Source organism: Styela clava, chromosome 2 (genome assembly GCF_964204865.1).
Source record: "Styela clava chromosome 2, kaStyClav1.hap1.2, whole genome shotgun sequence".
Taxonomy (NCBI): Eukaryota; Metazoa; Chordata; class Ascidiacea; order Stolidobranchia; family Styelidae; genus Styela; species Styela clava.
The window spans coordinates 531,473-647,341 of record NC_135251.1 but is presented as its reverse complement, the minus strand read 5'-3'; the positions used below and the strand labels follow the sequence as shown (position 1 = coordinate 647,341).

General features: G+C 36.7%; 3 protein-coding genes across 10 annotated transcripts; 1 reads left to right on the top strand and 2 right to left on the bottom strand.

The window, feature by feature from the left end:
* Positions 1-21,642: 21,642 nt before the first annotated feature.
* On the top strand, positions 21,643-37,384 carry LOC120335761 (uncharacterized). Of its 2 annotated transcripts, none has more exons than XM_078110122.1 (7): positions 21,643-22,026; positions 31,662-31,713; positions 33,423-33,574; positions 34,047-34,134; positions 34,720-34,927; positions 35,529-35,734; positions 36,319-37,384. In XM_078110122.1, the coding sequence occupies exons 1-7, from the start codon at positions 21,688-21,690 to the stop codon at positions 36,504-36,506; spliced, it is 1,233 nt and encodes a 410-aa protein (XP_077966248.1). In that variant the 5' UTR covers positions 21,643-21,687; the 3' UTR covers positions 36,507-37,384. The 2 variants fall into 2 exon arrangements, with proteins under 2 accessions (XP_077966248.1, XP_039259313.2); XM_039403379.2 differs by having other exon boundaries at positions 35,526-35,734.
* Positions 37,385-46,196: 8,812 nt separating this feature from the next.
* Positions 46,197-103,132, bottom strand: LOC120335741 (glucocorticoid modulatory element-binding protein 1-like). 7 transcript variants are annotated; one of them, XM_039403356.2, is made up of 17 exons: positions 102,984-103,132; positions 102,437-102,548; positions 59,371-59,464; positions 58,887-58,948; positions 58,219-58,329; positions 57,665-57,811; positions 57,277-57,336; positions 55,871-55,976; positions 55,189-55,292; positions 54,255-54,402; positions 53,201-53,336; positions 52,250-52,363; positions 51,983-52,056; positions 51,464-51,638; positions 50,614-50,772; positions 49,402-49,549; positions 46,197-49,075 (listed from the first exon to the last, which is right to left on the bottom strand). In XM_039403356.2, the coding sequence occupies exons 1-17, from the start codon at positions 103,078-103,080 to the stop codon at positions 49,045-49,047; spliced, it is 1,878 nt and encodes a 625-aa protein (XP_039259290.1). In that variant the 5' UTR covers positions 103,081-103,132; the 3' UTR covers positions 46,197-49,044. The 7 variants fall into 7 exon arrangements, with proteins under 7 accessions (XP_039259290.1, XP_039259291.1, XP_039259287.1 ...); XM_039403357.2 differs by having other exon boundaries at positions 46,197-49,072; XM_039403353.2 differs by having other exon boundaries at positions 49,413-49,549.
* Positions 103,133-108,605: 5,473 nt separating this feature from the next.
* On the bottom strand, positions 108,606-114,833 carry LOC120335755 (cGMP-dependent protein kinase 1-like). Its single transcript, XM_039403374.2, has 7 exons — positions 114,177-114,833; positions 113,477-113,590; positions 112,670-112,902; positions 112,191-112,275; positions 111,394-111,551; positions 110,546-110,649; positions 108,606-109,986 (listed from the first exon to the last, which is right to left on the bottom strand). The coding sequence occupies exons 1-7, from the start codon at positions 114,773-114,775 to the stop codon at positions 109,801-109,803; spliced, it is 1,479 nt and encodes a 492-aa protein (XP_039259308.2). The 5' UTR covers positions 114,776-114,833; the 3' UTR covers positions 108,606-109,800.
* Between the last annotated feature and the right edge of the window lie 1,036 nt (positions 114,834-115,869).

The following is a 115,869-nucleotide window of genomic DNA, read 5'->3' as shown; positions in this document are numbered from 1 at the left end:
ATTAAACTGTAACTTTATTGTATTTCTGGCAACTAGCATTTTCCCAGTTGGCTGAGCATGACCTGTGATGTCATCAGTTAGAGACGACTCATCATGACCAACCAGCTGTGAAGGTGAAGTAGCCATATGCTCTCTGTACTTGAGGGTTTATTCCAGTTGGCGTGTCTTGAGAGTTACTTTGGTTATGTTTATGGGCATTTACTAATTATACGTTTATACTGAGTTAATAGGTGACATATACATGAGCAGTGGAAACACGAACAATAAAGTGATTAACACATATTAGCCCTGGAATTCTATATCTTAAAAAAACAAAACCAAACTGCACAAGTGAGGTATATGTTTTACACCAACGTAAACAGAGAAAACATGATAAAAATGAAATATTCTACTGACATGCACGAGATTCGTGACCATTCTACGCAACAATTCATTGTTTGAAATATTTGAGAAATAGATTAAATCGATTTTTATTCGATAAACCACTAGATACCTTGATCTTGTGACAACTACTTCAACAAGGTACTGATATTCTTTGTCATTAGCGACTTTCTCCAAATCGTCAAGTTTGCAAAACAAAATCATTAGTTTGAACTCAGGAGAATAAATTTAGATCTGTTGTCAATCAGGAATCTTCGAAATTACTACTTGTTCTTTTTCTATGCTTTTGCTCTGGTGGCTCCATATGCGTATAATGCAAAGATGCTGTAGAAACAGTAAAGATGACTATCCTAAGTGATTCAAGAGTTATGCTGCACACCAACACAAATATATGCTCCAACTACTCTTTTATTCTTTTGCACTGGGGGCACTATATGTTTATAATGCAAAGGGTATCCAGGCCGGGTAGCGACTGTCATAATGGCGACCGCATCAAAACAGCGACTGTTATGATAGCGACTTCACTCGTGTTAGGGTTAGGGACCTCTCTACACACGTATGCACGCACAAACAGGCAAACACTGCGTAGTGAAAGATTGAAACCAAAAGGGACTTTAAAACAACATTTTATTTGGACTAACCATAACGCTATCATAACAGTCGCTGTTTTAATGCGGTCGCCATTATAGCAGTTGCTGTTTTGATAGTCGCTCGATATGAAGTCGCCATTATGACAGTCGCTATTTGAAACCCGAGCCAATGCAAAGATGCTGTGCGAGAATAAAGTGAATTATTCCAGGTGATTAAAAAGTCCTGGTGCGAATTAACACAAATACATGCCCCAACTAGTTATCCTTATGTTTTTGCACTGGTGTATCCATATGCATATAATGCAGAGTCCTACTGCACATCGACACAAAGGTCTTTCTGCTGAACTACCTATTAATTTCCTAATAATATTCGGTTATTCTTTTTCGCTGGTGGATGCATGTGCATATAAAGTGAGCATTCTCGAGCAAGAGTAATGATGAATATTCTATGTGTTACAATGATCTTGCTGCATACTTACATGAATGTACCGCTTGGCCGTGAATTAAACTATATTTTCGAGCAATTTCTGAGTAAAAACTAATGATGTAAAAAAGCAAGCTTTGAATACGAGAAGTGAACTGCGAATGCTTACAAAACTACAAATCAGTCTTAATTTCACAGTATTTTTTGCAGGATTTCATACATATTTCAATATATTTTCCAATATTACTACCCCACGCCTCTCTATGATATAGTTTATTGTAATCTCAGTCGTTTTTGGCCTTTTAGTGATCGCCAGTAACTTGTCTCAGATATCAGCCACCTATTTATTCTGACAGAGTGGGCGTGACTTTGTTCTGAGCAAATTTTCTCAAAAAAATACAAAAACATAATAAAAATATGCAAAGATCTTCAAGCAACTGGTTCTTTAAGTGTGAACTTCTGCTAATTTAAATATATACACGAAAAGAATTTTTTCGACTTTTATTTTGAAATTTCCAAAAGTAAAAATTGACCCCTTAAATTTCACTTCTACGGCCCACAGGACAAAAAGGACTTAGAAAGACGGAGTTTCAATTTAGACTAATTTGGTTTCTGCGAGACTAACTACTTATCCATCTTCTATGCTTTTGTGCCGGTGGATCCGTATGCGTATATTGCAAGGATGCTGTAGCAAGAGTAGATATAACTATCCTAAGTGATATATAGCTCGTTATGTATGTCTGAATAAGTCTGACCTCGGTCAGACGAAATATATTTGTGTTAGTGTTCAGCAAAACTCTTGAATCATTTTCAATTAAGATTTGTTGATGTGGATGCTTGGGATTGAAGTACACAATCAAGTTGAAGCATGTAAAATGCGATAAGTAAATTTGCCAATGGTTGTGAACCGTAAGGGTCGGTATTTATAGATTTGCAAAAAAATTTGCTACTATAACGTGAGGTCTGCCGTCATATTAAATCAGCATTCATTTGAATACAATATGGATAATAACATTACGTTAACTGGTGATATCGTGAAATGTTCACCTGACGTAATGCGTACATGCATAAGTTGCAACAATACGCCAATAAATGGTCAGTGGCAGCTAATATAAGGCCGTCCATAATTCTCACATAAATACCTCAGTTTACTAACCATTCATGTTTGGCCGAGGCTGATCAGATTGTGATTAGTGTTCATTACTAATGCTTGGTAAATTTAGTTTTACAAATTGCAAAAATTAACTGTGATTTATATTTTGTTTTTCAAATTTTGTTTTCCAAACTTTGCCGGTCTATTGGACAAAACATGGTTGACAGGCCCCGTAAATATGTTTTATTTGTAAGATGTATTTCGCAGCCTCCAGTTCACAACTAAATATAATAAATTTGCAAGCAACCATTGACGTAATTTGCTTGCAACAATGTATATAATCAAACAGATGGTATTGATAGTATAAGTAATGAGGTAATTCCTAGCGCGCCAATATCGTGCCCAGGTTGTGGTGACGTAAATTTGCTTAATTGTGTCTCGCTATAAAATCATCGCCATCCTGGGATTCGGATGATTCAATGTTCAACATTTGGGAAAGTTGGGAAGAAAATTTTCATTCAAAAAATTCTCACCTCAGTGGTTTTAAAACTGATCAGCACACTAACACAAACGATAGTGCTTCGGTAGGTTGGTATGATCTATAACTAAAGTCCAAAATATAAATATACAGCCAATCACATATGCATATACAACCAATGTCATACCCATGTACAGCCAACCCAATATACATACAGCAACAATACCCATTTCCTCGAGTGCAACGCGAATATCAATTAATTCATGGGAAAATGTGTTCTTGTCTGTCTGCGTTACAATTTTGACATCGAATGCTGAAACTAACATCGAGAGAGAAATACTTCTGACGATGACCGGCATTTATTATGGTACGATCGTTCATGCGCCCAAAACCAGTTCGCATTGTATCTGCATATAACATGATACTTTTACTTGTAGTAAGTGCATGTTTTACCAATGTGAAATTCAAGGCGCCGTGCGTTTTAAAAGTTTGGAAACCTCCCGTATCGCACCAATTAAATATAAAAATATAAGTATTATTAATTCTTTGAGTGTCGTGAGCTATTTCTCGTTTTTTCAAAATACAGGCTAGTATATGGAGATATCTTAATAAATATGAAGTCACAATGATGACAGATTACGTCAAAAACATCTTCGTAATAAATATGACGTCACCTTGACATATTACGTCAGAAAATGGTTGCTATACTGGACCTGTTGTCTAATGGTTATTACAAAAATATTTTTACATCACGGAGTTGACATTCAACGTGTGATCAGTTTTTAGTTTCGTCAGGTGAAAACTTTTTCTTGCAGCTCTGGTGATTCTTTGGTATAAAACAATGTTTTGATGTATTGGTGCATTCGATTTGTCATATGCACAGGAGCGATTGAGTTAGTTCTCTCTTGTTATTCACGCGTTCTTGCAGCATTCGCTCAAAATTAGGCTCAATGATGTCACGGCATAGTCCTGGATTCACTAGGTACAATTCGCGATCATTTTAAACAATACGCATGAAATACCCAATGGGAACGCAATAAAGAAAACTTGTATTCAAAATTTATATTAAAAGAGCAAAAGGCACACGGAAAGTGAAAGCTTAAAATACACTGGCATAACCCATGCATTTCCATTAAGCTATGTGTGGCAGAACAGTAGTTCTAAACGAGCATCCGTGCAAATCAGGACTCAGAAGTGTGCAACCTGCGGGTCAAATGCTGCCCACACGAAAAATTGTGTGACCTACGGAAAAATGCTAATTTTGAATGGTGTGCGTCGTGCAGCCCAGGAAAAGAGTTTTTGATTTACCAGTAGTTAAATCTGGTACGTTGGGGTAATTCCAATCTCTTTACGTTCAAAAGTTATGACGGAGTCCAATCAATTTTATATCTATGCCTATAACGTCTACTATGTAAAAAGCGAACAGCGCGGTGTGGTCCGCTATTTTACCCAGTTATTTGTATTTGGCCCTTCCGTATTAAAGATTGCACACCCCTGGCGTAGATAAATACTACCGTGACCAGTGTTCCCCCTAAGGTGTGCGCGCGCACACAGCTTTCAGAGGCTGCGCACACGCATAGATTTACTGCGCACAGACGTATTTCGATGTAATGTAACAATGTGCTCGGTTGGCAGGTGGAGAAAGTTTGTTGTTGGCCCACTTATCACCCGGTTAGAACGCCAAAATTTCTTCATTGGTTTTTGCACAAATATTAGCCATTTCCAAAAAAGTGCGCACACACCAAAATTTCTGCGCACACATACTACAAAAAATTAGAGAGAACATTGACCGTGACCCTGTTTACATGAAGTGGTGTGAATGGGTTTGAAGTTAATATTGCAACTCAAAATTGCAGTCATACGCGATGACCCGTCCAACGCTTCTCAATCTGTTGTGCAAATCCGTTAAAAGATATTTTGTTGGCAGATGCGGGAGGTAAAGTATCTCAGTAGATAACCTTTGATGCGGGCCAATCAGAAGTTGAGACTCGTTAATGTATTGTGTTTGTTGTTTTTCTTTATTTATTGTAACTCAAGTATTTTGTTGGATATTCTAAGTTTACCCATGAAGCACTGAGTGGAGGCAAGAAGTTTTGATAGTGATTAGTGAGCAGTAAAAATGGTTTAATCATGATGCAGTAACCGAGTATTTTATATTAAGAATACTGAATATAAATGTCTATTATTATTTTATCAAACACAAGTATTTCCTAGGCTATTTAAAGTCAATCACAGTGTACTAAGTAAAGGGGTGAAGACCCATGTTTTGAAGCCACAGAAATAGTGCTGATGAAATATTGTTAATGTGCATATCTGTGATAATTTTTATTGCATTTTGAATTTTTAATACGACGTTTGAACAAGGCTTTGTACAATCAGACAATAGTATGTAAGAGCTACTTGCTATTCTATAAGGGCTGGAATCTTTCTTGTTTAGCATTGTCTGCCCTAATTATTACACTTTGGTGGGCAATATTCACAGATAATCTTATTTATATGTAAATGGTTAAGTGTTTTCATATTTTGTATATTTGAAAATCTCGTAATTCTCTACTTTGTAATTCTGTTTTTGATAAATAAAAATGAAAGACATCCCCCAAAACTAAGCCCTAGTGTTATTTTTTGAAATAAAATTGAAATAATACCTTGTCTTATTTTCGGGGAAACACGGTATTTTTTGAAGCGCGCTTATCACTTTCCGTTGGGGGCTAACGACTTTGCTTCAAGCAAACTTCACACAACAGAATATTCAATAAATATGACAAAAGAGCCCAATTATTTGTGAAATTCAGTCTCAGGTAATTTCAATTATTTGTGACATTCAGTCCTAGATAATTTCAATCGTAATATCGTTGTGGTGAGATAAGGCGACATTGATTTATATTTTGCGTTTGGATGAGGAAACGATCGATCAGTCATTGTCAAGTAATTCGTGTCGATATATTTCAGTAAAACTGTACAGCATTTCGCAGTAAATCATCTCTGTTTTGAAGAACGCGGTAAATATTGATCGAATTGGCCTTGGCTGGGAATTTTGAATGGAATAGTATATTATTCGAAACGATTCAGAGCTAAATTTTGAAACGCCGCCATTTTTCTTTTTCTTTTCGCCAATGGTCGAAATAAATACCCAAGTTTTTTAATTAAACAATCATTTTCAACACAATTCTGACATATGACTATTTTTTGTAGTGAGGTATTGATAAAAACGTATTTTTTATGGCGTGTGAACGAACGCTCAGCAATCTGTCTGAGTAATATATTCTATGCTTTCCGTAGTTTATGTGTTGATTGGACAAATTACAATAAAAAGGACGTATTCAATCACGTATTTCTCATTGACTACCAAGCACTCGAGATTCGATTCAATTCTAAATCATCAGGAATTCGAAAATTCCCAGTCCTACTAGCGATTGAAACGTTGAACTTAACCATGTTGGCATCGCAACCTAAACTCCCGGATTGCAACGCACCCAGATGTAATAAATTGGGAAGGGAGACTCTGGGTTTCCAAAATCTAGTAGCTCATACCGTATCAGTGAATAAATACAGGATGTCCAGAAAATTCACCCGATTTTATAGTAATGACAATCAGAATTTTCTTTTTTGTTTTGTTTATAAATAGTTCTTATTGTGCTTGTTATTCGCATTTATATTACAGTAAAATTAATTTAAACTTACATTTGTTATTACTATGAAATCGAGCGAAATTTTTTGAACGCACCCTACATAGAACCTAGTTCGGATTAAAAAGTGTCCTACAGATTCGGCCCAACTTTGAAATCATGAATTAACTCGAACAGCATTCGAATTGTGTCTTCCGGCAAATTATCTTATTAAGTTACTACCTAGCTTATTAATAAAAAACACATGCACAAGGATATGTATGTCAACGGTTTAAATATCTGTACCAGTGGTTTTTAATCCTGGTCCCCTTTGCGGGGCTTCTAGCACTTACGAACCTTTCACAAATTGTGTGTGTTTAGCTACAAAATGTCAAGTCATTCTAGTCAAAAAACAAGCGTAAGGAAAGTAGAGAAAAAATTGTCGATCATTACGAGAAATATTAAAACAGTATAATTATGCTTTGAAAAAATCGTGTGAAATTAGACTGGAATTTCGATGTTAATCATGCGCGCATTGCTTAGCCAGTGAGCAGTTTGATTGATAGTCAAAGATATCTCATAGGATAAATTTATCCCAATAGAAAGTGAAGTTCAAAGTAAACTATGACATAAATCGAAAACTCTGTCAAACATAGAGCATTGTAACATACGCTATCAATCTTTGTCACCGCAGAAGTCTGATAAAAAGATTAGAAAAGATGAATTCAATACATCTGTTGACAAACGTCAATCCAAATTTTTTTTTTTGCAATGAGAATTTTCTTAGAACAAGGTTAAGCAAACTCTCTCGGAAGTAAAAGAGACACCTTTCTGAGTGACAAACAGAGATAACAAAAGTTACTAAAACTATGTAGATTTATTGGGTTGCATTTCACATAGGAGAAAAGGAAGCTCATATCTGAGTAAACTACTGAAGTGAGAAAAGCTACTAAAACAAATATAATCACAGTGGTGAATTACTCGTTAGTGAATACCAATTGACGAGAGACGCAGTTTAATTCGATGCGATCAGATATTGTATCAAACTGAATGTTTCATTTTATTGAGTTATCTGATTTAGACCAATGTTAATACAATCTCATCTCAAATCAATAAACGTCATTTCTGAAGATATATATCGCTGATCTTTCCCAGCTAGTGGGCTAGGGAATAAATCATATCCGGCACAAAAATTCTCCTGGCTGTGTTGCAAGTACAATCACTCGTAGTACGAGCCACATTGACAACCTCGGACCGCAGAGAATGATTTTGTGGAATGATGGTTGAAACTATACAGTTGGATTTGCATAATTAGCTCGTGGAGTGGGAAACGAAAGCCGATAATACGGCTCAATCATATGGCAAACCACGGCCGCTCGCCCGATTACCAGTTAATGCCGGGTATGGGATTAGTTAACCAGTTATTTGCATACTAAAGTTTTTTATAGAAATTGTCGAGAGCGTTAGACGGCTTGAGTAAATCTTGTTAACCTAGTTTAGAGAAACAGTCGGAGTCAAATTTTTTTTTTTTATGTCCAAACTCAAATCTAAATTCGTAACTCAAATAAAAAAAATGAAATAAATTCAGTGTGAAAAATATGTAATATTGGATTAATTAGTTATTCGTTCCATATTCATGTTTTTGATAGTGGAGGAAGCCGTAACTGGCCAGCTCTTACGTTAACCACCCTATACAAAGGTGAGAAGTCTAGCAATCCTCCTAGAGAACATAATTATGCAACACGGATTCAAAATGTGTGAACATCATTCATGGAATAAATGAATAAACCCGTTGGGTTGCTCAATTGTCGAATATTCGGCTCTCATCAGGTACCATCCTCCATGATCACATTAATTTCAAAACTTGTCTGTGACTTGTTTATAACTACTATATAGAGTACTAGGCCATCGCAAAAACTATTCTCTGCATTCAGTAAAACCGTGTTGATAAATCAGAGCACGTTATTTGGACTCATCCATGACCTTCTCGTGCAACGTGACCAATAATTTTATCTGAGGCCGTTGCCAAGTGACAATCGCTGCAACCATCAATCACGGTCTTCTCAAAACCTTTAATTCATCGTAATTATAGCAATGGTACTTGGTTACGCATCGTTTTTATTTGCGAAACTGGTAAAAACACTTGGATAACTAGCGTGTGGTTGCTAACAGACTTATTTATAGCAATATCAAATGGCTAAACTGATCGTTTGCATTACACCAGTTGTACATTCGTATTACTTCATAAACGAAAAGTCGCATTAAGAAATCTTGGTTAGGTCAGACGTTATTCTAACCGAGCTATTCTGAAATGCAGGGATGACAATTACAGAAATTCGTGATAAATTGATTCCGACTCAAGAATGACAAAAAAGTTTGACATTAAAAGCTGACAAGTCTCAGTTGAAAGTTGCCAAATATGTGGCAAGAATTGAAAAAAATCTATAATATTGAAGTGTCGTCGATATCCCGAAACCCTACATCAGTGGTTCTCAAACATTCTAAGCCACGCCCCCTTTTTGGTATTTGTCAAGTCTCGCGTCCCATCTCAAAAATAATTAGCCAACAATAAGCTACAAATACCATATAGTAAGGCGAAAGTATGTTCTATTAAAAAAAAAGGTTGAAAATACGTGGATGGAACGTAAGTATCTAAAATAAAGAAATGTAAATATCCAAAATACGGCTGGCAAGATCAAATCTAACAAATATTTGTATTTTTAATAAGTTTAACGCCACCTCAAAACAAACCGTCTAAGCCCTCCCTTGTGGGGCGTGTCCCACCGTTAGAAAACCACTTGATTACATGACAACTAGTATTGATCTTCTACCACCGGGTTGCTTGAAAGGGCCCGCTATCCCCATTGAGGTCAACTGGTCGGTTCTTTGGTATCGCAGTCAAAGCCTTCAATAGATACCATTTGCTAAAACTACATGAAATAAAGTAAATTGACTGTAACTTGTTTAATCTTTTAAATGTATTTTATTTATTTTCTTATGCTCGTCTTTTAGTATTGAACGTGGCGCCTAAAATACCTGATGGAAAGTCGTTAAAATTGTAACCAGGTGTTATTTTCTAGAAAAGCAAAGGTAGATAGATTTTGAGAGTATTTAGAAGGTAGCCAGTGTTCATGAAAGTTTGAAAACCATCGGATGATTTGGAAAATGTGAGGTGAGCGGGGTTCAGATTAGGGAGAGAAAATCGAGCGAGGCGGTGTCGTGGTATAAAATATTTCAAGTGCAGTATGTCAGGGATGTGCAACCTGCGGCCAGCGGGCCATACGCGGCTCACAAGGAAAAATTGTGCGACCCGAGGAGAAGTGTCGATTTTCAATGAGATGCGGCCCGCAAAACGAGTTTTTAATTTAGTTTCATCTGGTTGTTTCCGAGTAATTCCAATCCCTTTGCGTTGCAAAGCCTGTATCTGATTCCAATCTATCATCTATGCCTGTGACAATGTTTTTCAACTATTGTAAAGCCTATGTTTAATAAAGGTACGACCCACGGTTTCACTCAGAATTTTTTTTCTGGTACTCCTACATTAAGGGTTGCAGACTCTTGCAGTAGATCCACAAACAATATTTCCCTGGGATAGGTTTTCTTTTTATAAAACCAACTCATCACTCATCTTTCAACAACACTTATTTATAAATCACAACCGATGTCTAGACCGCGGGTCTGGCTACAACGGGATTATAAATCATCCAATTCCGGGAATGTTGTATTGCTTGCAAATCACATTAGAATACGCTTGACTTTTACGTTGATGCAGATCAGTGTTCAAAACTTTTCTATCGGTAACAATGAATAAAAGAAATTCACCAAAAATAAACTCAAATTGAGAAAGCTGCGCCTATATGCCATAAGGGAGTTTTTGAAATTAAGGCGTGGCTTTACGTAATTATGTTTACATTAATTAGGTTTTTACGCTTCGATACTTTTCACATATACATTTACTGACACTTCAATACAAATATGAAATAAATAATAAAATTTACTATAAAATGAAATGAGTAACTTTTAGGTTTTTGTTGAATAAACAAAGCGACCCAAATAAAATTTTTTGCAGGCGACTCAATTTTGGGTCGTAACCCATAAGTTGGGAAACACTTACTTAGACAGCTGTATTGTTTTGATAAAAATAGGAGCTATTTTCTGACTAAACAGCGAGTAGGCAACTAATGCAATTATTCACCATAACGATAATCTGAGCATCGGGAAGCGTAAATTGGAAAAGATAAATAAAAACGAGAAGTTCCGCTTCGACAGTGGGCGTTAAGATATTGTTCAATGGATTGCAATTCTTACATTCATGTATGTTTACTGATTCGGAATAGTATCTGACGACGTCAGTAAGATTTATCTCTGTCATTGCCTCGATTCGCGTCACCATTTATCACTGTCTCGGTCTGTGAGACCTTACTCAGTGAATGACCTTGGATGACTCTTGCAACGTGGGGTTTAGTGACTTATACACATCCCTGATGTAGTATTATAGTGATTAACAGACATTGGAATTATTTGTGAAAATGAATTGAGCTAGTCTAGATTAAATATATCCTGTACAATGTGTGTGAAAGATTTCGAAAGGAAAGTAAAATGTTGGTTTGATTGATTGCTTTTTTTTTGACGTGATTTCTCCGTGAAGAGAAATGTTATGGTATTTGAAGAGAGAATTTCATTTTTTTGTAGTTATACAAATAACCTTCACTTTATTAATATTGTTGTGATACTGATTTACGCTCATATTATTAACTATTCACTGTAAAAAAGCCAGAGTTGTAAGTAATGATACATTGAATATTGAGTAACAAAAAAACAGAAACAGAGTTTTTATGAACAGCGAGGGGAAATAAATTTAGAAATGAGTAATGAAGTTGGATTTCATGATGATTTAATCTTCAGTTTCCATAGCAGGATTTCAATAATAATGCTTGCTATTATTTTACTCATTGAAATTTTTTCCTTGGTCATATTCAACGAAATATCACAGGGATAAAGCATGATTAAGTGGTTTAAATAGCTTTCACAAATTTGTTCAGTAACGTTTTGTCCAAGCAAAGTGAGATCAGACATGCAGTTTATTAGCACCATCAAACTGGAAATACGAAACTGAATTGTTTCTAAATTTGTCGTCGACGGCTGATGAGGAAGTATTTGATTCAACAATCGAAACTGCCAAACACTTTTCATTCGCTCGGGCATTTTTTCAGACTGTTCTTTTTGACATTGACCCGTTTTCGTAACGTCCTGCACGTTTTAGTTCTATTTCAATAAATTTGGATAAATTTTGCTGTAGTTTTGGCTTAGCAGCAGTAATAGTAAAACGAATATGAATAAGCCTAATTATATCAAATATTTATATAAGCTGGATATAGTCAGTATGGCATGGAGAATGTTTGCAAAAGTTTGTACCGTAAGTTTTAAAAAGATCAAACCATTTTCAAAGAGGTGAAATTTTGAAAAAACTTTCCGAAACTATAGTGCTTTCCATAACGGAATGATATGTCCCGATTGGCTGGCACATCAAATCTCGATTGAGTGGGAAAGAATCGCTGTTGCGCAATTTTTCAACCAGTTCATGAAAATTTTGCGTTCGAAATGACCCCAATGACGCCGAGAGAAAATATAAAAATAAAAAATACTTTAGGACAGGGTTTCTCAAACTGGTTTTTTGGCCTCTCTGGGAACGAACGACCAAAGGCTTCCGCTAGATACCATTTACGACGATTAAATTACATTAAAGTAAATTGACTATGATTCGTTTAATTCTTTGACTGTATGTATTTAATATTTGGCTTCCGTTTGTTGGTTCAGCTTCATTTTTTAAACTCGACCTATAAAGGGACGGGTAGGAACGTGTTAGAAGCAAAACTTCATTCTTATAGAAGAGTAGGGGGGCAAAAATGTTGACACTTTCTGGAAGGTGGTTTGATAATCACTGCCCCAAATCTAGGAGATACCCCCATCTTTGAGTGTTGAAAATTTGATAGAGATTATTCCAAAACAACCATAGATTCACATTGTATCCCGCGAATCAATAATCTTGTAATGCTGTTACATATAGAAAAAAAATTCTGGGGTCGCCGAGATTATCATTGACTGGGATCAATGGTGTGAAGCAGTTTGTATCATCATGCTCGATAATATTTTTGGATCTTTTGTACAAAATCCCCGCCACCAATCAAAATAAAAGATTAGTAAATATCCAGTTAGGTTAGTATTGGAAATTCGAAATTTCAAATCATTCCTGACCCGAATTGGATAATTAGTAACTTGTCATTTTAAAACGTGGCCGGGGTGTTCCAAGACTCTATTTTTTGCATTAGTAGCGGTAGCTTTGTACAAAAGATCCTTATTTTCATGCGACGTTTTCATACTCTCCGAGCAAGGCTCTGTATAAGAAGCCATCGCTAGGTAAAGATCTATGGTTTAGGAAAAAGGGTGAGCAAGGTTTTTGAACCAGGGGCCAAAAATTTTGCCCACCTAGACTGGCGGGCCATATGAGTGTGGCGTAAAAGTTACATTTTATGAACAATAATTACAGTATTACAAAAGTGGACAAAAGTATTACACAGTGGAAAACAATAAGCCCCGTGCCAAAACTAAATTAACCGCAATCTCAACAAATTCTTTGAGCTATTTTTTATCTAAGACATCAAAATTTAGTTTCAGTTTGGTTATTATCTATTACCCGCGATGGCAAAACTAGGCCATCACGCCACAAAATGTTTCAACGGGAACAAAGTTTCATTTTAAAACACCTTAATCATAGGATTAATGAGAGTGACGTAGATCGGTGGTAAATTAGGTTCAATCAACGTCATTTTGCTTCCAACATAATTATACTTTGAAAAAATTCCACATATTTCATAGCATTGTGATATGATGTATCATTCGATTGTGAATTGATTCGTAAGGCTTGGAGAATGATCAGTCCGTTCATGCATATCCGTATAGATCCCATATGATATTATACTTTACAATCCCATTCTTCTGCCGGTGAGGAATTCTCCTCTAGAAAATAATTTTGTTGTTGTTGTTATTGTTTTTTTTTGGAGAGGGAGTTTGTATTCGGCGCAGTTTACTACTAATACTCTTTGTTTATTTATTTTTATCTTGATGCGTATTCATGTGCATTCTATAAACTATACAAACCGCACAAAATCCATAGCTGAAGATTCTTTAAGATTGAAAAGGAAAGCATAGTGAGGAAGCAATGAAGGGATCTAAAGTAGTTAAAGAGATGAATATATCGAAAATGGTTGAGAAACAAGATGTTCTGATTCTCTTTGTTAAATCCATAACAGTTTATAAAGCTTTCCGTTGTTTTAGTTGAAAAATTCGCGAATTTCTAATACATTGAATGTGTGTACGTCAAATTGTTTAATGTGGTTAATGCCATACCAAAAAAGCTTGTCGATCGATCATTAAATCAAGTTACTTTGTACTTGACGTTAATTAAGATTATTTTAGAACATATACATAAAACATGGCTTGAATAATTGCATAGTCAATATATATTCAGAGAAATTAATTCTGTCCGAAATGTCAATCAAATCCCACACTAACCAGGAAAAGTACATCGCACCACAACTAACACTAAAATTCCGGTCTCATTTTACACGATTTCTCAAAGCCTAATTATACTGGTAATAATTTTGTAATAATCGACAATTTTATCTTCATTTGCTCTGACCTGTTTGCCACATTAGGAATAGATTCAAGGCGTTGTTCCAAGATAGTTTTGCTGAGGCAGCAAGAGAAAGATTGGACACGCAGTTTGGATCGTTAAAGTGTTGCTGGTAGGATTGTTGTTGTGAAAGAATTGCATTTTTTCCGGAAATAATTGGGCTAACGATTTCAAATTGTTTCTTAGTGATGGTTTAAATATTTTCATGTTTTTCTTCAATTTTTCTCGAGCCCAATAATTTCCCCTTTTTCGCCCCAAAATTTCATTATTTATTTAATCCGGGAAAGTTTTTCTGAAATAAGGGAAAATCTCTATTTCGTCAACTTTGTCTGCCAAGATAGATAGCTAAGCGCGTTACCGTACTAAATATGTGTCCTTGTTAGTGATACATGTACAGCTGGTAATAATATATAGTATAGCCAACTTTTCAAAAGTGTGTATAGAAAGTCTTCTCCGGGGCAATGGAAGAACAGAATAAAAGTCGACTTTTAAAACGCTGAGAAAATGATTTGTTTTGTTTCAGTTGAGCACAATTGCTCGCTCGACTCCTTAAATTTGAGCTTTGCTGTCATGTTCACCGATGTTGCGATTATTTCGATTCCGCCATCAAGCATTGTTTTTAAATGCGCCTGCATCAAAGTGGAATTTATATTGAATTGAAAAGTTCTTACGCGCACTAATGGATTTGATGTTTATTGTAAACAAGCTTTAACAAGTTTGATAAGATCTCTTCCGAGAATGTTTAGTACAGAATTTGAGCAACAAACACAGAAATTTGTTTTGTGCAACGTGTTACTAACCACTGCTTTTTTTCTGTATACACTGAATGCAAGGATAGGAAGAATCTAAATGACCATATTGAGTAGTTATTGAAGAGAGAGAGAGAATTTATTGTTTCGTCAACCAGGAAATACATACAACCAGGAAAAAATAATGATAACATAATAAGAGAATCAAAAGTTTTCGATATGACATGGAGGTAACGATTACGGTCATCTGAGTCAGCTACCACCCAAAAGTAGCATGTGCCTAACTTCTGCTCCTTTCTCTCTGTCTTAGTGTTCGTAGATCCGTATGTGCTAATTTCAAGAATACTGTAGCAAGAATCAGAACGGATATTTTAAGTGGTTCAAACATCTTTCACAATTTTTATCATGTAACGTTCGTCTGTTAAACTGCTTGTCTGAAAATGTCTGACTCGATTAACTGAAATGTTGCAGAGGTTGTCCAAGTCTAATGCAAGAGAAACCACTCTATATAAATACATAAACGATTTGAAGCAAGTGAGTTTGAAAATGTTTCGAGTGTGTATAGGTGATTCACAGGCTGGAGGGCGCGTCGCATGCTTGTTCAATAACAATCGAAGTCCCGATAAATAGAAATGAGAGTGGGGGTGGTCAGTTGGTGAGATTTATTAAATTTTCAACTATGAGAACTAGAACAGGAAAAAACGTTACTCAATGCTGAGAAATCGGTGTGAATGAGTTATGGATTATTGGTAAAGGCAGGCGTTGCGGACTTTGCGCGCTTGTCAATGTTTCATGGAGAATATCATTCGTTTGACTTTTGAGCCTCAAGCTTACTTTATTGTATGTTTTATAAACTTTTCATTCATATTTTGTGATTCGTGTTTTTATTTTGCCATTAGTTAAGCGTCTGAAATACATGAATAAATAAAAAAGTAAGTTCACTAAACACAAGGTCGCCTGGTCAACTATAAGTAAAAGAGGTTGAAAACGTCCTCTGACACGCTCTTAAAATTAGTCTTGCGGCAGATATACCACGTTTAATGTAATATTTTGGTTTATTAGGGCGACATAGATGCCAGTAACTAACGAGTACGTATAAAAAATATTTTGTTTAAACTACCTTATCTAACAAAACAACCCAAGCTTGGTATATGTGACTGACAATTTCCTTATCCGGAATCACGGAAAGATATTTAAATACTTTGTAAAGTGGTTACAACACGTCAGGAAATGTCGTGTATTATTTTAGTACGACAACGTGATCTGGCATACCTGATCTATAATCAATCATGCATAGGTGTTGTCGTAAAAGGAAATCATTAAATTTGTAACGGTGGAAGCTATTAAAGGATTGTGACATTTTCTGTGAAAACCTGTCATTCAAGGCAGGGCCAGACTTAACTATTCTGGGGACCTATGCGAAATGAATTACATCTCGGGGTAGAGACGAGAACAATGGATGAATAGGAAATAAATATAGCATTGCGTGTATAAAATAAATGAGCTGAATTATATAAGTTACATTGGTCAAACAATGCCGGCCTTAACGATATAGATAGGAATAATAAATAAATAGAAAGCTAATAATTCATCTTTACATTTTATCAATTTTAACTGAGTATATAATGACGATTAAAGTATCTTTACTTCGTGACAGAATAGGCGGAGAAAAAAGACGCTGACATATACCCGATTATAACTTATAATAGTTAAATGTAATAAGTTACACCCAGTTAAAGCGGAAGCCCCAGGAATTACGGCGCCCACTGCAACCGCATTGGTTGCAGTTTGCATAGGCAAGCACTGAATGCAGACATACATATAGAATAGAAATTAATGTAAGAGATGCCCCTATAGTTATTAATCAAAGACGTGTCTACATTTTCCAGAACAAAAACAGAATTCGCGCGTAATTCAAGATTGGCTCTTTGCCTTTGCTCTATAAATGGCGTTCAATTAGCTGGCGTATCAATCACTGCAGATAGATTAAAAGTTCATGAACGTGACTCGAGAGTTTGGCAATATTATTGCAATGGTTACGTTATCTAATAGTTTCAGGAAATGAGTAAACTTAGGATAAGACTTGGGAACTGAGAGTAAACAATTTCTTTCCACAAAATAACGTACGTGGAAAGAGATTATTTTAGTCTCATTCATCACTTTAGTACTAACTCGTTTAAGCATCCTTGTGGCAGCCACCACACACGGATCCGAAGTAGAAAGTAAACAAGAAGAAAGGCCGTTCAATACACGGTACCTTGGAACTTGGAACTAATAGACACTTGCCAAATCACATTGTTGGTTGAAGATATCCTTACAAAAGATTCTGAATATATATTTAGACGTTTAGAAGAAATAGCGGTTCGATCCGAGTTAAGTTTGGTCAGAAGAAAACAAAAAGTTAGGCCGAAGTTTCGAATATATTTTCGCAAAATAACGGGGAGTACGCGGTATTTGTTATTCGAGACTATCTCCGTCAAGTATCCCAGTGGTAACCCTTACATATGGATCTGATGTAGGAAGCACACAAGGTAAAAGGAAAGTAGAATGTGTGTGTTGTCCACGGGTATTAGCAGATGCAATTAAGTGACAGTGTCATGAGCGCCAATAATATTTTCTGTTTTATAGTTTTTTTCATCATGTTACATCCGAATGGGTAAGTCACCTCAGTCCTTATCTTTTTATTCATTAAAAACTGCAAACTAAACCAATGGTCCCAACCCGCCCCGTTCCTCAAACCGTATTTTTTTGCCAGGTTGCGAGAAACTATGTTGGTTTGCTATTTTGTACCAGTGTAGTCGCTTGATTATTGAATATACATAACAAAATTGCTTTATTTGGCGATTGGCCCTTAATTAGATGTTTGGCAAGTATGGTATCAACAAGTATGCCAGTCAGTGTTTTGGCCTAGTAATCACAGTTTAGGTTTCTATCTGTTGCGAAAGCACTTTGGTATTTCGCGCACGTGTCTGAAATCTTTGAGTAGTCTACGTGTTTTTGTCCACATCGCCTTAAAAAAATAGAAGTGAACACTTTCGTATTGAAATATTTACCTTGGTCAACGTTTCATACATAATTTCGTAGCGTTCTAGTCAGCCAAACACAGAACCGCAATAAATTCTAGCATAATAAAAGGCACTTGATAAGATGTGACATCTTTCCCTTTTTTCGTATATTTTACTTACATGCTCTGTTTTACTTCCAAAATAATAATGGAGAAATTAAAATATGTTAACATTGAACTAAGTATGCAAAAGACGCTGCTGAAATATATCAAATGAGATTTTAAATTCATATTTATTTAGAAGCAATCTTACTATTTCCGAAGTATCGTACGTTTCCTTACAATCTATCACGTTTTATTCGTTAAAAAATCCGTCTATGTTTCGCCAGGGAACCGTTATAATTCTGATATCAGAGATTTTTACACCATGGTTTACATACGATGCTTTCTGAGGATTCCCCGTTTTTTCCGGCGCATTGCCTGGCTCGCCCAGATATTTTGGGCCAATGTTGACAGTCCACGTTCACTTGCAGTCGATACACGGGTTCCCGTTGAGATTATTGAACTGAGTACACAGATTTTTTAAGTTGCTGAACGTTTCTGGCTGTGGGGTCACGAGTATCTGTAGTCTTTGAATTTATGAAAATTTGAGTCGCGAAAAAAAAAATTTCAGAACCACTGCTCTTGGGGTCACAGGTGAAGTTACCAAGTTAGTTACCATTCGCGATGACAACATTAACAATTTAAAGTTAATTTACTGTAATTTGTTTAATTTTTCGACTGTAATGGTGTTCACTTTTTATCATCAAATATGGCGAATAAAATAACGGATGAAATCGCGTTAAAGCATTGGGCCACAAATGATGAGTCTTGGGGAGACGGTTAATAAAGAGGGGGTTATGTTAGAAGCTAAAATATTTTTGAACGGCAGGAATCTTAGAGGTTCGGCATTGCCCACTAAATTCGATTCTATTTTGTCATTGAGTCGCTCGTCCTGAAGGGAAACGAAATTCTGTTTTTGCTGGTAAATAGATTGTTTACTGAATTTGTAGAGCAAAGCTGAACGACGGCGTTAAATTATATCAAAGATTGTTTAGACATGAATTTATAAAGTAACAATGACTTCTGTTGAAATTTATCAAGTTTTCATCAGCACAGGTGCATACGCTTTGTTTAGTTTTGTATATTTTCAGCCAAGGTTTTCAATCCGCAGACTGATTTGTTTGAGATTAATCGAACAACAAAAGAAAATGCAAATTATTTGAATCCATGTTCGCACTAAGATTTAATCGAATGCTTAAATAAAATTACAAAAGTTTCTCTATTCAGATGCAGCATATTTAATGTTAGGTGATTTAAAAGTTTCTAAATGTTTTATTTGATAGACGGAATGATTATTATGTTCGCTTAAGAACACAGTTAATCATAAATACTATTTGAAACCGATTCCCAATCCGAGTATTAAATCATCCCTACAAGAAACGCAATTAGATGACGATTAACAAGAGACAAGATATCATTCAAGAAGTCAAGATGGTCAGAGAAAGGAAGCCAGGAAAACGAGACAAGTTTGAGATATTACTAATTTGACCAGCACGTCCCAAAAATGAACGGTATTTTAATTTAACGTAACATCAAATCAAAATGCAGGTATTCATTGCCATCAGTCGCGTTGAATACAGTATTAATTAGGACAATGTAACCTCTTGAAGAGGAATCCAGCGCCGGTATAAATAAACCTCGTTTCAGTACACAGATTGTTTTTGAAGGCGAAGGCGTGTTATCGCTTGCGCAACTATGTGTAAATCCATGCTATGTCCGGTGACTGAACCCGATCGCATTTATACTAAAATAGTTGAACACGCATTTGTCTATAAATAGCTCGCGTTTGGTTTTTATTGTGGTCATATGTGCGGTTGTTCTTTTGCGTTCCATATCACAAGGTGAGATTGCCCATGTGGTACTTTTATGTCTTATTCGAAATTTTAACAATTTCTCCTAATTTCTGTTTTGTATATTCTTGCTATGTAGTGTAATTATTTTATTTCATGGCGTTCTAAATAATTGATCTCATCTATTAAGCGCCGTATGCGTTAAAAATATTTTCAACAGAAATTCTTTAATTGAGCGTCTAATCTAAGCTGTGCGAAATATGAATAATATTTAGGACTTTAGCGTGGTAAAAAAACGTGTATATATGCAACGTGGCCCAAAAGCAGGTAAAAAAATTACTAAATTGAACGACATTTGCGGTTGAGTCTGTTCATCTACTGTTCTGTATTTCACTAGAGTGGATTCATATGCGTGAGGATGGTGTAGCATGATTTACCTATTTTATGTGATTCAAAAGTTATGCTGAGCACTAACACAAATGTGACGAGACCCTACGCGACGCACAGGTGAGAACCACTGGGCTAGAGCCTTGCTCATAGACGCCTCTAAGAATATACGTGTTTGTTTTGAATCAAAACATAATGGACTGCAATATGGCAAATTTTTAGGAAGTACTGATAATGAATTACGTTAAAACGTTTGTAACTTCTTTGTAGTCTCCTTTTTGTTCTGCAACGGGGCTGACGGAAATTTAAAGAAAGCAATCAGCAAAGAAATCTTTACTTTTTAGTGCTACAACGGTCTCCCACATGATCATGAAACGCCTGATGTAATATCAAAGGCATAAGTCGGAGTCGCAGCTCTTCGTATACCAAAAGAAATGGCTGATTTAGAATCGCTGGTCTAGATAAAAGTTTTTTAATATTTACTTTTTATGTTACAAGAGTAGACGACCTAAATATAAACCGGAATTTTCAATTACGCTGAAACTCCATTGAATTTATAAATTTTTTTATGATTCAGTCACAACAATTACGTAGTTCCATATTATGAGAGATTTTGCCGAACAAAACAACCTTTCAATCGTTCTCGATATCATTTCGTTCCCGAACATCTCACAGAGCGGACGTATTAGATTTCAATCGTGAAAGTTTACTGAGATATCGAGTTACTTGCGGCAGTGCTGCATATGTATGTCACAGCGTTGGATGCTTTAAATAATAAATCAATTGAAATTGAATATTCGTCACTTAGTGTTTACGAATTTGCTTTTTTATGTAGTTGAATTACTTCGGGTATAACCAATCGTGTTTGTTCTACAAGCCAAGTAGTATACACAGGTTTACCCAAAGCAATGGGTGCCTCCATATCGAATGTGGAATATTAATATTAATAGAAAACTTACAAACGACTACTGAAGAACAAAAACTATATCAGAGTCGGGAAAGTCTGATTTTCTGGTTTCTATTCGCCGGGAGTGATGAAAACGACTAAATAATAGGCTAGAATCGCAATTTGAATAGCGTCGTCTGTTGAAGGCTATTGAGCAGCCATTTTGGCAGTAGGTTAGAAATACCAATTCTACACTTCTCCGCATATTTAATACGGTGATAATAAATTATTAATATGATAATTAATTAACGAAATGGCCCCGATCGCCATTTGAATTGCCTTCTCCCCGTAGGCCTATTAGGCTGCCATATAGGCAGTAGGTTATGAATAGCAATGTGTGGTCCCAAACACCAACTAATTATGGTAGCATTCTTGCACCTTATGTTTTTTAGCATTTAATTCAAATATAAAATATATATACTTACTATTTATAATAATAAATACAATGGAAATCACACAGACCATGGGAAGCAGTACTAAAGCAATCAACCTATTATTTATATTATCAATGGTAATGGAAGGATCCGCGGGACCTGCCGTCGATTTCAAGCGCCATTACTCGGGGCAACCAAATAGTGGAAGCGCCACGAGAGTCTGTCGAAGCGTTTGCTTGCAAGTTAATCAAGTTTGCAGTAATACGTGTTATAAGCCACAAGGAACGGCCCACACTACTTTCTCGACGCCGTGGAGGAGGGATGGAACGCTATACAACGTTCAAAAAGACGATTCAGCGAAATTCCAATGCATGGACCGATGCCTGAAGAACAGCGATGACCCTTATCTGGTAGGTTCAACTTTCTGATCTAAAACTAACTGTTATGTAGCACAAAATGCGATTCGCGGGAGGTATTTGTTTTGAGTTTATTTCCCCGACGTTATAAGCGCGTCGTTTCCCAATATCCGAGCTTTCAAACTGTGTGCCATGGCGCGCTAGTGTACCGCGAAAGTGTTTGATGTGTGCCGCAAAATTCTTTCGTTTGGCTAAAGATTTATTAAAATGTTTGGTATTGTGTTTGAGGTTGAGACGCAATGTATTGATTTTTACTGCTATTTCAGTAATAAATAAATTAGTATTTGCAAATTTTAAAAAGAGTAGGTTTACGTCTTTGTATAACACATGATTCGTTGACTCCAGTTAATAACACATGCTAATGTCGAACCCCATCCCTGGCTCCCGTTAAGAATCTGTGCGTATGTGCTTGCAAGTGGACACCGCTTATGTGTCCGCAGTGTTTCGGGGAATTTTTTTTATTTCGCGTCGTATACCGATTATAATTTCGTCATAACTGAAATATTCATTCGTTTGAAGTATGAAGTTCCTGCAGGTTCAAAGAAAAGTCAATTAAATAGCTGTGATCATGATTGATGTCAATTCAACACTTCTTCCGCATAGTTAATACGATGTAATAAATGATATGGAACTTTAGTGCCAAGTTTGTTTGGTCATTTAAAGCCAAATGATGGCATGGTCAAAGGGTTATCAAACTTTCGTTGTTATGGAGCCCGTGAAGAGCTTGGCTATTATTTACGGAGCCCTACAATAAATTTATAAAAACACATTGTTACTTACCGATTGATGTTCCTGAGTAAAGTAAAGTTAGTTGGAACTTATAGGTAATGACATATGTAGCCCTCACAATACCGTCAGACAAATGTGTATTGTTATGTCATTAACCTTCGGACAGCTCAAATCCCTGACCATTTTAGGGGTCTTTTTAAACCTATTTTTTTTGTCAACCATTAAGCCCTAAATCTTAACTCATGGCTTTTTGAAAGCGTCTGCTAGAGTTCTATTCAGCAATATATCTTTAAAACACACTCATCGAAAAAAATTTTTTGCAAAAAAATTTCAAAAATTTTTAAAAAAAAATTGAACTTTGAAATATTTTGTGTACAGTAGAGGGTTAATAATTAATTCCTAATTAATTAATTTTTTCTTCAACGTTTTCGTCAAGTTTTTCCTAACATAACAATACCAAAACGACTATTATAGCATAAATGGTTATTACTCTGAAATTCACAATTGTATTTACAGTATTGTCAAGTTCAAGGTCAAATTACCGATATTGATGACGTCACAGCTCTTATTATTACTGCACAGACCACCCCCAATGCAAAAAAATTAAATTTTTTCGACGGAAATGCGCGTAGAACGACGTAAACAATCCCATACGCACATTTACGCGGTAAAATTACCATTAATTTTACGTTTTTTTTACATACAAAAAATCTCCATACCTCTGCCAACTAAGGAGCAGTCGAAATCATATTTATCAAAACAACACAGCGCCAGGGATGGTCAGGGATGGTTAGTATGACTGAAAATACATGCTAAAACAATAATAAGTCGTTATAAAGGAGTATTTCCTGTCTGAGCTGAGTCGACATTTTCAGACGTCTGACAGGCAATTTTGAAATCCACGCTATATATACGATTCGCACTTTGCGTCACGGCTGGAAGGTTTTATCGCTTCTCTCATACCAGGGCATTACGTCAATAAACAGCTAAGAGCGATAGTAACAGTAGGTTACCATGAGCTAGCCTTAATAGCGCTGAAAAGCCCATATGGGCTTACCGGCTGTGGGAGGGTTAAACAGAGAAATACAAAAAACGGTAGAGCAGAAATACAGAAAGCTATGAAGCTAGACCCAAACGTAGAAGTGTGAATATGTGAACTGCTCATTTATGCACTAAACACGATTAATTATAATTTAATAAGGCGATGACAAATAAATACTCCTGTTGCCAAACTATCGCGTGACAAAGTGAAATGTTTGGAATGAAATTTACCAGATGTGGAAAGTTCAAAACCTGTTTAATCACAATAATTTAAAATCGAATGTCGTCAATTTTGTGACAAATAAGAAAAATGGCGGAATATTTCTTGTATTTCTCACTGAAATTAAGTCATTTGGGCAGACGTCGCTTTAATTATCCGTTAAACTGATGGTTAAATTTAAAACGTAAAATGTTTTGCGGTCATTGCACGTTCAACTCAGAAGAGAACAAGTTTTCGAATGATATGAGAATAGCTCTTCCGAAATGTCTGCTTTTAATGTTTCTCGACCAAATTTGTTGTTTATCGCGAAAGACGGTTGGCGATGTTTCAAGGTGGTCGCGATGGCCTGGTGGTGTAAGCTTTAGACTCGGCTATGTATGTTACCATCACTGGTTAAAATCTTGGGGCCTCCCAAATTCCATTCTCACCAGCATCAAGGATGTGTTAAATAAGGAAGCGGAAACTGAATCGAAAATATTTCAGTTTTTCTCAAATAAAGCGAGTCCTTACGTAGCAGTGGCGAATAGCCTTGATCGGAGCGAGAGGACTGTGAAAAGTATCGTGTTATTAATGATCTTATCCTATGTTTAATAAAAATGTTAAACAACAAAACTGAAAAGTAAAACTTAGATAAAACTGAATTTAACACTAAATTTCTCCAATTAAAACGAAAATACATAAATCAGAGCAAGCAATATGAACCAGTTTCCTTTCTAACTTAGTAAATATTTATCTCGTTATTGGTGTTCATGAAAGTTTGTTCTAATAAACCTTTGGAAAGTGATTTATAAATCATAACAAATTGTGTTTCTTTTACCTGATAAAAATCTTTTCGTTTTTCATGAAGTAGTCAATATGTTTTGCTTATCGTAGCTGATCCTGTGAAGTATTTGTTGACAAGGACCAAAGTCGGAACCTTTCGGCTGTCGGTTGTGTTTACAAAACAAAGATTAAGATTAAAATAAATCGGATATAATGTCATATTAGAGTATATTGATTGACTGAATTAATTTCGGCTTCAGAAAAACGCGATTTACGCGAGAATTGAAAATTTCCCAGGTAGCCAGATGAAGTTTGTCTGCATTCGAATGTGTATATCTATAGTCAAAACGACGGGTAAACTATTTTCACCAGTTATGCATATATTAATATGAATAAACCTGGTAAAAATCTCCAGCTATGTGTGTCTTTCGTGTCCATATGTTTAAGCATTGCTATATTGAGTATTAAGAGCATTGTAATAATGAAATTTTATCAAATATAAGCGTGAAGTCCCGATCTTTGCATGTTGTTTGTTTACTTATATTTTTATTCGGGAACCTCCTGTTTGTCTCTCAAAGATTTTACAAGGTACAGGCGTGTCACCGTGACTAACACACCAAATGATTTTCCATAAATATGACGAAATTCGCTAAAAACGCGTTTTTCTGAAGGAGTGGGAGACAATTACGACGGGTTCTGCAAGTTCAAGAAAATTACAGATATTTTTAAACACTGTAAATAATTTTGTTAAAATTACTTGCAATTTCACGTTATTTTCGTCTACACCAGGAAGATCAGAAAATAGATAAATTTTCTGCATCATTCTTCATTTTTTAGAGAGTTTAAATCAATATTATCTCGCGACGTATCTAAATAAAGTGAATTTATAGAAATACTGCAAGATGTTAGTAAACATATCATAATTTTCCACAGTGTCTATCACCTGATATAAATTATTTCACGAGACAACGCGATACGTTTGCGTAAAAAAAAACAGAATTTTAAAAATACCTAAGAATTTCTCCATATTATTTGTACAGTTTCTTAGCGAGAGTAATTACTTGTTAATTACCGAAACGCTAACGCATAGCAAGTTTTCATTCATCTCCGAGCGCTTTTGTTAGGAATCAGAACAAGTTTTGTCAAACTTACTTCACTTGCGACGCTGTTTATAATACAGCCCAATAGCACACAGATCAGACGATAGATATTATAGATAGTACCTTACCATATATCCATCCCTTTTCCTAACCCGATGTCGATATGGCAGCCATATAACCCTCTATAGAAGAAGCCGTTCAAATGCTGAATTTAACCATACATCCATCTATCCCTAAATTTCAATATGTCAGATATCCACTTTCAGACCATATGGCGCCAGGGATCACGTATTAATTTATTTGCACTTTATGGTTCCTATTCCTCTCCATCAAATTATTTAACTCATTATCAAAATCTTTATTTAGATTCAAAGATGTGACACGAAAATATTGTTTTATATTTCATTCATTTAAAAAAGTCAGTGATTAATCGTATAAGTAGGACAAACGCTCGAGTAAGATTTTGCAATAAAATCAAACCTACTTTGGTTAGATGGCCTGGTGGTAAAAGCGTCAGACTTAATTGTGTCGCATCACAGGTTAAAGTTAAAAATTTAGAGTTCTAATCCTTTCTAGGAACCAATTTGCATGATTTCATTGAAATTTTGGTTTCGCTATCCGGATGGAGACACTCCCTACGATTTAATGTCAAACTGATATCATGCCGCAGCCTAAAACAAATATTTTACATTTGATCGAGACATTAAGGCATTTACGGTTTCCACACATGTAGGTATTCGTTGTATTCACGTAGGTTATCGGTTGGTATTGAAATAAATTCCCTTTTTCGCATATTTTTACAGAGGAAGTTGTTCAGTGTGGGCGGCGTAAGTTTGGCGGAAAGTCTTTTATAATCTCTGACTAATTGATGTGGTCAATATGGCATTATGACCGCACATAACGCGATAGCAACATATGTGTCAAATGTGTCACTTTATTAATCTGGTATCAATCGTCTCGCGGGCCTCCCATATCGCGGAGCGTTCCTTTTCTAATAATCTCGGCAAGGGAGCTTAACCCATCGGTACTTGAAACAAACTGGATGACTCTTTAAACTAGAGATCTTTGAACTACAAATTGTCGGTACTCTAGCTAGACCAAAGTTTTCTAAACTGGGTCCTCAGCCCATCAAGGGAGCAACAGAGCGATCCTCGGTGGGGCACGATCAGTCTTTCACTATAGGTACCGTTCCCGGTGACCGCAGTAATTTGTAAATCAACGTTGAGTAAATCAACTGTTATTGTTTCATTTACTCTTTTGTTTTCGTTTGTTGGCTTTTCAATATTAAACGTGGGGCATGAAATAACTGATAGGTACGATCTGAAACTGATCTTTTTATAGAAGAGCACGAATGCTTAAAGTTTTTGAAACGAGCCGTGGATCCTGAAAGTTTGATGTAGCATCGCGTTAGATCTTCACGCCCATAAGAATATGCGTAACGTTCCGTTGTCAAATACCTTGTCGATAAATCCGGCAGAGATCGGATGTTGTCGATTGAAGGTAGTTTGATGAGGTTTAAGCATTGCTAATCTCTCATGTAGGAAATGTCGCATCAAAATGTTAGAATAATCTAGATTCCATGTTAAGACAAATGTCAGAACTACTTTAAATAACGTCAGTCGCCGCAGGCTTTCACTATTTTTATCCTCACTTGAGTCAATCATAGACTCTCATTAAGTTTGACCTCTAATTGAATAGATCTGCACAACGATGTTTTTAAACCGATTCCCAAAAATGAACTTGGGCTTCCAAATACGCACGTTGTATGTAAAATCTCATAAATTTTAATAAGTATATACTCATATAACAACATAGAATATGACAAGAGAGCAATGCTCAAATATAGAAGATCCCGCCAGGCCTTAGCTGAGAGTGGAATTTTCTGAAAAGATCGACCAATAAGTGCGACGGAATATGGTCTTTTCATACTCCATAAAAAGTTCTTATAAATCAAAAATAAACGGCAAAATTTTGAATAAAATATCGGATATTGGAGAACTCAAACTAAAAAATTTGAATTCGATCGGTTTTTTCGTAGCGGAGAGCAGGATTTTTTACAACAGCATTCGCCCAAAAATGATCAACAAGTCCTCTATGAAATTTATGGCCGAAATTACAAACATAATTTACATATCAATTTGGCAAAACAATATTTCAAAGTAAGTCTAAGTAAAGTTATTGAATGTCGTTATATTTTTCAAAATTCAAATTTTGGAATAAAATTGCTCAAATTAAAATTCCTTTTGCGGGCAAATTAAACGTCTAAGCTTATATTCTGACAGCGAGGTTTGAGTGAAAATATCGAATTATGTTTCTATCTCGTGGGAGAGAGATTTGTTCACAATGATGTCATTCATAGGTTGACTATCATCTCGTGTCTCATGTCAACGCAACACCGCAAATCACTTATAATCTTGCATTTCCATATTTGTGGTTTTGGTCGCAAATCTTACGATTTATCTTGTGGGTTACATTCTTTATGAACGGATTTGAAAAAGAGGACCTAAATTATTTTAGGGTGAAATTTTCATTTTATATTTTCGTTTAGTATTTTTCATATTCTCAAATTGATCAGTATTATTTTAATATATATTTAAGAATACTAAGTATCCAAACTGTGCAAAAGTCGTAGAGTCGTATCAATAGCTAATAATTCATCAAAGATTGAACTACAAACGAAAACAGGAATGCTGAGTCGAAAATATCCCGAACCTTTTTAGCTATGGTGGCTCCTTACCGACACGCGATGTTTGTACAGGGCTTTGTCGGAGTGAATAACATATGAAATCTCTCGCATGTTAATATTAAATTGCGTAATTTTTTGTGTTATCTGGAGGTTAATCTGGAATTCAGATAATCCCTGAGCACTGATGGAAATCAAACATCATAACTGTCAAGTTGATGATGCATTAGCGATTACCGATGTTCTGCAATATTTCTTGTCTCTAGTCGGATTTTTGAGAATTGAAAAACCAAAATCCGGATCAAATATCTTTCTCTAGATTAAGTTGTTCTTCTTGGAATTCTAAATGAGATGCATCTTTCTATGACTAAGATATAAAACATTTTGACAATTCGTTATTTTCAGAGTTCCAAGTATTTCACATCAAAAATCAGTTTTCAACCACGATAGGAACTTCGTTAGGAAATCACCTCTTCAATTATTGAATATGAAACTGATTAGGATTGAAAAAAAGGGCAAAATAATTTTACTTGCTAGCGCAATAAAATGTCAAAAACCTGGAACAAGTCATCAACAATGTTTACTATGAATCGAAAGATGTTTGAAAACAAATAATATTAAAAAATTATATCCGTCTTGGAACCTGTATCGCCAAACTAACTAATAAATACTCCTTATCTGGTCCGTCGTTTTACTTAAACTAGCAATTTACTTGTGATATGTGCAACATTACTGAGATGTGTATGTATACCTTTGTACAGATGGGTTAGCAAAACCACTATAACAACCAGGGTTGCATGGTTCGAGATGTTTACATTAGAATATGGAATTGTATATTCCACTCCCCAGAGTTGGAGTTAAAGCCGAGTTATTCCTTTTCCCCTTGGAATCGAGAGTCTGTGTAGAACTTACGAATATTCCATATCCCTGATAAAAATATATTCAATTAATGTTAATATTTAGTTGCGAAAACGGTGCTGCAGAATCTTCAATAAATGGGTATGAGTGATTGGGTTCTAACGAGGAATAAAATTTGTTCAAACTTTCTAAAAAATGTTCAAACACATTTGGTTTTCTGTTTTCAAATTTGTTCCACTTTATTATCCAATCCATGCACGATTCGAAGTTTCAGTTCAACTATTTTCTGTTATTTTCCTAATTTTATTTGAAATGGGTCATTTTTTCATTTTTTTATTCATTCTCGGATATAGCTAGAGGCATTCAATCAATCATATGTTCCTTATTCATGCTCTATTCATATCAATCGAAACCATCTTGTTGGAAAACTTTTATTTTTGCATTTTAATTTGTCACGTTGGTATTAATTTCGTGAACGATCATGTTTTTCAAACGACACTTTATCCGTTACTTTAATCATCACTTCTAAATGTTTCATATTAAACGTCCAACATATTTTGTCTTATTCCGGGTAATAGATTCTACCTAGTTCTTGAAGCGTTGGACTTGATCAAGTTGGCGTCGCAGGCTAACAATCTATGCCCCGCCCAGGGTGTTATAAATGAGATAGGCAGTGCAGAATCGAAAAGAGATCGATCCTCCATTCTCACATATAGCCACCCCAATAACTGCAAACCCTTGTTTAGAGTGAAGAGATTTACGTCGCATGAAAATGAAGAACAATACTAACTCCAAGCCCACAGTCATCTCAAAGCAATTAAATATATAAATAGTATTTATTTTGAATATTTTACTTTCGGTTACAGTGAACTGACATTTATAAATTGGTAGCAATGCGAATAAAATTAAATCTGACATTTCTGAAAAGTTCGCGCAAAACGTCACTTTGTGCGCACGCCATTAATTTAAATACGTTCGTGCAACGCTGCGTACGTGAACAAGTTAGAAATAGCAATGGGTATACGAACCCAATTGTCAGAAGAATCCATTTTATTGATAGCACATGCGTGACAACATAAAACATAACGTAAATCTACGTAATAGCGTAAGGCATGCTTGAAGATAATTGAATAAGTGTAAAATAGGAAATGGCAAATTGATATTAATAATCAAAATAAGTGACTTTGCGCAATTACTCAGAATGTTCCATTCTATTCGTTTATGACACGATATTTTCACAAATATTAAAATGAATAGAAATTGACATTTTTTATGGGTTTCGGGTCAGTTTCTACGCACGTTGCGTCTGCTTTCACGCGGAGTTTGATGAATGAACGTATAAAATAGTAACCAAGGAATATTAATAAGTTTCCATGCGTCGATACGTAGAATGCGTAAATAAAACGCAGTACCAGAATAGTTCTAGCGCAAAATAAATAATCAAATCTTTTTTGTTTGACCGATTTAGACTTGTTCGGATAATTTCTAAATCTACTGTTATTCGTTATTACAGTGTAGCCCGAACTGTACACAAATAATACTTTGAGTAACACGATTTTATGAAAAATGTTCTTAAGTTGATATTATATAATAAACTGAATCTTCGAAACCCTATTAATTATAGATTTATATCTTGCTGTATCATTTTTACAAATAAAATCTTCAATGAAACAAACCATTGATCTGAGCTATTATGTAAACAGAAATTGAAATCAAAGGAAAAACTCAGATCCGGATTTGTAACGTAATTTAACCGCGCCTAACGACATGAGCAATACCTCAAATTTGCAAAGTTATATTTGCAACCTAACATTGACAAAATTTTGTTATTGCAACTCTCATGTAGTTGGTGTCATCTGCTAAACACCGGATGACAACAAAATTAATTCGGCTTCTATGATGTAATAATATATCAAAATACGGTCTCTATGATGTAATACGATAGGTGTCGGCGGTTCGCGACCGAGTTGTGTAGATGTGAAAATATATGATTCCGGATATTTATATAAAGTTGCAATTCGCTTACAATATTTTTGTCAAAAGCGGTAATCTCTTTTTCCTCAGCGGGTGCAATGACAAAGCGGTTAAGGCGTTAGACTTGACTATGTCCGGATCACAGTTTACACAATATTAAATATCGAGAATTTATGTTCCGTACTTGACCACACTTTTACTACTAAGTTCTCGATCATTTATTTTCACTACCTGTCTAATTCATTATCATCTTCGTTTTTAGATCCCAGACAGCTGCGAGCGTCCTGACGACGAAGACGAGGAACCAACCACAGGTTCGTTTGAATTCAGTATTTGACAAAATGTATTTGGGAGGCTCGATTTATGGAATCGACAAGTGTTACACTCACTGCTTGGTTTGATGTGAATGTAATATCTCGCACTCAACTAACTCCAGAGCGACTTTACTCAGTAATTCGATTTGACCTCGGACTCAAAACTCGGGTGACCCGTGACTGAATGTTGAGAAATCCCTGAGCAACACCACATATTTATATCTCATTCCCAAACTATTGATTATGGATGCACCCCTTCTGTTAATTCAGAAGTCGCTATAGTTCAACAAAATATATTTCTTTTATACCCTTTCTCTCCAAACAAATCTCAAGACAAACAGCCAGTGATAAGCAAAGTAATTATTTGAAATAACCTACGACATTAGTGTGTTCCTGCGATTTGTCATTACATATTTAATATTGTTACACCGTGCATGGCACATAGTGCTGGTCGCTGGGTCAATGGAAAATGCATCGCAATCCGCTGTTGTTCCCAATTCAATCAACTCAAATTTCGGCTAGAACTTGGTGAATTTTTTTTTTTTTGAAAATTGATACTTTTCATTCGCAAATCTTATTTTGCTTAAAAAAGTTCTTAAATTCCGCATTTGAAACAAAAGTATTTAAAACACTTATCATTGAGTGGGCGCAAGACGGAATTAGACATTGTAAGCGGTAAATACCTCAGATTAACGCGGCTTTTCTGAACGTTTTAATTGCTAAACCTCGTAAACAAATTGTCGAAAACATGGTAAAACGCCATTAGCGCGCGGCATTAATGATAGGAAATTACTTAATTTCTGGTCTGAATTCCAGAAACTTGAACTAAATGACTGACGGCCGATTGCGTCTAACAATAATCAGTAGTTAATGTTTTTCACCACACTGAGAATACATTTGTATATTATGAATATAAAATAATCTAAAATTGGGCTTAAGCATAAAGGGAGACAAAAAAATATATAGAAATTAGTTATTGAGCAACGATACCCGTGAAGATGATAATATTAGTAAATATAATGGTGAACCGCGAGTTCATTTCATCAAAACAAATCTCACCAAATTAGGTAGAGGCAATGCCGACTCGAGTAGATTCCGGCTTCGTGGATGCTTGTATATAACCTTGTTCAGAGTGAATATGAGGGCCGTATAAAATATTTAACGTAAACTAATCATGATAATTATAAAAACATTAATTCAGCATCGTTTAATTGCTTGGAGTAATTGCGCGCACGTGTCAGCGGTTTCCCATCAATAATTACTCAAACCACAACACAACTAGATAGTTCGAATGTGAAAGTGAATAATACAGCAGTAAAACGTTACACCGTACAATGAGATCAAAGAGTATGGCTGCCTGGTTGTACTGAACCTACTAACCATGGGTTGTAATAGTAATTCACATATCTGCAATTCGCACATTTTCTCCAATCATTCACCAAAAGTAAACAGCAGTAGCTTCTATTTCTATGTGATTTCAGAATGAAGGATGTTTTCATCAGATATTTTATGCGCCACGATTTATAATAAGAAACCAAAAAAATGAAAGCATATCGGTCACATAATTAAAATGGAAGCAAAAACAACATACAGACTAAATCAATTTAGTCATCGCGAGTGATATATAGCGAAGAGCTGTGCTCGCGTGTCCCAAGATGGAGGGTGAGGTCCCAATTTTAAAATCTCTAACATAGATAATCATTCTACAGGAGCAAGGCCAACAAGAGGAAAACCTCAGACTGACGAAGCAGGCAGGATCGATCTTTCAAGTTTAACAACAAAACGAAGATGCGAGTTGCAAGCTTATAGAAATTCAACTGTTTGCAGATTTGAAGACGCTGCACCTGACATTGCAAAGAAGGTAAGCGCAGTAATGGATTTGCTTGTAATAGTTTCAATGAGGAATAACAGCATTTGGAAAGTTTTGAACGAGTATCTATGTTATCTTTATACTTCATACTTTCAATCCGAAAAAAAAGTTTCCGTAATTAAACTAAGAGAACAATTTAGTTGGTAATTTCATATCTAAAAAACTGACAACTAAACAACTAAAAACTGACAATGTCGAGGAAAACACTAAAGCGAGCTAATGTTCGCAATTGCTGGTATTTCAAATGTTTAGCCGCTGTTGATTTGCGCAAATAAACAATAAAGTCGCAATAAAGTCGATGCTCGGATATTTGATTGGTTTATTGAAAAAGATAAAATATTACAATGGCACAGAAGCCCGGCCAAGTTTGTTATTAAAAATTAGTTCAAGAATCGTTTGAAATGACTCTTTATGACCCGATTTGAATCACCAAACTAAAATTTCACCAAATGTACCGTCACAGGTCTTCGATGCCAACAAACCAAAGCTTACTCTATGCATGGGAGGATCAGTGATGAGTGGGAGACGCGGATTATACACAACAAGCACATGTGAGTATGTTAATATGAGTACCTGGTAGACGAGATCATATGAGATTTCCCATGTTATTATGCTTTTATTTATTTTTCTGATTTCTGTGATATCCGATATATCACCCGAAATTTTACTGTTCATTTTTAATTTCTTATTATAGTTGACGCTGCTCGATAACCAATACTGGTTTATCCCGTCCCCTTCCACACTGAATGCATTTTTTCTGGTACTCCTGAAGTATGCGCATCAAGATGTCGCACAACCTATACCTCAACTTGGTACACAACCTGAGTTCAGGTTGTGCGCCATCTTGGTGCGCATATTTCAGGAGGTAATTTTTTCTTTTACCTCGTTCTGTATGTACAATGTGTGTTTTCAATACGGTAAAAAACAAACTACTGACTACGGGAACAATGTTCTTAATTTGTTAAGTGTGGCCGCCACGGCTCTCCTTCGTTGTTTTGAATTCGCTAACTCGGTACTGAGCCAAATTTCAGTTTGAGTTACATAGGCTACCAGAACTTCGGTCAGATAATGATAGTTTAATCGCCTATATTCAAGTATTGCCCTCTTGTTTTAATTTATACTGATTTGGTTTTCAGTGAAATCTTTTGTGAACCAACAAAATCAATTACGACTTTCATCTGAGTTCGAATCTTCATTCTCGTCCTCAAGACTGAGTAGAAGTGTAGAAAGTCAAGATGATATCCAGACTCCTAGCACATCCGGGAGAAAGAAACGATCGAAAAGAGACGGCGACGATAATGCATTCAGCTTTGAAAATTTGGAGCGACCAAAAAATATTGTAAAGTAAGTCAGGGTTAGAAACTTTATTAACATGCGTTCGGCTGTGAAATTAGATAAATAGAGGCAAATCACAATTAACTGAAATCACTTTCATACAATTTTTCGGACACATTTCACTCTAACCACGGTTATTCACAAGAAGTCATTATGAAAAATGAGAGGATATATTTGAAAATAACAGAAATCTATTCGTTACGACATTGCCTACTCAATTTACGGTATTCCCGTAGTATGTGCACCAAGATGGCGGACACCGGAACGTAGTATGTGTATCAGGTTAGGCCATAATTTCAGGTACAAATACTACGGGAGTCATTTGGCTAGTCCCCGAACTCGTAATAGAACTAAAATAATAAAAATTGGAATAAAATTATGGCCTAACCTTAACCTGGTACACATACTATGTTCAGGTGTCCGATATCTTGTTGCACATACTACGGGAGCGCCCAATTTACTACACTTAGTTTCTAATCTACTAGTAGTTCCATAGGTTCCGATTGGCATGTCAACGCCTAACAGAAGTTGCTACCAATACTGCTTATTTAACTGCTTTAATAACATGTATAATGCGCTAGTTTCAAACGAATTTGTTAAATTTCAGAAGAAGAGTAAAGCGACAATCGTCCAGACGAGACAGAAGAGTTAGTAAGGAACTTTGCATAACTGATATGAACGTTGAGTCACCTAGTCGTGCAATACACAGAGCTACAGGACAGCTTGTCGATATTTACTTTTATGACGGATATTCACAATGGTTTCAGATGGGAAGCTGCAAACACAGCGATCCAGTGATGTCGGTCAACGTTAGAGGTGAGATCGCTTATGTTAGTTCACAGCCAAGATGGTTGTATTCATATCCCAGATTTATTCGGGTAGATCCGCCACTAAATGATGGTCTTTAATGTCCTTTTTGAAAAATCCTCTAAATATGTATCACATAACGTAAACAAGTAAAGAAAATCGGCAAATTTACCTGCAAAAACGAACATCAAATTCTCCCCCTAAAACCGTTGAATTTTTTCCTGGTCAGGAAACAGTGATTCAACAAGTGACGATTTAACTTATGAGAGACGCCTAATAGCAAACGCATCCACAGCGCATCGTTTGTGACATCGCCAGAGCCTATGTTATTGTTTCGCCTATATTCCGACAGAACTTTTATGCAATATCGGGCCTTATCATCACTCGAGTCACCAACTGACGTGACTCGAGATATCTAAATGACTTGGACACGTACGCCACCAAACGCCAGTGAGACTTAACTCACTGATTGATTCGACTACGGACTTAACCTGTGACCCGTCTTTGACTCACGAATCGTGTTTTGAGAACTAATCTAACACTTTCTACAAGTCCAAAAGACCAAAACCCAATATTTGAAAATACTTTTTCAGATGCTCAAAGTTTACGATGCGGAATGGCAATGACTGCGCATAAAGCCTACATTGTGATTGATCCAGCAAAAATGAAAGACGCTCATAAAGTAAAAGATTGCGGAACTATTCCTGCAAGAGACTCAAAATATCAAATTTGTAACGACTGGGTGTATCTGCCATCGCATTGCAAATTATTTTACTCGTGAGGTGGAGCAGAGATAATTATGTTCGACACAAAAATTCATGGGAAACCTCGACGGTTCGAAAGTTGATTACCAAGGGAGATAAGACATCAAACCACTGTGATGATGTGAACTATAAGACACGCTGTGATGAACACAGTTGAGAGCGACAGTGATTTTATACAAAGACGATGACTGAACTGCGATGAGGCGATCACATATTATTCTCCTATTTTTATACGACAAAACATGAAAATTATCGCCGCCATTCATTGAAGAAAGCCCTGGGAATCAAATTTAACGGTTCCATAATGCTGTAAAATATTTCGAAGTTAGCCGCCATATTTCTTGGGGAATAACCTTCGTAGAATATTGTAAAGCTAATATCACTGAAGCACAAATTGTGCTTGAAACTTGGATCTTTGGCGGCCTCGTTCAAAGAAAAAAATCGTATTGCATTATATATAAAACTTTTGTAAAAAAGAATACCGCATGAACAGATGTTTAGAACAACAAATACGCTTTTCTGATAATATTTTTGCATGCTCTTGTCAATGGATTGTTAACGGGTTTCTAGTAAGCTTTCAGCAGTAATATTTCTAACTTTGAAAATACACATAATTTTCATATATATTTTTAACAGTGTACTGTGACGGTATAATTGATTACGATCTTCGTTCTGCGTTATTATCATTTGACGTAAAAACCAATTCATGTAAAACAATACGTTTGAAGCGATGGTAATTTCTGCTAATAATTTCAATAATTTGTCTTTAATTTGTCTCGACATCCGCGACAACCTCACCAAAAGTTTTTCTTCCTGAGAAAACGTTTTAATATATTACTACACGGCTTATGTCAGTCAATGCCAAATATGTCGGTTTTTATTAAAAACACATAAGCGAAGAAATTCACTAATTTTTTGAGTTGGCCTGTGTTTCACCAACAAAAATGTTTGCCAACGCTGTCAAAAATCAATGTAAATCATACATATTAAGTTTTTTATTTACCTCTGTGTTTACGAAAAACGTAACGGCGATGAAATTCACTAATTTTTTAAAATTGGCCTGTATTTCACCGACAAAAATGTTGGCCAACGCCATCAAAAATCTATGTGAAACATACATATTAAGTTTTTTTCATTCACCTCCTTTTTTAATGAAAAACGTAACGTCGTATCTTAAACACGCAAACTTTCCATCGTAATTAAATAAATCGCAGTTTCCAATCCACTGTAGTATGACAGGCTTGCCAAATCGGAAATGCGCCGTGGAAAACCGCGAAGATATTAATAAAGAGTAATGATCCCATGGTTTTAAACTTAAGAAGATCTTGATGGTTTTTGGCAGCTTGGTGGTAAAACTGGCATTAATATTTGTCAAATATTAATTCATCGAAGCCGTTTAAATGAATCGCATTATAGTATCGCATTACCCCGCCCAATCATGGCAAGGATGTGATGTGAATCATTCGCTTTTACATGAAAAATGGCGTCGGGTCACAAAAATCAAAGGCGACTTTAACTGATGAAATTACGCACTTAACGATATAAACGAATGATAAGTTCTACAAATCCTATGAATGGATTTCATTGTAACATTCCTACTTCTACGATTGACGCGCCTTGTCAAGGCTCTTCGGACGTGGAATGTTTATGAATGAACTTTTTATATTAAATTTGTTTTGGTGTCGCATTTCCAACAATTTATGACACAAATTTCTATTTAGAATCATTCGATAATTTGCTTACAATAAAATATGACCTCGCGTTTGCGTTGAAAACGTATTATCCCAAGATTGAGTTTCAATCTCTTAATCCAACCGCTATAATTAAAAATAAAATTCTAATTTTGGTGGGAATATCGGATCCCACTTTATTCGAAAAACACGGGATCTTTTGTACTCTCGCTGCCGCTCGAAATGAAAAAATTTAGTAATTATTCAGTTAGGGCGAGGGCTAGGAATGCAGATTGCGCTTGAATTCCAATTTTCAAATATTCCCAAACCTAACTCTAACTGGATAATTAATAATTTATTTTTTTAAACGTGGCAAGGGTGTTTTCTTTAATTCCTCATTTTAATGGCGGGGTCTTTGTAGAAAAAATCCAAAAATTAAAAGTAATAGCATTCAATCGGCTGCAAACATCTTCAAGGACATAGCTTTTGAAATGGATTGGCCCATCATTAGTTGGGGAGAACAAACAACCCTGACAACAATTTAGCAAAACGATTCGTATGTAATTTCGTGCCCAAAAACATACCCAGTCTCAAATAAAAAAATAAATTCGGTATTCGTTCAATATAATCATACAACAACGGAGAACATAATCGTATTCATTTTATTTATATCCGACGATTGATGTAATTTTTTGTTGTGAGCTCTGACGTCATGGTCGAAAAACAATCCATTTGTGAGTGAGTTTGTGAAGCAGCTTCTTCAGCAAACTTTGCGACAGCGGGTGTGTTCCGATGTTTTATCTTATCCGGTTCCCACAATCAATGCTTGTTTATTTTATCTTTTAAATTTATCAAAGGTTTATGACGTCATTCAAAATTATCAATGAACTCGATTGTCGCGTGTCAGGTAACTATTGCGTAACACTGTTCCCACTTTCTGTGGCACTTATGATCTCACAAACATCTATCACCCGCCGCTTGTCTATCTTGTCTATACAAAAATCTCATTCCCCATGGAAGCGAAGTAATGCGAGGTCTATTTCCCCAATACAACCAATATGGTATGAAACATGCACAACTAGTAAAAATCTAAAAATTTAGATTAGTAAAATCTTTTCAATGAATTCAATTCCCAGATAAAATTTTTCTGCAATTTAAATTATACTATAACGTTCACGTCTTACCGTTTGTGCATGTATTACTATAAACAAGCGTAGTTGTAACCATTGTTTTGTAATGTCAACCTTTATATATAGATATGAGATTCGATCACAATGTTCAACTCTCTTATGCGTTGGAATTCTTTAATCCGAAATAAAGGAAAGTTTTTTCACAAAAATTTTAATTTATAAAAAAACAGTGTTTTATTTCTTTTATATTAATGAAATTATATCTTTATTATTTTTTATTTTCACCGAATAATTTAACTTTATTTCTTCAGCTTGAAATAAAGAATTTATCTTTGACAACGGCACGAAATCCAGCAAATCTATTTATACCTTTTGCAATCCATTATTATAATAATGTATATATTATTTGTTTGGTAATAAAATAGCAAAATCGACATTACGACTGATTTTGTTCAGATTACTAAAAAGAAAACTGGATGCTAAGGTCTACCGCTATACGTCGGCTGCAGTATTTTTGTTAGTAAATGACAACCTTACCATTAAAACGTGGCAGTGAACACAGAAAGATTATATTTTTTTTTGAGACAGGCTTGGATATCGCACCCCAAACATAGCGTGAGATCTACCCCAAGATAGTACTATAGGAGCGTGGGATCTACCCCAAGTCAGTAGTTTATTTTTTCACATGCCGAAAGTACACATTGTATAAACAAAATTGAGAAATGTAAAAAAATGGCATTCCAGTTTGAAAGAAGACGCGATAAATCTAGTAATGGTTATCGAGCGGTGTCACCCATAAGTGTGTGCTCTACCTCAAGCTGGTACTCACTACACGTGAGATCTTTCGGTACATCTACGCGACATATAGCATTGGAGTCATCTTTTTCAAGAATCGACGTGAATGAACAAACTCGAACTCGACTAACCGCCAGAGAGAATTAACTTGATTCTGCGAGTCTCAAGAAAAATTCCGTTGAACTATGATTTGCCAGGTTGCGATCGAAAATAAGAAATGTCCTCTTTTACGGCATTAACCCAAGATAGGCCGTAGTTATACCGAGGTGAATGTTGTCAAAACATAATATTATGTCCTGATTCGATTATCGAAAACGTTGATTTAACGCAAGAACTTATATTTATCTATCCCAATGTTGTCTAATAAATATACCATGACTCGGATCTTAGAACAGTAGCGACCCCACTTGTGCAATTAATCCCCACGACCCGAATTTAAAGTTTGCCGAGACTCGGTCTCGACTGTACTTGCGTCTCAGGGTTTAGAATCTTTCACCAACACTGAGAATGCTTGCGTAAGTATACCAGGCTTTACTATTAGAAAACTGAAGATAAGACCTTTTTGACACAATAGTTTGACATTGTTTTAAACTGATTATCAATCAGCCAGCAAAACCCAGGAATTATTATTTGTAAAATTATGTAAATATTTGTTCTTCAGCGACACCTGGAGATCAAAAATTTTAAACTAGTGGTTTTCAACATTCCAAATTTTTTTTTACCTCTTCGCTAATTTTGAAGAAAGATTTACGGCTTCGACTGTGAAAACTATAGTGCCAGCTGGACTCTGTAACGAAAGCCTAATAAATAACAGCTATTGCGCAATTGTGGAAGCTGTGTGGCGAGATGCTAGCACTGAATTGAGTCTTCCGGTACACGACATCAATAGCGGCACCGTGGACGTTCTCTGCGTCCACTTTCTTAAAATCTACGTCTTAAAAACTAAGTTGATTTCATTTGAAAGACAAAATTGATAGTCTTAGAAAATCTTATAGAATCTTCGAGTAGACGAGCTTGCGGCGTATTTTAACCATTCAATGCTGGGACTCCAGAAATTATCTGGAATAAAACAGTCCATATTTTATCCTTGATCTATCCAGTTATAGCCGCGGTTCAATAAATTACGTCTTTCCGTCGCCGTTACAAAAGAGGAAGTCAGGTACTGGCAAACCCTGCGGTCCTATCCTGCCCTCTACGCTCTACCGCTGGCCGTTCAGCGAGCAAATTCAAAGGTTGGCAAATAGCCCACATACCAATATCAGTATTTCATAGAAGAGCACCATAACTTACAGACTAAGGCATTCAATATCACAAAGCGCAGTACCGGCAAACGGCCCATGCAAACAATCGCAGTCTGACGGAACGCAGGACATCGCTGAAAAATATACCAAACAGACCCAAAAGCACGATATGTCGTGTATACCCATTGGTTTACAATTCTGCATTCCCACCGGTAAAAACAGAGCTACAAACAAACATAATAATAAAATGCTTTGTACTGATTAGTGCTTTTCAACTAAGGGTCGCAAAACTATTCAGTGGGGGTCGCGAAGTATTTCCAAACGCAAAGTATAGTTTTCAGTTGGATCCGAAAATTGTGGCATTATCATTACGTAACAATGTATAAATTAGAATTACGCGTCGCATCCCGTTAATAATTTCAGTACGCCCCTGCATCTTGGAAACTGTAGTCTGTAGATAGGCTACAAGTAGGCTTACCATACGTCCCGCTTTAGGCGGGACATTCCCGCTTTTCAGCGTTTTGTCCCGCCGTCCCGATAAGTCAGCCAAAAGTCCCGCTTTTCCAGCATAATACACAAACGTGTTCTCGTTACTGTTGTTTCTGTGCAGCGCAGCGCTAGCCTACTTACTGAAGGTGAATGCGTTCGTTTCCCGCTGATTCCCATTGATGGCAGACGTATCGCATGTAAAACCAATACTAATTAGTAGTCTAAATTCGAATTATTTGTACCGGTATCGTTAACGTCAATTCCTTCCTATTTTTCGAACTGAACCCGATATTTGGACAGAGATATGCGCATGAAATTTCGATAACAATATGGTCAATAAAGACAGCCGAGACAGCTTTAAATGTAGGAATGTAGGCCTATGTAGTAAAATCGGAAAATGTGAAGTTATAAAATCATAGCTAAGGGGTCGTTGTCTTTCGAGGCGTCCCGATTTGAAGTCACAAAATTATGGTAACCATAGCTACAAGGCATATATATTAGTAATATGTTGAATTTGTGCAGACAGCAGCATAGACGCCGTTTACGTGATTGGTAATCTTATGTCCAATGAGTTGCATTTTAAATACTGGATGAACAGGGTTAATATATTTTATTTTAACGCCCTAACTTTGTTTGATTCCTGTGATCCGCAAAATGGTTATTTAAAAAACAAGAGAGCTACGCACAAATATATGGACACGTCAGACCAGAGCGAATCAGTCCTTACCGGTACCTTTGACGCTACCGGTACCCTCAAAAAAGTTCTGAATTTCCAGTAGCAAGAATTTTGCAGAATCAAAACGTACAGCCAGTCATGACACTGACTAAAATCCGTGTTCCCATGGATAAAAAATAATACAGCAAAATTTTAGACGAAATATCAAATTTCATAGAATTCACGCAAAATTTTGAAATAAATAAAAGTAATAGCCTTCTAGGGAAAAAATTATTCTTCAACCACTGAAAATTTCAAAGCAATTGGTCCAGTATTCGAAGAGAAAAGCGACTTTTTAAAAACGTTTCAAAGAACAACAACATAATATTGAAACGATCGTTATGTCCACTACGTGTCCAAAAAACATGTAACGGAGTAAAAGATAAAAAAGAAACTTGAATGATGTCTTGTGATATTATTGCTGTATTTTTGGCACTGGGGACACTGTGACACTGTCGGTCTGTCCTTTGGGGTGTCCTGTTGGGTGTGCTGTGGTTGGCAGCAGTACAGTGTGGTTGTTTTCGGTTGGATTTTTGGTATTTAGTGTCTGTGGAAGTGCCTCTAGTCTCCGATGGGATATCGGGGATGGTTGTGTGATTGTTGGATTGGGATTTGTTGGATGTTTTTGTGCTGGACAGTGGGCTGATGTGGCTGCTTGAGTGCAGTGCCATTGCAGTTCATTTAGTGTTGTATTTTTGGTTGTTGTCATGGAATTAGCTATCATCAGTACTGTTCAAATGTTGTGCATATATAGAATTGTTAATGGTCTTTTAAAATACCTGTCATAACTTATTTCAGCCTGTTTTGCAAATTGTAGAAGCTAGTTCAATGTACCGGATTCTAGGGGTCATTTTGCTTCTATTGAAAGTTGTCTTCAATTTCAGGGTGCGTCAGTGTTTTTATTGTGTATATGGTTTTCCTTGCATTGTGCTGCGTGGTGTTTGTTGTTTTTATTGTATGCGTTTCGTTGGAGTATTTGATTGTATTAAGATTGATAATTAATAAATAGAATAAAATAGCATAACTTGAAGTGAATATTGAGAAGAAACTTGACGTCAGACCATATTGGAAAATATTCTGAACTTGGATAATTATTTCATAGACTGCCGGTACGCTACACGTCTAATGTGGTTTCATTGAGGCAGGAAATGACTTTGAACCAAACGCGCAATGTGTTGAGTGTGAATGCTACGTTGCGTGTGAGCTTCTATCAAGCTTCGACTTGATCTGATAATATGCAAGCTCAAGTTTCGCATTAATAGCCCCCCATCCGCGTGGGGATACATTGTGCCTTTCCCCATATATATACCAACATCTCATTGTGCCTCGGTGCGAATTCGCTTCACGTGATTTTTCTTCACGTGATTAGGCATCCTCGTCTCCTTCAGGGCACGGCTTTCTAAATTCATACTAAAGCTCTGGCGCTCGTATGGTTAATATAATTCTGCCCAGTTGCGCTCCAATGTACATGTTTTCACATTTTATTCTGGAGAGGAGCGGGCGAGGTGATTTATTCACGCGGCAAACTACGGCTACTGGTTCGACTAATTTTTAATGCCGGCACGTAAATACTCAACTAGTCTAAAGCTTCAGGTATATTGGCTTTGAATGCTATCACGCAAATGCAAAACCGACTCAGCGGTTGCGCTCCGCTAAAATCACGCTTGCCATCGCACACCTCTGATTACATTGCGCGTGTTTGCAGATTCGAATCCCGATAGAGAATGGTTATGTGCGATAGGATTGCTGGACTCTTTGCCGTCGAAGGGTGGTAGCCGCTGATCGGATACGGCTTCCTTCGCCATGAAGTTCATAGATATGAAGCAAACAATTAGCGAACTAATCCTACACCCTACGTGAACTAGTAACTGGGAGAGAGTGGTTAACATAAAGCCGTCTTATCGACATTCCTCTCCTCTGTAATAAATATAATTTTTTCAATTGCAAAATTGATGGAAGCCACAGACTATGGCGTCCGAATAACGTATTTTTTAACCATAGTACTCTATTCTACTGTAACCAAACGAGACAATTTGATGTATCATTGCAGGGCTTATTTGCTTCGGTTAAATCACATTTTGAAACCTGATTCAGGTCAAAACAAAATTCCACTTACTCACCATTTATTTGAGTCTTCCTGAATTGATTGGCGAGTGCTGGAAATCACAAAGCATACGTCTTCAGTAATATATCCTGGGCATTGTCATGGTTTTCCGTATTGTCTATACAGCTTACTTCAGTAATCCTACCTCTATTCGTCACTACACCGATGAAACAGCGTTACAGACTTCTGACAAATTAAAAAATTTACGAAGCTGTGTGTCAGGTGCACCGGCCATGTAAGCCTGCTGCACGCTTCATTAGTTCTCAATTATTGCGTACATGTAGAATTACGTGTTACATAATAATGCAAATAATCTGATTGACGTTAAGATGAAGACGACATTTTCATCAGTTATAATTAATAACACCAGACCACTCTTAGTTTCATAGCTAACAGAGCAACCGACTAGAAATGTCTGTTCACTACAAATTTATATGTTCGCAATTAAGCAGTTGCCTAACTTCAAATGACAATCACCTTCTATAACTATTACATGATGATATATTCTCCAATATGGCTTTAAGCCAGGAGTGTGCAACCTTCATTATAGGGAGCCAGATACAAGTAAATGAATGAAACTGCGGGCTGCACCTTTATTTAAGATAGCCTTTCTAGCAGTTACAGGTTGTTTCTTTTTGGAATTGATCTTAAGGCATTATTAGGGGTCCTTGCAAAAATATGGACGTAAAACGCATAAATTTAAAAGGAGAAAATTCAAATTCATTGTCACACCGACACGTTTTTATAATATTGTGTATTTTGCAACAGGATTTTACTAGCTAGTTTGCCAATATGACAGTGACACTCCGAAACTGGTATAGGCTTTGAGACGCAAAGGGATTGGAATTGCTCGCACGTACCCAATTAAATAAACTAAAAACTCGTTTCGCGGCCACACCATTCAAAGTGAGCACTTCTCCGCGGGCTTCCAGTTTTTTCTTGTGGGCCGCATTCGACCCGCGGTTTGCACACCCTTGCTTTGAGCTCTTGAGAATTGTGATAAAAATACAAACAATATTGTGATAAACACTTATAAGTCCGGACAACCCGAAATAAGCAGTGAAGCCTGTGAATCTTATTTAGTGTGATTGGAAATTTTTATATTACAACTAAAACTTCAAATTCATTGTTAGTACCAGAGTTGTTTCCCTGTGAAACCTACAAAAATAGAAAGTGGTTGGAAATACCTATGCCATCCTAGATAACAGTAGCGACAGACTTTTTATCTTCTTCCAAAAATTTCAGTGAATCCTAGGAGATCTGATATTTCATACAAAATTTCGCTATACACCGATTCTCATGGGAACACGATTGTCAATCCGCGAAGCGTGACGGCCGACGCAATGGTACGCTCGGATCTCGTGTCCGTATAGTTGAGCATAGCTCTCTCTTTTTTTTACAGATTTCTATGAACACTTCGTTTCTGTACAAAATTTTGAATTCGATCATCGCTATTGAAAGTATCAATTTTGACTCCAGGCAGCCTAAAAAAATCCGACTCCAGTAGAAGCACACCCCCTGTGATCCTCTCTGTTCTACTGAACACCTCTGGATAAAACAAAGTATTAAAAATTTCATGTATTGACAATTACTTGCAACAACATCAAGTGGAACATTATTCACAAGAAATATGACGTCACCGATGATGACGTCACAACAAGCAAAGAGTAAAAATTGCGCAGGGGTTTAATTGTGAGGTCCAAGGATGTTTTGGGGTCAAAAGTTCAAACGTATCCCAAGTTTGAAACAATCTAGCATTGGCCGAACATGGAAGGTTGGACTATGTTAGTGTAACAGGTCAGGGCGTTTTTTTCTGATAACTTTACATGCGCTCACTAAGAAATGAATAAAACTCACGGTAAAAATCGACCATCACTGAAATGATAATAGCAACTAAAACTATATATAGAATTGTGTTGCCTTGCTAAGAAATAAAGAAGACTCATCTCTGTGAAAAAAGTAACTGGCAACAGCCTAAATGCCGAGAGTTACTGAAACTATATTTAGTCTTTGTTGGCAAATTATGAGCCAGTGAATAAAAAATGGGTTGCAAACCTGTGTTCAATTCACTCAGGGTGTAATACATTTTGTATCAAAACGGAAAAACCACTTCCTGTGTGTATGCTTGACTGGGGGTCCCCACCTCAACAAGCCCAAATAAAAATTATATCCCCACCTTGTGGGGAAAACAATGTCTTTCAAAATACATTGGTTTGAATAAAGTTACAGAAAACTGTGTCGAAAACATAAAAAATAAAAATTTCAAGAAATTCAATAAAAATATAAAAACAAGAGTTAAATCAACTGTACATTTACTGCAGAAAGATGAATTGTTTTTGTATCCAGATAGCGACTGCTTGCGGTACATTCTCAACTGGTAAAATAGGGGACCATGATCCATTGCCGAAATCTAGTTGCAAAAGCATTGCAGCTAATTGAAATCCCAGTGACCAAATGCACAAGTGATGGCAAACGATGTGTGTGCCATGCTCAAGTCTGTTCATGAATGCAATAAATGCTCAAATACTTTAGAAAATTTGCTGTAAACATTATCCATAGTGACTTCATCCTCAAATACTTAAAAACCAACAATAAATTTTTCGAGCATTTCAAACAGGGCGTTTGCGTTTCAAGACAAAGGACAAATGTTGAAATTTCGAAATAATTCAAATTAAAAAATTATATAAAAATACTTTTTGATCTGGTTTTTCAAAGTATTTCAGTTGAAGTTAGAGATGTTTAAAAGTCAAAAAGATATGTTTTCCCAAAGAAGTTTATTTTCCATTTGTGCCCTTATGGATTAAAAAAAAAAGTCTTTTAAAACAACTCCAAGGCAATGAGTACAAACAAAAGAAATACATATTCTAGGACAGCCTTGCGATAGACTGTTCGGGTAAATTTCCAATATTTTAGAGTTTTTGAAATGCAATTTCCGTCAAAGCAAGATCAAGATTCCTTAAATGAAAGTAAGAAGATTGCTAATAGAAGTAAGCAAACAGGGATTCGAAAGCGACAGAGCAGGATATCTAACCACCCATGATAGATTGACCATGCAGTGCTTCCATGGAAATAACTCTATTCACTAAATAGCAAAGAAATTACATTTTTCGGACATCCTGAAGTATGCGCACCAAGATGGCGCACAACCTGAACTCAGGTTGTGTACCAGGTTATGCGACATCTTGGAGCACATACTTCAGGAGCACCCATTTTCTTATTTATCACTCCTATACTATCTCGTCCAAGCATCCTTGTGGCAATGGCTACATACGGATCTGAAGTAGGAAATATACAAGGACTTGCAGTTTCATACACAAAACCGTAGTACATTTATATATCTCATCTAAAGTTTCGGAAACTTCCTGCCCTGTGAGCTCCCATTTTAGAATAGAAAGAAAATTAGGGTGAGCCCGCACGAATGTCGATTTTTATAAAGGTTTTTTGGAAACAAGGTATGGAGTCGATATTCAAAATTAGAGCAATAATAGTTGAGAGAAACCTATAGATTGTTATATCATAAAGAAGGATGTCGACAGGACAATTATTACATCATAAAACTTAATATTCATTGAATATTCAAACTTTTAAATTCGAGACTAATACAAGAAATCAAAATATATTTAAAAAAAAAGCAAGACGGAACTTTTTCAAATAATAAATTGCTACTAAATTTACTGATTATTTTTAGGTCACTCGCATTTACGCAGAAATAAAAAAAAAATCAGAGTAAGGTTTTGGGAAACACTGAAATTCTCAGAACCATATAAACTCACTCATAAATAAAGAAAACTTGAGCAAAGTTACGGGCACTTGCTCAGAAGCAAAGGAGACTCGTCTCAAAAAAAAAGGTTGCGAAAACTCGCTCAGAATTGAATGAAACTCATCTCTTGAGCAAAGTTACCAAAAGCCTATTTTCTGCAAAGTAATTAACATGAATTTCTGGCTTTAGTAAGAAATCAATATTTAGGCAGATTGGAAATAACTCTGTTGCTTCATGGCATCCCCCTAATAATCTCAAACAGTTATATATATATTATATGTATAAATCATTATGAAATCACAATAAAAAGAAATGTGACATCATAAATAAATTCAGCTTAATTATAACGTCACAAAAGATGAAACAAGTAAAGCGCAAACGTGACAAAAGACTTTACCAAACATGAAGCGTCAGGTTTTTATTGTGACATCACATCAGCTTTGTGATGTTTTTATAGTCTAGACATCATAATCAGAGTTCACGGACTCTTGGACGGCAGCTTGACATAGATATGACTTCATAGTAGTGATGTCATGGTACCATTATGACATCATTTCTTACTGGAGTCCTGGTTTACTTGGAAACTGGATGGGTCGTGTGTTGACAGGAGATGTGGGGGGATGGGCATGCTGATCATACGACCCGATACGTTCATCTGTGCGATCTGATTGGATGCCACCTGCTGGAAAAGAAAGGACTGTTGAAGACACCTCACCAAGACAATGAGTTTTTTTATTACTCTATATATAGTTGCAATAGCTGTGGCAGTGTGCAACTCAGAGATGAATCTCTGTTACTAATGAAAGAGTTCACATAACAAAAGTCTTATTCACTTCTGAGAGGTTGCCAACAACTTTGCTCTAAATTTTCACATTTATCCTGGGGAAAGAGATGACATCAGAAGCGTTAGTCATATGGCTGAATAATTACAGTTTAGTTACGAGTTCATATTGAAAATGAGAAAAGTTAATTAGTTTCAGAAATAATCGGAAAAAGAACTTTGTTAACCTTCTAATCACCTGTAGTGCATGTGCGACAGCAGAACTTGAGTGAGGGACCCACATCTCGGATGGGTAGCGCAGCAGAGGGTTAGTGGGTACGACTCCAACAATATCGGGGGCCGACAACCTTGAAGTGCCAGCTTGACCGCTTGGACCTGAAATAAAATATCATTGGTAAAAAATGATTGACTGGGAAAGTTTGACGTTGCTCGAATGAAACGTTACAAAGCTAAATTTATGGAAGACTTTGAAATTCACCTAACATAGTGTTCATGTTGGTACACACACTTCTGGAGCGCACTTAAATCATTAATTCAAGTCATACTTGAATCACCTATTTTAATCTCAAAAATCCGAAGTGATAGAGTTGTGGCTTTTAGTTGACTTCTCTTAGGTAATCTAACCTTGGTCAGATGAAAAGGTAAACAATAAAATTAGAAAAAGTTTGACACAATATGTTCGAGTCACGTAGCTGAAATTGAAATGTCTACGTAGCCATGGTGTCGGTAAGCTTAGATTAGGAACATTACCACAACTGGTTGTGTAACAGACACTGAAAGTTTGAGTACTCCTGAAGTATGCGCACCAAGATGTCGCATAACCTGAACCCTAACCTGGTAAACAACCTGAGTTTGAAACCCGAGGACCTGTGAATGGGATAGAAATAGGAACTTATGACAGCCTGAATTGAAAAGAATTCAGATTTACATGAATTTCCTTTATTTAGCTATTTGTTGACTTGAATTGCATCAGCCCATATCTATTGGACATTTCTGGCATTAAATGAACTTGCACATAGGCCAAGCGCATTCTTTTAATTCTGTCATTACTTTCAACTTCAAGTCGAGGGCTTGTGACTTTGTTTCATTTCCCCCGTACTTATCATGAATTCACAAGTGATTTAAAGCGAGCACGGGGAGATGTATGTGACCCTGATTAAATTACCAACTTGCAATCCGATTTATCTAGATGTTTCAGCGAGTTTTTTCGTAGGTTTTGACGATTTTTGCATGTTTGAGATTGTTTTTCAGTGGTTTTAGGCTGTCTCCTTTTAGCGAGTTTCTGATAGCTTGATGGGTTTGAGCACGTTTTAACAATTTATTCATCTTCTAAATGTTTCATATTTGATGTCCAAATTTTTTTTTTTATAATCACGGTTAATAGATTCTACCTAGTCATAGAAGCAATGGACCTGATCATGTTGGGGTCGCGGACTAACCTGGTTGATGTTCCACAGCTTTCTGGCGGTAGAGTCGAACCATATTTTTCTTTTTCCGTTTCTCATTCGGCGTTAGATTAATCACGCTCTCAAGATGCTGTGATTTTCGCTTCAAATCTATTTCATAGCGTTTGTGTTCCGCCAGTTTTCGCTCCAGTTCTGGAAAAGATTTTTGAGTTTTTTAACAGAGGGGAATGCATTACACCATGCCAATCCTGCGTGGGCTGGCTGTTCAAATAATCCAGCAGGGAGAAAATCGAGTACGGAATTTTTCATGAGGCTGCTGGTCCCAGTTGGTTTACCATACAATTTAGACCTCCAGCCTACTTTTCCATTCCACAAAATAAAAGAATATCGGTGCTTCTGAAGTACTCGTACCAAGATGGCGCACAACCTGAACATAGTATGTGTAACAGGTTAGGGTTGTTTAGGTTGTGCGTCATCTTGTTACAAATACTTCAGGAGTGCCAGAATATCTTTAAAGTTATGGGCACTCACTCAGAAGTACAGAAGACTCATCTCTGATCAAAGTTATGGGCACTCACTCAGAAGTACAGCAGACGCATCTCTGATCAAAGTTACGGACACTCACTCAGAAGTACAGAAGACGCATCTCTGATCAAAGTTATGGGCACTCACTCAGAAGTACAGCAGACGCATCTCTGATCAAAGTTATGGGCACTCACTCAGAAGTACAGCAGATGCATCTCTGATCAAAGTTATGGGCACTCACTCAGAAGTACAGCAGACGCATCTATGATCAAAGTTGCGGACACTCACTCAGAAGTACAGAAGACACATCTCCGATCAAAGTTATGGGCACTCACTCAAAAAGGAGACTAGGACCCACCTTGGATAGCGAGATTTGACTGTTCAGCCTGTCTTTCCACCGTCATTTTATGTGTTGCCATCTTCTGAGCGATTGTCGGAATCAACTCCAGAGCGTTTGCAAGATTTGTCATCATCACGGCGTCTTCCGCTGACACTATCGGGGAGGTTTTTGCTCGATGTTGTATCGATGAAACCTGGGAGAGAGAGAATTAAAAGAATGAAAATCAGCAATGGGGGGGAATTGTGTCATCATTATCGAAAACGAAAACGATTGCTTATTTATGCAAAATTTTGTCTATTGAGGTCATCTCCATTGAAAGACTCAATAGGTCTTTATAGATGACGTTGCTCAATAACCATTACTGGTTTATTGTGTCTTTCTTCATGCTGAAATACATTATTTTTATTTTACTTCAGTGCTTGTGCAACTAAAAATAAACTACTGACTCTCCAGCAAACTCTTAACTAACAGCGGCGGGAGCACAGATAAATAAAAGAGTCGACACAGATACACTGCAAGTCATATGTTCTCACTCACCTGTGAAACAACATCCTGAACAACTTCATCAAATAAGTCAGTTCTGATAATTCCAGACCAGAACGCTTGGAGATCTGAACAAATAGATAGACTAAGTTAAGTGCGCGTAAGGATGGACGGCATGATATATTGCATGCTGGAAATTGCATTTTATGAAAGGAACAATTGAGCTTTTGGTAATTCGATTTAGGGGTTTCGATACCAAAAAGTTTGAGAATCACTGCTACAGAGTTAACATGAAAACACGATACAAACATGTAAATCTACCTTGTATCTTGTCAGCTGTGGCAATGGATTCTCTCATGACCATCCCATCTAGCTGAGGTGAAGGAGCCAATCCTGAGTCTTCTGAACTTGACCGCTCTAACGAACTCATTCCACCTGAATGAAGATTTCAGAATTAAAATCTATGGCTCAGTGGTTAAGGTGTTGATGCAGAGAGTTGGTGATAACTGGTTCAAACCCCTGTGCTCACCATCCAACCCATGTGTAATAAACTGAGTAGGCAATGCTGCAACGGAAATGTCGAGTCTATGCTCATCTAACATATGAGTAATGTAGTGGCTAGTGCACCGCAGCGATTTGCTAAGGAAGCCCCAAAAATTATCAGAATTGTGTTAATCGTAACTAGGTGTTCAGAGCAGCAGCCGCACAACTCTCATTAGATAAATAAATGCAAATGTTATGACGTTATGTTGTTTTGTTGACATTGCATTTATTCCTTAGGCTTAAACTTCAAAAAGCATAAAACATACATTGACGATCACAAAATTGAGTTTCATTCGAAGATATCAATTTTTTTTTGTGTAGGTGCGACATGATTTTTTTCCCTGTGATAATTTGGTGCCGAACGAACAAAAAGTTTAGGAACCACTGGTGTAATGGAAAAAATTCGCCAATATTGAAAATAGCAGCTCATTAAGTATCAGTGAATGCTCATAGATAGATGCTCATCTATAGACTTGTTTAAAATGTAGCGTGAAGATGTGGAGAAAACGCTGCCTAAATGCGGATAGATGTGTAGAAAAAAAATGGCGCATAACTACCAAATTTCTGAACACAAGCTAGGCAGAAAATCAATGATGTCACTTTAAATGACTTTTTGTTATTGCGAAACACTTTTCAACATCCAATTGACCAAAAAATGTCTATTTTCAAACCACAGCAGCATTGTGCATCACCCTGGATAGACTGAACTTCGAAAAAATGTTGACTCACCAAAACTTTTCTGGCTTTCCTGTGACAATCTCTGCACGGATAACATAGCTCGTTTCGCGTTCAATAACATCGTATTATCTTCAGAGTTTGATCGTTCCAAGGATGGCCCTTCGTTCATCGAATGCTGTGAATAAAACTTAACCAGTTGTTTAATACGGCCCTTTCATGACAGACAGATGAAAATGTTCAAAAGTAAAAATAAAATTTGGGATTATTGAACATCAGTGGGCTTCAACCCCCAAGGGTGAAAATTGAAAAAGTTGTTTTGAAAACAACGACGAAAAGACTAATTTTTGGTTTTTAATCCCTGTTTTTCATACCGAATTGATGGATTATTTTAAAACTATACTCAACCCCTGCTTCAGGTTGACTATATTTGCAGACTCTGGCCTAGGAAAAACGAAAGGCAGTGTGTTTATAGATAGATAATGATTTTACAGATATTGGGGTCGGAGCCGAATTTTCAGTTCCTGGAGACAAGTTGTATAAATAGCTTTGCAATATAAATCTTGGCTTTGGTTCGGATTAAGGTTATGTTAAGCCTTATCTGTTTTAATCCACCTAATGCAATTCCAGTTTACAATAGCAATTTTGTTGAGCAGACTTGTTTGAGGCCTGTGGTCTCTTGGCTTAACGAACCTTTCGACATCTACTCTGTCCATGATGAGTTTGAAAACACGCCGTCGACCCCAAACCACTGGCTGTGGCCTCACTCAAAATATTATGCTCTATATAATTTACATCAGTGGTTCTCAAACGCCGGCGAATTTTTTAAGGGTGGGGGTTAAGCTAATTAAAAATAAAATATTCGTTAGATTTGATCTTGCCTGCTTTATTTTGGGTATTTACATTCCATCCACGAATTTTCAACGTGTTTTTAGAATAAAACATACTTTCGCCCTACTATCTGTTAGTTGTAGCTTATTGTTAGCTAGTTATTTTTAAGGTGGGGCGCGAGACTTGACAAATTCTGAAAAAGAGTGCGCGGCCTAAAAAGTTTGGGAACCACGGATTTACATAGATGGAAATCGTTCTTTAATAAAACTCCACTCACATCTTTTGTGTCGGCCAGATCAAAAGAATGATTGAAACTCTCTCTACTCGAAGTGGCCTCCAAACTCGCTCCTTTATTGCTTCGACATTGGTTCGAACAATTTGTCTCGTGTTGATAGTAGTCAACGTCACCGCTCTCAATCATTTTTCTAAACAATGGATGAAAAATTTTCATGTGCTGATATGTTAGCAGCCAAAATCTTCTAAGTAGCCTAGAAAGCTAGAACGGTTGCCGAGGAGCTATAAGTTGGTGGTGTGGCTCATCGTGCTGAGCGTTAGGAATACGTTCACCACCGCACCTTTGATTATCTTGCGTGAGTTTGCAGGTTTGAATCCCATCTGGAGATGGTCATGTGCGAGAGGAGAGGTGGTTCACGTAACCGCTGGTCGGATACGGCTTCCTCTATCATCAATCCGCGCTTCCGGAAACAAATAACTAAGAAATCCCATACTCGACATGGACTGGTAACCGGACGAGAGACCTTGGTTCGCCATAAGATTAAGCCGCCTTATCGACTTTCCTCGCCCGGGGATAAATATGTAAATTCTTTCCCAACTTTTTGTTGGAGTTAGGACAATAGCTGAGCTCCAGCTCCTAAACACCCAGTTATCATTGCAAATTTACAGTTTCATACTATTTTATAAAAATAATAGCAAGGGTTGGGTGTAATTCAATTTGGTTGATGTCTCAAGTTAACATGTGTTAATAACTTAACAAAATGTAAAATCAATGCTTAGTATCAGGGTAGTTTGATTGATTGATATATTGATTTGATATATAGATAGTTTGAATCAAAATGATGATATGAACATAGAAATTAGTTTGTAAGTGACAACCCTCGAAATAGGCATCAAAAACTTTACAGTGGTAAAGCTCAAGAAAAATTATTCTGGGCCAAGGTTCGTATTTCCTCACATAGCCTACACAAACTCACCTTAACATGGTTCCATTAATTCTTATTGCTCGTTTCCAATCCTTCAATGTAGACTTTCCGGCTTCCTGAACAAACTCTTTCGGCGTCATCCATACATTGTGACACTAAACAAACAATTAGAGACAGGGTCATCAAACTAGGAACTGACTCATCAACTCGTAAGCGGCCACAGGCAAATAACACCTTAACTAGATACTATTCGTGACGACTATAGGTTAATTGACTGTGAAATGTTTAATTCTTTGACCACACCTGTTTTTCTACTTTCATTGGGTTTTAGTAGTCAGCACGGCGCATAAAATAACTGATAACTTTTAATGTTAAAAGCAAAACTAGATTCACAAATGTTGAGTCTTGCGGGTCAATATTCAAAAAAGTTTGAGCGTCACTGATTTATTAGTTAATGCAAGGTTCCCCAGCCAGAAGGAAATTCCACTCAAGAAAAGAATTTATTCAATTAATTTAGGCAAGAAATTTAACTTTGTACCACTTTGTACTATTTCTAATATTCTTTACTTAAGTATCGTTGTAATACATATTTATGAAGACATTATAAACTATTTGTACAAAAGCTGTGGAGTGCAAGTTGGTTGTTAGTCTAGTTATAATCCATTGATGTTGAAAAACAAATGCCACAAACAAAACAAATAACCATAATGCAATTAATTTAGTCCCAACCTACCAGGACACACTTAGCATTGATGCCAGGACAAATAAATTTCTTCCAATGTAATTCTCCTTTGCTGTTGCCACAAGTTATGGGATAACTGTCTTCCTTCATCAGCAAACTGAAACAAAGATAAAAAAAAAAAGAGTTTTATATTTATCTTGTGGAAAGAGAAAGGTGGATAAGACAGCTTTATGCTGTCACATCACAAAGGCATAAACTGAATTGTCTGGTATGGGATTAGTTAGTTATTTGACTTCGGAAAAATGGATTTGATGGTAGAGGAATCAGTAACCAACTGACGGTTGTGAACCACCGTATGATGGGAAAGAACTCCAGGAATCTCTCAAACATACTCAGTAAGTGTGGTAGGCTGAATAGAATTTCCATACCTTTTTCCCTGGGGAAATGGATTCAATAAAATGACTTAATCACATTGTGAACCACAGCCTATCGTCTTGTTAACAGTCCATGCTTGGTGTGCGGACAATCAATGCATGGACTCGACGGTGGAGAAAGCCGCAATGACAAATCATAAAGTACCCTTAGAATTGCTCAAATTTCTCTACAAATCGTTTCTTTCACTCGACCTCGAATGGTGACATTTTCCAAAGCGCCGATGACAAATCTCAATAAGACAGATAGGAAGTACTTTGTCTGAATGTAACGCTGTGATCTCTGATACAAACTGAATCACACACTTTCAAACAGAGAAATCTCACCAAATAAGGATTGGGATCTGGACAACTAGTCGCCATTTTCTTTTGACGATAACTTCCCAAGTCTCGTGCGAATTGGTAGTTACTGATGTGTAAGAAGCTCCAGAAGAATGTGCACCAAGATGGCGCACAACCTGAACATAGTATGTGTACCTGGTTATGGTTCAGGTTGTGCGCCATCTTGGTGCACATACTTTGAGAGCGCCATGTGTAATGCACCTCAATAATTCCATTTAGTAACTCTGGACATTCATGATCGCCCATTACTTTGCTCAGATAAGTCTCCTCTACTTCTGAGTATGCATTATGCAACACCATGATATAATTCAGTTTCATTAACTCTTGACATATCATTGGTTATCCAATACCCTGCTCTTTTATTTCTGAGTGGTTGTGTGAGTGAGCAAACTTCATTGCAACTGGATAATGAAATATTGAATTTCAAGATGAACCTTAAACAACTCTCTTGATCCGGGGCTTTATTAGGCAAATGTAATGGAAAATATATATGTAGCTATGAACAGGTTAGGTAGGGGAATTTGCAACTCTTCCTATCTGTAATGTCCTTACTTCCGATTGCAAGCTAAGTAGCCTAGCTTTGAGACAACTTAAAGAGAAACAAGATAGGACAAACTCGCATATTAGCACAAAACAAATAATTTCTTAAAATTTAACCCTTTCAACTCTTGCTAAAGTATTTACCTGTCCTCTCTATTCTGGTTAGGAACATATTGTATTATCGGGTCTGCTACTGGTTCGCCTCTGAAAAAGATGAAACTCATGTTTAGGAAGAATATAGAAAATCAGAATTTATAGTTTTGATCTGTTTCACGAAGCAATTTATGCCCTATTTTTACAGGAGAAAATTCAGCGCTCCAGAAGTATGTGTACCAATATGGAGGTAACTAATTTTGTTCGCCTACTTCAAACAAGTTGTGTGAACGGACTGAAATATATGGGCAGGGCATATATTCACTTAGATAACACAGACAGTCCCAGAACTTGTAATAGAACTAAAATAAGGAAAATCGAAATAGAATTATGGCCTAACCCTAAACTGGTACACAAAACATCCACTTCAAACACTCACCTTTCATTGTAAACCATGAGAGCTCTGACTCCGTGGTCATTGTCTGTTGACATTTGTTGAGATATGGGTGGTTGGGGGGTGTGTGCGGGTGATGGCGGCATCAGGTGTCCATCCTTGCTTACTGGAACTGTACTGACACTGCCCGAGCTAGAAAAAAATGTCCATATTGATATGATCATGCATGGTTCTAAGAAAATTAGAATAAAAAAAATTTAGGGCAACGATTTTGTATTGTTTTTGCATTGTATTCCCTGTAGTGATAATTATATTTATTTTCACCCACTTAGAAGTGAAGGAAACACATTTCTGAGCAAAATTATAGGAACTCACTCAGAAGTAATGAAGACTCATCTCTGAGCAAATTTGCACACACTCACTTTAAAATTGACCATACAGGATTAAAGGCGATGAATAACACACGTTGCTATTTACAGAACTTAAATCCTAAGTACCATACATAAATGCTTCGAAAAAATTAGAAAAATGTACGTTATTCCTCTTCCTCTTTTATAACATATTATTTCAGAATGTATTCCAAATAGTAGGCCCCATACCTCTCGTTGATTAGGACAATAGACCTCATCTCATTGCTGCCATCTTGTGATTTCTGTGATATTGGCGATCCAGCCATCATCGGACTCTGAGCGTCTTTATTGATTTGCCCACTGTAATATAAGGTCAATAGATCAGTTGTTATGGTTACTTATCGATTTCGATGAGTATGTTGATTGGTATTTGTTCGTTTGTTTCACTTTCGTATGTTACGCAATATCTCACGAAAGCGAGGTTGAATGTGCATTCATCCTATCTCGGACCAGAAGCCTATTGATTTTGGATGAATTATGTCGTATAATTAGCGAGTTATTAATTAATTGGTGACGGGACACGTGGTGTCACTATTGAGTCAGAGCTAAGAAATCGAAACCGCAGATTGATAAGTTGGCTGTCTCCGATCGCTATCTAGGTTTCAACCTTATTGGTGAAGCAAAACCCCAATCACACATTCCAGAGGCTCGTAAAAACCCTTTGCATTACCGTAGTTTATTAATTGTATTTTATTGTCTGAATTGGTTAAAATATGATTAAAAGCAAACCTAATACTGGCAAAACAAAATGAACTTTGATACCTTTGGTCCAGCACCAAAATAAGATTGCCGAACCCAAGACTTTAATTGTCAATGTGATAAAAAAAATTGCTGACCTAAGCAGTTCTGACACTTACCCTGGATCTCCAATAATCACAATTTTCTCATTTTCTCCATCGATCATCATAGGATGAGATTCCTGAGAAATAGGAACAAATTGAATTATGGTGGGATTGAAGTCCTTTGAGTTAAAGAGATTTCTCAACTATGTTAGCGTAGGGGTTTGAGATGTTTGAGATGATAAACTCCAAATATGAGAAATTTTTCTGAAAGGCATGAACTGCTTCAAATCTTGCGTCTGCAATTTCTGATTGACAAGCTGGACTCTAACAGCTAGCGGGTCCCGTCAGATACCGGAAGACCTGGGTTTTCAAGAGTCATGGGGTCTGAAAAGCATTTCAACCTACGAAAAATTGCTATGTATGATACAGAAAAATGTTTTTTTTTTAATCTCAAAAGGGGGGATTCTCACCCCTGCTCGTAGATCTTTAGTTATAAGTAACTGCTTGCACAAAGCCTTCTTCGGAGTGAAAAAAAACTACTAAAATTATAAAATCTCACCTGTGGTTTGGGAGAATGAGTCCTGTTGTCATCTGCATTGTGAGGGGTCGGTGGTTTGCGTTCTATGTCCATTGATTCGGTGGATTGTAGGGAACTGAAAAGAAATGACAAATGATTGAAACAAATGAGGGATGATTTCTTATATTTATTAGGGAAGGAAAGTGCCAAGAATTATTATAGGGAGATCTTGCAAATATATCAAAATATAGTAAGGTTCACAAATTTATTATTGAATATATATCTAGCGCCCGTCGAGGTGTTCTTTGAATGAGATCTATTGTTTTCAAGTTCATGATTATAGGGCAGATGACCGCCAGTTACTATTCCCTACATATAGGAAGATTGTTATTGGCATATGGTGCTAAGAATTAGGTATACACATTTCAATGTGCCATGTTACGAATTTACCAATAGAGTATAGTTGAAATTAAAAATGTATTAGGATAAAGTCTAGTTGTTCAACTTGAAAATCAGTCAACTATTCCCATACTCGAACATGGACAGGTACCTAGATAAAGGGCCACAGTTTGCCATATGATCAAGCCGTCCTATCGACTTTCCTCCCCTCCCAAAGCCACCCTCAGGATAAATAAAAATATAAACCAGTCAAATCTCAATGCAAGTCCATGTATCTGAAATAAATACTGGGCCAACTATTCCCATGTGCAGCACCAGGCTGTGATTCACTATATTATTGAGCTGCCTTATCGGCTTTCCTCTTCCCGGAATGAATAAAAAAATACCAATAGGAGCGTCTCTAGACCTTAAACAAATAGAACGTAGTGATGTGTTAACGACCGAGCGCAACTTGTGCCTTGGGGCAATTAACCCTCTACCACACTGTACATGAAGGAGAATAAGCAATATTGATCGTACTTCGACACACTGGAAGTGTTAACTGAAAAGCCATGAACAATCAACATGAACAAACAACATTTGCAATGAAACCATTAATTTGAAGTAAGTTCACCTTAATATATTTAATTCATTGAAGGCAACGCATTTATTCCTTTGATATTAGTTTGTTGTGGAATAAGAATAAATGTAAGGAAACCTAGGCATTTCAGTTTACCAAACAAAATAAATAAGGTATTCTCGATACCAGCATTCTTAATATGAATCGCAACTGAACTCACTATAAAGACAACTCGACAAGACGTCGCTAATTAGATGCTCATTGCGTGTTTCGCGAATCCTCAACAAATTCTTTTGAATCAATGTCAGTTTATTTTTTCATGTCTTTTTAAATTTTTATTGTCAAAAGCATATATCAGTGCTTTCGCGTAAAAATAACTATCCGGTCCATGTATCTGAAACAAATAACTAATAAAGTAACCCCATATCAGACTTGGTAACCGGATAAAAGGTCATCATTCGCCACGTGATTGAACTGTTTTATCCACTTTCCGTTCCCGAGATAAATAAGAAAACCTTCTCATATCCAAATCAGCGAGGCTCGGGTTAACGCGCCGTGAAATTCTTTCGAGATGAAACAACGCGCGCTGCACACCCACCACCAAGCAAACCGTGACGCAAAAAACGTCATATGCTGTTGCACAAACTATATTCCGACGTTTAATATTAACCTTCTAATCACCGTGGCAAGATTTATCCCATAATTTGAGCGAATAAATCACGTTTCGACGCAAGTGGGTCAATCTTCAAATGTCACGACGGTTCTAAACTTGGGAATTGTGACGCACAATGCTGTTTTTTCGGAAGACGATATCACCATTGTATTGTAATAATTAAAATAGGAAATTCCTTCCCGCTAAATAAATTATGAATCTCTCACGATACGTTTTCATATTATCACCAAACAAATAAGCAACCGAAATGGAGCGGATTTAAAATAAATTTAGCTTTCTGGTTAGAGTGGTTAGAGCCCGAAGCTAACATTACGCAAAATAAGTAAATTTCGACAAAGTTATGGCGGAAACGTGCTAGTTTAATTATGATCTCATGAAATAGGCAACCATGCTCGGCCAACAACAACCAACTTTACCGAATGCAATCATCTCGAAATTGCTGACTATATGCTCGGTATTGACCCGCCATTAATTTTCTGCCCTTTGCTTACGTTACAATAGGAATACACAGTAGTATCGCTGGATATTAAGTCAGAGAAACTCGCCAAGGAAATATCAGGTCATTAAACACAGTTATAACGACAACGTGTTATATTATGATGTTTAATGGAATACGTCGCCATGCTTGGTCAAGGATAAATTTACTAACCAATGCGCACGGTTATTTCCCCAACACTAATTTTCCGATTTTCTATCTTTGCTTGAGTTAAAATAAAAGGTTTATGCACGCTTACTTTAAAATATTTCTGTATTCACGTTAGCGCGCAGCGACACTCTTGAATATCTTGTAATAGGCGTCCCTCTTGCTACAGCATACTTGCATTGCACGCATACAGAACCACACGTTTAACACGGCACAGGCCAGAAATTCAGGGTAGCTTCAAACGAGGTTTAAACATGAGACACAAATATCACATTTGACGAACAATATAAGTGAAAAATACGAAGATATTACGCTGTGATATTACATGAATAAAAGTGGAAAAAATGAGATGTAGCCTATAAGCTAGTGAGCAAAACTTTACACGAAAAAATCTTTTTTTTTTTGGATAAAATCATCTCTAAAATGATTAAATCCATAAATGGTGTGGAACATTATTCCCATAATTTGACAAAAATAAACCCTTCTGAAATAACTAACCAAAAATAAAAGAAAAAATACACAAATATGATAAAGAGGGTTAACATTACTTCGCCGTTGCGTGCGTGGTCTGTCTGACTGAATATGATCTCATAATCAATGAAAAACAAACGTATTGTCACGCAATAGTCGAGCTAATTAGGCGTAACGAGAATCAGTTCAAAGAATTACTAAGAATTATAAATTTGAGTTTCAGAAGCGAACTTGAAGTCGAAATGACATATTTCAACATGTCCGTCGACCCGTTGCCAGCAGCACTGAATATACAATGTACTACGCTGTTTTTAGCCAACCAAAAATAATCGCAAATATGAATCCATACATTGCACTGTATTCGGTATTTTCTAGGCTCGAATAAATTTTATTATTACTAACAATAAAATACCTTTTAGGGAAATTAATATACCGGAAACGGGTAACCCGCGAACCGGATATCTAGGCGGATATGACGTGTTTGTAGCCGACCGTAACGTACGTGACGCAATTACAACCATTCAACGGTAAATACCGTAAACTGTTGTATCGACAAGGCTCGAATAAACGTACATATACATACAGGCATACAGCTAAAGGTCGGCTGCATGGCGAAAATCATCCTGGGTGTATAAGTAATACGCGCGCCATTTGTAAGGAGCAGGTAACATAGTTTTGCCGGCGTTCCAGAAGTATGTGTACCAATATTGAGGTAACTAATTCAGTTCCCCTATTTTACATCAAGTTGTGTAAAGGGACTGAAACCTATGCGAAGGGGGTATATTTACTTGGCTAACACAGACAGTCACCGAACGCATACTAGAACTAAAATAAGGAAAATTGAAATAAAATTATGGCCCAACCCTGACTTGGTACACATACTATGGCAGTTTTGGCAACGTTTCCGATGGCTGTACAAGCAAACTTCATCTCGACAATGGATAGAAACCTGCATCGCGCTGATGAAGTGCGTGTGTATAAAGATACGAAACGTTAACGAAATCTTTGCTTCTTACCACATATTCATGTGGTACCATTTAAATCAGAGGTGTGCAACCATTAATACAAGAAGTACAGATACAAATGGGAGGAGCCGCGGGCCGCACCTTTATTTAACATAGGCTTTCTAGTAGTTGCAGGCACGAAATATTAGGTTGACCTAATTTTTTTAAAGTCCGACATTCGAAACTTTGACAAACCTGTAGCGCTCACTTCTTACTACATGCCACTACTATTAAGGCATATACATGTTGTTCATCCTTCACCGGCTACATACAATCCATAACAAATGAAATAAAACCACCACGAAACCTAATTCTCGAAGAGTTCTATTCTAGTTACGGTATCAAAAATTACTCCGGGAAAAGCTAGGCTAAAATTAGCTGCCAGTACTTTTAAATGACAGGCGGGTTTAATGCTATGAATTTTGAAAATTTAACCACGTTGCAACTCGCGAAGCACTTTCAAAATAAACATGAAAAATTTTCAATGGTAAAGGTTGAAAATTTTTTCCGGGGTCAAAGGTCAGGGAAGTCCTGGTGGAGATGGGGTGTGACATGCGATGGGAACATTGCGGGCTCTTAGTCCGCTAAGCCACTATATGAAATGAACACTGATAAAGATCTTACATTTCATTTGCAGTAACGAGCGCCCGCGGTATCAGGTGAGGGGACACGTATACTGCGGTTTAAACGCCTACGTGGAACTGGAGCATACGGTTCATGAACTCGTATTTAGGAACTAATAGGATAGAATTTCCCACAGTTTACTTTCTGTAATACGAATAGGGAGAGAATATTTGGATGATTTGTACAAAGTCCCCGCCAATACTTGAAAATAAGAAAATTGGTGATTATCCAGTTAGTGTTTGGAATGCAGATTGCGCTAGGAATTCGAATTTTCAAATCATTCTAAACCACAAATGGATAAACACTAATTTGTAATTTTCAAATGTGGCGGAGATGTTTTTCTAAAATCTCACCATTTTTCCTTCAGTGGCGAGAGCTTTGTAGAAAATATCCAAATATTCGACTTTAATGAAAATCTGTTACGCTGAAAAGTTATACATAAATGCGCATTTAATGAGACACAAGCGCTTGTTTTGTGCACAAAAACCACCAATACTGAGTAAAATGTAATATGGACATTCGTACTCCCCATCCCAACGTTAATTCACCAATTTGATCAATTCATGCACCGATCGTAGCGCATTCAAGGCTATTATGGGACGTTCAGACTGGAAACCACTGAATTACGAGATTTTAAAAAATGCAAAGACTCGCAAGAACGTATTCCTCCAGGAACAAGGCTAGGGCAAGAAGTAACTAACAACTAGAGCTGCCTTTCTTATGAGGGGGGGGGGGGGGGATTATTCCGCCATTATGGCTTGGACGAGGAGTTTGAACTGCACACGAACACTGTCTAGTCCCGATGGTACATTTCAACTTTTCAAGGGGCACATTAGATTATTATAATGATACCTTTTCATAATTTACAATCTGCCATAAAATATTTTCTATCGCCTGATGTTAATAATTTGAAGACCTAAGTTTAAATTCATTACGGAGTCACAATTTCACCTTGTTGGAAGCTTCAACTACAGCAAGCATTCTTTCCCAGTTCACATACTTATTTTCTCCAATTACAGCAAGCAGTACAATTTTGGGCGTACATGAGCGAATCTATAAATTGTCCAAATGGTACCGATGGACAGAAAGTTTGTGAAACCCTAGTCTATTCCAGTGGTTTTCAACCTTCATGGCCCATTTTCATTGTATTAAAACACTATGGCTACAAGAAAAACAAAAAAAATCTTGTCTGCAAAAATAGGCACTTTCACTTTATAATAATTAGGAGAAAATTTCCACCCTGTAACAAAAAAACAGCGTCATCGGTCATCACTCAGTGGCAATACAATCAAATTCAACTAAATTTATCAACAACTCTAGCAATTTTTAATAGATCTGTGGCCCAGAAGTGAGCCATGGCCCTAGTCAAACGCTATAGGTCTCATTGAAATGTTGTAAATCACAATAAGGCATTCTTAAAATCACAAATTATCCCGAAACGAGAGGTAACTAATTGTAAAATCCAAAATGAAAGTGATGCGCAGTTGCCAATAAATTCAAGTTCTCTAGTTCCATTGATAAGGTGCTACCGCGAATACACCGTGTAATTTATTCACCTGTTATCTTTTTCCTCTTCTGACGTCATAATTCACCATTCACAAGACAAATTAAAATTAGCTAGAATAGATTGAAACATACAATTACCTAAAATTAAGTAAAATGTAGCATATACTAAAATTTCAAGGTATTTGCAATAATCGACTCATGTTTTAAATAAATTAATTAATCCAATATTCCCATGGACTATAATAACCGGACGAGACACGGTGGTCCATCATAAAATGAACCGGTATTGGCTATTATGCGATTTCATTAGTTTATTTCTGCATCCGTTCGTACAAAGTATTATATGAGTTGATTAATTGTGATACGAGGTGGAAAAAATAAACTGCCTTTTACTGACAAAATTACCATCACCTATTATAAACGCCTAATTAGAAGTCTGTGTGTTTCTTTGTAATGAATAACTCCGGTAAGCGATGTGATTTCCACCCGATAAATTCACCAGGGCACTGGCGTACATAAATAAATAGCAAGGAAATTATCACGGCGTAATATAAATGGCGTACGGTACGGTAGTAAACTAATATCGCCATAGTATGATAGTCGTCAAATCTTTTTATTGTGTTTCCAGATAAGGTATCACGCTAAATATTTTGCCTTCACCTCATCTTGCCCTGACGAAGTTTTCTGTATAGAAATTCGAAATGCTGGCATATTACATCGTATTGCTTACACATGTTATGATTTATATATTCCCAATATGAATATACCTGGTGCCCATCATGCGTTCTAAACATTGATAAACACATAAAAAATAACGACTAAATTCGAGTTAAACTTCTGATTTTTACTAAGACGGAAGTTTCGAAAAAACAACAAATTCAACGTCTGACTAACAGCACGCAAACGCTAATATATCTATTAGAATAAAGAACGTCAGCTCGCGTCATTTAAACGGTGAAATACTTAACGAAAACAGGCAAAAGCTATAAAATATTAAAGCAATACTGGCCGCGACTGATCCTAAACGTGCGCGAGGCTCACAATAGCTTACGCTATCGAACGACAAGTAGCCAGCGGGCAACGTCTTTTTTCTTCATTATAACGTCACAAAACAACTCACTCGGCCGTAGCCGTCGAAAGTACGCACGCACGCACACGCACTACGTTTCACTCTACGCACGCACAACGTGACGTAACCTTGCACTAATCTACCGCAATGTGCACGCGCACATACACCAGAAGATTTGCGTCAGAGGATACAGATAAAGCGTGACCGCGAGGAACATAACAAGCCTTTCGTTATTAGTTGCGACTGACTCAAAATAGGAACCATAACCACATACCAAAAGTATACAGACGGAAATAGAAAAAATGAGAGAAACACTGACACACTAAAAGCTTTTTGGAAGTCGGTTAACGCGAGACTTGAAAAGAAGCGAGTCAACACTGACGGGAAAAGTTAGTCAACGGCTTTCGATATTAGTAGCAAGTTTGCTAAAAATCGGAACCATAACCTGAACTAAACGCGATGACAGCCACATGCAGGTCGATTAACGCCGATTGGCATCGACTTGAAAGTCCATTGAAAAAATAGTAAAAACGCTAGGGATTTCGTTTTTGGTCGCAAGTCCGTTCAAAATACGAAGAACAATCCCCTAAAATTAAATCTATATATAGAAGACGCTTCACACACACCAGTATATGGCGATTAGCGGGACTTTAACAGCACTGCCCGAAAAAATTCTCAAAATATGGGAATATTTGCTATTCTCGGATATGATTTTTCATGTGTTATATAAAAGATAGCAATATTTGTTGGTGATATTACATTTTGTGGTGCTCCCGAAGGATGCGAACCAAGATGGCGGACATCGGAACGTTAGGCGATAATTTTTTTCCAATTTTCCTTATTTTAGTCCTATTATCAGTTCGAAGACTAGCCAAGAGCCTCCCGTAGTATTTATAGCTAAAATTATGGCCTAACCCTAACCTAGTACACATATTACATTCCGATGTCCGCCATCTTGGTTCGCATACTTCGAGAGCCCCCATTTTGTAATATTATCTTCCGAACAATATAGGAATGGCACAGTTGAAAATTTCAAATTTCCCTCCACAGTAATTAAGTAATCGAAATCTCGTTTCATAAGGAAACCTACTGATATCACTAGGGAGACCCACATGCAGGGGCGTAGCCAGGGGGTGGTTTTGGGGTCGGAACCCTGCCCCCCTTTTGGGGGTGGCAGAAAATTTTAGTATAAGAATCGCATCAAGTCAAAAATATGTGAGAGCCGCATCATTTTTGAAATTTATATTATTAGAATAACGTGAACTGAAAAGAACTTTACACAAAAGTATAATAAAAATATTGCGAAGTATATAATCTTCAACTGCTTAATGAATTAAAAAAATGTTACGCTACAGTTTCTCTCAGTTAAATTAGGATAAAATTAAATTATTACAAGCGAGAAGAGCCACACAAAAACTTCGGCGAGCCGCGGTTGCACTTGGCGATTAGAATTTCCACCCCCCCCCCATTTTTTAAATTCCTGGCTACGACCCTGTCCACACGTAACGAGGTAGTGGTTGCGCGTAACTTCTTCACCAATTATCAGTACACCATTTTATTCACAATTATGAATTTATGACAAAAAGAACAAAGTGGTGATAAATTAATCGCAGTTATTGTGTCACAATCAAGAACACAATTGAATGATAATGACATAATAATACATCACTCTAGGAAACAATTAAGCTTTCGATTGTTCTTTGAAGCTATTATGACGTAAAAGTCGATCTAAAAGTGTAATGAAGGTGTATATAAATAGAAGAGTATTAGAGAGAATTATCTAATTTAAGAGCTTTTATTTTATTGAATAACCGAGCATATAGAAAATTGGATCAGGCCTAGCAAAGTTGACAATTTAGGAAAATTCGTATCTCAGAATTTAAATACCGTACGAACCATCTTAGCGCTTCACTCACTCTCAGAATAGATATTAAAAATTGCTATTTTATCGTTGAGCTTGATGATTATATTTTAAGAAATTTGACTTCAGGACTTTTTCTCGCTTGAAATGTGCGGTCAGTGCCATAATGATATTGGCAACAGAAGTATACGCGAACATAATAATTGTTGAACTTACAGTTATACTCGCGATAATCTCCCAAAACCTAAATCATGTCGTTTATAGAATCCCAGGTTAGGTAAGCAACTAACACGTATATCCCAGTATTTCTCCATAAGAATCTTCCGTTCGCGGTATGGAGGGAAATTTCAAGTCGTAAAACAGGAAAAGTCCCGCACGTAGAAATAACAAAATATCACGGGAGTCTGTACCAGCCTTAGGCCTGCGAGGAATGCGCGAGACCTTTGCGGTAAAAGCGGGGAATTTCGATTAATTAGGCTTGGATAATGGCACACTTGGGAATGGTGTATCGAATTGTGATAGAATGGTGAATAGCAAAAACTCCAGCTGCTTCCCTGAAAACATTCTGAGTTAATATTTTGGAATATGGAGTATCGAATACGTTCTAAAATCGATGCGTGAAGTCTACCACACTTACCCTATTTTCCTTCCACAATGATTTGTTTTTTGCTTCACTTATTCTATATATTAAATCTAGCAATAACACTCAATTTCCCCAGCCCTAAGACTACACACGGGTAGGTGACAGACCTTACGCTATAGCGCCATCGGAGATTCAACGAAGAACACACAGAACTCTAAAGCATTTTATAAACACCCAGATTACTATTTTCCCACTTGCTGCAAATTAATACCAATACAGTATATTACAAATTTGACATATTAAACAAAAAAAGAAAACACAGACAGAAGTAAATGTGTATTCAATGTGTTTGAATTTTGGAATGCTGAAAAGTTAAGATAACAATCATTTGATTATTGTTATAATTTACAGCAAATTTGAAATATCTAATCTTCTTCAGCGACACGAAATTATTTGCATTCATACCTTTTGGACTACTTCGGAAGATTGCACGCAAAATCTGTTACGGGTCCAAATTATCTTGAAGAAAATCCGTTGGCTGAGAATCAATAATCTAAAAATGCCTTCTGCCAACTTCAGCCGAAATGCGGGGGCGAATAATGAGAAATACTATCATCACAGCTACTGCGCAAACAGCTGATTGAGTGGGTGGGGTATTACCTCTTGGTGACAGAAACAATGGTTGCTTATTTGTGGACTAAAATCAGTTCGAACGAGAGGCCAACTATCATATAAATGTGTCCCATAGGCTACAAAAAGAGTTCTACGATTGAAATTGACACCACATTGTCGGAGTAATGAACTTCAGTATCACTAGTAAACTATTAAATGATGAAAGCAATAGCGTTACAGTACATATTTTGCAGAGAGAGGCAGATTTTTCACAACATCAACTATTAGTTAGACTCGTCTTGTTTCCACAAATACTTCAACATAATCCTGTGGTTTCTAACTATGTTTGCGTTTGAAGCTCAGAAATTGCTATGTACCATACAGAAGAACCGTTTTCTCTCAAAAAAAAAAGGGGGGGGGAGGCTTCTGACCCTCAAAACGCGTTAAGCTTAACTATCGCTGATTATTTGGTTTCTGCGAGACTAACTACTTATCCTTCTTCTATGCTTTTGTGCCGGTGGTTCTGTATGCATATAATGCAAGGATGCTGTAGCAAGAGTAAAGATAACAATCCTAAGTGATTCAAGAGTCTCACTGCACACTAACACAAATATATTTCTGTAACGTTTCGTCTGACCAAGGTCAGACTTCTTCAGACATACATAGTTCAACTAGTTGAACTATGATAGTTGAAGTATGTATGTCTGAAGAAGTACTACTGAAGAAGTACAACTAGTTTGAACTATGTATGTTTGAAGAAGTCCGACCATGGTCAGATGTGCTTGTGTCACTTAGAAGCTTAACTATGTTGGCATGTATGATACAGAATTTTTTTTTTACATTTCATAGGCGAGGCAGGCTTCCGACCTTCAAAACGCGCTAATATGAACACAGCAAAGTATTTGATTAGGTTCCCGCACATTTGAACCCACGTACATTTGAACCCACGACAATTGCACCTGCATACTATTGCACCTATGGAAATTTTGTTTTGTTTCGAGGATATTTGAACCCATACTAAGTCTAACCCATGGGTTTTAGCATCCGCATATAGATTGAACCCGTGGTTATACACGGTTATGTACGGTCACCGAAACACAGAGTTTTTACAATAAGCGAAGGAAGGAATTTAGCAAAAAAGGTTGGAAACTACTGGCCTACGTGGATATTTTTACCCGCAAACGTTCTCAGGCATCGCAGATGTCACGTCGCTTCAGTTTCGTGACCTGCGCGGGGTTTTTCCAGGCATACCTGGCAGACTACGCATAATAGTTCTGCGCCGGCATCGACCTCAAGTTTCCGCTCATAAAGGTTTCGTTTTGATTCAAAAGGTGTTATAAAGAGGCGCGAACGCGAAATTTCGCTCGTAAAGGTGCGTGCAGTTTCACTTTGATCAAGGGTACTAGTAAGAAGCGCGAACACGAAATTTCATCTTACAAGAGAACGCTGGTAAATGTGCATTCATTCTCGCTATCATTCAAGGTGCTGAAAAGAAGCGTGAATGTGAATTTCTATATAACATGGCATTCCTAAAATAATCTACACATTCACGCCGCGCCCTACACGAGCAGTGACTGTTATGTGAGAAGCACAAAACTGGTTATATTTAAAATTGTACCAGAGGGTTAACCCACATATATTCTAGAAAATCAGTCATTCCGTGTCAATTTCACGCCGACCACCGGAAAAAACTGTTCTCCACATCTATCTCCAAATAATGTAATATAAAGTTTGTCTTGTACTTTTGGGACTGTGCTGAGTCGAGTCCATCCATATATACAACGCCGGATACGGTTTAAAACCCGGCAAACTTCCAATACCACAGAACTCCTGACAAGAAAAAAATAAGACGTAAACAGCACGTACCTGGATCTCGACTCCAAACAAAGTTTTTTCAAACTTTGCGTCAGGGGATTCCCCTCCTCGCTTTTATCACGTAACAATGGGTGCCTTTTTGACGTCATACTTATAATTTTTAACACATAAACTACATATCACCTTATCTAATGATAGCTAATCCTAAAAGGTCAACAAAAAAGTTTATATTTAGAAAAATTTAACAGAAAATAGATATTGTGAAGTCAACCGTGAAATGTCGGAATCTCACGGTTCATTGGATATACTATTAAAAAATAAATTCAATCTTATTGTATTAAAGTATTCAGTACAATCATTTCGCGGAAACGACGATGAACCAGCGGTTGACAGCAATGGTCCTAACTATTGAATTACTGTCATTGATGTTGAGGTTCGAAGTTTGGGGAATGGTCAGGACAGAATAATTTAATATTTTCTATGAATACAAAAAACAATTCTAAATATGGAATATTTGAAGGTGTTCGGGTATCTTCAACAAAGTACAAATTGTATGTGTATTTAATTGAATTGGTTCAAAAATATCCCGCATCGCACTCTTACAAATTCGGTTCTGTGACTTTCAGCCTATGGCCAAATTCACACTTCCTGAGACAGACAGTTTACAACAATAAGAGGAATAACCATCAGTCGAGGTTACGCGAGACTAACTTCCATTCCTTTCTAACTGTCAAATTCCATTCATAGGAACAACATTTTTATTATCGTTTCTAATTTAAGACACAAGATTTATTTATAGCTAAAGTGCACTGAAGCGTGGAGTGAATTTAAGTCATGTGACGCGCCAAACGCCGGAGACTAGGTGGCCGAGCTCAACAATCCTGAAATTTTCAAGAGTTGTGCCCTGGCCTGTGACGTCACATTGTCTTGTGGTGTCACATTGTCTTGTGAATTGTGTTGTAACATTGGTCGGCTGATGAAAGCAATCTCAACCCTTCTACTAAAGAGTTCCAGCACCTTCCACACTCTGCTGTTTTATAAACAAATCTAGTTATGGTATTAACGTGTTTCCATCGGCTATTTTATATGCCATATTGAGTAAAATGCAAGCATGTTGTAGCCAGAATAAAGATATTATTCCACGTGATGCTGCGCGCCAGCACAACCACATTATTTCTATAATGCTTCGCTTGAACAATGTCGGTCCTACTTGGACAAATACTTAATTCAACAACTAGAATTTATCAACACCACTGAAAAATCCACTCAAAATCCCAATTAACCCCAAAATAAATTCTAAAACACCAAACTACCTAGTTAGGTACATAACCACGTACAAAAACACTGCACGCTACTTTGTGCATCAACTTAAAATCAAAATCAAATAGGGCGATGTCACATATTAACTACGAGTCCGACGCATAAAATAAAAATGATGTGAAATGAGATCGTTTTTGAGCGTTACCGCAATCGACATTTTTATTAACATTACGATAAATATGGAGTGAACTTTATCAATTTTTTTAAAAGTTAAATAATACCGTCACACCTGCGTGCATATTGTTCATTAATAATAGAACCTCTACTTCATAATCGGCCTTGCGGAATGAAATTGTTACGTTGAATGGCAACGTCACAAAGTTACCTTTATGAAATAACAATCAAACAAAAGAAATCTCTTCGGCTACGTTGAGCGTGTATAGAACCATACTTTTTTGTCGCGCTGATAAAAAAATCGCTTTTTGCTAATGTTTTGGTTCTAACAGCCCAAAAATGGGGATAAGGCAAAATCTAATATCAAAACTAAAACAGGTACATCTTTGAAATCCAGGACAACCGATGGCCTGGTCTACATTGAAGAAAAAGCTGGTGAAATTCATCCCAAATTAGTAAATCCGACCCAGGTTATATAGGAACCCCCGTTCTAGGCAAAGACTGGTGCAGAAAGCTACATTTCAACGTTCACGAAAGCCGGATTGCTAATAATTGAGCAACTATCTCCGAGAAGAATCATTTTTCCTTGGCCCTTCGCAATAATATTTAGTGGAACTGAGGTCACACGCACTCACTCAAAAAAAACGGAGATTCCTAAGTAAAAGTACGACAGGCCGCTTAAATACTAACAGCTACCGACACGATACCAAATTATGTTGGCGTATTACGAATTATATGCTTATAGGTGATTTAAAACTCTTGCAACACTAGATTTGTCATCTTTACTTTTGTTACGGCATCCTTGAATTATACAAATATGGATCCAAAGCGGGAAAGCTTAGAAGAAGAATAAATAGTTAAACTACCCAACTGAGAGTTGTAGACACTTTTTTCAGATGATCATGGCGTTTGGATCACTTAGAATAGCTATTACAGCCATATTTTCATCCAGCATAGCCAAAAAAAAGAAGAAGAAGAAGTATGTACATTCGCGTGTTTTTTTTGTTGTTGTTGAAACGCGCGACTACTGGAGTATACCAGGTTTGCATGCCTTGACGTATTTTTTTTTCAAATAACATAAATAGTTTGATTATTATTTGCTTGTATATTTGCTTGTACCACTGCTCGATTGGTTTCTCGCGGCTCCCCTCACCCTGAAACGCTTTTTGATTATTTATTGCAATTTGTATATAAACACTTCTGAACACTGATTTAGGTGATTCAAAACTCTTGAAACAATAGAAAATTCATTTTTACTCTTGCTACAGCTTCCCTGAATTAACACATATAGATCGACAGCGCAAAAGCTTAGAAAAAAAAAGAATTAGAAAAACTCGCGTTACCCCAACTGGTTTTGGACGATGAGCATCCTTGCATTATATGCATCCGGATCGGCCAGCGCAGAAATATAGGATAAGTTGATATCTCAAACAAAAATCTCATAAACACTGTTTTTAGATCACGATTCTTGAACCACATAGAAAATTCCTTTTTACTCTTGCTACCGCATTCTTAAAACTGTTCACTTACGAATCCACTGCGCGAAAATATCACATAGGATACCCATCTCTTCATTTGGAATAACCGAAGAAGAAGGATGAGTAGTTAAACTAGTGAAACCACAACTGATTTGCTGACTTATCCACCCTTGACTGCCAAAAAGTATTAGCACACGGCTACTGGGCTATCTCGCAATATGGTTCGGTATCGACATGAATTATGTATGAGACATAACTGCACAAAATATAAGCAAATGTTAACAACTTCAGACGCTCACTCAAACACCCCATAAGGCTTTTAATTAACAAATCAAAATTATTCGAAATTTATCAGAGTAGGGTAAGAAGCGCGAACGCGAAAATGTAATATTCTAAAAGGGCGGATGTACTGTAATCTGCTTCAAATTGACCGAAAAATTCGATTAAATTTACTTAAAAACTTTACAGTTATCGCCCTGAACTTTTCTATTAATTTATTCCGGTGTAAAATTTCGTCGGATGCGAAGGGATATTGTGATCGAACAAATTATACGTTGTCCATACAGGCATTATCTATTGTTTAGTAGTAATATTTAATCCTTCATTTGTTCTTATTTAAAATTCTGATGTCATAGCAACAGTGACGTATGTTATCAAGCATCTGATATTTATATTTGCGTATTTCAAGCGGAACATTACAAGAATAAGAAAGTATTGCAACTAGGAAATAGTTAGTATCCCTAACTTGGTTAAGTTTGGGAGTAGTGATACACAGGAGAAGACCCCTATTCGGTGGGGCCATGGAGTTTGTACTAAAAAAGCCTTTTTTTTTTCCCTCCTTCAGAGAGCGAATATTTAAAGGGTAAAGCCGTTTCAATTTCAACGGGCATTATGGAATTTGTACTTGATAACCTTGCGGCCACATACAAAATGTCCCCATCACTGTATCAGGAATTGTAATCCGAATATTCTAATCTGAGTCTCATTTACAGCAGCGCCACGTTACAAACTAGACTAGAGTTCATTCGCACTTTTGTGTAATTGTGATTTTACAAAAAGGAAAACGATGTTTTCGACCAGCTGAATTCTTCGAGAACTCTATTTCCGATACCGTTATCGCCTCCCCACTAATTTCGCGATCTGATTTATCTAGCTCTGTTAATCTCAATATAGGATATGTTAGAGCAGGTGGTCCAAACCCTGGCATGCGGGTCGCACGCGGCCCGCGGACACATTACGTGCGCCCGCAGAAGATTTTCAAGCGTGGGCCATGTGACAACAGTAACGGAACGCCTATCTGAAGCAGTAACTAGAAGCAAGAAACAATACATCGTTCTATTGTTTCGCTTGTTCTTTATTTATCTTCCTTTAACATAAATAATCAAAAACTCCAAGATGCAACACTACAATAACCTGATTAAACGATAAAATCTCATTTTTTAATAAATTTAAAGTAACTAAACTTGCAGTATTTTGATCACTTCTGAATTTTTCGACTGCGGCCGGCAAGGCCTTCTCAAAATCTTATGCTGCCCTCCAATATCGCAACTTTGGACCACCTTGTGTTAGAGTACTATCCAATTATTTTAAACCTGTTTTTTATTAATTTCAATATAATATTGATATAATCAGCTAAACTAATTTTGAACGCATTCAACTTGGGACATCCCTGTTCCCAACAACCTGGCCCACAAAAGGTACCAACGAACTAGCGACGCAATATGACAGACTAATATGATGTATATCACGAAATACGGCAGGGTCTCATAACATTGAAAAAATCGTGAAATTTTTAAAAAAATGGAGGAAAATACATTTGTCACATGACTTCTAATTTATCTTTGATTGTTTGTTAACTAAGCACGGTCGGATAAGATATAAAAGACGATATCAATCATAGGACTATGCGAAATTCGCGACAGCACATTACTAAAGTGATTTATCGTGAAATATAAGTAACATTTTCATATTTTTCCACAGTGTGATTCCGTGTTGGCAACGTCGGGTGTGGACTTATTGACAGGAATCCACATAGTACACAAACTTCGCCCTTTTGACAAATAAAGGAATCACCAGCCATAAGGTAAAGTGGAGTTTGATGCCAGGACAAATAACCCGTTGCCAGCATCGCAAAAAAAGAGCGTACAACTATTGTTAGGTGCTTATTGGAAGTCTTATGACATTCCCAGTATGACGTCACCTTAAAACTTCGGTTACCAGCGGATTTTCGGGGATAATAAATATTTTATTCAGTGCATTTATTATGTCTTTCATTCCGAACAAGGCACTTCACAATCAAACAAAGCAAAAATTGCAACTATAAAAAATAACGCGTCGCCAGCTTAAGCACATAAAAGAATAAAATGTGAAGGTTATCCTGCCCAAGTATTCATTGCTGACTTTTTGAAGTGTGTTTTATTTAAAAAACACTTTAAAAATACGCGAATGGAATTGAAATCTGAATGAAGAAATGTAGGTATTCAAAATAAGGCGGGAAATATCAAATTTGACAAATACTTTTATTTCCTATTAGCTTCACGTCGCCTCATAAAATTGTTTAAGCCACCCTTGTGGGACGGCCCCATCGCTTGAGAATCACTGTCTCGTCATCAACTAACAAATGGTGAAACTTAAATAGGTGACTGACTCGACGTCAGACCCGTGGCTCGAGTGGAAATGGTGACTCCGCGGCCCATCAAGTTGTGTGAAGGGACTATTCACTTGGCTAACACAGACAGTCCCCAAACTCATAATAGAACTATAATGTGAATAATCTGAACAAAATTTAGTTCTAACCCTAACCTGGTACACATACTGCAGGAATATCTTTTTCTGTAGCTTGGTTTTTGCTTTATTTTTATATAAAGGCTTATCGTAAGAAAAAATTGGTGGCATCTGACGATTTTTTTTGGTTCGAACATTGACAATTTTGTAAAAATTGAAAACTTTCAGTAAGATGGTTGAATTTTTCATGGTGTAGCTTGATGTGCCACGGACCATGTGGCCCAATTAGATGGGCCGTAGAGGAGTCACCACCCCTGTAGCGTGACTCGGTCCTGACTCGATGTTCAGAGCATTCTACATAACAATGTTTAAGAATGCATTAGCAATAGTGAAATATTAGGTTTGTACATCTCTAGGGACAGACATACATACCACAACTATATATAACACTGGTACTGTTTCCCTACTGAGCGTTCAACGACGCAAACAGACGCAAAATCGCGTGACCCAAGGAGGTTTGCTCGCAAAACAAATAAAACAAAACCGTGATCAAACATTGGCGGGTTTCTGTATCAAGCTGTTAAACACATTCAGTATATTTAACAGCATTTGATGGTGACATGTATTACCAACGTGATGAGTACAAAAGAAATCGGTTTTTGCATTATGAAGGTCGTATTTATGGAGCAGAACAGCTTCTTAAACGTTTGGTGATATGGAGCCCGTGACGGGGTCGACTATTATTCACGAAGCCTCTAACAAATTTCAAAAAGTGCGTAGTTGACCCATTTACATAGAACTTCCAGTTAAAAAGCTGAGCTTGTTAGAAGTTGTGATATCACATACCGACGTCCCGTGATTTGGCGTCATCGTTACGCTTCGTGTGAAACGTGTTGTGGCGCAATAATGCCTAAACATACGCGAATACGTTTTAAGATGGAATGCAAGTATTTTGAATGAACTTCAAAATGAGGAGATTTTGCATGAAACATCTCTGTTAAATGCCTCAGCTCAAATTCGTACGTACTTATTTTATGACGCGTTTGACGTCACTCTGATCAAAGCTCTGCGCAAGAGACAACTGATACTGTAAAGAGTTACTATTTCCATAAGAAGCGGTATCTTTACAATTCAGCATTGCCTATCCGATCCAGGCTGTCCCAAATATGTCGCATCCCCATCTGCCCCACGCACTAATATAAAGTCAACACAAGCAGCCACCGATTAATTATAGCCTGCTATGACCGATATCTTTTCGGTACCTCACCACTACCTCATAACTACGAAATGACATTACATTTTTCGAACGTTTTTGCATCATAGCTTTTATAAAATCGATAAGAAGGGGGCGGTATTGGCAAAACATCGTGTCAGATGCATTTTAGAGATAATTAAAGATCTAGAATACTGATAATACGCGGTAGTCGATGTAGTTGCAGAGTCTGATATATTGCTATCCGGATCCGGGATATATTACCCTTCATGGCCGGAATCCGGGTCACAATAATTGACTCCTACTACAGCGTAAAGTGTTTCCCAACCTATGGGTCGCGACCCTAAACTGGGTCGCTTGGGAATTCTTTTGTGTCGCTAGTCTCTTGAACGAAAACCTAGAAGTTGGTTTTGTTTTCTATTAAATGTTATTGTTGATTTTGTATTTGGTGTTAAAGTGTTGCTCAATAGTAATTGTATACGTAGGAAGTACCATAACTTAAAAACTTGCAAGCATCTCTGCAACGATTTCTGAAAGTCGCGGACGACAAATAAAATAAATAATGAGGAAATAAATGTTATGTAAAAAACATTGTTTTTTGTTACTGTTTTATTTAATTATGCGGTCATAGAAGCACTACATGCCGAATCCGACTCTGAATTCCTATGAAAATATTTGACTCCTATTACAGCATACAATCAATATTGGTTATAAAACACGAACAATTCGGAATCCGGGTCGAAATATTTGGCTTCTATCACAGCAACTGGCTAAAAATATGCACGATTCGAGGCAGAGTTGAAGTGATCGAGACATTTTTTATTCTATCTGGATGCAGGCAACATTACAAATCCGGATAAAAATATTTGACTCCGACTACAGCATTGTGCAATTTCTACAATTCGTGTGTAAAGTCCAGCCGGAGAAGAACTATACTCAGGCTCTGGCTCTTAAATCAGCGTCAACATAACATTAACATTCAGGTTGTCCATAAATTCCATTTAGAATTTCAATTCTCAATATATCTTAACCAGGTTTGTTGTTTTTTAATCAGTAATTGATCAAGTATTTTCAATTCATTTATTACATCTGTGACGGTCAAAAGTGTATATGATATCGATAAATTTCCTTAGGAATTTAAAAAAAATTAAGACTTCATGGACAACCTATATTTGTTTTCGATGGCCAAGAACGGTGCAACGAATGGTAGGGAATCGTACTCTCTATTTTGCAATGTTTATATAAAAAAGGTGAAAAATAATACAGACGATTCGGATCGCGACTTCCTAAACATTTCCCCATGTTAGTTTACATAACCGAGGTGACTTGGACTGAAAAATCAATTTTTATTTGAGAAATTTGTTCTCGTACCCACGACTTGTATCTAGCTTTCAATGTAAGTCGCGATTTGGTCGCGGATTTTCCTATGTCGAGACATTTGTATTTGACGTTTCTAAACACCGAACTGGGTGAAAAAAAGTTCAAGCTGTATCGGTCGTTTGCGAATCGCGACCCCATGAACTAACCCAGGTTAGTTTACATAACCGAGGTGACTTGAATCGATAATCATTTTGGTAGAATTCGCAATTTTTACGAAATATAATTCGTTTTACCGTGATTTGATTGCATAACCGGAAACGAATGGGGGCGAACAGGACATTTCTTAAACTGGGGTAAGAGCTTTAGGGTTTTTAAATTCAAAGTAAAACAATACAAAAACAAATCCAAAGCGAGAATCCGACTTGACATTGAATCTGACATTCGTTGAGCATTATCTAGCACTCCGCGACATTGAACAACTAGTTGCCAATAAATAACAAAATCATTAAATACAGGGGGGTAAATATATAGTATTTACTAAGAGGGTTGAAAATGCAAAAATGTTGAATATCATTGGCCTAACAGGGGCGGGCAAGGTTTCTGGACTAGCGGACAGCCATGAAGGTGTGTGACGTAAAAAGTCACACGTGACCGTGACAAAAGAAAGAGATGTGAAAGCACGCCTTCTAGTCGAGGGAGCAAGAAAACGCAAAGTTTTGGGAATGGGATTTGCGCGCGAGATTTTGACTAGGGCCTTGCTCGAAATATAGGCCATGGGAACTTATAGATAGTAATGCACAAGGCAACTTGCACGGAATATATGAAAATATCAAAAGGAAATTCTGCCCTTACATGGCGACGAAAGATCGATTGCTAACGCGAGTCGGTTGCGGCGTCACGCGTGATCCCAGGAGAGAAAATATATTTACGGCAATTCATGCGGGTGTTCGGCATTGGTGGCAGCGCCGTAATGACTCGGAAGGTTTAAAACAAAGGATCTGAACCAGTGGTTCCCAACCTTTTATGGGTCGTGGCCCCCATTCCGTAGGATTTAAGCACTCATGGCCCCCTGTTTAATATCCCAGTGGTATTCAGAGAGTTATTTTGATTGGTAGATTCCAAATCCCATCATGTTCAAACAATTCATGCTCAACAAAGTGACAACAGCCTGTGAAATAACCCTATCAGGACATAATAATTGTGCACACAAGAGCCGCCTCCTTAGTTCGGGGTAATTTCTGGGTGAATAAATGTTCTGTAAAAATGATCGTTTTATTAGTCATTAAGGCATTAAGTTTGCCGTCATAAAAGCACTACATTCCGTTTAGTATTTGTCCATGGGCAGCAAGATTTTGCAAAACTTAGTTTTTGACAACATTACAAGCTATCCTCGCTCAGACGTGGCACAAACAAATCAAACAACGACAGCAGAAATCTACTCAAACTGAGTTACTGTCGATTGAAAACCCTCGTCGCGTGCGTCACAGACGATTCTCCCGTGCGTGACTTGCGTAAGTAAAACGTCTGCAAAACAGAACAAAACGCGTTCGTGCGTCAAACCTGCCCTACTAACGGAAATCCGGTCATTTTCATAACGAAAGACTTCAAAAGAATCAAAAGATGTACTGATATCCAAACTAAATCAATTCAAAATTAATTATATCAGTTAACTGTTGAATACATGATATCCTATTACTTCTAGTAATTTGAAATCTCACAGTACGTTTGAGAATTAATCAAATCATTTATTATTTGTCCCACATTTCCGAATTCAAGCTTGTTAAAAAACATAGTCGACCTTTATTGATCATGGTGGCCAATTTAGAAAATTTTAAAATTCAAAAATGTATCTTAAAATGTGTTTGGAACAGCACATTTTTCGGTTCAGCCATCGTTGCTTCTATCTGTTCATTGTCGAACGTGACCGAATTAGAATGTATTTGATATTCCGTATCCGAAAATATTTTTTTAAAATATTTTCCGAATAGTAATTCATACGGGTTTGGCTTTTTCTGAATTCGTGGGTTACAAACGACCTGATAAAACACCATTTGTGGGTTATGTATATAATATCATTCACAACTAAGTGTTATTTAACGTTTATGCTATAAAGCAAAAGTAAAGATTACAATTCTAAGTGATTCAAGAGTCTTGTCACATAGTATCACTAACATAAGTTTAGTTTGAAACGATGGATTTTTGTTGTTAATATTAATCACCGTTAAATGCAACTATATTTTCTGTTTTTTCACAGTGTGATTATCCAAGCCGTCTGATTGATTTTGCAAATTAACTTATTCTATAACAATCATTATTTTAGTTTTTGTTTAAGAAATAACTGCGTGACGATGCAAAAAGCTATTTTTGTTGTTTTTGAATGGAAATTAATTGACAATGTTGACTTTTATTTAAATTTATCCTAAGTTGGATCATGTTCAAAAGATAAATTTGAACAAATTAGTTGATATTTTTATAGATTTTATTTTTGTTTTATAATATGGAAATTACAATGACAATATTGTGGACACACCGCCGCAGTAAAACTAAATTAGTCTATGACACATTTTTTAGAAATACTTTTATAATCTTCAACCATTACGGACCAGGCGTTGGTCTGGGTCTCAAAGCTATAACTGTTTTAGTTTTGATTTTAGGTTGTGCCGTATATCTATTTTGAAATCATAAGATAACAGTTAAGTCCCTCTGGCCTAGACCAAATTGCCACAGTAAAACCTCATGTCACATTTTTCAGAAATGAACATTTTTGGTCTCCTGTCATTACGAATCAGCGCCTATCGACTGCACAGGTATATTAATTACAAAAATATGATTTCCTCAGTAATGTGACATCGACTAATTTGGTTCTGTTGCGGCGATACAGAGCACAACTACGTAACATGCGGCGTTTCGAATTTCCATGCAGAAAATTTCATCAGAGCATGATATACTAAAGGAACTATAGCGTGTATCTTTTACCTGAATATATATACAGGATGGCCACTCAGAAAAACAGAACCTCTAAATTTTATAATTACTTGAAAATAAACAAACATTTGAATTACTGTTTCTGTATGATTCGTTCGTTTACCTGCTATAGTTTTGCGTCAAGTCCCGCGTATGAACCACCATAATTCTACACAGTTTCAGTAACTCTTAGAATTTCACGTATAGCCCGTAACTTTGATCAGAGATGAATCTCCTTTACTTCTGAGTGCAAGTAACTTTGCTCAGAGTTGAGTTTTTAAATTCTGAGTGAGCGGGCGGAACTTGCTCAAAGATTAGCTTTCACGTCAGAGTAAGAGCGCGTGTTCTTATGGAAGAAAAACCGCCACGCAATAACCTTTTAATTTTGTCCCGTTGCTATCAATGATGACCTTTTCAAAATTGACCTGAAAAATCGTTCGTAACTAATGCAAACGACCCGAGTAACTCAATCGTTAGTTGGGTAGTCACGTGATGTTTTGCGTCACAATACTACTTCCCGCGATCCAATAATATGAATAATTAAATAGTATTCGATGTCGATGTCGGAGGAAACGCATTGCGCTGTGGGACGGATTAAAAGTCGTGTTCGAATAAATTAGGATTCTGGAATTCCGTTAGCTAATTTTTCGGCCCTCGGCCTACCCCCAATTTCCGACGTGTTTCCATTATCTTTTTTAATTCGTATTCTAAGTCAATTTTTAGTCAACTAAGATTCGTTATTCCCTTCTATGGGCAATCCGATTAAGGTGACCGTACATTTGAACCCATGTGTATATCCGTGGGTTCAATCTATATGCGGATGCTAAAACCCATGGGTTAGGGTTAGTATGGGTTCAAATCTCCGTGAAAAAAAAACAAAAATTCCATAGATGCAATAGTATGCAGGTGCAAATGACATGGGTTCAAATGTACGTGGGTTCAAATGTACGGTAACCTCCGATTACATATTAGTTAGGGGCCATTGGTAGAGTTGAAGATCTCGAATTTTTTTAATTACAAAAATAGTTGGTCGGAGTGAAAGACGTGGGAAATCGTTAAAAAACACTGTCGATAACGCATATTCTGCACAATAGCATGGTCCCAACCCAAGTAATTAGCCTTGTAGTGCAGATGCATACTAGAGATTGAGCGAGATGAGATTATTCAGAGCGGGATTTATTTTATTTTCGTATGGAGTCAAAAATCCTGTTGATTCGTAGTCGATAACCGGTGGGAGCAAGGATTCTTCTTGTGATGTGATGTAAAAATATTATCACTCGGGGTAATTTTTTTGTCAATCGAGCCAAGCGACCAACCTAACCCGGCAAGCCACAGTGCTTCGTAATTACAATAACATGGTTCCAAATTTCAATTAATAATCTCATTATGGGTTTCGCTATCAGCTTGGCAATTTCGAAACGCTGTTGAAATGAAAGCGGAAATTTTGGATCTTTTGTATAAAGCCCGTCACTAACGCAAAATTTGAAATATAAAAAAACGCCACGTTTCAAAGTAAAAAATTAGTAATTATCCAGGTTAGGGGGAAGAAGAGGGAGGAATGATTTAAACATTTGAATTTCCGAAAATACGAAGTGATACCCGGAGCGACAGAGATACAACTATATGGCATTATGATGACATCGCAGCAGAATACAGATCTAAGAAAGATTACGGTCATTTTTAAAAATAGCAGCCACCCATACCAGTGGCAGCTCTCAAAGATCCTCGTTCGAAATGTGAAAGATGAAAAAAACCGTCGTAAATTAATGAAACAGCACATTGCATTTTCTAAAAAAAACGGTCTTGTTTAGATTAATTATCCTTAATGTGCGTGAAAATTACCAAGCATGTCAATTAGAATACACCATGAACCGAAATCTTTCTGGAGCCGAGACAGAAACGTCATGTCGCATGGTCTATGCGTCAATCACAGCGATTAATCGCTAACATTAGGAGCTTCCCGTGGTTTTCATACTAACGGCGCATTTGTTTTTCATTAATTTGAGAAAATCAATGCCATGCGTGAGAATGTTTTTCTGCGTACGATGTTTGGCACTAATTATCCCTGACATTCGGTTGTAAATCTCTCAATGTTAATGTTGACTTATTTCTTGACACACAAAAAACAGGACACATTGAAAATAATATTTGACACACGTGAGCTTCCGTTTGCGCGCAGAGACGGTCATAACGTGGCAGAATGCCCAATATCCTAGTCCGATTACTTTTTGTAACACGAATCCCCGTGCATTGGAAAGAATATTCGACTTAATTAACATGAACTTACAGAACATTTGTTTTGCTTTTTGTAACACGATTCGCATTGAAACATAGAGTTTGACTTTCTCAACATGAAAGTACAAGGAAACGCTTTGGCGCTATAGCTCGTTATTGATGTAATATAGACAGTATGAATATGTGCCAAGCGCTCTCACTCAGAAGTAAAATAGAGTAAACTCTGAGCAAAGTTACGGGCCCAACAAGTATTTCTAAAAGCACAAAGACTGATAGTGGTGAATTACGCACATACGGGACGAAAGACATTGGCCTAAAATTTGCAGCTAAACGGCCCTACACGAATACTGTTCAACTAAATATCACAGCGGTCTCGGCTCGATGGATCAGACCAGTGGTTCCCATCCTTTTTGATGCGTTCTTCCTGCATTTGCCTATTTTAAAACTGTACAGTGTACATTAAACTCCCTAAGCCAGTGTTTCCCAAACTTTTTGGGCCGCGGACCCCTGTTTGTGAATTTTATTTTAAATGAACCCCCATCTTGTCCCGTCTAAATTTCTGTGCCTAACCAATTTGATTGCCTTTTCTGACAGCAATGGGTATTCGTCCGACACAATCAATCAAAATAATGCAATGGCTTTTTGACTGAAATCAATCGTTAAAGATTGATCAGAGTCTTTTCACATCGTTGCGGACCCCCTGTGCAGTCATCACGGACCCCCAGGGTTCTGCGGACTCCAGTTTGGTAAACCCTGCCCTACGGTATCGCCTACATAAGACAACATTCAGGTATCTTAATAAGGTAAACATTCTAGAATACAGGTATATTAAAATTAAATTCAAAGTTGAAAATTTTTAGAAAACCAATGATGAAAACCTCCCTCAAGCTATATAAGCAGCGCTTAAGGGGAATAGTTTAATGTTCAGGAATTCCAGCAATTTGCAGAAAAAAACTAAGCATGCCAGATTTTTTCGGTACTTTATTTAGAATATTCTAAATCAATTTCACGATGGAATACTATTTCCTATGCCTAATAAATACATCTATAGCCTGTTCTAACATAAACCAAGTTTTAAATTCTGGCGACTAGAAAATAACGTAAGCATCCCAATCACGGATAAGCCATTAATCTCAAATCCGTCTAAATCGGGCCTAAAACCTGACACAAACCAAACTTCAGCTCTCTGGCATAGTTAACGCCGCGCCTAAGCCAACTTTCCTCCCCATATGGGGGAATTTTTGTATTGCAAATATTTTTGCCTTTTTAGTATATTGTGATTCATATAAATGCTTCTATTATGAACTATTCAAAGTGTAGAAAATTAGTATAAGTTACGTGTAACGGAGCGCTACAAATATATTTCCAAACTTTACCTACAATTTTTTAAATTGCCTATTCCTACCTAATAAATTACCTTAAACATCTTGATCTAGAATAAACTGCCTACTAATACCATTTAGAAAAATAAAATAGGCCATTGATCTTAGGACTATGCGACAACAAACCTATCTAAATCAGTAAAAAAAATTCAAAACTGGTTCAGCGAGTTCAAACTGGAAGTTATTTGTATGAACTTGGGTGAAAAATTGCAAAACGTTTTAGAAGTCTATTTCAATATATCTCATATTATTAATGTATTATATATATATATACTGTAGAATCTATACTTACAAAATTAATTCGTTCCGGAAACCGTTTCGTGAGCAGATAATTTGTGAGTAGGAACGCATTTTACCCTATAAATGCCCTAATTCGTCCTAAACACCCACACTTGAACATAATATTTGTTTAAATTATAATAATGGTTAAAACCCGTAACAAATACATGTCAGAATTAAATTACTGCATAATGAATAGGAAAGGTAAATATGGAAAGACGAAAGATTAGAGAAATAACGAATGAAAACTACTAACCGTATGTTTGTTTATCATTGGCGTTGGCCGACTTGGCTATGCTTCAAAACACACACAATAAATTCAAAATTACATGAAACATTACATTAAACGGCCGGGAGCGCGTTTTTTAAATTTTCGATTTTCGGCCTTTCGTATTCGGGTTATTTCGTTAGCGGAGATTCTACTATATATCAATTTCGAATATTCACAAAAAAGCAAACTGAAGCTCGCCGGCCCCTAAGCTATATAAATGCATTCAATGCACAAAAACATAATACCTATTTCAAATAAGTTCATTTTAAGCCAAAATACAAAGTATACTAGGTTTTCACCAAAAGGCAATCTTGCTGTAAGACAACTTGATCTAGGAATATCGGAATCAAAATGAACTGCAAAGCGGATTATACAACAATAGACTATTCTTATACTTAATAAATAATATAAGCTGTTGTGACATACAAGATTTAAACTTAGAAAAAATAGTAAAAGCATCAATATCACGCAAAGTCCATTAATATCAGGGCTTTGCGTCAACAAATCCTTCTAAATCGAGCATAAATAAGTTTTATGCAACAAATGTCTAAAAATGGAATCACGTAGATATAAAAAGATGCGACACAGACGTACATAATGTAGCCCAAGGGAGAATTGCGCGCTGTAACGCACGCTAGCTTACGTAAAACGAATGTTTTTATGTTAAGCATTGACAACGCCTAATTGCAAAATATCAAAATAGTGAGCAAATCGTTTCCTCGTTTCGAAAGTCTGGTTTTATTAATAAAATAAAATGATGAACGATATATGCACAATTATATAGTCCAGGGATTGCAAAACTGAATTTTTCACTATTCCGATTACATTCTGAAAAAATATTATCGAATGTGGAATATTGAGTGGAGCTGGCTCTGATGACATTGAAAATACAAAAAAGACATTTATTTTTTTGCTTTTGTTTACGATTGTTTTTGTTTGACGAATAAATACGTCTCTCTCTCTCTCCAGAATACATAGTAAATTGGGGCAAGTTCCTGTGGAAATTTACATGAATGACTGTATCTTCATGTTGATCACATTTAAAACGGCACAAACATATAATCAATTTTTTCTGTGTTGCTAGTTAATTAAGATATCGAACGTTTTGATCGGCTGTCTGGAGGCTCAAATTCTCTAATTTTCAAATAAAAATATTCCAAATTATTCCTAAATTCAAAACTTTTTTATATCGAATATGATGAATTTGAATGTATTCGGATATTCGATTCTTTTTGAACATCCCTGCATGCAACTAATGTATATTTACACATATATAGTAATGCATGCACAACCAGGGTCGTAGCGAGGAGTTTTCCAAGAAGGATAGGGGGTTCTGAAATTTCTAATTGCCAAGTTAAACCGTAACAGCTAGCGCGTCCACTGGAGTCCTTGAGGGTCTAAAAAGTGTTCCCAGCTATAAAAAATTGCTATGTATGATACAGGAAAATTCTATTTTTTTACATTTCAAGGGGGGGGGGGGGGGGGGGGGGGGGCAACCCGCAAATCCCCTGGGTACGCCCTTGTGCACAACTGGTAAGTCTGCACAGACAACCTCCATCTGGGCAATGAATAGACATAAAATGGTCTATTGCCAAAATGCCAATATATATAAGAGTTTTACATATAGTAAGAGTTTAAACGACATGATATAATCACGGCTCACGGGGCACAAAAAACCGAACCATTTTTTTTGTTTAATTATTCCTACGAAAATAAAGATCGCAGTATTATCGCAAATTTATTGACGCAGTTACTAAGATGGAATCAAATATAGTTAGTCTCAGCATGCAGAAATAAACATTAAGCTAATCTCCACAACTAGTAGGAAGCACTAACATGGAGATATTCTGTTAGACTACACGCTATGCCAGACATTGGCAAAGTACGGCCCACTAGGTAATTCAATCTGGCCCGCCTGATGGTGCCACAACCAAAATGAAACCAAATTTTGATATTTCAGGTAAAAAACGCTCAAGGAATTTGTTGAGATTGCCGTTAAATTTAGTTTTGGCACGAGGTTTATTGTTTTCACTGTTGCCTTTGTAACACGGTAAACATTGTTCATAAAAAGTAACTCTTTACGTCATACTTACATGGCCCGTCAGTCTAGGTGGGCAAAATTTTTGGCCCCTGATCCAAAAACCCTGCCCACCCTGCGTACTCTCATCATTCATCAATATAGTTAATTAAAATAACCTAATTCAGCAAAGGCGTCATCATGATGCAAACCAATAACTGATATCCCCAGCAAAACGGTAAAATTAGAATTCTAGAAAAACAAACTATTCGAACAGATCCCTAACTATACCGTAACTTCCGCGTGGAAATGACGTCACAATGCGAAAAACATTCCAACCAATATTCGAACAGCTTCAGAATGAATCCATTCAGAATATCCCAGAGTGGAATTACATATCTAACCATTAACTCTTCGGAAAACCTCCAAAGCATAACTTTGCTACGTGGAAACGTTCGATCTATATTTACTAGATAACAGTACGGAGCATGCTATATATTAACCCTTTCAATGCTGTTAAATTATGTCGGCAATTTTTATTTTTTAAATTTGAAAAGACATATCTTGCAGGTATTAATATCAATGTTGAAATACATCACAATTATTTTCATCCAAGGCAACGGATATAAAAGTTTCTCAAAGCATGACGAGACGCACCCACTCAATAGCAATGGAAGACATTTTCGGTCATTTAACATAATCCATAGACAACATAAATTTGTGTAAAGTGTTCTAGATTACTAACACTTGTGGGTACAATCATACAAAAACAAAAGTTCACGTTAGGTTCCATTGAAGATTTAATGTATATGTAGAGTATTTGGCGCTCCGGAAAAATTCGCACCAAGATGACGCACAACCTGAACTACCCTAACCCACAACACATACTATGTTCAGGTTGTGCGCCATCTTGGCACGAATACTGCGGGAACACCGAGTATTTTTTGTGGCAGGAGAGGGAGGATAAAAAAGAAAATAGGCAAAATGAAAAATTTAGCAAAAAATGTTGGAGAACCACTTCTGCAACTTACTATTTCTTAGCGTAATACTGAGTATGAGCCTTCAATAATGCAGTTTCATCATGCCTCATGCAGTTTTAAATCAAATTTCTATCGTGTCACAACACGCAGCCTGGTTTGAGGCCTCCGATGGGGAGCAATACACTGGTGTGGCATGCTATACCCATGGTTGGCAAGTCTAATATTCTAATTTTCCGAATAGATTTTCTGATATAAATTATCAAATAGTAATCGAATATTTTGTAAATTGTTGAGCAAACAGCGCACTGTCTGTGCATATAAGTCGGAACATCAAAATTGGAAATTTGATAAATTTAATGATTTTTCAAATGATTTTTGTTTTGGTTGATTACTTCAGAATAACATAATAGTCACTACGTAATTACTCATTAATCATTACTAGTTTGCATTTATTTTTGAATTAGGGCGATATTAATTTTTATTATTTTTTAACAAATATTCGATTTGTTTTTGACATCGCTGGTAACACCGATCCAATAACAGGGAAATTCTGGTATGTTTGACGATTTTTACTAAAGCAAAGTAATAAACAAATAACGCTATAATTATCCTTCAACGTGGCCAATTACGCCTACGTGCATTAGCGAGTTAAATTTAGTCATTAGCGATGAAAGATAAATGTAATTGATTTTTTGGGAGAATTTGCTTAAAATAGGGTCACACGTACTCAGTAAAAGAGACTCATTTCTGAAGGATGTTGCGGGCAGACCACTGAAATATTATTATACGCACTCAAGGAGACTCATCACTGAGCAAAGTTACGAGTAACAACTGAAACTCCAAAGACGCTTAAATTAAAACACACAACAGGCGCTACATGAAACTGGTTCAGGGCAATTTTTGGGGTAAGTTATTGATTTCACCCAACATCAGACGCAATCGACTAAGACGTGGCGATCGACGTGTTGGCAACCCCTGCCGTATAGAATTATGGCTTTGCATCACGTGCACTGGACTGGCAATGCTGAAACGGATTGTTCCGGATCCCTCCAGAATATATTGCAACTGCTTATATACCAGTGGATTATTAAACAGGGCCTTGTTCTGGGTGGAAGTAACGTACAAAGAAAAAGTGTGAACATCCCTAGCGCCGTGACACAAATATCAGATTATAATTTGCGAATCAACGGGTTAAACACGATAGATAAACCCTCGCGGCGATGCGCGTTCATGAAACCATAAAATTCGACCTCAGGAAGCTCTGAAAAAAGTTGACAAATTCACTATGATTTTCAAGTAATTCTTTATATGATTCGTCTCACAGTGTTACTATGATCAATTGCCTGTTGAGAAAAACTAACTCAATAGAATGCAGTGGAATTTTGGCAACGTTTCATCATATCATAAATAAGTGGAAAAAATGCGGAATGCGGCTACAATTGATTCCCAACATTCCGGCCGCCATGTAATCAATAAGTAACTCAAAGCTAGCTAAATATGATTTGCAAACAAATAACTTCTTACACACGACTAGCGGGTGGGGGTAGACTGGAGAGAGGCGAAAAAATCAATGCATATACAGTCGCGATGGAGTTGACCTTTTTATTATAGATTGGAGGGATAGCGATAAGATGGTAATATCGGTTTCATTACATTTGAACCACCGACAATTGCACCTGCATACTATTGCTCCTATGGTATTTGTTTTTGTTTTGGGGATATTTGAACCGATACTAACCCTAACCCATGGATTTCAGCATATATATTGAACCCGCGGATATAAGGGGACAAGAGTATGGATTCAAATGTACGGTCACCGGTAATATCATAAGCCGTGCGTTAAATCGTAACAATATTCAGGTATGACACAAAGAAAGAAGCTACATTTGGCAAACTGAGATGTTATTTGGTAACACACCACAAATCTGCGATGGAGTGGGCGTTATCAAAAAGTGCGATATTTTTATACTTTTTATACTTTATACTCCGAACAAGACCTTGAACGCACTAATTAAATTATTGAAGGGGATTATTTCACCTCGTCCAACATATCAGTGCACTAACTGCTAGACAAGTAATTGTTATGTCAAAAGTTATCGGCGCTCCCGTGGTATGTGAACCAAGATGGCGGACACCGAACACAGTACGTGTACCAGGTTTAGAGCTAGGCCATAATTTTATTCTAATTTTCCTTATTTTAGTTCTATTATGAGTTTGGGAACTAGCCAAGTAACTCCCGTAGTATCTGTACCTGAAATTTTGGGCTAGTCCTAACCTGGTACACATACTACATGAGTACCGTATTTTTTATGCCATGAGTTATTTGAAAGTTGTGAATTATCTCTTCCATAGCTGTTTTCCTGACCGCGTTGTCTCGAAGTGTACTTGACCCCAGGTCACGTACCGATCGTCATTCGCTAACGCGTAATTTTACTCAGAGATGAATAACTTTGCTTTGAGATCAGTATTCTTCAATTTTGAATGTGTGCACATCGTCATCGATTCCATTGCTTGAATATGAGTGTCTTTTACTTCTGATAGAATCAAATTTTGTTTTCAATTTCCCGAGGGTTTGACCCATCGTCGTCGTCGTTTGTGGTCTCGTTCAGTGAATCAGATCGGTGACCTGAACCATCGATCAGAAATATTCAGACATACACTGTCAAGGATGGCCCTGAGATAAAATACGGCTATAATACCCAGATAATCAATTAATTATGCATGGCCGGCGATAATGTGTAACAGGTCAAAAAAATCAATACAAAAATTAGCAAGGTGACGTTGAGCTGGCGTATTGCTAGGGGCTTCAGGTTGCTAGAATGGTTTAGTGAAATTTGGGTTTCTTCTTACATTTCTTTATGTCGGCTTTTGTGCACGACACCAAACAAGGCTCCATACAATTTTCTGTATACTGATTGGCAAGATTTCTCTAGTTCGGCACCGCCCACCTGATTTATATTGATAATTTGCAACAGTGGAAATGCTTCGTTTTCAAAATCGCGTTTCTCTACATCGACTGAACAACGGCGACGTTACAACGACACGAAAATAACGAAATAACTCCTATGTATACTAGAGGTCTTAAACCTTTCGTGGTACCCAATGACACATTCTAGAGACTGAAGAAACCATATGCAATAGTTGAATTTTCTTAGACAATTTAAGTCCGCTAACAAAGGTCTTGAAACATAAAACTTGAGTATTACATGGACAGGTAATTCCTCAAACAAAGCCTTGTTCACAGCAAAACAACTGTTAAATCACAACTATGCACCATTATACATTTTCCATTAGTTGACTAACTGCAATGCCATTACCTATTTAAACTGATAACTGTGCTTCTGTATTCTTCTTATGGCTAACCCTACTTTCTAAATATTAAAATATTTTCTAACATATCAAAGACTGCTCGTCTTGTGCTGTGGTTTTCGAACATTTTGGTGCAGCATCAATGAAACATTCCAGATGCTCGAGGGTCCCCTGTGCAAAAGTTTGTCTTTTATTGTCTAAAATGTATAAACTATAAATATATATAAAAGCAAACCTTATACTGAAAAAACAAAATCATCTTCAAAGTGTAGCAAGTTTAATAATAGTGTCCAACATAAAAAGTGCTAACTTGCTCAGGCAAAACCCTGTGGTGCTAGATTGAGAATCACTTATCTATTTCAATGCACAATGCCATTCATAATTTAAGAGTGATTAGTGCAACGCCATTAACTACTAACGGAGAATTAGGAGGTCTAGACGCAATTATTGTCTGACTCCATGTTTTCTCAGCAATGGAAATGAACATTCCTGTGATTTCCATGAAATTACTAATCACTTCACAGATGAGAAAAAAATTTGGTATTCAAGTTAAGTTATTTAAGTTATATTTGAATAATTCAAATTATTAAATTTGCTATTATTATCAGTATAACATCACCGCATTTATCAGTAATTATCATATTTTATCAGTGATAAGATTATCTGGAGTACAAATGCTTAAAAAATAAAATTTGTGTTGTTCAGCTCTATTTCCAGAATTTAAACAGCCAAAATTGCTGTTTTATCAGTATTTGTCGATTTTCATCAGTTTTGCAGTTCTGATTTGAGGCAGATTATCTGAAACACAATAACTTAAAACAGGGAACCGTTATTGTAACTGGCCAGCTATTACAAGAATTCAAATCAGTATTTATCAGTATTTGAAAGACTGAAACATTCATAGTTCAGCCAGGGGATTCCTGATATAGTGAATTCATGATATTAGGCAGAATTCAGTATATTTCTAATTGAGAACTCGTTATTTACAATATGCTGGTTAGACATTATATAAGCTTTAGTTCTAGACTATTAGAACTGTGTAAAAACCAATCTGAAAACAATGTTCATCTCAACTATTCCACTATATTCCATTTCCATGATTTTTACAACGATTTCTGCAAATTTTCTATGTTTAGCATAACCTAATTTAGCTTACTTTCAAATTCATCAACATTATCTTAAAAGGTATTCGAAAAAGCATTGCCAGCCCTGGATGCGTATGGCCTACTATCATAACTTAAGCCTATTCCTAAATTGTTAAATTCTGGCAATTTCCTGTCAAATACCACCCAAACTAGATTGTTACAAATTTAATATTACATCATAATGTATTCTGAATAGTGAAGGATTCAGTTTTCATCATTACTGCTACAATTCCTATGTCTATGCCATGGTCCATTATACTTGGCCAGATATGGCACATACAGATGAAACTATTAGTAACAAACAGTGTTCACTATTAGCGCACTTTTTTGCGAAAATTGCGAAGCACTTTCGCAACTTTTTTTAGGGATTGCGAAATAGCACTTTTTTCCGATTTTGAAGAGAAATAGCACTTTTTTCCGATTTTGAATGGAATAAAAATTCATAGTTAACAAATATTTTCGAGTATTAAGTTGACAAATAAGTAACATACTAGTACTTTTGTAACTTTTCTGCATATCATAACGATATTTACCGGAATTCTAACTTATGAGATGGAGACATAGGAGATAAAGCTTTTGCATTAACGGCAAAATTCTTGTTTATAATATGATTATTATACAAGCACACCGATTCCGCTTCTCCCGCAAAAAACGCTCCCGGGTGTTTGAAACCAGATGTTGGAATACTACACAGTGCCTTTCTTTGAACCAGAGTGGTCATGTGACTATCAATGATATATATCGATGAATTCAAAATGACTATAAAAGTGTTAGTAACGTGTTATAGTCACTTTGGATGAATTGTGACCAAACTGCACGATTTTTAAATCAGACAAAACTTTTAGCAGCATGTCACAGATTTGCAAAATCACCAAATTCACAAAATACCATTAAGTGCCATTTTATTGTAATCACAATGTTGAAAAAAGGACGTGGCATTTTCCGGAATTTTGCGATATTTACACAACTATTTCTCATTGATATGCGGACGGGTGGGCAAAATTCAATATTTTTTTGAATCGAATATTTTTAAGGAGTACCGAATGAACGTGGTGGAAACATTAAAAAATCGGCAACAAAGCCTTTTTACTGGTTAATTCCGTTGTAATCGCTAATTGTTCTTGTCACCAGTCGTTTTGGCAGCGATATCCAGGTTTTGGGTAATCTATATTCCCGCCCTCTCTTTTTTACAAATATGAATTCTTGTGGGTCGGCGGACATCGAAGTTTTATATTTCGGGTTTACCCGTTCGTTCACATCGGCAACAGCTGTTGAAGACATTGAGGACTCAAATTAACATTTGCGTTGGCTTTAATATTACCTATCAAGATTTGTAAATTTACTCTCCCAATTTTACGCGAATGGTAATATTATTGTCCATACCGTGATGCAGATATTTATTAAGACGATAATTAACTTTCTCATGTATTTCTATGGTGATAAACTTAGCAAATCTGAAATTGTGCCAATCCTGAATGTTGATTTAAAATAGTGATTGAATAATTCGGCAATAAAGGCATTTCTGCGTGGTCATAAGACGAGATGACGTTAATGAACAGCACTTCTTTTACAGGATATTTTACGTATGCGACTTAATGCTAAAAAGATTGGGCTCGAGTGCTTTTTTTTTCGAGTGCTCGAGTGCCTAATAGAGGTCAGGCGCTAATTGTAACTAATTCCCTCAAGTTTCAACGTGTTTTCAACAAAACAATACCCCGGCGATAATTATAGCTAAAATGTTACCGAGCAATTCACAATTTTATTTATGGAATTTGCAAATTCACCAGTTTCTTGACGATTTTGATATTGTCACGCCCTAATTATTAGTGCAAAAAATACTCCCCTTCTTCCGTGGCGGTTTGACGGGTTCTTTGTTCCATTCTTCAGAAAGTTCTGACACGGGGGATATAGAATACTAAATCCGGAGGATTGAATCCCTGTCCACTTACTGGTGATTTTCCGTTTTGAAAATCCGTGAAACATTCTTTATTTTAAATTAAATGACGTTTCGCAGGCTAGAGTTCTCCCCGAAAATGATGTGTTCCAGACGTTAGTTAGACGATAGATAAAACATTGGATTAATAATTTTCGTGACGCCCCGTTTTCGAAAATACAAAGTTATATCGCAAAAAATGCGTTATGATACATTTGAAATGAAACATTATTTACGGTTAATTCAGATCATATTTTACTCTTCATGACACCCGGTATCCGAAAATACAGTTGTATCTCGAAAAATGTGTTTTGTTACATTTAAAATAAAACATTTTTGCGATTAATTTAGATCATATTTTACTTTCCAAGACACCCGTTTCCGAAAATACAAGGTTATATCGCGAAAATGTGTTTTGTTACATTAAAAATAAAACATTTTTGGGATTAATTTAGATCATATTTGACTTTTCAGGACACCCGTTTTCGAAAATACAAGGTTATATCGCAAAATGTGTCTTGTTACATTTAAAATAAAACATTTTTGCGATTAATTGAGATCAAATTTTACCTTTCACAGCAACCCGTTTCCGAAAATACAAAGTTATATCACAAAAAAATGCGTTTTGTTACATTTATTTTGCATTCCCAATAAAGTACATATTTTCCCTAATTAAGGTCGTCGATGAATCTGTTCCTGTCGTTCAAGCTTGACACACGTTTGGACGAGTGTGGGGCGGTTTTTTAGTCGACGATAAATTAAAAAGTTTGCCACACGTTATTTGTATAACGATAATAACTGAAAATTAAGATTTTATAATAGAAGTGAATTTGTCTCAAGATGGTATTTTACGATTCCTGCCCACAGAAAATAAACACGCTGACAGGCTTGGTTATAATTGATATTCTTTAATTTATTTTACACTATTAATAAACACGCCACACCAATTGCTACCACATAAATTGCAGTCGCATCGGTATGGACCGAATGTTTTTGGCGCTCTCACATTAATAATAATTTTCAACAAAACAATACCCCGACGGTCATTAAAGCTGAATTCGTTACCGAATAATTCATAATTTTATTTACGGAATTTGCAATTTCAAGATCTCACTTGACGATTTTGATGTCATGCTCTAATTATTACTGCTTAAATGCCTCAAAATACAACAAATGTAATCATTTTCGACGATAACAGGCGCAACAATTCGTAAACGAGCCGAGCCGAAATTCGCGATTGATTTTACCTCTCTCTTGTTTACAATTTTAACATCCCGCCGGCCATGTATGGTCGAATAAAATGTTCACATATTCGAAACATGATTTGGCCAAGGATGGAAGGGATCACTAAAGAGCTAATAGAAAGTACATACGCGAGGGTATTATATTATTATCGAGAATAGTTGTGAGCATATCACAGGACGGAAATATTTTGCACCCGGCTGTTTGTTGGCAGAACAACGATACGCTAAAGTTAATTGATCGAATACAGGGAAGTATTTATTTATCATCTAACTTGCGAACATCGAGGTTTTGGCGGAATTGTACGATCATGTGGTCTTTCTTAAATAATAACTTTTTCAATAAATGTTCATTTTACTTTTGCGTCTTTATTATATGTCGGGTTTTCATTTATTTTAAATTCGAAATTGTCCGAAATACTCCAACAGGTGTATAAGTACAATAATAATGATACTCACCAAAGTACTTACCAGGAAGTTTAATACACACGATGTGTAAATGGCGTCGTAACTCCCGTTTATTAATTATAATTTTTTTTTACATTCTGTTTAAAAAAACAACGGCAGTCATCTCACGTAACTCTCGCGACCAAATCTTTTTTCTTTTGTATGGATTTATCTTTTGTACGAATTTATTGCCGACTGAATTTTAATTGTGTTTTAGGATAAGTTATTTTCTGTTTGTTGGTTTCTAAACTTTACAAACTGTGAGATTTGTGCATATGAACGATTGAATATTGCGACTGGATGTCCGATATCTGAGAATGCGTAATTCTCTTTCAACATTAATTTTCAGGATATCAGCGTTCATGTGGTCGAATAAAAATTATTTATCAAATGGATTGGTATTTCGAGACACTCAAAATTATTTGGGATCCATTATCATATCATTCGTTTATTTTTTATATTCATGTTTTTCTCAAGAATCACCCTCGTTATATTTAGTGTACCTTCGCAAAAGAAAACTCTTTGGTGTCATCGTTCCTATTAGTGTAGTTTAAATATATGGAAACCTTGCAAGTGGCGTTGTGATGCGAATATTTGATACTAGGTCAGCAGCATTACAAAGAGTGCTATTTATGAATGCTGAAAGTACATGGCATTACTAAACATTTTGCCAATATATGATGTTTTCTGCCGGATTTAAACTAACTCGCACAAAAACCAAGGCATGTCGACATTTAAAAAATACTTGTCTTTGGGTAAGCTCTGAAATAGTATAATATAAATGTAAATGAGAAATTAGGTCACGCTAGCTCACGAAACCAGAGGATTTTCAAAGTGATCTTGTGTAATATTTCGGAGAAAAAAGTTTGAAAGGAAAGTAGGTCAACCTATCTCCTAAAACAGGGGAGTACCCTGAGTAATATTTCGGAAGGAATGTAGGTTAACCTATCTTTTAAAACAGCGGGTGGCGACTTTCAAAGAGGTTCAAAATCACAAATTAATAATTGTCAGATTAGGTTTAGGGATAAATCGAAAAGTTGAATTTCCAGCGCACCTAACCCTAATTAGTTGATTGCTATTTATATTTTTGGGTGGGGGGGGGGGGGGGGGATTATTTTGCACGGGATTTGTACAAACGATCCACCCTGTAACTAATATGGTTTCCAGCCTGCCTCGTGTCTGTTAGATGGAAGGAGTAACAAATGTGAAAGTCTTTGCTGTTTACGCGAGTAAGCAACTGACACCGTGATACATTGCATGAAAGTTTTGTCCACAGCAGGTGTTAGCAGATGTCATTTCGTTGACGATGAATTCGCTTGTTTTAATTAAACATGAATTCGCTTAAAGGGAACTCGGTTAACGAAAAGGCTTCTCTTTAATTCATAATATTAACCGGAAGAGCGCTTTTTCGAGTATCTATGCCGTTTTAAATGGGTTATATGAAAGGCTAGGGCACCTAACTTGTTAAAATCGGCAAAAGCACTTTCGCACTTTTTTTTTCGACTGCGAAGCACTTTCGCACTCATAATTTGCTTAGAGTTAACACTGGTAACAAATATATTTCCCTATCCTCACCTGCTATCATAAGCCTATTCTTAAATCTCAGACCGAAGCTAAAATAATTGGAAACATTAAACCCCGGCATCAACACAAATTATTCAAGTCATCGCTGCAATAAGCCAGAAAATTTTTCGATTTTTTGACCACAGTATCGTTTTATTATTATGTTGTTGTTGTTTGTTAGTAGCAGAGACCCTTCCATCCTTACCTGCTATCATAAGCTTATTCTTGAACATCAGCCCAAAAAGATAATAATAGCTAAAAGCATCAAATATACAACAATATAAATTTCTTTGACGATAGACTAAGTATTCAACAACATCCAACATACAAACGTAATATAGTAACAACTGCTTTAATTCAAATTTTGAATATTCTATTCTAAATGATTAAAATAGTGTCTGCACCTTCATTTCAACAAGTTTATTATGTGGTTAAAGAATTCAAAGACTAATATGACTAATGACAAATGTCAAAAAACTAAATCTAAATTGATCTAAACATATATCATTCATTCAGTATGGCTGACATAAGTTTCTCATGGCATCTTGACAAATACAGGCGACATAACTGTTTTTTGAATCCATTTTCATTTTTATTCTTTTAGATTAGCATGGTGCCATTTTCAAATTATCTCATATTTTTCACATTAATTCCTTACAATGCTCCAGACAAGTATTTACTGATAGGAATGAAGAACCGACACACCGAAGGACAATCTCTCTCATTCCACCATTTGGAAATATGTATGTGCATGACTTTCAGGTATTTATGAATGGTGTGGTAATGTCAGATCTATCTATGTATTGGTAGTCATTCTCTTAATTTTCAAATTTACTATTATTTAGATAAGACTAATGAAGCAATGTCATATCATGGAACCATTATATTGCATGACAAATATAAATACCATGTTTGAATTTGAACCAAAAATGTTCTAAATCGACAGAAAAATTTGAATTTTACAAAAACTAAAGTAATTCTGAGAAGTGATTAGGTTAACGCACGTTTACTTAGGAAACTACAAATGATTGTTTATTCATGTAAATCGATTTCTCAGTTTCTTTATTTTTATCTGTCTTCAAGTCTGGGACAAGTTTAATAAACCAAACTGAAATCACCGAATTGATTGAATACAAAAGCATTTTCCAAATGTTTAATGACTTAATGATCTGACATTGCTATATGTGTTCCCATTTAACATAAAGTTCAAAAAGCAAGAGTAACACTAAAATATAAGGTAAACCAAAAAAAACAGTACCCATAAATTTACAAATTAGGTACCTATAAAAAAAAGGAATAGGAATTTATTCAAATCTTGAACTTCTGTTTGTATGTGATTTTACCAAAAAGTTCTAGTAATCTAGGACGCTTTGCAAAAAAGTTATGTTTTCTCTAGAATATATTACAAATGACCAGAGTTCTGTATTGAAGTTCTGTTTGTGTATGTTTATGCGCAAAGTTTCAGTAACAAGGGCTGGCAAGTGGCAACCTTTTGAACTCGGCAAGCCAGTTTATGAAACCGGGGGTTGCCGACCCCTGTAATCTGGGACGTTTTGCACAAAAGTTACATCTCTCTAGATAATTTTTTAAATGACCCTGGTTCCATTTTCAATTTTATCTTTTTCAAGTATCAAATCATTTTACAACATTCAACCGTCGGTTTTTTATGAGATTCTCTTTATATAAAAAACTATTTAAAAACAAACTTGCAAATATAAATCAACACTAAACGCAAACAAGGTTTATTATATCACCCAGTAAAAAAATCAATTTTACACAGAATATGCAGAAAAAAGACAATCACACAGTTATACTATCGAAGTCGCAATGAACCAAAGCAGGTTATCGAGCAGCGACACCAAAAGTACCACAATGACACATAGAAAAAGCGTGACTCACTGACACTACTAAAACCAACAGAACCATTGATTGAAACTACATTTTTAAGGAAATTATTTTGAAGGGGGAGCATCATGACAATACAAATTTTCAAAACAAGAGGGGAACTACCAGGGTCCAGGGACATAGATAGAAATTTTTAAAGAGGGGGTTCTGAAATTTCAAATTGACAAGTTAGAACGAACAGCTAGTGCAGGGGTTCCCAAACCAGGGGTCGCGAGTCGCGACTCCAAATTGGGTCGGAGTGATAAGTAGGTGGGGTCGCAAACAGGTCATGGGGTCGGTCGGGTCGCTGAGGTATAGTGTAGGATGGATGTACAAACCATCTAAGATTTGATAAACCATGTTAAATTTAGCAGTTTGTACCATGGCTTACTGTAAAACAGGCCCATAGGCATCGCTCTATGCTTATGCTTAAGAAAATGTGGGTGATTATTGTGACATCACTGTTTGGTTTTAGCTGATTGTACTTAATACCATCACATGACCAATCTCAAAAAGTCCAGTGAAAGAAGCTTTAAAGTTTCATGAAAAATATATATATATTGACCTGGGGTCGCACTGGACACTTGAAAGTTGTCTTTGGGGTCGTGATGAAAAAACCTTGGGAACTCCTGAGCTAGCGGGTCCCTCAACTCCTACCCCCTGGCTGACTACTGAAATATGTGCACGCAATATCAGTCATAAATCTCCGCAAATTTCAAACTGCAACATTGCTTCTAATGGATTTATAAATGAAATATATTCGAAGAGCATGAGAACAGCAGATGTGCAGATGATACAAGTTCCACTACAGCTACAGGTCATTCTGGCTCAGCCTATAGCTTAATATCATAATACGAAATGCCAACATTTATTCTTTCTGTATCTCTTATCATCTTAGCCTAATCTATTGGATATTCTAGTTCTAGTTCAATGAAGTTGCCTCAGCAACAGTCATGCATGAATACACACAGTCACTAAACGATTTAATAATTTAATAGCTACATTCAGCCTTTCCATGTAAATAAAATGACATTTTAAAAACAACTAGTAGGCCTATAATAGAGCTGGTATTCAGTTTTCGCTCTTGTTCCAGTTCAATGATGTTCACCTGGCAGCAGTTATGCATGAATGCACAAATCCTACAACTATATTACCGATAACTTATCATGTAAAAAAGCCGTTATTCATTTAAATAAGAAAAAACATTCCTAAAATATTAACCATACTGTTCTCATTCTTTCAATGAGAACAACGCCTACTGGCAGCAGTCATGCTTGAATGCATAATTCCTGGCAGCAGTCATGCTTGAATACACACACGCAACATAACTTATGACTTACTGTATGAATGAAAAGCATTTCAAAATCACTAGTATTCAGTTTTGGTTCAAGTTCAATAAATATTGCCTGGCAGCAGTCATGCTTGAATGCACAACTCCTGACAGCAGTCACGCGTGAATACACAACTTACCGATTTGGAGACACTGGTGAGAATCTGTGTTCTAGATCTTTCTGCTCAAATTGATGAGGAGAATGAGATCCTACAGGAGATGTGCTCATTAATGGAAGTCTGACAGGAGAGCCTGGAAAGAATTGATAAATTTTAAAAGAATTTTAATAAGTAAGTTGACTGCTGGACTTCTCGTTATCGGGTGCTTCATGCAACCGCTTGTTGGTTACTGCTTCCCCCACCACACAAGAACTACTGAAACAATATAGAGCTTTTGTGTGCACTCACTATGGTAAAGTAGACTCATCTCTGGATGAAGGCTCGGCGTTGTGGCGTATTGCGCTAAGAATACGCTTGCCACTGCACATCTGATTACTCTGTGTAGGTTTGCAGCTTCGAATCCTGTGACAAATAGTTATGTGAGAGAGGATTGCTGGAGTGGTGATACACTAACCGTCGGTTTGTTCGTCATATGATTAGGACGTCTCATTGGCTTTCCTCTACTTGAGATAAATATGTAAATCCTATCCTATCCCCATAATAAGCATGAAATCAGTCCATAACTTACCAGCTGTTGGAGACAGATTAGCAGATGACATTGCTGTTGCCACAATATTGGTCGTACACACTGGGTTAGTGATGATTCCTGATGTTGTAGAATCCATGTCCTACATTACAATGTTATGCTGTGGAACAAGGTAACAGATAAGATAATCTATTACTGTATTATGAACATTGAAAGTTACATAGAACCCAAATGATTTAACGAATTTTTTTAGGAGACAAAATAACTAAACTAAAACTGCCTGAAAGACAAAATAACGATCGAGTTATTTGGTCATAAGTAAACGTCAGAAACACAACTGAAAACTATCAAATATTGCCAAAAACCAAGGAAACAGCTAAAGTTAACATCACAGCCTTTGAAATTTTGTCAGAATAGCCACTAAAATTTCATTTGCTATGTCACTGTCGACAGCTGGCTGACTAGTCAATGTTACATATATTAATTAGAAAGTCGATACTTTGGGAAATGTACATTCTTTAAAAAGAAATTTTAAATTCTACAATGGCTGTAGAGCACTAGAGGCTGAATATTTTTTTTCCTGTGTTGTCATTATTTGCATCTAAATATATCTAAACATCTGACAGAATGAGCAAATATCACAAAATACTTTGTATATCTGCAAAATTTCTTGACCAATAAACAAAATTATTCAACAGCAATCAACATACAAACATAGCACAGTAGCTAGAAACATAAATTTCTGCCTCGCTTCAAATTTTGACTATTCTACAGTTCTATTCTAACTGCTGAGAGTATCTGCATGTTACAGGCCATATGCTAGGCCAGTGGTCGGCAAACTGTGGGCCGCCGAGCATTTTCTAGTGGGCCCCAAATAAATTTCTATTATGGCAGTGATACACAAAAAAGTTTTGTAAATCCAAGATGTCCCCTAACAAGTTTGTAACATGGTTGAATTTAAAATTTCCAATGAAATTGTTGTGCCTTGAAAACCTTTTCTTTTTACCATTTCAGTATTTGGGCCTCACATAAAAAAAACTTTGCCGAAACTTGTCTGACTGCAGCAGTGTCTGAATGTGCTGACAACTCAACAGACCTCTCTGTCAGTCTGTAGTCGAGTTGTCTCTGGTGAGTTGCCTGTATAGTCGAGTTGTCCGCCTCCCTCTACCTACCGACCTACATCTAATCAACTTTCTAAAAAGTCTGTTGGTAGGGATGGTGTGATTTACCTGAACTCAAACCCCAAAATAATAGCAGCATTGGAGTGCCCTGTTACCAAGAAATAAATACCTGAAAATGCTGAAATAATGAGATTATTCTGGCCAGTCATGCCTCAGTGAATTGTGTACATGTTTTAAACTTTACTAGAGGTTTTGCCAGTCTTCCTATTCTCCCATTATTCTGTGTGTTCATTATTTGTTTCGTCTGTCTGAGCATGTTTTTTGGGGGAATCAAAGTAAACTTATTATCAATTATTTATTGATAATTATCTATTAATTATCCGCTTTCCTCTCCCCCGGGATAAATATGTAAATCATATCCTATTAATCAGGCAAATGCAGAAAATAAGGGCATTTACTATTACATGAATAAACATTAACATCTGTATATATGCATATCAGCTTACAGACTTATGGCTACTCACTGCTTAGCAAATCAGAACAAATCATTCTATATCACTCAGTACCGGTATGCAGTATTTTAAAGTCCTATCACATCAGTCAGTCAGATGTTGCTATCTTTTATCTGCTGAACTGCGGGACAGCGTAACAGCGACCCATCCGCTTTCAATTTCGGGTATAATAGCTATACAATAGTGATTTGGTGTTAATGCTATTTTTTTGATTTTCAAGCAAAAAAAAACTCGCTGCAAATCAACAAATATGTTGTCAAAATAGGCAATGAACGCCAAATTCTGAAACAACGCGAAGTGCAAATATCACATAAGACCAGCAGCTGTTAGGAAAGAGTCTAAAATTAGCAAAACATTGAATTCCGGTTAATCCGGTAATCGTACTATTTGATATTTTGATAATAATAAAAATAAACTGATTCTTTCACCGTATTGTGACTGTAGTTTGAGCAAATCAATGTATTTTTTTAGGCCACATCGGTTTTTGAAAGGACAAAATTGTTCCGGTTTGACATTGTCTGCTCAAATTATAATTACACACATTCATCACTTAAGCAAGGCACACACGATGAAACCAGATTAACATTTCGCTCCCTAATGTTAATCGTCAGGGTTGGCCGAGTGTGACGTAGTTAATTAAGTAAGATATAAATCCTGACAGGCCTCATCAGTATTGGTGGCGCAAAGGAAGCGTGCGAGTGCGGTAAACATGAGACCATATACAAAGGTGGGTTCAAATCCCACAGGGCAGAGGTGCAGGTAGCTAGCTATAGAATAGGCAGTAGTGGGATTGTGATTTGTGAACTCCGCAGAGACAGGAAATAGACCCGAGGGAAGAAAAGAAAAGAGGCGGGATGGTCGAGCGGAGGCACAGGCCGACCCAGAGGCCAGGGAAAGGGCTCATCGAGTAAAGGTAACGGCATGCTCCGACAGGCTGAGCGAGGGAAAGCATTCATTATTGGCGCACGGTCAGATAGATCGTCGACAAGGAGGTTGGTTCGTAGCAAAAGACGGTTGAAGGAAGAGTTTCTTATAGAAGTAGATAATGAGGTAAAAAAGATATGAAAGAGCCTTCTAGGTTAACATACTCGTGGATGGCATCTTCCTAAACAGGAACAAAGTTTACTTTAAAGTGGTCAGTCAACCAGTTCGCATTCTTGCCTTGAGCCCCTACCCACAATAGCACACGCGAACTGTCGTGGGTAGTATTTCTGAATATATGTATTTTTTTCATAGTTATTTGTTATGTATATATCTGATAAATTGCACTGTTAATAGTTAGAGTAAGATAGAATACTTTTAGAGACTTCATTGAAAGATCATTCAAATGCCAAGCAGTTGTATATTTTGGGTTACTGTTGTTTTCGGCCAGTGAATGGACTTTTGAATAATTTAGCACAGTAATGGGCAATCAATTTTCTGAGTGGGCCAGTTACAAATTATAGATTACATTACTGGGCCGGAGGCTCAATATGCAACTATGAATAAAAATAGTTTAAATAAAAATTATTAGCGAAACAGCTAAAGTGCAACAAACAGTTTTCGATTGAACAGTGTCTGTAAGAAATATTTCTATCTTCATTCCTTGTTAAAACACGACATTCGGAATCCACTTTGCGTTTCCTACTCATACTAATAGAAATATTACAGGGACTGGCGAATTAGGGCAACTGCACAGAAAAAGAAGCCCTTTAGCTAGGCTAAAGTTTACATATTTGCAGCAAACGTAACAATCGGGGTCATTATGCCGTTATTCGATATCGCTCATTCATGCGCAAGGTTGTAGGTACCAAGACAGTAAATGAGGCGACTTTCCAATCGTTTACGAATAAAATTACTGAAACTTCCCTTTTGAATTGACGAGTGAAAGGTTCGTTAAGTCATTGCGTCTCATAGAATGCAAATCTATCAGTCAATTGCCTGCCTGCTCGTTCCACTGATGTGAAGCAATATGTATTTGCTGCAGGAAATAACATTGAAAGATTAGCAAGTGACGTGATAACATAAAGAATAATTGGATTCAATTACTAAAATTGATGTACCGGACAGGACGTAACAACATGTGTTGCAGTTTTCACGGCCGCAAGAAAATGTCATCAAAGGTAGCGTGATTTGCAGGCCTAAACGCTGATATATCAGACGCTAGTATTGGCAGATAGCGGTTTAGGACGACATGAGTAGGCTATTTCCAATGGGTGAGTTTGAGGAATACTTGGCTTGTTTGGCAAATATATATTCAGGCGGGATTGATACATGGGCAACTAAGGTCTATATTTTATCCGACGATTCGATATTTTCAACATAAATTTATATTCTTGAAACTAGTCGTAATTCAGCAAGTACAAGTAGGTCAGATGTGGCCTGCAATTTGACCAACCCTGATTTGAAAAAATTGTTCGGGTTTTTTTGTGGAAAAGTCGCATTCCTCCGCAACCACTGCACCAATTGATTTCTAATTTTACTGCTTAAAGATATTTGAGGCCGCTTTGTTTCGTACTTGGTTTACAGATTTGATTTGGTGATCAGTGACAGTTTAATGTACAGGTAGCATTGGCCAGTAGGCTACTGCAGTTGATAGTTACTTTCCTGTCAATATTCTTAGCTTATTTGATAAATCAATAATCGGCATTAGTTATTGTGTCTTCCTATCAATCTATTTGAGCAATGCTTCTCAGTTATTTCCGTTATTTTTTTCTGTTACGTAAATGCCGAGCATATTGAATACACTTTATTGATATAGTCTAATCACTAATTACGAACATTTACAGGTTCTAATGGTTTTGATAAACATTAATGGTTTTAAATATGGCAACGATTGCAAGATGAGGATCTATGCAACAGTGTTACATCTCTCCGTCAAGTTAAGAATGGAAATATCGTGAGTTCGGATATCACCCAACAAAATGACGGTACGTAAATTGTTTCAGTATCATATTCATTATTTTTGTGTTGTTCAGTTACCCATTTCATCCCCATTTTTACTGCTTCATTGCCGCAGTGTAAAAAGCTATTTTGGTATATTTCACGTCACGTTATATTTTTATTATTCTAAATATGTAATTTAGTTAGGTTTTATGTGTACAAACCGACTCTGTTTTTCTTATATTAGCGTCAAACGACTAAAGATCTTGGTTCCGAATAGTACAGACGATACTCGTCATTGTTGTACCCGTTGCGTCCATGTTGGCGTTACAGTCTGATAGAAGATCTTTTACTTCAAACTCTTTACTCAGCACCAAATCGTCCGGAGTGTAAAAATCGTTTAGGTCAGTGCTACCCTGGTCGCGACCCTGCATGGGCAACGAATTTTAGGCGTCGCAAAAAGTGCGCCAATTTTACACAAAGTACTATATATATATAACTTTTTTAGACCTATGATTAGAAGCACAATTATTAAAACTAGTGCAAAACATAAAGCTTACAATTTTGAACGAATGCATAAGATCAGAGAAGCGGCGCGACTGCATAACAATGTCGACTTAACAGCCGTCGCGGAATTTCAATATATTAGAATAGCGATCGCAAGCTTAAAAGTTCAGGAGTCCTGGTTTAGACAACGTCTGACTTATCAGAAACAGTAACACGTTTTTCAGTATCTGTCTCCTAGTCGCTAAACCCGTACTTGCGAGTTCAGTGGAGGTAATCACTGAGTCATGTCTCACTGGTGGCGAGTTGACAAGTCATTTTGTTGAGACTTTAGTACAGAGGTTCCCAAACCGCGACCTGCGTGCCAATGACGGCCCGTGTAACGATTTGAAATGTCCTGCCGAACTTGAGTGAAAAAAATAGTTTAATCGTGAATAAATACGAATACGTTTACCACTTCATGTTTTAAATTTTCTCAGAACGCTTCAGCGTGCCCCAGCCGAGCCCTAGCCGGCCTTTTCACGACTCCACTGTCCTGGCCCGCGAATGTCTTTCAGCTTGAAATTTTGGCCCGCGGTCAATCAACTTTGGGAATTCCTGCGTTTAGTCACCCTCGTTAACAATAGTTCTCACCCATTTAAACCATCTCTAAAATAAAAACTCCATGAAAATTCCAGTAAATATTTATATCAATAGTTTCAAACAAAACATACAGCTTCAAATGGTAAAACAAAATGATAAAAAAGGATTCATCTCAGAGCGCCCATACATATTATTTTAATATGAGCCTCTTGTTATTGTGATTAGTTTAGTTATAATTAGCCGTGTGTGAGAAGCGAGCTGGATGTTTCGGTCGTGGGCGGCTGCAAATGGCGTTAAAACTTAATAATAAAAATATTCAAGGTGGTATTTCCAGTTGTGGTCTTTGATAACTCTGTATTCATGCATCTCACGATTGCGCAATGGTTTCCAACATTATTTCAGGTGACCTTCGTGGTCGCAAAATTAAATTTTTGCTACAAAAGAATCATTTTACATTGCATTCATTTTCCCATAAATTACTTCAAAGTGAGAACGCAGCGCTTGTTTGTCATCATCGAGTGTTTTAAATGATGGTGTGGCATTTCTCAGCAAAGCAAATGCCGCCAAGTTTTGTGTGATACTTCCAACGGTTTTATTACATTTGAACCCACGTACATTTAAACCCATGACAATTGCACCTATGAATTTTTTTGTTTTACGGATATTTCAACCCATACTAACCCATACTAACATGGGTTTTAGCACCCGCATATAGATTGAAGCCGCGGATATACACATGGGTTCAAATGTATGTGGGTTCAAATGTACGGTCATCACTTCCAACATATACAATTACTATCGAGTAACACTTCAATACCAGATACAAAATAAATAATAAAATTGACTAGAAAGTGAAATCAATACCTTTTATAACTTTTTGCTGAAAAAACAAGAGACCCAAAATGATTCTCAGTCGTCCCATGGGTTGATAAACACTGGCCTAGCGATTAGCATATTAGGCGAAACGTTATAGAAAGAATGTTTTAAAATCTTTCTAATCAGTTCTGCTTCGTCGAAGCGTTTTCCCGAGCGAAATTACAAAGCGCATCACAATAAATCCTGTCAATTAGAATCACAAACGCATCACTAATGTCTATATAACGGATGTCAGAAACACTTTTGTTCTACATATTGAAATACAAAAGTTCTATCTGAAAGAATATTTTTAGCTTTGCTTCACGCAGTCATTTCTGCCAAGCATGGCTGGCAGCACTTAGCAGTTGTCGACACGTATAGAAATATCATATAATAAATAAAAACAAAAAAAGTAGGATAACGTTAAAAATTGTCATTCCAAGTTTTGTCAAAAGGAGTTTTCTTAATCTCAGTGGAGTTCTCAGTGTAATCGTCTTTTATGAATGATGAAGCTTGTTTTCGTGACGTAAGGTTTAGGATTGATGACGTCATTTTGCCATGACGTAATCGGTGCCAATCAAATCCATTGAAGAACTCGTGGCGACGAATCTGCAAATAATATAAATCCGATTACTGAATATATTGTGTTATCATTATTATACAGGTTTGCTGAGGCTCAGACACTAAACCGGTGTTTTCCAACCTAATTGGGTCGCGACCCCAAAACTGGGTCACTTGAGTATCTTCTTGGGTCTCTTTTTTTTTAACAACACCCCAAAGTTGTTGATTTTATTTTCTGGTAAATAATATTGTTGATTTTATATTCTGTATTTAAGTGTTGCTCAATAGTTTACTCATCTTGTAGTAATTCGCGAGAAAATAAATTTTGTTAAAAATGATTTTTATGCATTTGTCATTTTATTTTGCGGTTATAAAAGCACCACATGCCATATTGATCCGAGATATTTTACAAAATTTATTTAAAAAAAATTTGGGTCACTTTGCAAAAAGGTTGGGTAGCACTGCTCTGAACTGAAGTGGTAAAAGTAGACGGCATTTTATGGTTCGCCATATCATTATGCCGTTTATCAGCTCATCAATAACCATTGGGTATATGCTGATATCAAAATTCAAGCTCCTAATTAAAAGCAGCGAATAAATGACTTACCTCTTCGCATCCGGCTGCTCCGAGTCTTCCATCTGGATCGCTACAGCAAAGAGTTCGAATCATTTGAATAGTCAGGTGGTTTAAAAAAGGCGGAAAAGCCACATCTGAAAAATGATTAGGTTAAATAATATATCTCATTTTTATTGAGTATTTTGCAATGAAAGGCCACGACAGCGTTAAGCGTTAAGAGCACAACACATTTTCCTAAATCAGAGGTCCCCATCAGTGTTCCAGGGACATTATAAGAGTAGATAAAAAGGTTTTGGAGGACCATGAGCTTTATTGAATGAAAACAGAATAGCGAATCCAACCGTGATGAAGGACATGATGTTTTAACTCCGTAATTAGAAGTTTTGAAGGTTCAGAATATTCGAGGAACGAATCCTTTTATATCCGACCCTGACATGAGCAAATAAAAAGTCAGTCGAGAAACCTTAGACCCGAATCTCCCCTCATGTTGTCGTTGATTTACACATTCTACATTTACTTTTAATTTGAGGCCAGCCTAGATGGTAGGCATGGCATTTTAACCCAAACTCCTGATCTTTAACCACAATATAGTTAGGTCTACATCTCCGACCGAAGGGTGTGCCAATTGGGAAAATCGCAAAGGGCTACATGAGACGTCACAGTTGTTATTCCCATTCGCTATGATAGTGTCAAATTTAATGGTTGCTGAAATTGTTTAACGAGAGAAAAAACAATTATTTTAATAGTATTCTAAATGGTGTATTTAATTATAGTTTCACAACTTTCTGCAAGAGCAGGTGCGCACAGATTGCTTGAGTCCCGTGAGTCGTAGTTTACTCAACCCCGCTCCAAACCCCAGGCCAGTGTAGTCAACATACCTTTTATTCCCCTGAGAGTCGCTCGGTGGGTTTCCAAGTTCGAATGTCTTCGAAACGGAGAACGACAGGTCGAAGTCTCGAATAAGACAACGCCAGTTGAAAAGAAATCGCATGTTCGGCCATGTCCAGTTCGAAGTAAAACTTCTGGTGCGACATATCTAGAAATAAGAGCACATTTATACCTTTGTGACTTTAAATTCACGCGGGAAGAGAGAAAAGCCGATAAAATGCTATAATGAATTAGTTTGCACCCGTCCAGGGTGGGTATGGCAATATTTAACAAGATGATTTTTCAGTGTTCCTGGACTGCGATTGTAGGAATGTGTCCTTTTGCACAGATTACTCGCGCATGTTGCAAGTATATTTTCGTAAGTTAACGTGTCCGAATCCAATCGGGGAGAAGAGAGCAAATAAAGCGACTCAGTCACATTATATATCAATTAATTAGTTACCAAATTAGTTACTTGGTCGGGTATGTTGAATAGTGGGTAATGCTCTTGCGTGTATTACTCCCACACAATGCGACTATATCTCCGTAACACTGTGTGTTTAAATCCAGCGAAAAAGGAAAGATGATAAGAATACCCTATAAAATGGTGTATAACATCTCAAATTCGGTGATAATTAACCAATTATTCCGTTCCAGCGTATCCGAACTTTTTATTAAATTTGAATACATAAGATAAGATAATTCAATTTGAACTTCGTCATGGCACAAAAAAATTACAAACATAAGAGTACTACATGAACAATCTCACCTTGTGATATACAATTTACCAAACTAAAAATAAACTTACCCTGGAGTGCCACAGAACGTGTATGTGATATCACAATTTCGAGGTAGTTGCTTGCAAAATCCTAGATCGGCTAGTTTTGCGACGCCTGCAAAGAAAATGAACGATTAGTCCCGTGGATTCTGACCAGTGGTGGTATTCAGTGGGACCCGCCCTGGAATGTCGGGATAATCAGCGAACCAAATTTTGTTTTTAGATCTTCAGGCGTTTTGTGTTCAAGACTGTCAATGTAATAGTGTTAATATCGATAGGGTAACCAAAGAAAACATGACCCAGGTCATTTGGAGAATATTATAGAGAAAATATATTGTGTAAAACGTATTAGATTAAGATTATTGAAACTTTTGGGTACAATCATGTACAAACAGAAGTTTAGGTGTTGAATGAATTTTCCTCATTTCATTTTTGTAGAAGTAATCAATGAATTTTAGGATTCTGTTTTTTGGGGGTAACCTTTCACAACGTATATGCGCAATACCTACCATTAGCATCGATCAAAATGTTCTCTGTTTTGACGTCACGGTGTATAATATTTAGCGTCATATGAAGATGATCCAATGCTTCTATGACGCAACCGATGACGTAACGTGTTGCTTCATAGTGGAGAGCACCATGGTTTTCTAATACCGAAAACAGGTCGCCTCCAAGACACGCTTCAGTGAGCATGAACACGTGACTAGGAGTTTGAAAAGTCCGAAATAGTCGAGGAATAAATCTGAAAATTATTGGGGGTGTTATAATTTTAAATTTGTGAGCAAAAATTTCAGAAATACAAATTTGTAAAGATAGTAAAGCGGGCAACACAAGAAGACGAGGGCTTAATAAATTGATATACATCAAGTTACTTGAATCGCCCTCTTTATTCTTGCTTAATTATACGCAGAGATATATATTTTAGTGTTGGTGCGATAAGTTTGTTGAAACAGATCTGCAGGGTGTATTACACGACTAGGGTTTCACAAATTGGTAAAAATATGACCTTAAGATTATAATTGTTCAAAACCATTGAATGTGATTTAGCAGTCTTGCTGCACACTAACATAAATATAGTATTATTTGTATTGGTTTACAACGGTGTTCCTGAATCACTCATAGAATAATCATCTTTATCTTGCATTATGAGCAGAAATACATTTGTGTTAGCTGCGTAGCATGACTCTCGAATCACTCAGAATAATCATTTTTATAGGCAGGAATACAAAACACATTTGTGTTAGTGCAACAAGACATCCTGGAACACATTGACCTATACAGGGTATGAAAAAAATTACGCCTGATGGACTGTTTACCTGCATCTTGCACGCTTCAGTGCGTCTTTCTCCGAGATCACGTGATTAACCTGATCTCTGTCCTGCAGGAAGCGTTTGTTGAGTTTCTTGAGAGCGAATTTGTGGCCGGAGAGTCTGGGAAGAGATGTGATATTTAGGATACAAAGGACTAGTGGTAGTCCTGACTATGCCAGTACCGCAGATGAAAAATATTGGTTTCAATCACTGTGCTCACCATTTCTTCCAGGGTATGATAAATTAAAAACTGGGAATATTTCGGTTTTTCCTAATATATATACTGGCTTATCTCGTATCAGTGACTGCTTTTTCGTGGAAGTGAACGTGTGAAAACAACTCGTATAAAAAAAAGCCACTCTTGCAGAAACATTTGTAGAGCGATGTCCTTTCGAGACTAAACGCTGGGTGAAGCATGAGACATAAAGTTCGAACCAGGGCTAGGGAGTCGTAGCCATGCAACTCACATTCGGGGCTAAGGCCACTGTGATTTTGGACCAGCTCCCGAGCGCTGGCTTGAACCTGGGATCATAAAAATTGACCAACTACAGACGTCGGATGTACCCAAGCCAGTCGCACATGCATTGGTATTGGCTTGAATTTTTCTGTGCGACGTTACTACATACAGGCTTACAAGCAATTACTGGTTATCATATTTTAGAATTTGCTAAATTTGGATGTGAAACATCTGAAAGAAATGACTAACCTTTTAATTTCGACCAAATCTACTCGAGCGTATCCACCCCCTCCGAGAACATCAACTTGTCTCAAGTCAGCGAGTGTGATGTCATTCCAGGTGATGACGTCACTTCTCTTGTCGTATTTTAACGGCAATGTTTTGCTTTTTCTTTCAGAATGTCTAGTTGGTGTATTTTTCATTTGATCAAAAGTGATATCGTCGTCATCATCGCTGACGTCACTTACGTTGCCATCGCAACGATGCCATCGCGTCGATCGTCCAGACACAGGTAATGTCCTTATCTTATTTTTCAATCTTTTTTCTTCTTCTGTAAGTTTTGCTCTAGATGGTGCTCTAACGTCATCAACCTCATCGATGCTCCCCACATCAGACCCTGCCAAACTCAATTGCGCTACCTTGCGTTCAAGGTCCGAACAAAACCCGCTGTCCATAGACATCTGATCCCATTTCGGATAGTTATTGTTGTTTTTAGAGACGCCATGGACATTTCCGTGACTGATGACGTCATCGTACAGGTCAGAACTTCTGACGTCATATCGGGGTGTGTTGATAGCCTTGGTCCGTCTGGAAGCACTCGAATCCCGAACGCAGAAAACTTTGCTCATGCTAAGATAATTTTAGAACGCTTCAAATTTTTATTTTAAAAATCTATAGAAGATAAAATAAACTATTTCACACCTTTAAATTCTTGTTCCCAATATTCTGTGCACAGAACTAAACTCAACTAAAAACAGGAAAATAGCAACAAAAGAAAAGTGACAAGCGGCTACCAATACAAGGAGATCTGCATATCGCTCTCCGCCAAAAAACTAGGAGATATACAAAATTTCATTTTTCCGACTGATATTGCCGAACAACAGAAAATTCATTTCGAGGATTTCAGAGCATTGACGGAGGGAATCTTTCGTGCGTCCTATCAGATTTAGTATGAATCTCATTTCATATTCTTACTCTAAAAACACCTTTGCGTTATACGTATACGGATCCACCAGCGAAAAGGTATAGAGATATGAAAGGTAGGTCATCTTACAGAAATATAATTGTGTTCGGCCGAAGCTAGACTGTTGAATCATTTAGACTAGCAAAGATTCACTCTCGCTACAGCATCCTTGCATTGTATCCAACAGTACAAAAGCATAAAGACAGGTAGTTAGTCTCGCATAATTCCAACTGATAATGTTGATCAAGTACCACTGACCTGAGCAAAAAGTAATTTACGCCCCAAGGTTTTCCCCAGGAGTACGTGCAATTCAGTACTATTCACTATGATCTGCGATTTTACACTATAATCCCTTATAGTCTCAGTATCTCTTGATTTTCAGTAATCGGCGGTAATTTCGCTCGTTATCTGTCTCCGATTTCTGAGTGCGCAGAGACTTCGCTTTGGGCAAATAATCTAAATAAATCGCATTATCGTGCTATCCTCTCGTCTTGGATAGTCTCCAAAATCCTAATCACTAATATTGTACTGCAGCAAAGCATTAACGCATCGGATTCTCAATATGACAATGTACGTATATGCAAACACAGATTAAAATTATTCAGTAAAATCAACCTGAATTTGACAGTAACAACAGTTCCTATTATAACACTATGCATCTGCCATGCGTGGGTTGGAGATATTACAGCCCGTTTCATCCATGGCCAAAGCAAATCTAACATAATTCCAATCTTTACAATACTGAATCATTGAAAAATA

Excerpts from the sequence above, each read along its gene's own strand:
- LOC120335761 (XM_039403379.2), top strand. The coding sequence starts at position 21,688 with ATGGAAATCACACAGACCATGGGAAGCAGTACTAAAGCAATCAACCTA. Across the intron at positions 31,714-33,422 it reads AGACGAGGAACCAACCACAG|GAGCAAGGCCAACAAGAGGA; the intron begins GTTCGTTTGAAT and ends ATCATTCTACAG. Across the intron at positions 34,135-34,719 it reads ATTATACACAACAAGCACAT|TGAAATCTTTTGTGAACCAA; the intron begins GTGAGTATGTTA and ends TTTGGTTTTCAG.
- LOC120335741 (XM_039403353.2), bottom strand. The coding sequence starts at position 103,080 with ATGGATTCTACAACATCAGGAATCATCACTAACCCAGTGTGTACGACC. Across the intron at positions 59,465-102,436 it reads TCACCAGTGTCTCCAAATCG|TTCCCTACAATCCACCGAAT; the intron begins GTAAGTTGTGTA and ends ATTTCTTTTCAG. Across the intron at positions 52,364-53,200 it reads GGAAAGCCAGAAAAGTTTTG|GTGGAATGAGTTCGTTAGAG; the intron begins GTGAGTCAACAT and ends ATCTTCATTCAG.
- LOC120335755 (XM_039403374.2), bottom strand. The coding sequence starts at position 114,775 with ATGAGCAAAGTTTTCTGCGTTCGGGATTCGAGTGCTTCCAGACGGACC. Across the intron at positions 112,276-112,669 it reads CATTTTGATCGATGCTAATG|GCGTCGCAAAACTAGCCGAT; the intron begins GTAGGTATTGCG and ends TTTTCTTTGCAG. Across the intron at positions 111,552-112,190 it reads ACGTTCTGTGGCACTCCAGG|ATATGTCGCACCAGAAGTTT; the intron begins GTAAGTTTATTT and ends TCTTATTTCTAG.